The sequence below is a fragment of the Pollicipes pollicipes genome, unplaced genomic scaffold (genome assembly GCF_011947565.3).
Source record: "Pollicipes pollicipes isolate AB1234 unplaced genomic scaffold, Ppol_2.1 Scaffold_4219;HRSCAF=4965_pilon_pilon_pilon, whole genome shotgun sequence".
NCBI classification, from domain to species: domain Eukaryota; kingdom Metazoa; phylum Arthropoda; class Thecostraca; order Pollicipedomorpha; family Pollicipedidae; genus Pollicipes; species Pollicipes pollicipes.
Window position 1 is genome coordinate 22576393 of NW_023596448.1, and position 120736 is coordinate 22697128.

General features: G+C 50.5%; 1 protein-coding gene and 1 long non-coding RNA gene across 2 annotated transcripts; one reads left to right on the forward strand and one right to left on the reverse strand.

The window, feature by feature from the left end:
• Positions 1–2560: 2560 nt before the first annotated feature.
• On the reverse strand, positions 2561–7209 carry LOC119095930 (uncharacterized). The gene is made up of 3 exons (XR_005093953.1): positions 7024–7209; positions 2889–2950; positions 2561–2642 (listed from the first exon to the last, which is right to left on the reverse strand). It is a non-coding gene; the product is annotated as an uncharacterized LOC119095930 (long non-coding RNA).
• An 11812-nt stretch (positions 7210–19021) lies between these two features.
• LOC119095569 (vesicle-trafficking protein SEC22b-B) lies at positions 19022–72822 on the forward strand. Its single transcript, XM_037218419.1, has 5 exons — positions 19022–19412; positions 21070–21179; positions 24059–24219; positions 48869–49015; positions 72013–72822. Exons 1-5 carry the CDS (start codon positions 19338–19340, stop codon positions 72159–72161), a joined length of 642 nt encoding a protein of 213 aa, XP_037074314.1. The 5' UTR covers positions 19022–19337; the 3' UTR covers positions 72162–72822.
• The last annotated feature ends 47914 nt before the right edge of the window (positions 72823–120736 follow it).

Genomic DNA, 120736 nt, shown 5'->3' on the forward strand with positions numbered 1-120736 from the left:
GCGGCACAACAATGAACCCAAGCCTGCCACACAGCTCCACACGTGGCCCGTCTCTACGCTAACCCTCCCGCCTCCTCCACTTACGGCCGACGACGCCTGCGCCGCCGCCTCGTCGGGCGGCGGCACCTCGCGGTTCTCGGGCTCGTCGGCGGCGGGCGCCGCGGCGGCGACCGGCGGCGCTCCGGCCGTGCCCAGCGGGCTGTTGCGCTGCTCGCCCGGCGGCGGCGGCGGCTGCGGCGCGTGCGAGCCGCTGGAGTGGCTCGAGCGCGGCCGGTCGCCGCCGTCATCGGCCGGCGCCGGTGCTGGCGGCGGCGGCTGCGGCGGCGGCGGGCCGGCTGCCGGCGGCTCGGCGTCGCCCTCTCGGCCGCCGGTCGGCGTCATGCGATGGCCGAGCGGCTCGGCGCCGGCCGCGCGCGTGGCGCCTGACTCCCAGCCGAGGCCGGCGGCGTCTGCGGCACGGCAGAGACGGCGCGTCAGGCGCACCGGCGACTGTCGTCCCTTTTATACACTGACAGCGACTGTTAGCTCAAGACGCTGTCGTGGAGGGTACAGATGAAGCCTCGTGAGCTCGACACTGGCGGCAGCGCTGCCGATAATGATTTGGGCTTTAGGTCGCGCAGACTGCCCAGCTCATATGGTGAGTACAGTCGGCGGCGAATGGAGGACACTGTACGTGGCAAAACAACAGCGGAATATGCGATGCTTTGCTGCAACTTACGCTGAGTACAGTCCACGCGCCATGACAACCATGCATCCGCACTGGACACCTTATCGTCCCCGCACGAGGAGAGGGCGCGGGCCGGCGCCACTCACCGTGCACGGGAGATTCGACGGTGCCGTTCATGTGCAGCTGTCCCAGACCTGCCGTGAGAGCCTGCACGGGCGCCTCCTGCCCCTCGTCGCCGCCGCCGAAGAACACGCCGACGGTGCCCGTCTCGTCGTCGGCCATCTCGCCGTCACCCTGCTGGCCCCAGCCCCAGCCGTCGGCCGCGTACGGCTGGCTCGGCTGCGGCCAGCCCCAGTCGCCGCCGTTCTGCTGGCCGTGGCCGGCGAGGCCGTCGCCGGCGGGCGGCGCGCGCTCGGCGCCGCTCACCGCCGCCGCCGGGTACAGCTCTCCGCCGGGCGGCGGGTACGGCTCGGCCGCCGGCGGCCCGCTGCCGTCGCTCGGGTGGCGCGCCGACCCCGGCGGCGTGCCGGCCGGCGGGTACGGACGCCAGCACGGGCCGGCCGCCCGACATCGGGTACAGGTCCGGGTGTCCGCCCGCCGGCGGGTAACCGTCCAGGCTGGGGTGACCGTGACCACCGGACGGGGGATAGCTATCCAAGGCCACGTGCCCGCCGGCGGTTGGGTAGTGGTTACTAACGGGAGGGTAGTGGTCTGGTCCCTGATGACCACTGGAGGGTGGGTAGTGGTCTGCACCCGGCTGGCCACTGGAAGGCGGGTACCTGTCCAAGCCTGGATGGCCCCCAGAAGGCAGAACGGTGTCCGAGCCTGGATGAGCACTCGAAGGTAGGTAATGGCCTTGCGGATACCCACTGGCGGGTGGGTAGTGGTCTGAGCCTGGGTGTCCACCGGAGGGTGGATAGTGCTCTGGGCCTGCATGTCCACTAGACGGTGGAAGATGGTCCACGCTCGCAATACCACCAGCGGGCGGGAAACTATCCACACCCGTATATCCACTGGACGGCGGGTAATGGTCTAACTCCAAACCCCCGCTCGGAGGTGGGAAGCCGCCCGCGCCCGGCTGGCCGCCGGACGGCGGGGCGGGATGTCCGCTGGCCGACGGGTAATACTCGGCGCCGGCCTGCAGCGCCGCGGCCGGCGCCGGAGCGAGGTCGCCCGCGTAAGGCTGCCGCGCGGGCGGCGCCGCCGCGGCCGGGTACATCTGCGGCGGCCGCGCCGGCGGCGGCGCGCCCGAGTACGGCTGGCCCGGCGGCGGCGCGCGCGCCGGCGCCGGTCGGCTGGCGCGCGCCGGGGCGGCCGCCGGCGGCTGGGGCGGCGGCCCGGCGCCCGCCGCGCCCGCTGAGTACTGGTGCGGCGACGTGGGCGCCGCGGCCGCCGGCGACGGCTCCCAGGAGGCGTTCCAGTCCCAGCCGCTCTGGCCCTGCCGACGCCGGCGCAGCCACTATCAGCACCGCCGGCCGCCTCACGTGTGACAGTGCGCATGAGGGGCGCTGGCGGGGCGGAGTGGCGAGGCAATGCCCATACAGTGCAGCAGTTATTAGTTGAATGGCCATTGTATAATTTTATCAACACAACTGCATCTGACCTTTCAAAAACAATTGTAACAAGAGTTGCAATAATGCGCCAACAGAGGTCAAAGCACAGGTCAAAAGCATAGGTCACCTTCCAACAGCCCCCACCGCCATTTATTCGCCGTAAGGCACGCCTTACACAGCCACCGCCCAACCCATTACTGCCCACAGAAATCTACACAACGCATTATCTCTGACATAAATGTCCCAGCACTTTGCTGCGGACAGCTGTGGCAGTTCTGACAGCTCCATAGCAGCCTAAGCCGACGATGGGGGGGGGGGGGGGGAGGGGAGGGTGTTACTCGCCTGGTTCGGCGTCGTCACGCTGTCCGGGGTGAAGACCTTGACGTTTGGGTCGGCTCCACCCCAGCCGGCGGCCTGCTTAGCTGTCGGAGGAAACCCCGCATTAGCACAGCAATTTTCCCTCGGACAGTGGCGCGCGCGTGCTGGAAATTACCTGCGCAACTATGTCACAGTATAGCGCGGAAACACCGCAAACGCAGAATGATCTTTTGTCACTCGTAAAGATGTGTGAATGCATTCTGTTTGTATTTTGTTGTTGTAATTGTTACTTGTTCTCTGACGTAGTCAAAACGCTGATTTTGACTGACTGATCAGTCATGGACACTTACTTTGAGCAGGTTTCCGATTGTGTCCATGGAGTCCCTGGTTCCTATACATGGTGGCGGATCACCTGAAAATGGTCAGATACTATTAAAACCACCTTCCTTAATAACATTCACCTGGGCATTATCTGCATGAACTAGTCCGTGACCAACAACAAACCAGCGCAGCTGAACATCAGACAAAGCAGTCGTAAGCCGCAGGAAATCAACATCATCCTAGCCTATCACAGGTAGCTGCACGGCACGGAGTCGAGTCTCCCTTCTAACAAAGCCGGTTAGGTTTCCACGTTCAGCTCTTCGCGTGCGACTCCATTCGGCCACTAGCATACCAATAACATTATCACGCGGGGATTTGTGTATCTCCTAGTGAAACCGATCCGGCCAATTTGCGTCGAGTCTCGAGCGATGTAGCGCAGACAAGCGCGCGCGTGATTTGAGCCGTCACCGAACCTCTCCACCTAAAGCGCACCTGATAGCCAGGCGCTGCGTGACTCGTCTGGGGTTCTGGCGAGAACCCAAAAATACGAGATGACAACACCGTCCCATGACGAAAACGTTAATGTAAATTCAATTCGGTTACAGGTATGCACTGAATGCGTGGAATTGGAGCAGATTTTACCACATCACACAATCGTCGGTGGGCCATCGCTCAAGAAAATAATCACAGCTTAGACAGATTCCAGCCCATTTAACGGCGAGAAGTGGACGGAGGAAAACGAAAATGGGCGTAGAACCAACCGGGGTTTCCTTTCAGCGAAGATGTGGGCTGTGCGGACAGCCCCGTCACCGGTCAAGACAACAACGCAGTTTAACTGAAAGATGATTTTCCGATCATCTCCCCGCAATCCCGGCCCACATTAGCGGACTGACCGCGAACAGCGGAGCTACGCTGCTGGCCGGCCCGTCGGCCGCCATTCCTCCCACTTTCTGCAGCCAGCGCCCGTCCGTCTTCCGCCGGCGCGCCAGGCGGGCGGTGCTGAACCAGCGTCCGCTCCGCTGCCGCCGCCCACCGCGCCGCCGGGGCCGTCCGACCCGGGCTGCCGGCCACCGGACCGACCCCAGCGACCCCGGCGAGCGGCTGACGCCGGGCTCCGCCGCGGGCGACGCCCGGAGCCGCGGCCGCCTCGCCGGCACCGCCGCCAGATCCGGCCTTTCAGTACCCAATAACTATGTTGGCGCAGTTTCGGAGATGTGTGTGGATCGACCTGCGCGAAGTTGCTTGGCACCGGGAGTTGTGCTGATGTGAGGCGACTGATCTCGGTGTACCAGCAATGTTGCATCACTCGCGACTCTATGAGGCCGCCTCAGGCGCCAGAACTTCAGAACGTCTAGCTGTGTTTGTTCTTTCCTTTCAGCGGTTCAGCCTTAATGTACTCGGTAATGGAGACATCTGATTCTCAGGAAAACTACGGAATCAAAATTGGAACTTCATTTATAGGCAATGAGAACTTAAGGGTGTCGATCTTCAACTTATCTGCCTCGTGCATATCAGTCCGGCTATCCAAGAAAACCGCAACATTTCAAACAGCAGCTGTCCCAGGGGTAACATGAATACAACGCTGAATGTGCATCAGCGAGCAGCAGCCACCATGGGTTCCAGACTCACTGAAGGCAGCCATGTCCACACAAACGAGATAATGTTACACTGGTTGGCACTACACCATACACAAGCCACAAGTATTTCCAGGTACCATCTGGTTATCCCACTATGAATCCTTTCAAGCTCTGGTGGTGGGTCCAGTGTTTATGTGCCTGTTCAATAAACAAGAAACTTGACCCTGAGGCTACCAAAGAGTGTTCATGGGGCAAAGAAATAGGATCAATGTAAATGTTTGAAACATAACATGAGCAAAGAAATGTGTTTCCCCCTGAGGTGACAGATGTTTTGTCAGCAAATTTGTCACCAAGCATTCCAGGTTTAGTTCCTCCTCCCAAGCTACTTTTTTGCAATTCTCAGCTCTTTGGATCTATATAAGCAGAATGCATGCTGAAATGCATTCATCTTCTTTACACTGACCATAACTGAGGTATAATAACTGGGGGTGGGGAGGGGGCGGGTGAGGTCTGATACCACCCAGCTTAGCTCTGGAACCAAACTATAAATTCTGTCAAAAGATTCAGTTAGTGGCATAGATTGCACAACCAGACATATTTACTAAGTACCCAAACCCTCTGAATGTTGCACAACAGAGACCCAAAATGTTTGGAAAAATTGTGATCACTTGCAACTTGAAGCCTGCTAGCCAATTTTGGGGCTCAGTTATCAATTTAGTGATATGATGACAGCTATAGTATTAGTTGACATCATGAGGAGAAATGACCTTTATTAGTTACATCACCCAGTCCCAAGCTAGGGGATGTTTAACTATTCCAAGGATCAAAATGTAGTACTGACAAGTTTGGCAGTTGGATCCTTACTAATGTGTCATGTATCAGCAGCATATTCAATCTGTTTCCTCTGTCATTCATAAAATCAGAGATCAGAAAAATCCTGATTGCTCAGCAACACAATAGTGTACACACAGAAAGTACATCCCAAGTTACTTATATATGGAGAAGCATGACAGCCATATGGACATGCATTCATTTTCTTATAAACATCATTTGACATGACCTGGCTCATAATGACTTAGTCTGGTAACTATATGTGTAATACAATGTACAGAGATCTACAAACCAAACCATCATGCTTGCACAAACACAAGACCCATAAGAAATGCACATTATTACTTTATGAAATATACATGACAACTAATATATAATATACAGACAACTGTCATGGGGAAATCATCACACATCACGCAATATCACAACAGATGGCCCACAAACCTGGTACTTATATTTGTACCTCTGGTATCACTATACCATAAGTTCCCCCAAACCTCTGGGCAAGTAGATATTGCTGTCTTTCATCTCAGTTCAAATTATTGCCCATACCAAAATTATCTAAGTCACTTGCTGCCAGAAAATAACCTTACAGTGTCATGCTGTTACTATATTTCTAGGCTGCTCATCCTTTGTTTTCAATGTCACAAGTGACCCAAATTTCACGAGCCCAGAATTTCTAACACCATGAAGTCACATGGGAATGAAACCTCATGGCAATGACAAAGCAAGGTCAAAACCTGCATGTAACAGAGCTGTGCTGCAATATGGAAATCAAACAGCAAATGCAGTTGGCATGCCCAAAAACCCTGGAAATAACAAGATGTGTCATAACAATAAACATGCGCTGTGACAGATTTGGAACTCCAGCTTCGTAACTTCCATATCAAAGAACTTGTAACTCCTGTTTTTGATCAATGATGATAATTCAAACTGACTTGGTATTACACTTAATACCATAGTAGAAATTTAGAAAATGCATTAACTGGAATGACACCAACTACTGTTTGCAATTCAGGCATGTCCAAAAACTAGCAGGAACATGTCACAGAAGGACGTATGACCTACATGCTTTTGCATAAATATTTCACGAAGATGCATATGTTCTTTTATATCTCCAAATTATCCTTTAATCTTTTGATATTATTTGGCATTAGCTATCAATTTCAGCAAGGATATCCCAACTATGATTCCTGATAACACATTGGAACTAGTCAGCTGCAAACAGATGTTGCTTACAAAGTCTTTTGTATCAAATTCTGAAGTTGAAAAATATTTTACTTTTCCACATCATTTGAGTCCTAAATTGAAAAATGATATGTTTACTTACAAACAACATGCTAGTCTAACTTGGCAGCAATGCAATATACCTGACATGTGTAAAACTGCCATAAAAATAATATAAGCTGACCTACATAGGCTACTTCACACAAAATGTGTCCACCCCAATCAAATGTGTAGTGGCTTATGGACTATGAAAGATGGAGATACATTAAGAGGTTCTTAATAACACTCCAAAATGCAATGAACCCAACTTGATGATTTCATCATGAACCATAACATGGGGAAGTTATTAAACAAGCCCTGTCATTTGAGCACATGACATACATACAGTGCACATCATTGTGCACCATGTAGACAATGCAAAACACCGCAGACAAGTGTTTTGGGATGACACAATCTCAACACTCCTTTACACGAAAGTAACCCAAACAAATGGCACATGTGCACATGTGTTGGAGAATCCTCCACCAACCTCATGGATGCGAACAGCTGAGCTAATTAATATCGGCTTAATCGGCTAAATTCATTGCATCTTCGCCCTCCAACACTACCTAACAAAACTCAAGCCGCATCTACACGTGTAAAGTTAAGTAGTATTTGACTTTCAACCAAACAGGCGGAGGCAGCGCCTATCAATCACTCCTAGCTAACCGAGCAATCGGGCCGCTGTTTGCCGACGAGGCAGTCGTGGCGCACGTAGACGATTGACGAGGCGTACCGTGGACAAAATACTTTGATCCCCGAAAGTATGCACGATCAAGTACAAAGTTTGCGTTTCTGCTGCTGTATGCAATGCGCTTCACTTATGCATAGATCAGGTTGCCTCATTTCACAACGTGCTTCTGTGACCCGAAACGACCAATAATATCGTGTGAAACTGAGAGATGCGAGGTTCGATACTGTGGTGACCACCCTTCCTGCCAGAATGAGAAGCAGAAAACGTCATATGGTCTCAGAAGCCAACAGCCGGAAGTGTAGGCAGAGTTTCGCAATGAGGGGTGTGAGGGAGTAGATCTTTAAAAATTTCCTCGGAGAAAACTGCTAGCGCGCTACAGGAGCGCAAATCTTGTACATCGTTGAAACTGTGCAATGCGTAACATTGCATGGTTTCAACTAATGCATTCTCACGTGTATGCGAGGATGAAGCCTCACAGGATAAGTTGGGGGAGGGGGGAAGGCTGAAAAGTGAAAAATAGTCCAACCCTCCGCAAAATATGCCAATAAACAGGCGTCTCCCCAGATGTGGCCCACTTTCCTCTAAAAGTTAGGGGGACTGGAGCCCAAGTTGGGAGAAGAGGGTGTTGGGGGGGGGGGGGGGGGGCGGAGCCCCAAAATGAATGGGGAAACTACATCCCTGCGTGCGTATTTTGATTTTCAATTAGTGTCATTCAATCGTACATACATAGTGCAGCTAAAGCTTAATAAGAGTGGGACACACGCCCTGATTACTCCACCCACCACACAAGGTGAGGTGAACACGTTGGTCACATGTTCATCTATGTGTGACATGAGATAAGCGAGGTGATAACAGATATGATAGTTATCAAGCGACAATAAGAAGACAACTAAACCTAACCTTTTGAATGCATACAGGTACATTTTCCTGCATCCTGCAGCTAGTTAAACGTCTTTGTGTGCGCTGGTTATCGGGGGCGAGCGCCAGTCCCGATAAAATTGAACTCTACCCCATCAAAGATGGACGCAGTAAGGGCTCGCGTCCGAAGCCAGGTAGCCGACTGCTCACCTTCAGTCACCGTTTCCCGATGCGAGCGCCCCCTCCCCCCCATCCCCCGTCAAAAATTACACCTTCGTTGTGCATTTATTGAGCAGTTTGTTAACTTTGAGACGCATCTGTCCGTGGCGTGAGGCAGGTTATAAACTCTTCAGATTGCAGTGTTGCGGGGCAATGGCGTTGCAGGGCTCGGTTGCAGGGCAATGAATCAAACAGTTTGTGTGCAGGTGCTGTGATGACAGCTCCTGGAAATTGGTCCAGGCTGCAATGAGTCGTTCGCGAAGGAAGTTGGCTTCCCGACAGCGTGCTGCATCACCTCAGTTAAAGCTTTCATTAAACATAGAGCCGGGTTGGCCTTCGGCCTCGCCTCAATAGGCTAAATGTGTTACGCTTCGTGCTGTTGTTTTTGAACCTAAAAGGCCTGGAAACATCTACATGCGTGGATCACAAAACAATGGTCTCTGGGGTCGGATACCGTTCTGGCCAACGTCCGACCCATCGCCGGGACACCAAAGCACCCAGGATCTCCAGCTGTGCACCGAAGCAGGAGGCTATCGAACCAAGGAAGCGTTCGTGTCGAAGAGATAATCCAACCACGCAGGGTCTCATGACACAAGCTGGGAAGCGTTTGTGGCTTAGACGCTGGGAAGCGTTTGTGGCTTAGAAGCTGGGAAGCTTTTGTGGCTTAGAAGCATTAGTCTGACCGATGGGCAGCCGTTGGACGAGATAGGTGATGGGCGGGCAGGAGACATCTCAGCGCTCTTCTCCGAGATGCTTAACCGGCAGCAAATCGTGAACGTTGACGCCCTAATGGGTGCCCACGGGCTGTATTGATAGACGAGACCCTGCAAAGTACACCGAAACGACCAATGAACCCGGAATTGATGCCTGGGCTGTTTCACGAAGCGCGTTGCTGTCTGGTGAGCAAACAGCAGGCTCAGGATCCAATCATCGGATCGGATACAGCATTGCGGGCAATCTGTCTAGAGCTCAGGCTAGTCTTACTCTGGAGCCGATATTTCTGGAAGACCGACGCCGTCGCCGGTCGGCGAGATTCACAAAAAAACAAGCAATATATCTTGAAGACTTTGTCCTCCACGGCAGCTCAGTGTTTTACGGTGCTTGCCTTTCGATCCATCCATCCGTGGCGGAGTGGGACGCAGTCGCTTTAACCGCTCGTGTTCCCCCAGCTTGGAACGAGGCGTGCGAGCGGTGGTAGCAGCCGCCCAAGAGGACAGGTGACATCAAAGGGAGGGACGGACCGTGCCGAGCAATGCAGCGCGTTAAACTTGAAGCACGAAATTCTGCCGCGAATCTGGAATTTTACGATCGGATGGTGAGGTTGAGACTCCTGCAACAACCATTGCATAGCCTGGTTTCTGAACGATCCAATCGAAATGCTTAGATTCAATATATCTAAAAAAATCCTCTAACATATCTGACCGAAGATGCGTAGCTTTGTAACCATTTCTAAACGAGTAAACGAACCTGAAGCCTAGTGGCTACAGATCATATCAGTATATCAATAAGGGTCAAGAGACGAGGGGCAAATAGGGGCTAAGGCTGCTGTAGGTCAAGATGAGGTCACCACGCCGAACAATTTTGTTTGTTTTTTCCTTGATTCACATCACCCATCGGATAGGGCGAAAGGATAAAACGAGCCTGTTTGCGCCCAAATGTGTGCACGTGCATGTTTATTAACAGATAGTGGGAAAACATAATTAAGAATATTATAGTTAAGGTGCATACCGGGGTTTCGAAACGAAATTAGCACACCGACAGACGTTGAAGTCTTCATTTGTTAAAGCATCATGCATAGGACGGTAACACGTAACCGATCTGATTCCCACCAGTTTTTTCGGTATTTGGAGCCTGGCTAGTGGCAAGCTTTGTACCTTTGTGCACATTATGTCAACCATTAAAGAACGTCTTACTCAAAGTGAAGATGATCATCACCATCATGATCTTCACCATTACCAACAGCCATTATAAACATTGTTGATAGTTTAAGCTTCAGCGTTGCGTAGCAACCCCACAACCAAAGCATGTGTCTCAGAAATTATTGACGAACCGACCAAGTCGGTTATCATTGATGTCTAAGACTTTACCCTTACTGTTCAGTCGAAGCCAACCATAGTTCCTAGTTGTATCCATTTCCAGCAGATCGGCCCTCATTGGGCATCATTTTCTGATCCTAATTGAGCTGCCTGCTACTGCTAAAATGCACTGCTGATCTCTGTTCTTCCTCTTTTGAGCTTCGTTCGTACTTGGAGACATTGGCTAGTCCCCCGCACCGGTCCAAACCGAACCACAAAAGGCATTACGGTCAAATCGCACTGTAAAGCCTCACAAATTGGTCTTTGAAAGGACCCTGGCCCACTCGTCCCACCAACAGCCACCTTAAAACGCATGCCTGAGCAATGTGGACGCCGCAACGCCGCAAACGGCCTCTTGAAGCGAACGGACCACGCCCAGTTTCATTCGTCTGCTTACGAACCGCCATTGCGGCCGACGTTCACTAATGGCTCACAATGCACTGGGTGTGCATCACTGTTCCTAAGCACAGTCAACGAATGGTGGGTCTGTGTGGCGCGCGATGGCACGGCTCAATGTCCTGTCGCCACCATGTATGACGTCATCTTCGCCCACTTTGACAGAACAGAACGGCCCGCGCCCAGCTCCATTCGTCTGTTCACACCGCCATTGCGGCCGGCGTTCACAGCGAGCCATCAGCTCCCATCTTCCGCTGGGTGTGCATCACTGTTCCCCAAGCACAGCCAGCGAATGGTGGGTCTGTGTGGCGCGCGATGGCACGGCTCAATGTCTGTCGCCCACCATGCATGACGTCATCTTCGCCACTTTGAATGGGTCTTTACAGATGTGTTATGCAGCTCAGTTTAAACATTGCAGATGACAGTCTCTGTCCGCTAGTCTTTCGCGGCGATGTGACTCTGCTGACAACAAAATCAATTGCTACATCCTCACCTTATCCTATGGCCCGGTATTTCCAAACTGTACCATCTCTGTGGTGACGCTGTTTCATATGCCAAAAGTAGATGTGGTCCTAAGGTCATATGCCATTTCCCATTTCTTCTTGTAATTCATGACAACTATAGAAAACATCTGGTTAAAGCAGCCATGAGTGACCACTTCAAGAAATTTGGGGCAAATAATCAAGAATATGGAACAAAATAAGCCCATTGCGTGCCTTGTGGCATTATAATTTGCCGTATGACAAAACTCGATGATTAAACAGAAAATGGCTAACTCTGGCTACCAATCATGTGTTGCAGCCAGGTAAGGAAGCCAATTACTTGGTCCACAAGAGACTTACTGGCTTCTTCCTGTTCCGCCACAACAAACGTCAGTGCCTTTTGCATGGTCTGCTGGCAGACAGAGTCATCCCACTCACCCCCAAAATAAAATAGGAGGTACCTGACGCTCTTGCTCTGTGCATACATACACATGATTCAGATGTAGGTGAGGTAGGACATAGCCATAGGTGTCCAGGTTCTGTGGAGCCTCGTAGAGCCTCAGAAAGTGAAATAGGGGTTTGGCATGTGCGATTAGTTAATGTCAGGCAGGAGGGAAAAATTCACATAAAACATGAGGAAAAGGAGTGAAAAATCCTCCTCATAGAGTGTTGCTTTGCACCCAAAGTCGGCAATTCTAGGACACTGCCCCTTTTTCATGACGCGAGCCCAAGAACGGCCCTGATGGATGCGGTCATTCACCTGAAACGGACCTATGACGTTAATGATAAATAAATCGATGATTTTTTTCATCAAGATGCAGCCGTGTTGGTGACTTTACCACAGGATCGCACCTGGCAGTTGTCATTTCCAGCCGTTCAGTTTGCGACAATGGTGCCTGCTCTGGTTGAAATGAACCGCATGTCTGGGATCCACTTCACTTACTCATTTTGCTACACCCCGCTTTCTGCGCTGTCCTGTCTCCATCCATCTATCATTGAGCACTTCATCCTGCAAGCTACCATTTACGTCGTTGGTTCCTGAATAATTAGATCTAACCTACTTAAGTTCCACGAGCTGCGAATTCGGCAAAATACAGCGTAACCAACGGCAGTTGAAACGGGGCTCGGCGGAGAAAGCGATGAGGCATATGCTGGAGCGGGACTCCACTCAATTTCTAAGCAAAGACATCGTGTCAAAGTTCTTCCTAATTGCCGAGCACGCGCAGCCTGGGAATTACACTGGTCAAGCCATGCACGGCATGAAGCAGTGTAAGTTAAATGCTGCTTGCTGGTGGGCGCATCCGTTCCTAAAGATAAAACGAAGAACGATACATCGGTAGAGAAAACTTTCATTTCTTTGAGTTCCACGCACTTATCCACTATTAGTTTCCGCATCGGGTAGCACGAAAAAGAAAACCCATAAGGAGTGTATCAAAATACTTCGTGCCAAATTTGTTTGCCAACTGACCGCCACATGAGATTCAGCATGCAAATATAAGTGCCTACCTTGCATTACAGCTGGAGGGAAAAAGTGATCTAGAAACTTGCACCACATTATCCAGCGTTGACTCCTTTAAAACCTAAAGTATTACAGTAATAATTGTTTACACTGAGGTAGCGGCTCAAGGCCAGTTTTGGCGGCGTGCTTAGATTCCCTAAGCTGTCAGTCAGGTATATATGAAATAAGATCACAGCGTCGCCTGATGACACGTAGTTCTGATCTACCAGTTTACGAGTGAAATGTCTTCGAATTAAAACGGTCCGAATTTGAAGAATTGCATGTCTTGCTGCTAAAACTACAAAATTTAGCCAAGGGGTTTTTTAGCAGAGCGAAACCAGGGTCCAATTAAGGATTTTGTGAGTTTGGGGAGGACACTGCTCCAAATTTTTTAATGTAAAAAATGGACTTAAGCGTCTCGCAATCACAGAATTTCCTACAAGGCCTATGCCTAAATGTCTAAAAGCCGGTGCCTAAAACCAACGTATGTCTTCAATTTACTTTTCTTTATGTATTTACCGCACTTTTGTGATTGCCGACGCACATTCATTCGTATATTAATTCATAAATAATCTGGATAGGGGTGGCAGGTGTTCCCGGCGCTCCTCCTATTGAAATTGCGCGCACACTTTTGGTCTGCGTAATTCAACAGCGTCCAGCAGGTAAAGTTCCCAAGAGGGTACACAACAGCAAGCACTCAAGAGAGTTCGGCAGACGAACAGATTCATCGATGTAGCACTCACGTGATGTAGCTATCGCTCGGATGTTGGTCGGCTGTGGCCCACTAGACATGGTGCGTTCCTGGCTCCTGCGCGCTCCATTAGGTGGACACAATTTACGTATTCAAGACTAGACCGAAGTATTCTGGATTTGGAAGTGCTTTCGGGGGAGGGGGAGGGAATGCCGTCAACGGGGGCGGTGCGCTAGTCGCCTTTATGGCTTTCAGGGTTAGTCTGCCGTGATCGAGGTCACAGGATGCTGAATCAGGAATCTGCTTCGATAAAAGACAACATCGGACGAAACAGGCGCATGTGGCGGAAGTGCAGCCAAATTTATGCAGTCGTGTGAGGATGTTATGGGGATGACAAAGTCAGTGATTTGGCTGAGCAGTGGCCATACCAGCAATGCTTACATAGCATTCAATTAAACGTTGGCGCATTACCTGAATTGACGAAGTTGGTGACAGTAACGTGCGCTATGTGAGGCTTACTTTAATCCCTTCCTTTTCTATTGCATACTCCTGACTTAGGACTTTTACCCAAATGTCAGCGAGTGACGCACATAGTTCTCGCATTATGGCCGCGAGTGTAACGGTCCTTACTATGCTTCGTAAAAATACCAATGGGTCCATCAACTGTAGGTCATTTATAGTTGCCCGCAGTCTGCACTGACTACCCGAGTCCATGCCGGGGTAACTGAAGCGCCCCGGGAATGACAATAACGGTGCTGAGTCGTTACCACGAAATGGTGGTGGACAATCAGCCTGCTGAACGCCAGCGCCAGTGCCGGTTCCAGCGGAACGTTGCCGTTGCTGAACCGGTGTCCCCGATCTAGACGAGTGCCGACACGGGTCAGCTGATCGCAGCCTTCAGTCCCGACACAGTCAAGGACGGTCAAAACAGAGGCCAGCGCCGCCGTGGCTCCAGCACATTGTCAGCGAGACAACAGAAAGGATACGGGAGCCAGGGGAAGGGGGAAGGGGGTAGTGTGACAGCTTTCCCTCCCGGCTTAAAAGCTGGGCGACGTCTCCCACCTTGAAGGGCCTGTGGAGCGCCTATTCTGGTATGTCAAAGACGATTCTGAACTGTGAAGGGATTAGGTAAACCCTTACAAGCCCATTCTGAACTATTTAGGATCCAGTCTGACCACAAGAGAGCACTTCTTATCCTGTAGAGAGTCCATTCTGACCTGAAAAATTATTGACTGCGGAGGGCCCATCCCGGCCTGAAGACGCTCATTCTGACCTGTAGACGACGCATTACTGACTGGCGGCCGCATTCTTGCCTGAACAGGACCCATTCCGGCCTTTAGAGGGCCCATTCTCACCTGCAAGGGGCCCCATTATGACGTGCAGAAGACCCGTTATTAGCTGTGATGGATCTTTTATGGTCTGTGGGGGGTCCCCGTTCACATTCAGGCCTGTACATGGCTCATTCTAGCCTGTGGAGGGGCCCAAGCGAGCTCGTAGAGGGCTCATTATTGACTGCAGTTCCCATAATTCTGGCCTGTTGAGGACCCATCCTGGCTTGTAGAGGGCCCATTATAGACTGAGGAGGGCCAATTTTAGGCCGTGGAGGGCTCATTCTGGCTCGCAGAGTGCCAATTCGGACGTGTGGAAGGCCTATTACCGATCGTGGAGGGTACATCCTGGCATGTACAGTCGCCCAATCAGCCGTATAAAGGGCCATTATTGACTGCAGAGTGCACTGTAGAGCGCACTCTGCTGTAGAGTGCACTCTCCTCTTCTGTAGAGGAGATTGCATTCTTTTGTATTCTTCTGTATTCTCTCCTGTAGAGTACATATGTGGCTGCGGGAGGCTCATTCTGGCCAGTAGAGAGCCCATTAGAACCAGTATAGGGCCCATCATTGGCTGCGGATGGCCAGGGGGCCCATTCTGACCCGAATAAGGTCCATTATTGACTGTAGCGTCCATTCTGGCTCAAAGAGGAGACTTTATTGACTGTGGAATACCAATTCTGATCTGTAAACAGCCCATTATTGACTGGAGGACCCATTCCGCCCTGAAGAAAGCTCACCCTGGCCTTTAGAGAACGCATTCTGCTCTGCCCTTTATGACGTGTAGAGGATCCGTTATGAGCTGTAGAGGGTCCATTATTGACTTTGAAGGCCCACTCAGACCTAAACGTGGCCCATTCTGACCTGTAAAGGGGCCCATTTTCCCTGGTGGAGGGCCAATTATTGATTGTAGTTCCCATCATTCTGGCCTGCAGAAAACCCATTCTGCCTTGTAGAAGGGTCACTTCTGCGGAGCGCCAATTTTGGCCTGCAAAGGCCTCATTTTTATGCCTAGCGGGCATTATATCGACCATGGAGTGCCCATGCTGGCCTGCTGGAGAGGGTCTATTTCAGACATGTAAAGAGCCCATTCTGGCATGAGGGCCCATGCTGACCCATTATAAAACGAGGGCCCATTCTGACCTTATTTTATAGTGAGGGTCCATTACTGGCCGTAAAGGGCCCATTCCGGCTTGTATGGAGCCACTTTTTAATCTTTAGCGCCCGTTTTGGCCATTTCGTGTTTGCCCCCCCCCCCTCCCAGCTTGAACAAAGGTTCCGCGCCCATGGACACCAGGCCAGTCTAAAGAAACACCATGTCAGTCTAAACAGTGTCGACGAGGAACGAAAGAGAGACATCCGACCGGGCCGAGAGATGCATTCCAAGTCTCCAGTCTCGCACAGCACTCGTGGCAGGTGAAGGCAGCCGTTGGTGTGACTAGCTCCAAAAGAATCGACCGTCAGCTGGGCGAGGGGCGAGTACCTCGGGGTGGCTGTGGGGTCGTAGCCCGAGACGCACCCTAATACAAACCGGCTCTGACGTGTCGTTCCTTTGTATGATAGAAGGAGGAGGGCTTCGGTCCCACGCATTTTCCCTTCTCCAGGGAAGCGTAGGGAATCGAAGCGATCCCAGCAAAGAGAGCAAATGCCTGGACATGCGCGCAGAGAAAATTTAGAGGTGCGGCCACTGTAAGGATAGCATGGACAGAATAGTAAGCTGATTCGTGGTAATTGCATCTGCTACTTGCCACGGGGGCTTATGGTCGTCATAGTTATGAAGTTTACGTCTGGATGATTTACTGCTCTTTGGCAGGGCCATCCTCGCCATCTCTGGCAGCTTCGGCTGCACTGGCCTGAATTACATATGCGTATAAATTTTAGCGCATTAACCACGATGCTGCACGTAGCTGAGTGTCCATACATGATGCGAACGCCTCCACATGAAATGTCGATATGACATATCGCGAGGTGCAAAATATCAATAATGATCAGAAAAATGCACTTCGGACCTCTCACAAATTTAGAGGGAACAGCACAGCCAACACAGAACAAGTACGCCATACACAGCACACAAGACACTGTACCATATCTGGCGACCACAACACTTTAGAATACGCTTTCCACCGTTTGACACTTTTTTATTATTTTGTATTTTTGTGCAGGATGGGGAGGTGCAAATCACAAGAATTTAAAAACAATCCCTCTGCTCCTTGATTTTTCGTTTCCATGGCGTTGGTCAAAGCAAAAATGCTGGAAATTCGTATTTATTTCCTCGACGCTGATGGCAAAGAGGCACTCAATGGTTTGAGCAGACCACGCACGGTGCGGGCTGGTCGGCCGTGTGATGTCGGCAGGCTTCGTTGCAGCCCAGTGCAGCCGATGGGTGGGCGTCAGGGCATGCGATGTTACGCGGGGCTGAGCACTGGGACGATGCTGCTGGATGAGAAGAAGTCCAGAAAAGTTAGTACCCCGGCGATGGCCTGGCATAGGGGCGACGCACCGTCACGGTGAACGAACGATCCAGACCGCGACATCACTGCAGCTGGAGAGGCTTGAGTCCGTCTTGGGGGGCACAGGTCCCCTCAACAGCTGCTGCCACCATTGTCGATGAGGAACGAAAGAGGGATGTCCACAAGGGCCGGAAGTGGTATCCCAAGTCTTCAGTCTCGCACAGTGTCCGTGGCAGGCAGAGGCAGCCCTTGGTGCAGCTGGATCCCAAAATAATCTACGGTCATCTGGGCGAGGGGCAGGCGCCTCAGGGTGACTGAGGGGCCGTAGCCCGAGACGCGTCCTGATACAGACCGGTTCTGACGTGTGTTTCCTTTGTATGATATGAAGAGGAGGGCTTCGGTCCCACAAGGGACATGAAACCAGTTGAAGAGACACGAAGCAAGTCTAAAGAGACACCAGACCAGTCTGAAGAGACACCAGGCCAGTCTAAGAGACACCAGCCCAGTCTGAAGAGACACAAAGCAAGTCTATAGAGACACTGGGCCAGTTTGAATATCACGGCGGCCTGTGGAATCGCAAAATAATAGTTGGGATTCGAGTTTATTGTGGCCAAATGATCATTCGTTCAGGACTCTTGGGATTGTCGGCATGCCATCTATAAGGCCGGGTAGTTTGAGCACATTTTGGGTCACGCTCCCTCGCTTCCCTGAAGGGAGCGAGAGGCCCTGCGGGATCAAAATTCCAAATACACCTTTGACCGTTTAAGCCACAAAAGCTTTGTGCCATAAACGTCAAACAAGCGGTCTCCCAATGTATCAAAACAGAGCCTCGAGCCTTCAAGTTCAGGAAAAGATCTCCCGAGGCTAAAGTACGGGGCACCAAGCGCCGGTCTCACAAGCGAGATTCCGGGTACGCCTGTGCAGCTACGAGAGCTATCTAAACAAGACACTCCTGCCACTTATGTGTTAAGATAGCACTCGTCTTGTCTTGTCTTGGCGGTCTGACGTCTGTCGCAGTGCTTACACGTACCGACGTAACCACCACTATGGTTGATGGGCTCAGGAACACAATAACTTTTGGTCGGACTGGGTTATTGTGCTTGGGCGATGCCAATTAACACCAACGCAGGCATGAACCTGAGCTCCAACATTCGAGGAGCGATTACGTCCACGTCTGCACCTAGGTGAAGAGGGTGGTATGGTAGATTTGGCAGAGGCCACACTAACTGGCATTGAAATTAGTCTAATTTTAACTGTTTCGATTGAAAGATGCTCGTTCCGTCACGCCAAGTATTCTTAACATTTTCTGCTGCGAGCGGTCTCGCGCATCCTTCTTAATGTGGCAGCAAAGTAGTGGTTATCATCGAGTAGCTATCTTACATAAATTTGCTTACTTAAGTTGGGAATATAGTTGCTGGCACGTAATGCACACAGATTTATCCTCTCATGCAGTTGAGGCGCGATACTCAACTCCACCTGTCATTCGTATTCGTGTAAGAGATGTTTCGGTCAAGAGTAAAGTCCTTCTCTATGCATAGGCTCACAGCAAACTACGTAATAAAAAACTAAACGTTATCAGTATTTCATGCATTTTTGACATCAATTGTGTTGCATTTCTGTGAGTACAATTGTTTTAAAAGGTACTTATTTCCAATACTTTACAGAATTAGCTATATTAATGAATTCATATCTAGCTTTTCAAGTTTGAGCTATTGAACACGTAAGGCCACATCAGCTGGGCTACGTATTTGACAACAAATCTGTTTGACGCATCTAGTACATATATTGCGCATAACTTCTTCAGTGTGTGGAGTTTGTTTGTGCGACTTTAAGCCTTGCCTTAAGCATATGTCTGGCACATGAGATCGGCAGGGGTGGCAGGTGACAAGTTCGCGGAATCACGCCACTCTACGTTTTATCGTGCATGCCCTTGTAGCCCGGCATTCTTAAATTGTCAAAGTGCTAGTAAAAGTCAAGTAGTTCAACCAACTTGATACTCCCACTGACATGCAAAGAGACTTTCAGACATTTTGATCAGGTTGTCATCCTAAATTATTTGATATCAGAGACAGAGTCTTGTTTCTGGAAGGCAGACAGATCAGTACTGCAGAAAATATGGTTTTGATGACCATGATTGCAAGGGTTGCTGATGGTTTACCATTGGCAGCATCAATCCAGGAGGATGAACAGGTAAGAATTTATCCTCTGATGAATTAAGTGTTCATCACACCAGAACTTCATCCTCTAATCAATACTTTCCCCTGTCCATGTTTGTTTTCTTTTGGGTGGAGGGCTGGTTTTGTACCTCATCAATAGCATCATGCCAGGTTTTTGGACATCATCTCTGTGCTCCCTTCACTCTATTCTGCCAAAACCCATCCACTGTCTCAGGACACTATACACATGTGTTTGCTAAACCCCTAGCTTGTGTGCTTGGTCCAGACCAGAAAAAAATTGTGCTGAATGCTCACATTCCTGTCACATGAAAATTGTGTTCAATGTGTGTTTAATTTATGTTCAATATATATTCTGGGAGGTAGGTTGATCAGATCATTTTGCATGCAAAATTTGTGCCTGTTACACAATTTTTTCATAGCTTATTTGTCACTGTAAAGCATCTGTGGTGGAAATGTTTTAATAACTTGAAGATAAGACAATAATGTGTGCTATATGAAGTGAAATATTGGATCAGTCAATATGTAATGTGTTTTGCTTGATGCTATCATATTATGAAATGATGTTTTTCAGGCTTGGCAGAAACTGAATGACACAAATTATGCGTCATTAGGCCTGGCACAGATGCTATGTCATCCTATGCTAAGTGGATCCACCCTTATTCTCAGTTTGTATATTACTTCATTTGAGCAAATATTTGAGAGGAAGTAATGCTGTAGTGCATGCTATTTTGGGATTGGTCAATAGCTACCCAAAGCTCTCATGAGTTTTGAGTGAAAGGAGTTAATTGCTGACTTTATGTAAAGATGAGATTGCAAAATATAATTTATATTTCCCAAGAGACTAATGGATATACAAATCAAATTAGACAGAACCTTCTGGGGGTGCCCGTAGCGTAGTGGTTACACTGTGCATCTGGGAAACGAGAGGTACAGGGTTTGATTCCCCACAGTGCCCGCCCTTCCTGCCAGGGTGAGAGGCAGGTGACGCCACATAGCCTCAGCAGCTGAGTGCGTCATAGAGCCCCAATGACAGACAGACCAACAGACAGAACCTTCTGTATTGATATATTTCTGTAATCAAAGTTTGTACCAAGCAGTGCCTTTTGCATTAGTCCTGGCCCTTACCACCCACTTGCGAAATTCCAGGATGACAACAAAACCTTGTGCTAAGTTTGAATTTGATCCACAAAGTTTGTCAGAGACTCTGTCAAAGTCACAAAGTACCCTCTGACACCACCTAACCTGTAACAGGGCTGCTGAGAGAAATTTGGGATGCATTGTTTTTAATGTGATGCCTTAATGTCTCAGAGGACAGCAGTGGGTACCATTAGCTGAACGAGCACTATTAGCACGGTGGTAAGACTGCACATCTTAAAAAAGCTGTAGCTACAGGATGTGACCCCCAGCAGTACCTGCCATCCCTGACATGGTGAAATGCAGATGATGCCATATGACCTCTCTGGCCTGTATCATCTCTACCAATGCATATATTTGGAGTTTTGTTCATTTGTCAAATTGTGTGCCTGATGATTGAATGCAAAGCTGTGACTCCTCTTGTTTACATAAAAATGCTTGTGGTTCAGAAGTGGGCTTGCATGCCCTGGTGTAGGCCTCTCCCCCTGTTCTGGCACTGGTGTGAGTCAGTAACATCCCCTGATGTCCTGCCTCAGACCGGACGCAACATTCTGGACTACCAGAATCAGGCCAAGATGCTGTTCCGGAAGCTGACACCGCAGAGTCCCACCCGCTGCTCCATAGAGACGGGACCCTACCTGTTCCAGTGAGTACTTAGGCGCTCCACAGAGAAGGACACCTGCTTGTTCAACAGCGCACCCTAAAGCCGAAACCGTCATCGCACACACACACGCCCACACACACGCACACGCGCACGCGCGCACGCGCAAGCGCGCGCGCACGCACACGCGCACGTATACGCACACGCATACGCACACGCACTCGCACACGCACACGCACACGCACACGCACACGCACACGCACACGCACACGCACACGCACACACACATCATGGAAACGGGCGCGTGCTTATAAGAATGAGTGCTCACAGACTCTCTTATTATACTCCGTCCGTCCTTCTCATTGATACTCGGGCGCTGTGCGGTGAAGAAGCGGGTCCCATCCTGTTGCAGCGTGCACCCCGCTTAGTTTCATAAAAACGGTATGGTCGGCTTGCTGCGAGACGGTACGTGCATCATTTACTGCACAAACCGGTAAGATTAAGCGTCCTGGGGTCTCTGTCAGCAGCCATATCTCCGTGCAAATCAATTAAACCAGCCACTCGTATTACCTGCTGCTAATTCCTAATACGGAACCGCGAGGCCATTCCGAAAGATGTCAGTGGTTAATTTTCCCGACGTGAATTTATCCTTAATCAGCCATCTTCGCTTATGCAAACGGCTTTTGGTCGCTGACGCAAACGGCGCAGCCGCCTTGATATATTGGATCATCGGTTACGGCCTCGCCACCTCAGGTTCTGCCGTCTAGACGTATCCGGTAGCGTGACTGATCTGTTCGTTGCGCAGCTTTGAATCCATGAAAAGCGTGACGTCAGTGGGAATGTTATTTTGTTATCTCCTAACAAGGTGTGCTTGCGTTGTTACCGTGAAATTTGCATAATAAGTTGATGTTTGTGGATGAAGTTAATTACTTTCGTGCGACTGTTGTTTCTTTGATAATGAGTCTGGGGAAACCAGAGGTGCGGGGTTGGTTTCCCCACGGTGCTCACCCTTGCTGCCAAGGTGAGATGCAGGCGACGCCATATAGCCTCAGCGGCGGATTGCGTCGTAAAGCTCCGATGACGACGGCTCTTTGGGACCTACACCTACGGAGAGAGGCTCTTTGAGCCCCCCCCCCCTCCCCCATTCCCTCCACCCTGGGATCTCATATTCGACTGTGGAAACGGTGGAATCGATAGATCTGGTCGCAAGCGTATTGACGATGCTAAATTTGCCCATTTCCGGATAAAAACAAACATTTCAGCAAGGGCATCATCGGCTTAAAGTGGGAGGCAAGTTACCGCAAGCCTGAGTGTCATTGAGCTCTTGATAACTCCAAGTGCAAAACACCGGCCTCAGTGCAAGTGACTGGATCATGCCTACTGCCTACGCGTGTACTTACCTGCTGTACACTGGCCCGCATGGTAGCGGTTTTTTAAAAATCGAAACGAAGTCGGTACTGAATATATCATAATTTGAGAAGTATCGAAGTGAGCCGCGTGTCAATGTGGTTTTAGCGATAAAACGTTATGGACGTTATCCAGGATGTCCGTTTTGTGTTCTTTCATGTTACGTAGATACAGTTTGAACATCATGGTAACGTTTGCATTTTACTCTGATCATCACTTTAACTCATCGTAGTGCAACATAAAGACTCACCGTGATGTAATACGCCATTAACTTTGCATCGATGTTTGCATCAGGTAAGTACAAGATAACAATTTCTAGAAAATGGCCCTCCGAAATCCCAGTGAGACATGCCGTTAGTAAAATAAGGCTCTTTGTGTTTAAGGATATGCTTAAAAGGACAAGCAGGAAAAGTCTTCATGTTTCATAACCCGGTCTCAAACGATTCGGAAGCTACAGCAAAAAAATAATAATAATAATAACGAGGGCGCTTTCCGCCCCACGCAAAAATACGTGCAGTCATCTCCACGGCTGCGGCCTTTGCGTGCAGTGCTCCACTTTGGTGTTTGTCTTTCAGAGCAGTAAATACAGAGGCGAGCTCTTCATCACCTGTGTTTCGTTCTGCGCTGAATTGTCACCAGCCGTGTTGCTGCGATCGGCCGCAGTATGTCACGCCCGGGTCAACGTTTTGTCAGCTCCATTCCTCAGCTGAACGATAGCAGGCTTGCGAAACTAACCGACGGCGGCTACTGTGTCTCATGTTGCCGTCTTACGCGTCTGCGCCATATTGCACTTGTGCATTGTGGATGCGCGCATGCGTGCACTGTTGGTGCACCGCGCAGTCGCCTATTGTCATGCGCCTATGGGGGGCTCGCAACGGCCGCTATCTGAGAGCTATGTGATGGAGCGCTGTATGGGAAGTGCAGTGCACTTGGCGATGAGTTGGCTGCGAAGTGCGGCCCTGCTGCAGCTGATCGACTTTTGAGAACAAAGGAACATCTGCGGCGACTGTGTGGCTAGTTTGTGAATGGATGTCTGTTCCATTTACCCGAGTGACGTTTGAGAGCCCTGTGCTGACGGTTGAGAACCTTGTGCTGACGTTGGGGAACCCTGTGCTGACGTTTGAGAATCTTGTGCTGACGTTTGGGAACCCTGTGTTGACCTATGAAAACGTTTTGCTGACGTTTGAGAACCCTGCACTGACGTTTGAGAACCGTGCGCTGACGTTTGAGAGCCTTCAAATTTGTGACAGGTGTGCCTTTGAGTGCTCCTACCGTAAACTAGTGACATCATTGAGGTTTGAGACCCGCAGACAGGTCAGCGGTGGGTGCGCTGCTGAGGCGCGGACTTGTGCCCGGTACTAGACGGCTTGTGAGAATCTAAAACCTCCAGCCGACCGGTCGACATTTGAGAGCCCTGACCCTTCTCTGCCCTCGTTACCGACCGACGGCTGAGAACGGCGGACCCTCCGCCTCGGCATGCTGTCGGCCGCTTGAGAACCGTGTCGTCTCCGCCTCAGTTACCTGATCGACGGCGCTGTCTGCTACCTGACGCTCTGCAGCCGGGACTACTCCAAGCGGCTGGCGTTCTCATACCTGGAGAACATCGCGCAGGAGTTCCAGGCCCAGTACAGCCGCCAAGTGCACACCGTCTCCCGGCCCTACAGCTTCATTGAGTTCGGTGAGTGCTGCCAGACAAGGCGGCAGGCTCGAATCCCGACGCCGGCAGGTTTTTCGGTCCGGGTCCAGTGGTGTGAACGACTAGGGAGGTGTGGAGCGGACGCGGGAACGGCGCATTTGTGTTGTGTGAAGATAGATTGCTTGTCGATAGACGAATTTCGACGAGGTGTGGTATTCAGGACCACCCTCAGATGGCTAATGAGGAGTGAGTGAGAGGTGTTCATAAAGCCTCAGGGACCAGGGGGCACTCACAGAACTCATTTAGCCGAGCCGGAGTGACCACTGAGTGTGCACGCTGCGCAGCCCCAAGACACTTGCCAGTACTGACATTCGACGCGATTGCAGCGTCACCAATGCAAATGTGCGAGGCTGATAAAAAGGCAGCCGTTCCCGATATCATAACTGATATCATATATCATAACTGAGAACACAAAAAGTGAAGACTGAAGGGCATTGCTAATTTGTAACTGTCTCGAGTCATCAAGGTTTTTGGCGACGTGCGCGTTTCGACGCTGACGTGTATTGCCCCCTTTGGCATCAATTTATCTCCTCGGACGGCAGTTTGCGGCGGCCGCGATCCTATGCGCTCCAAAGTGGCAGCGCACGCACTTCGGCGCCGACACGTATTACCATTTTCACATCATTTCACCTCCTCTGGGGCAGCGGTTTGCGGTGACCCAGATTCCGCGCGCGGCGAAGTGGCTGTCGTCTCGGCTCAAGCCGACCCATCATGTCCGGGCCGGCGGGCGTGTTGAACCGTAGCCCGACCTCGCTCCGCTCCCTGGCCACGTCCGAGAGTCCATCAGCGCCGCCGGCCGTCGGCCGCCGACAGGTGGCGCCACCGCAGCGTCTGGCGGCGGCCGGGCGGAACGCGCCATTGATGGGACGGAACGGCCCCGCCGGCGGCCGCGCCAGAGGCGGCTGCGGAGTCCGATGTCGGATGTCCGAAGTCGGATGTCCGGAGGCGTGTCCGAAGTCGGATGTCCGGAGGCGTGCCCGAAGTCGGATGTCCGGAGCGATGCTCACCGTCGGATGCCTTCTGTCAGATGTCCGGATGGTGGTGCTCTGCGTGGAGCCCGGCCGGCCGCGGATGGTCCGCGGGCGGACGGTGCGGAGACGGACACTGCACTTGCAGTCGACCTCACGTTGGATGCCGTCGCCGTAGACTCGGCCATTGACGGCCCGCCCTCGTGGCGTGAGTCGAACGCAGCCAATCAGCGGCACGCACAGGGTCGAAAGCCACGGCACGTGCACGCACGGCCAATCAGACTATTGTGGCGTCCCAGCGCCCGATTTTCTGAACGATCGGCGGCGCGGTTTTGCGTGATCGCCGCCGGCCCGTGACGCCCGCCGATCCCATCAGCTGCATCCGCCGGTAAGGTGTACGGCGCTGCAGGCAGGGCGAACGATCAGCCCGGAGACACGGCCGGTGTTGAGGCATCACGGGTCGGGTCCGGCAGCAGACAACAACAGCTGCTGTTGCAACAACTGCTGTCGTGATTCGAGGCTTGCGGTATGTGGCGGCGATGTCGGTGTGGGTTTGGAGCGCGGGGTGGATGCGGGTCACGCCGGGTCACGCCGGGTCACGGCCTTGTCCGGCTCAACGCTGCGGCCGCCTCCAGCTGGCGGCAGGTGTTCTCGATCGTGCTTTCATCTGGCCACAGCCGCGGCGACGACCGAGGCTCTCCGGAAAACCCGGCGGACACGATGAACAGCCGTGGCCTGCGTCATTTTCCGTGGAACGTGCCGGTGCTGGCCAACAGAGGTGTGATTGAGTCCCGGCCTACGATCTGGGATGTGGCCTGGAGTTAAATGGAACGCATTCGGCCCTGTTGCGATTATCGTCTGACCCGGGGGCGGCGTCTCAAGCAAGCCGTTCCACGACAGCAACACTTAAGCCCGGCTGGCGGATAGATAGATCGGTATATATGCATGTATGGGACAGTCCGTAATAGGGCTTTCGGATTTCAGATTGGAGGACGACTGTTGCGAGCGAACTAGAACAGGGCATGCCCACAGATGGCGACGTACTCAAACTTGACACCTGGCGCATGCACGACAGTCGGGCATGCAAAAGCTGCGAAAGGCGCTGTTTGACAGCAGTGGAAGTGAGGAAGGCCGCGCTGCGGCGGGCAAGGTTTGCGAACGGCAGCACGCCTCATGAGTGGGGCGGCATCACTGAGTCTGCGCGGTGGTTCAGGAGGTCAGAGTGAACTACGGAGCATCCTTAGCAGCTGGAAGAGCGTACGGCAAATGATGACACGAGGCTGATGCGGCCTGACGCGTTCGGGCAGGCGTTGGATGCGCCGATGTCTCGGCCGCGCCGTCCTCCCCCACCCAGCGTAGCGTGTTGAACGCACGCCACGGACGCACCGCGATGCCCTCAACCCTGGCACCTGTCCTACGGCCCCTGGCCATTACATTCTTCACCGCCAGCGCGAAGCCGGACAGGTATGCATCGCCTCCTGTCCGCGCCGTGCCGTGCTAGCCCACGGCCCGCGCGCCCGACCGACGTGCGACGGTTTGCAGCCTCCGGCGGCACTTTGCGGCGCCTTGTCCAGCCGGCCACTGAATGGATGCGGCTTTTCAGCGGGCTGAGTGGTTCTGGGGATCGGGCTTGACAGAACCGCCTCAGCCACGCGAATAACTGCCGTAACCGGCGTGGAGAGCGGTTCGTTGCCAGACCCTGAAGTTCAGCGCGGGCGTTCCTGGACGTACTCTGGACAGATACTCGCCGATGTGTGACAAAGGAGCGCTGCCTGTCGAGCGGCCGGCCGCTCGGCCGGAGTTCCAAGCTGCGTGTGGTTCGGAGAGCCTGAGGGAGTGGCCAATCACCGCCGCCGGGCGAGCGGTTCGCGCGGCCGCAGCCGACAGCGCCACGCTCCGTCTCCGGCAGCCGAGGGCGGCCGCTGTGTACGCAGGCGGAATCTGCGCCTGTCAGCGCGTGTTTGTCTGTGTGTCGGCCGGTCGGGTTGTTTGCCGGCGGCCGTCCGTGAGCAGGTGGGCCACCGGCCGGCCGCCGCCGGGCTCGGCCGGGGCGGCACGCAATCCCGCCGCGTCAGCGCCCGCGCAGCCGTTGCTCTGTGCTCGGGCCGCCGCGCCGGCAACAGGGCAGGCCCTGGTCATTGTTCGATTCGATTTGACTGGCCGCACCCCTCGAGCCGAGTGGGGCTGGATTTGGCCGCCTGCTTATCATCTGTGTACTGGGGCCGGCTTTGCCTTCTTGATGAAAACATCATGTCGGTGACCGTTGGCAAAATGGCCGGAGCAGCGAGCACGCTCCGCAGCACCAACACCGTCGGTGAACATCGTAATTGAAACGACTGCGGTCTGAGTGTGGGCAGTCCGCGCATAGGCAGATTTCTTCTGCACATGTTCTAGCCATCACATGCAATGCAGTATTTCGATGTTGTGTCCATTCATGCGCGTGTGAATAACGGCGATTAAGGTCAGAGTTGATGGATGGTTTGGCTTTGTTGCTCTATTTTAACTCTGCATCGGCGCAATACTCGCAAATGCTTTCACGTGAAGAACCGTAGCTTCAATCCCAGAAATGTGGTAAAATCTGAAATAACTTCAAGGTAGTGCGCTTGGTAGTGCTGTGAAACAGGTCAAAGTCATCACGTTGGTCGACCCTAATGCTTGACGTTTAATTCGCCACCCCGCGCCGACAGGAGTAGTGACGAGTCTAGCGTAATCACTTCATGCGACACTCAAAAGCCGCTCCTTTAGAATTGAAGTTGTAAAATACATACTATCCACCCGATTTTGCATGGCCTAAAACCGTATATTTACTGGTCAAGCCAAATAAATGCATGATGTATATATATATATATATATATATATATATATATATATATATATATATATGTGTGTGTGTGTATATATACACACATTTTTATATGGCTCCGGAGTACACGTCTGTGCGGTATGTCGTGCTCGATTTGACCTCCGTTGTCTGTAAATTATCGTTTGTCGCCTACGACCCGCCGATCTGCAGCGCACGCGGCCAGCGGGGGTGGCTGAACGGGACCAGGCCCGCCCCTGCTCCTGGAGAGAGCGCTCAGGGACCCAAGGAGCGGCGCCGTGGCGGTGCTGGTGGCCAGAGGCGGTCGCGACAAAACGGCTGCCGTTGGCGATAACGCGGCTGTCACGTGACGCGCTGGTCCCCGGCGAGTTGTGCCAGCATAGCTGGCGCGGAGACCAGTCCCCGCGACAGAGCCCCCGCACATGCCGTATCTGCGCGGACGCTGCCGAGAGAGCCGAAACTTGAGACGCTGATACTGCGCGCATTATTCCTGAGGAGGGAACTCGGCACATTGGCTCTCGTGGCGGCCCCGTTACACCCTGAAGTTGGAGGCTGATGGCCGCTGATACGGCGGTGTGAGAAGGGCACGCCACCTGCCCCCCCCCCCTCCCACTCCCACTGACGTCATGGCAGTGCCGCACCGCCGACTGCTGACGCTCAGCACCGCTATCAGGTGGCGTTTGATTTGCCAGACAGCCCCATTCTGACGGCTCCTTTGTTGGTACCCCCGGCGCAAAATACCGCCACGGAAAGAATGGTCCGCAATTGGTTCCTGCTCGAAAGGCCCGTCCAGAAACGATGCAATGCTTTGTGTGGGAACAGGCGTGGGGCGGCAGGCAATGGGGAATGCGGTTCAGGCGCCTCCAGACCCAGCCGCGACTCCCATGAGACCCCGCGGCGCGATGCTTGACTCTGACACATCGGCCAGACAGCGACTATCGCTTTGCGCCATGAATATTCCGTAGGGCGGCGGGCGCCATCGCCGCAACTCGAATGTTCATGAGAATTAAGCGCCATCTCCTGAATAAAGGGCGACAACGGCTCTTCCGAAGGCAGGTGGGCGGATAGAGGTCGCAAGTGCCGCGGTTGGTGGGACATTTAGCTGGGAATGGGGAGGTGCGAGCGCGAGCCGCGCACTTTGTGTAAATATCCCGGTAGGCCGTCGGCCATCGCGGTGCCGAGCGCGGAATAGTGCGGCGATGTGGCGATGTGAGCGGCAGTTGTCGGTCGTGTCGAACACTCATCCCACAAGGACGGATTCTGTTGCAGATCGGGTGTGGGCCGTCAGTTTGTTCCATCGAAGTTCGATAGTGGGGTTATGTACGAAAACGCTATGTGGCTTTGGACAATGTCATGCATTTCATTAGTCCCGGTTTGGTGCTTAACACGCGCCCGGGTGGCCGGCTGGATACCCTTCGCTCGGTTGGGTGGGTCAATCTGACCCCCCCCCCCCTGAGATCTCGGGAACTAAGAAAGCTAGAGACACCAAATGTACAGGGTGTGTTGACCTGTACGTGAACTCACTTAGGTCAAAGTTTCAGCTTCCTAGATCATGACCTTCAGGTAAACAATGTCAAACAAGGTAAAATTCAAGGTTGGTCTCCATTGTGTCCCCAGAACCTAGATAACCGTTTCTAAGCAAGAGGTCACATGCCCATTTAAGGTCAGTGGCATTGTTTGACCTTTTGAAGGTTACGGTGACCAAAATCGTACAAGATTGCTCTGAGTTCCGCATTTGAATAAGCGACAAAGATTACGCTAGGCAGTATGTTCCTAAAAAAACAAAACATTTACTAGGGTCATTTCAGGCCAATGACCTATTCTGACATCTGAGAAGTCCATGGAAGATGTATAATGCAGTTCCCGCTATTAATAAACTCTCACACACACACACACACACACACACACACACACACACACACACACGCACGCACGCACGCACGCACGCACGCACGCACGCACGCACGCACGCACGCACGCACGCACGCACGCACGCACGCACGCACGCACGCACGCACGCACGCACGCACGCACAATATCACAGTCTCAGTCTCAGTCTCAGTCTCAGTGCCTCTTCTCCGATCCTCTCCCTCTCTCAGCTTGTCGGCTCGTGCCGAATGACCACTAGCTGGGCCGGTCTTGCCTGGTCCAGCGGTCGATACCACGGCAGCGCTCAGCTCTGCAGTCAACAGTCCGTCGTGACGACGCGGCTATTGCCCGTTACCAACAAACTTTGTGAGCCTCACCAGTTAGACGAGCCGACTGAAAGTTCGGTTTTTGTGTTGTTTTTTTCCATCTGAGGAGCAGCGAGGCAATGTGCCGTATCGCCGCTGATTTTGCTGGGTATGACCGGCATCCACTGTTACCTTAGCCGCCTGAGGAAAATTGTCACCTTAATCACTTCCAGGTAGCTTATGCGGTGACCGACTGCTGCTGCTCTATAACACGGATCTGCCATCTCACCAAATTGCATTTTATTGACATCGCTTCCCGCAGCGATGCTCTGAATGCTCGGCGTTTTGATGAGGGGAGCCTGTGGATGCTGGTCACGAGCAGTTTGCGAGGATGCCGATGGTGGCGCTGCCGTCGAGCTGGGGCGCCGTAATGCGTCACGTTCAGTTTGTATGGCAGTTGGACACGTTGAGCAGAATGAGAATGTGGGGAGCCGCGGGTCAGTACGTTCAGTTGGCGTTTGCTGGCAGACGAGGGAGACATCAACAACGGTGTGCAATGCAAATGAATTGCTTATTATGGCCTGTTGCGCCGAAATTGGTCAACGGCCTTGTTCTGTATTCTGTTGTATGCATTGTGCTTAATACGTACCATCCATGCGGATGTGGTTATTATGGTCATTCGCTAGACGTATACACTGGGATGATTCACATGGGAAAGAAGTAAAAGCGATGCATAAAAACTCATAAAGCACGACAGCGTTATGCGCAGCCCATTCATGAGTGAGAGTGGTTCTTTGAAGAGAGGAACTTGCAGTGTTCTCTACTAAACAATGTTAGACATACTGACTAAAACTTTGGTGACCCGAGCAACATTTTTAGGCTTAGGACCACGCTGTGTACTGAGCAGTTTTTAGCAGTTTTTAGCACTTTAAAGAAACTGCCTTTGACCAGTTGATCTTGTTCCTTGACTTGAGGTCACATGTCGACCCTTGTATTTTGTTCACTTTGAGGTTATATCTCCAAAGGTGCTCTGTATGGTGGTTTCTTGTGTGAGTTAAAAACGATTGGTCTTACCAATTTACACATCCATAGATCCTGCCTCACACTAAGTGGATACACCGCTGCCTGGTTTGTGACTGATATTCTGATATCGTCCTAAAAATTTGGTGGTTGGTGGAACACGTTGTGGAGGATGACACACACACACACACACACATATATATATATATATATATATATATATATATATATGTGTGTGTGTCATGCGGTATATATATATATATATATATATATATATATACCGGCTCGTTGCCTTTGAAAGTTAGTGGCAACAATGTAGATTGTAAGCATTATGTACAGTTTTGATACTGACTAGATGGTCGCCTGAGTTAAGACCAATCGAGCTAGTTTTGCTTCTTTCAGTCACATATGCAACCACACCCTCACTCAAAGTATTTATGCCCGTCTTTTAAACCGGATTTTTGACAACCATTGGAAATGTACCTGATTTGTCGCCTATTTCGAAATGGTTGACCTCGCTTTGACCTGACCCAGCCCACTTACTTGACCCAGCCCACTTACTTGTCACGGTAGACCTGGTTCAAACAGTTATGCGCTATTTAATTATGCATGGCAAAGTAGACGGAATTTTATCACTTTGGCTTACTTCACTCCAGAGTTATTTGGGAAACCCGCTGGGGAGGAGGAGGGTTAAATTGACACACCAGAACTTTGAGAGTGCTTGGTTAAGTTTGTGCGCTGCATCAAAGGCATCATGCGTTTTTATAAGTCCAAGCAAGTGCCACAAACAGGCAGATCAGAGAAGCACAAGTCCAACGTTAGCAGGGTTTTTGTTGAAAGTGACTACATCCGCACGCTGTAACGGCTCAAAACGCGCTGATGCAACTGCGGCAATCCTGACAATCCTGGCAAGTGCGACAATCCTGACAATCCTGGCAAGTGCGACAGTCCTGACGTGCTGCACAATCCGCTGGAACTCTGCCCGCCAACGCGTATCTTGGAGATGCCAACACAAATAGCTCAGTTATGGGTCTGAATTGTAATTCAGTCGTTTAACTGTTGCATTATGAAGATATACTGTCACAACGTAAGACTGTTGGATGCGCAGAATACGTAAGTTTCCCTTAAATGGACGTTGAGTTCAACCGGTGGGTGCTATGGTATTTGAAACTGTGCTCATTTTGCAGCTGTCGTATTCGCCGGAAGCATCCGGTACTCCTGTAAACTTTAAACAGTGCATTCGTAGCTCCAGCAAACAGACCGCTGCACATGTGATATGACTGACATTGTGTCAAAATACGTAACAGAGATGTTTGGGGGCAAGTCGGAAAATTTCACCGATCTTCTTCGAACCGTTTCGCAAAAACTAGCGGAAAACCCGAGTGAGGCCTTTTGTCGGTCTCAGGGGACACTGGCTGCGCTCAAAAGGCGTTTCTGTCGTTAAGGCCTAGATTGACCCTGTCGTTCTCCGTTCGTTGTAAAACATCTGGCGGAGATTCTGGTCGGGTGGTGCTGTGGGAACTCTGGAGAAGGCAGACCGGGTGGTGCTGTGGACACTCTGGAGAAGGCAGACCGGGTGGTGCTGTGGATACTCTGGAGAAGGCAGACCGGTTGGTGCTGTAGATACTCTGGAGAAGGCAGAGGCTCCGGCCGCGGAACAGGCCGGGAATGTCGGAGCTCTCAAGTATATCACGCGAACTGGGCACGCAATCAGAATTATGTGCGTCGGAGATCATCTGCGCGGCAAAATTAAATATGTTTTTAACTAAAAGTGTTTTTGTGTGGTGACGTTCCCTTACCCCGTCAAACAGTGACGAGCGGCGAAATCACAAATCTGTCACGTCGGTTGGCAATATTTTGTTGACAGCTGAGGGATGGATTCTGAGAGAAGGTGTCGTTGAAGGAGGGACAGGCAGGCGAGGATGCCGCGGCACTCACGAAACCGCGAATTTTGTCCTCAAACTTGCTACGGCAACTTGTTATGTAAACAGTATCCCAGAGAAGAAAAGAGAGCCTCCATCCAAGCCGTGAGCGCTCGTGGGCGCGCTTTGATTTCACAGCCAATACCTGAGTGCCGCCTGCGTACTGCACTACGGTTGCGTTAGCGGCGGAGAGGATCTAGTCGTTCGCATCAGGCGGCAGAGAGCACGCCCGAGGGGAAATCCGTGGAAGCTTCTTGGAAAAGGCACAAATCCGGCGGGAAGTTTTACGAATCCCATCGAAGTAAGTGAAACGTATCCTCTGAGTATGAATACGCAAAAAGTTTTGGAACCAAGATATACCCTCATTGAGAATGGGTGCCTGTCTTGTACATCAACGTAGCGGACGGCATCGAAACATTTGCTTAAATCAACCACGTTCCCCAATATCAAAATCCCATAGTCTGCCTCCAATGCCGTATGTGATGCCGTTAGAATTCCTTTAATCCCAAGCCACCCCCGTGGAATTCTGTGGACGAAATCATCCGTGTCAGGGTGAAGCAGGAAGGTTGCCAGAGGACAGGAAATAGTAGTTCTGGTGTTAGACAACCCGCTCTACTACAGCTGTGTCTCATGTGTGGTATTCTCCCATTTGTATGGGTTTAGCGATGACCGGTTGCATCAATCAGAAAGATAAGATAATTGTCGTATTGTGAACAGTTTAGTTCACGGATGTAATATGAATGGCGGCGAAAAGTAGGGAGCATGGCCGCGTGTAGTGGTGAGGCGAAGTTGACCGGGTTAGTCGAATCGTGAGACCGGAAGCTCGTGTTTGCGTTTTTGCCTTCTTTCTGGTGTTCCGCACCGCCGAAAACTACCAGCTTTCACTTGCGATCAATCATGAGATAGTTCGTTGGAGCAGGCAAGGGGCGGCTAGGTGATGCAAGTGTTGCTGTGTGTGTTCCGTAAGGTGGCGTGCGTCGTGAAGAAGTCAGCATCCGGCGTCTGCCCGCTTCAGCAACGATATCAGTGTTTGCGTGGTGTGGAAGACTGTTGTCGAGTGCATATTACTATGGACAGTAGGTGACACAAAGGTATTTGGATCGGAGCCGGGAAGCCGTCTTCTTCATGCTTCATGTCATGCGCATGTCCTCGCAAAATTAATGTCATGTACCAGGATCCAGCCGGTTGTTGGCCTGTAGGGAAACTGCGCTGAGCGATCCGTGCTGTCCTTTTCACCCGTCACTTCCATACAGTTGCTGTGCATTACTGCACCAGTTCTAGCCCAATTCAGCCGCGTACGCAGCGCGCAGCCAGCGAGTGTGCATAATTGAACCGCATCAGTCGCTGGCCGGACTCGTCGGTCGGGGCGCGGCTAATGGGTCCGCGTGGCAGCTACTGACGGACTGCTCGAGGCCGGCCGCCGGGCGCCGCCCTCGGCCCGCTCGCCGTCACCGGACGGGCGACAGCGGCGTCCGGCCGGCGGCCGACGGCCGGCGCCGGCGCTCCCGTGTGGGCGCCAATCACCGTGCTCTATCATCGGCGACAATGCCTAGCCGCGTGGCACGGCTGATGCCGTCGATGTGGAGGCGCCGTAGTCGGTCGTCGGCGCGCGCGGCGTCGGTCTCGACGGAATGGCGTCAGCAGACCCGCAGGGCGACACCAGAGGTGTGTTGTTATTCGTTGCGAGGCGTCGTTGTGGGACTACACGCATGCCAGCGAGAGACTGCGCTAGGACAACGTCGTCCGTGCGTGTGGCTGGCGCGGGCTGCCAGCGGTACCAGCAGCCCCTTACATGGGATGAAGCGTGTAGTCATCGGAGCCCCTCCCCCCCCCCCTCCCCACCAGAAGTTGATTACTTATGCCAAAGCAGGTATCAACCCTCTGTTGTACATAATGTCTGACTTCGACCTTAATGACCGTGGCAGCAGACGTGCCTGGACCCCACTGGATCCTTCGAAACAAAAACTGTAAAAATGTACCTATCTCGGAAGGGTGCCTCCCCAAAGACAATTCCAGAGGTGTTCTAGGACTCTAGAAGGCTGCTTGACTAAGTTTGTAAGTGAATCACGGATCTGTTAGGGTCATTTTACAACATTTGAAAATGGATACCGCATCCCTAAAAGATTCAGGATCTAGGACTCACAAGCGATCCAGGAATCCGTCTCCCACGTCTGTGCGCACAAAGGGATAATAAGGATGGTGTATGACCTCGAACGATCTTTTGTATAATGCTGGGCTTCTACGTCATTTTGGGCATTCCAGTCCGGTACCAAATCAGGCGGCACTGTGGCACTTCAGGGAGCTTGTCAGCCACTGCCTCTCCATTTAACGCAGATTCTCTTTGGTTTTAATTCAATTTTATTTAGTTAATTAAGGCATAAGCACATTTTGCTCTTATTTCGTGCTGCCTTTGGTCCACTTTTCTCTGGGCCCTCTACAGCTGTTTTGCATTTTTGCCCAGGCTGAGAGCAAGCAGCACAAGAGAGCCTGCATTGCAAGACCTCGCCAGCTGCCCCGATTTCCTAGTTTGCATACTGGCTTCAAAGATGGCGCTGGCCGACGGCAGCGAGTATTTACAGCATTTGCCGTCCGCAGCATCTACAGCATTTCCCGAAAGCTTTGCTGTAAAGATTTGTGAATGTCAGGCAATCTTCAATTCGAATACCTTGTTCCAAATCATTCCATGCCTTACTTAATCCCAAATCGTAGAAGACTGTCGCCATGGCACAATTGTCGCACCTAAAAGGTTGCGTGTGATCCGATCCGGGCAAAGACCACCATTTACGCAACTCGAAACGTAACATCCAGCTCTTATTCACATGACATATATTACCTCAGCCTCTTGATGACCTGCTGCGGAATGCTATGCGCTGTCTTGGCACACAAGCGACATCACCGTGCACTCCGACGGATAGGCGGACAGTCGGCATCACCGTGCACCCTGACTGCACATGATCCATAGTCCACTCTATGGCGTGTATCAGGCTGGGTGCTGCGAACAATGCAACGAGGCATGAACGATCACTTGACAATTAATGCGTTGTTGAGGCGACTATGCGTTAAAGGGAATGTTCCACCTCGGAAGATGTTGAAGCAAGCATCAGTTATGATGAAACAAGCTTACCTTGTCCTGTTGGTATACTTTTTAAGTGGAAGACTGCTCTAGAGAGCACAGTCTTTGTACTAAATGTGCTCCTCAATGCGTCAATGTTTGATTACGTCATCGTGCCTCGCACAACATTGATTGCGAGACAATTTGCGACGGTTATGTCTGGAAATCGCGCTCACGAACGCCAGATATGAACGCTTCGACCATTATATTTTTCTTGGCTTTGATCGCCGCGTGGCTTATGGAATGGCAGGATTTGAATGACGTTATTATGACGTCATGAATGCCAGGTTGGCTTTGATGGTGGATGAATGGATGACGCTGTTGGAATAGAGCTACATCACGTTCATGGATGGATGGTGCAGATAAAAGTTGATGCGTCAAAGTTGACGTAATTAAAATACTACAATCGCAAAATGTCAAAATAACAGTAATCTCTTAAGTCACAATAGAGTATGGTTCGTGGTAATGTTCGTCAGTGCCAGCAACGAGCTTCTGTTTGACATAGGAAGCGGCGGATACATAAACCGTTAAAGCTCATTTGTCATTGAGCTACTCACTGTACTTTTGAAGTGGCGTCGCTCCTGTGATAATCGATAGCAAACTAAAACGCCGTCCAGCCAGGTGCTCTGAGAGTTGGCTGTTGCCCGAATCGGACCAAATGGGCTCGCTGCGATTTAGTGTGCGGCTGTTCAGTCGTTTTTGCAAATAGAGACTCGAGCAGAAAGCCATTTTTATGAAAAGGAACGCAAAATAAACTAGAACTGGCCGATTGAAATCATTGAGCCGCGGCTGAATGCAGCTTGATTCCTGCAGCTCACATAACATACGAAAGCTCATAAAACCATGTGGGTCACAGATTTTTAGATGGCGAAGTTCACCAGTTATTTTCTTCTTGATGTGCCACGGTTTTCGACTCAGTTGAAGGCTCGATCGGCTTCATTCGACTGGCACTAAGGAGTATAATTATACTTGTCATTAAAGCTTAAAGAATATAATGGCATTGAGAGAAAATGAATGTAGCACAGGCAGGCAGCCCGCTGTCATCGCCAGTTGGTATGACTGTTGCCACACTTGTTCTCCACCCATTCTTACTGGTTCCCTGACTGACTGACTGTAACTGGCCCAGACTCACCATACACCTCTCTCAAACTCATACTCATTCATACTCTCACCACCAAATGCGAAGTTAGGCGTGATAACTTAGCGCAATTTTCGCCAGCCACACATTTCTTATAATTATCACGACACGAAGCTCGTTCGCTCCAGTCGCATTTTGCCTGAAGGGATGATGTAATGACAAGTCATTCTCCGTTTATGAGCAAGGACGCTTAGGGCAAAAGCAGACGTCATACGCAATAAGCTGGATCACAAATAACATTTGTAGGCCAGTGCAACAAGCATACCACAGTAGACCAATGACAGCATAAAAAGGAACGCACGCATTGATTTCCAGCATTTTATGTCTTCCTCACCAGGCAAAGACCTCGGCACCGCAATAAAGGGACGCGCACCGCAAGTTGTTTCGCGGCATGTGGTATTTGATCAACATCGATACGACAATACAACTCATAAACCTGCATGTGTGAACGAGGGCTCGGTGTTTCATCAGGGAATTGGGACATTTGCTTCACAGACATGAACGGAGCCCAGCGGCCTGGCGATGTCTTCCTAAATGCACGGTGGTATTGACCATTTCCGGATGTTCTAAAACCTTTAGCAGCTGGGTCATTGCATATGAACGGCTTCTGAATTTTTGGCAATGCTATACCTTCTTGCATTGGAAATGTTAATTTTGATTCGGATCCCGCCGATTTGAATTCCTTTGAACACTGTTTTGATTGATCCAAAATAAAATTATGAAAGTGTCGTGCCAATTTCCCTGACTCAACATCGAGAATCTTGAAATCTGTGGAAGCCGTATGGGAACTCACAGTGCCCGCGCAAATGAAACCACTCCTCAGTTCTGCGAAACATACTGTGTGCAAAATACTGCCCGTTAAAATTTGCAACAAACTGTTGCCATGTCCCATTGTTTGCGTACTTAACACGGCGGTGTCGTGTCGGTTGACCACGGGGGCGTTGCAAGAGGTCGCGGTGCATGCTACCCTTTGGTCGGCGTTGCTGGCAGTGTCGGTTCGGTGGCGCTCAGTTTATGTGTTGTAAGCTGGTTTCTCACGGAGGGCAGGATGGCTTGTAACCCGACGGTTTTCGCCAATCGCTTATCGTTTGGTGGTCATCGCCTGCCAGGATGTGCTTTTTAGGGCATGCGGCGACTGTTCATCTGTAGAGGTTTCAGGACGAACCCTGAATGATTAAGCGCGCTGGTTTCTCACGTGCAGACCTGGGCTGTATTGATTCCAACGGTCACGGCACAGGGTCCCATTAGGTAAATGATTACGTCTAGTTTGGTTAGGTGATTGTCACGGCCGGGTGACGCAAGGCTTTCAGGGTCGTCAGATGCTTTGTTTTAGCGGAGCTTTTTTTAGCTTTGGCCCTTTGTGGCGTTTGTAGCTTTGATTTTGGACCCTGCTGGGAAGCAGTTAACCCCAGCATGCAACACCGGACGGCTGCCCGCCCAGCTGAGCTGCCCGCTCAGCTGAGCTGCCCGCTCGGCTCAGGTGCCCGCTCGGCTCAGGTGCCCGCTCGGCCCAACTGCCCGCTCGGTTCAGCTGCCCGCTCGGTTCAGCTGCCCGCTCGGCTCAGCTGCGCGCTCGACTCAGCAGACTGGACTTCAATGGATCTCTCTCTTAAAGGCGTCATAGCTGCTGACGGAAAATAACGCTTTTTAAACGCCACCACTCTCCCAATGGCCATAATAACAATAAGCAACCCGTTAGTAAATACCGAATGTAACATGCCTCAGGGACGTTGGTAACAACCTATTTTACTGAGCATGCTACTCATTCAGGAAATTTAGGATGAAACTGCTCGGTTGTGACAGTCAGGGCCCTCGAAAAATGAGTTGGCGGAAATATTTTAAGAATTGCTTAGCAGGGAGATGAGACACAGTATTCTAGGCCGCGTTACACGTAATCTATTTCAGATTCTAAGCGACGGTACTTTTATTATTTTCCTGGTTGCTTTCTGTATGACCGAATGAAGGCGTTCGCTCGATCAGACATCTAGCTAGGCTACGTTGGACAGCGGCCAGGCAGCGAAGCCAACGTCGGCTTTGAGGTTCTTCCATTACACCGACCCGTCCATTGTTTGCACAGCCCAGTGCATTTCACTGCAATCGTACGTCTTCAGTACTCCGACAAGCCAGAGCCGTGTGATTATGCAACGACCCGCGGCGGCCCCTGCCGCTGTCGCGGGTCGGCTGTTGACGCTGCGGTCCATATTGCCTTGGAGCGTCGGACTTATTGCCGCGGTCGCGAATGACGGCGCCATTTCAAACAAACAACGGATCACCCGCGCGCAGCGCCGCGCGTCAGAACAGGAGAATTTACGCGTTTAACCCCGCAGTACGCGTTGTCTGGCGCGCAGAGCCGCAGCGTCGATCCGTCGGCAGGCGGCCAATCGCATTCGCTGAACGAGCACCACGTGACGGACGTCAGCTGACCTGACGTTGGTATTGCGGAAATGAGGGGATAGCCAGCGAGAGGCGCTTAAGAGAGAACGTAAAACAGAGCTGACGTGGGAGCCAGAAAGGTTTCATTTACATGGACATTCCAATATTGCTGATGCGGCTTGGGTGGTTCTTGATGTGCTGGACGGCAGCTCTTTTCAGCTGAAGTTAATCTCTGTATGACAGTTGGATGGCTATTCAGCTGTTGAGGCAGGTTGCTGGGCTGGACGCAAAATGACCTTGGCGGTCGACACACCCGAAACCTCACTCATCATCGAGGCACCATTATAAAGAATAAGAGACACGCGTCGCACACCCCGATATAGGCCCGAGAGTCAACCTCGGCTCGATATCACTCGGCCCTCATGTGATACGAGCGGCGCCGTCTGAACGGGAGGCTGAAGCGTCGACGGAGGCGACAGTTGGCAGTTGTAACGGCGCCGCGGGCGGGCGGGCCGCTTCGAAGCGACGGCCAGCCCTCGTGGGGACGGGGCGGGGTGGGGAAGCGCTTGCGACGAAAGCGTCCGGAGAGCGCTCCGCCGGGAGGCGGTGGCCGCCGTCGAGCAGTCAGCTCCCGGCCACCGGCGCACGAATAGCGGCGCTGCCACGCGATGCCCGTCACCTCATCCATTATGGAGGCGGGCAGGGCCAGCGGCCGGAGCCGTCCGCTCACGTGGTGGCCGCCGCCCCCCGGAGGCCCGCGGCCGGCGCTGTGCCGGCGGCGGTGTCCGCAGTGCGCGCCCGCGCGCCGCTCACGCCACCCTGTCTCACGACACCGGTCTGTGGGGTCGCTGGCCTACGAGCCACCGCTCTTTAGTAAGAGCTTGGGTAAAGTGCCCCCCCGCCTCCGTCTCACGCAGCGCATAGCTGGTTGCTTTAGCAACCAAATGGCGGCACCAAAGGCAGCGTAATAAGTACGAAAGCTGTCCCCAGGGATGGGTCGTACGATTGTGCGTCTTCTGAAGATGGGTTTTCTGGAGTTTGTCAGGATAATACTCTCGCTGAGCCCGTGACACGGAGCGCACGTCTCTCGAGCGTCGATCCCTTGGGTTTGGTCCTTCGCAGGGGGCTCGCTGACAGGTCCTTTCGGCCGACAACCAGGTGTGTTGCAGGATTGGAGGACTTCCATTCCGCTGGGGGGGGGGGGGGGGGACAGACAGGAGGTCACCACTCACGATTGTGTCCGCGGGAATGGGGTGAATACCGGCAACCATGCGAACAGCCGACGTTCCCATTGTCCCGAAGCTTACCGGCCCGAACAAACCATACCGTACGGCACCGCACCGTGCGGAAATCCACTCCATAACCCGAGTGAGACACCAATTGCCTGTCGTCTACAGCTGTCGTCTTAATTTGTCACATATATGAGACGTCGGTGATGAATGGTGGCACGCCCGGTGTCCGTATTCGTAATAATGAGAGTCATGCGTGGTATGACGGCCTGCGCCGTGCACAAAGGGGGTGTAGGTTGACGCAAGATCGAAAGTATGACCGATCTGATGCCGGCACCACCCAGGAACATTGCAAATTGTCGTGTTCCGGGTACAGTTGTAACATTGGTTCGGGACAGCCTCCAGAAATGTGTGTTGGTGTGGGGAGAGGGTGCTTTAGAGAGTTGGAATGCTTCAGTGCCCACCATTAAGTTGCTGATTAAAAAACTGCAACCCTCTAGGTATGCTTAAGATTGCCGATTAGCTGGCTGGTTTCATTCACCCGGCCCTGCGCGTCGCCGAGAAAACCGCGCTCAACATTTGTCTTCCAAAGCTGAGAACAATACGGCCGTTGGCCAGCGTGGCGGAACGATTCCCCGGCAGCAGCATCCACTGCCTGCCGCATCTGTCTGTTGCGACGAATGTCCGAAATTGGGGCACGCATGCTCATCACACCTTTGGAGTCAGGGATGCACTGATAAATTTGCAATGAAGGGGAGACACTCGGAAGCTCACTGAAAACCTCTGTCTTATTTTAGCGCCCCGTGGGCGCGCGAAATTGCTTGCATGAGAAAAAAAAAACATGACATCCTATGGGTTTGCCGAGTTTTGTCTGTCTACCTCCCATTTGTCACTGTCAACATATTCTCACGCACATCCTAATACTGGATGGGAGGGAACGGGGGTGGGACACTTGCTCCTGGGGGAGCAACGTGCGTATGCCCCTGAATCAGACCACTACTTGAAGGGAGCTGATGTGGTCAGTGGAGCAACGAATGCGACAAAGGAGAGTGCCAGATAAAAGCTCTCCCTAACAAGCAGTGGACAATCTCCCCCCCCCCTCCCCCTCCAGAGATTGGGGCGCGAATAGTAGTCCAGTCACTACCACTAGCTACCACTACCACTAGCCCTTGCCGATCCCCGCATTTGGGTACTGTTGGTTGCGGCGGCGAGATGCTGCGGTGGTCCTCCCGCCCTCAAGTCACCTTCGCCGCCACCACAGTCCTCCGGGTCGCCCGGAGGAGCCGTCTGCCCCGAACGGCTTCATTTGACGGCGCCGCGCTGGATTTGTGGCCGGGCCGTCAGCGAATTCAGCGGTTCGTGTCCCGACCGCCCCCGGGGATTCAGGAGGAGGTCGTCGCGGCCGACGTAATAGAATCTCGCCGAGACGGACGGCGACGGCTCATGATTCACGGTCGGCTGCAGGCCGCGGTCTCGAATGACAAGCAGGCGGTGGTGTGGCCATGCCCAGTCGGGCGCCGTCGCCCGTTTGGCCCGCTGATGGGGCGCGCCTGGAATGCCAACTGCCCGCCCGGCGGCCCGACACCGAGCTCGCCGAAGCTTCCGGCGCCCGGTGGCCGGTAGGTGGCGCGGCGAGCGTCGGCCACGGTGAGGATGGTGGGAGGCCTGACTTGATGCGCGCGCGTGCCGTGCTGTGCGTGCAGTGGCGACGGGTTCAGAGTATTTTATTAGAAGTGATAACGTGATCAGATGTCGAATGTTCTAAGGTCAAATTGAAGACTTCGAACGCGGTTAATCGAAAATAAACTTATCGACGTGGTATATTTCGACTATTACGGCGGGAGGCGATCTCATGGCGAAACGCCGAGAGACGGATGGCGATGGGATAAAAAGTACAACATAATTTATTGAGTGAGAAATGCGAAATGATAATGGCAAGGTATTGACAGGGTCAAAGGCCAAAATTGCAGTACAATGCCTGGTGGCAAATGAAGGTCAAAGGTCAAATGCAAAATGACTGGATCGCAAAATGTCGGCGGAGATCAAGACCAACTTGGAAATAGTGAAGGAAAAAGAATGTCGTTAGCCCAGATATCGACAGGGATGAAGATTGACGCATAACTGATCGAATGACAAAATGTCAGGAGATATTGTGTGACAGCCAGACGTGATACCAGCAGCTCGCGGGCAGCGAACGGGGTTCGCTCCCTTGAGCAGGTCGCGCAGGTGAAGTACACGCTGATCCGTCGTCTCCTGCCGGATGTATGTGATCCGACGGTGCGCCCTGGTCGATCCTGATCCCACCGTCGGGACCTGCTGAATGTGATCCGACTGCCCGCTGTGGCGATGCTGGTCCCACCACCAGGGCTGATTGAACCCGATCTGACCCGGGCGCGATCGCGTGGATGAAGTTAATGCTGTTGATTACATACGCCAGCATGGGTGATGTTGATACGATTGATTGCATTACCGGGGTAAAAAGACGGTGTATGGACGGAACAGTCTGGTGGCGTCACCCCGATTTAAGATACAGACTGCATGCAACTCATGGGCATCCCAGACCGAACATGCACATCATCATAATTTATATGCGACTATCATTTACGACTTTTCGGGTGAAAGACAGACTTTCCATCAACTTCTCAACCGATCGACGCAGTCTGGAACTGACAACCACGGCTGATGAGGCGTGAAGTGGTGTCTGGCCAGTTTCAAGGTACTCGTTGAGTCTCCTGCCCGAACCGTCAGCTACCGAGCTGTCCAAAACTATGCGTAGCTTGTCGCCGTGATGTGTGCGTTTTTGTGGTAGCGAAAGCACGGCATGTTTTTTATTGTGTTCTCGACGTGCTCAGTGACCCGGGGCAGAGGACCAGAAATGTTAGATATGTTAATACACTGGGATTAATAACTGTCGTGATGATGATGATATGCTGGAGTTCTAGGGCGCATCGAGGACCAATGGTCTGGCGGCGCCCATAATTAATTACCGTCGAAATGCCTACTGGCTGCAGGTGGGTCGGGTCGCCAAAATTTTCGTTGCATTCACACAAAAATCGAGGGCTCAGCTTCCAGTGGTAATTTCGCGTGATTTCGCGAGAAGAAAACCATTTCTTTGAAGTGCCGACGAGAAGTGCTGTCCGATGTGTAACTACGCATAAGGAAAGTCGCACTTCCTCACATCCCCAAATGAATGCAATAATATCGCCTCACGAAATTGAGTTCACGTTCATCCTGGATGGCGGCAGAGCATTTCTAACACTCTCGTTTAATCATTCTAATTGCGGCCGCCGTGGCTGGTCGTGAATTTCCGATGCGCAGTCCAAAGCGCACGGCCGGATCACTCCGGATAAGGTCGGCGGCGGACAGCCGTCAGGCTGCGGTGGGGCGGCGCGGTAGGGGAGGGGGGGCGCCGCTCCGGGCGGCTGACCCAGCTGACCCGGCGCACGGCGGGCCTCTGCCGTGTCGTGGGGTGCGGGAGGGGGGGGGGGGGCGCCGCTCCGGGCGGCTGGCCCAGCTGACCCGGCGCACGGCGGGCCTCTGCCGTGTCGTCGGGTGCGGGAGGGGAAGGGGCGTCACTTCGAGCAGCAGACCCAGCTATCGGCGCTGACCCAACGCACTTCGGACCTCTACCGTGTGGTGGGGTGCGGAAGGGGAGGGGGGGGGCGCTGTTCTCGGCGGCTGACCCAGCTGCCGGCGCTGACCCAGCGCACGGTGGGCCTCTGCCGTGTCGTGGGGGGGGGGGGGGTAAGGCGCCGGTCCAGGTCGCCGACCCGGCGCATGGCGGACCTCTGCCGTGTCGCGGGCGCGCACTTCGAACAGATATGATCTCTTGCAGCTGGACACGACGCCGGCAGGGGGCGCGGAGGACGCGGCACATGTGAGGACCTCTGACGTCACTCGTAACTCAGAGCCAATACGCTTTCTTCATGACCGCGCAATGTGCATTGAGGTGACGTCCGTTGTACCGCGATGACTTGGGAACAAAAGGAGCATTTCATAGTGCCTGAAACCACCCAGGCCCATCGATTTTGGAGCTCCTTTGTTTGCGATGCTGCCAAAAGAGACAAGCAATGCCTGCCGGGCGCACGTCCAATGGCTTCGCATGACACTTCCTGTTGCCGTCACGGCATCGTGGTGCGCTTCACTTTATCATCAAATTGGCCGTGCTGGTGGCATCCAGCAACCTCACTTACCGTTCGTTACGCTGGTGCGTCACGTAAGCAAGCCGCCACTGCTCTGCCCTGCCAGACTTTGCCAGGGCTCGCCGCTGGCTGATTCTGATCTGCGACGATCTAGGCTTCAGTGCGCGCATCGAGTACTTCGCGATATTCGTTTCCTGGACCATCAAATCGGTCTTTGTACTGTGCTGTGCATCCGCTTTATCGCCAGTCAGACAGTATTGATCGTGGCTTCCACTTCAGCGCAACACGGACGCCGAGCGTTCGTCGCCGCTCTCCCACCGCTGCCGACTGTGTCGGCGAAGGCGCCCCCTCCTGAGTGTTCACTGTCCCTCATCAGACAACCTTTGCCCCCGAGAGCGTCCCCCTGTGCCTCATCTGACGGTCTCTGCCCTCGCGAGCGTCCCCCTGTCCTTTATTTGACGGCCTCTGCTCTGTCCCTCATCAGGCGACCGCTCCCCTCCCGAGCGTCCCCCGTCCCTCACCAGACGAGCGCTGTCCGCATCTGACGGCCGCTGCCCTCCTGAGTGTCCCCCTGTCCCTCATCAGACGGTCACTGCCCCCAAGCGGTGCCCATCACAGGTGGGCGACGGCGGCTGCGGCTCGCTGTGACGCCCCGCTGTGGACGGCGCCCAGCCGGGCCCTGATACCCGGGCAACTCTGATGGATGCGCCCAATTTCATGCACGGACCTGAGATTGGCTCTCTAGGCGGAAATTTGCTGCGGTCAGAAAGACGAGCAAGACCTGGCCGGGCCGCGCTCTTTGAACTGCTACCAGGCATCAGCCGGTCTGATCGACTGCATAGGCCTGTGGGCGCGGGCGCGGCGTGATCACAGCGCGCTCGTAAAGACGGAACGAAGCCAGACAGCCACCGGCAGCTTCCTGGCGCAGTGCAGCAGCTTGCAGGCTGTTCGAACTGCCAGGTCGTGAGTTGGAAGCTTCCTGGTGCGTTACAGCAGCTTGCAGGCTGCTAGAACCGCTAGGTCGTGAGTTGAAAACTTCCTGGTGCGTTACAGCAGCTTGCAGGCTGCTGGAACCGCTAGGTCGTGAGTTGAAAGCTTCCTGGTGCGTTACAGCAGCTTGCAGGCTGCTAGAACCGCTAGGTCGTGAGTTGAAAGCTTTCTGGTGCGTTACAGCAGCTTGCAGACTGCTGGAACCGCTAGGTCGTGAGTTGGAAAATTCCCGGCGCGCTGGTTGCAAGCTAGTAGAACCGCTGGGTGGTGCGTTGAGACGGAGTGTCGCACTGGTGCTCCGGATGAGACTTGATGACGGTGACGGGGCAGGTGGACGACTTGCTGACCATTCTGGCTGTTGGTGTCGTCAGCCTCCTTCAGTGTGGGAGGCTCAACGTCATCAACATTCCTTACATTCCTTAGGCGTGTTTTGGTCCCGAAGTCCTGATGTCGATCTTCGCTGCCAATTTTGGTTGAGTGACACCTGCGCCGTCGGGGCCCCAAACTGCGTGTGCGTGATCTAAAAGACTCATGTCTGCGAGTGAATGTTCGTGCCTCGCGTGAAGTCGACCAGCGGCTCGTCTTCACGTCTGCATAGAGCTTGATTCATTACGCCGCGATAACACGGCCAGTGAGCACCTTTGGCGACGGTGGCTTCAAAAACAGGCCCGCTGATCGGGCTTCGATTCGTGTCGAAGTTCTCTTCACATAACTGGGGCTCAAACATGCATGCGACGGCATTCCCAAGCCTGAGAGTGGACTGTTGTGTTCGCGTGACATGCCATCAGGCTGAAAGGCAGGAACGCATATTAAGTTCCCCCAGAGGGCAAAAGTTCCAACATTTGTGTAAACTTGGGGCAGATGAGTCGTCCGGTCTGGCATATCGAGCGGTGCGAACCTGCGTAGAGACATCGCAAACACAGAGGAAACGTTCAAGTTATAATTGGATGCATCTTGCATATTTTCTTCGCGGTGCTCGTGGGCGTTAATTAGCGTTGTTGCTAGTGCTGTGTAGTGAAAGGCGGGGACGTCGCCCATGGTCCATTGCCAATGCCGGATATGCTGGACTAAACCGGCGTGTTTGAACTTGCCGACATGTGGACAGCAGACCCCGCGCTTAAAACGCTGAGCCACGACGTTTTTGTGCAGATCATTGATCTCCCTCGATACGATATCAATTAACCACAATGACGATGTCCATCCGCCAGGGTCAGTCTGTTGTGTGGCGGTCATCTGGTAACGATGATGATGATGATCATCATCATGTGTGGCGAGCGCTCGTGAGGGATAACACGGGGATCGGCGGACTGGCATTCAGTGGACCGGGCACGGCTGCGCGATGGGCCACATGCACCAATGGCACGTGCGCTGTCTTTTGTTTCGCTAGTCGAGCATGTTGCCAAGCGCGGTAACTATTGCTCCGGCGGTACACTCGGACCCAGACGGCCCCTTTTTGAGGACATGTCGTGAGCCTTTTAATTGGATGGATTCCTAGGATCAGGGCGCACGCTAAGCAGTGTTTGTCGCGTGTGCTTGAGTTCATTAGCGACGTCACATGTCGCGCGGCCGTCATGCGTGCACACATGCTTGTTGACACCGTTCCAAGCTGCGTAATGTGCTTGCGATGGAGCTATGCCACCCGACGAGGCGCGCTACAGCGAACACACACGGCAGCACCGGTCGGCCGCGACACCGCCGCCATGTGCCGCTACTCGCCTGCGCGTGAATGGCGCCAGTGGCGGGACAGGTGGACGCTTGAGTGGCTCCCTATGTGGCACGTTCGAGCTGTTGCCCCCGGGGCTGAGAAGATGGCCCAAGAGCCAAGTGTCTTCGTTTGCGCCAGGGTGCCTGTTTTTTTCGGGTGGTACATTCGTCCACGCCGAACGCTAAAAGCCACTTAAAGAGAGTCTCGCCCGAGGGGCACGTTTGGAAAACACACTCTTGTTAAACCTCAGGACTGGTTACGGCTAGTGATAGCACTGGGAAGTGCCACTGAAACATCGTCAGCACGTGATACGGATATCAGTTTTAGTTATTTTGAGTCAAAATTACGCTGTCAACGCGTTGTAAAAGCACTGCGCTTTTCCTATGCAGTCTCGACCGCCGGCGTCATGACAACTACCCGGCGCACTCTTGCTGGTGCGAATGAAGAGACGTTTGTGATTGGCCCAGCGGGCAAAGACCTGTTATCGTGAAGCACACTGGTTGAAGTTTGTACCAGTGCGTCACATGGATCATGTGACACTCCCATTCCCAAAGCCAAAGTGCGCCTCCAGAAGAGCCACTGTGGTAAACGCCGCAGAGGAAACATCAAAGCCATAGTATAACGCGTTGAATATGCAGGATGAAAGCTTCGTGTTCGCGTATGTTTTTGTCTGAACAAAATGTACTGAGCTTTCGTGGCATTTAGTACGCAAACATGTTGACACATAAGTGTGTTGCAAGCATCACAGAACAAACGCGCCGAAAGCAGCAAGGCAAATGAAAGGTATTACTTCCGTAGCGGTGGGCAGTATGCCAAAAGAATTTATCCCGCAGGCTCAGCTACCCCACCTCAAAATCCTGAGGTATTCAGAATTATCTCGAGAAAACTGGTAGTACTGATCAAATCGTGGTATTACTGATCAAAATGCGTGAGATGCCCGAGCCTGGCCATATGTGAAAAGCACAAAAACGTGGGATACTGCCTCGAACTGCGGCGTTTGACGTCACCGTGACCCGGGCGCGGCCTCTGCTCGGCAGACACGTACATCCAGAAGACGAAGAAGACGTTCATGGACAGCCGAGCGCGGCGGAACCTCAACAACATCCACGGCGAGCTCAACGACGTGCAGCGCATCATGATGGAGAACATTGACGACGTGCTGCAGCGGGGCGCCGCCCTCTCCGGTCAGTGGCAGCCCGTCCTCGAGGCAGTAGCAGCCCACCCTCTCCGGTCAGTGGCAGCCCGTCCTCTCCGGTTAGTGGCAGCCCGTCCTCGAGGCAGTAGCAGCCCACCCCCTCCGGTCAGTGGCAGCCCGTCCTCTCCGGTTAGTGGCAGCCCGTCCTCGAGGCAGTAGCAGCCCACCCTCTCCGGTCAGTGGCAGCCCGCCCTCTCCGGTTAGTGGCAGCCCGTCCTCGAGGCAGTAGCAGCCCACCCCCTCCGGTCAGTGGCAGCCCGTCCTCGAGGCAGTAGCAGCCCACCCCCTCCGGTCAGTGGCAGCCCGTCCTCTCGAGGCAGTAGCAGCCCACCCTCTCCGGTCAGTGGCAGCCCACCCCCTCCGGTCAGTGGCAGCCCGTCCTCGAGGCAGTAGCAGCCCGTCCTCTCCGGTCAGTGGCAGCCCGTCCTCTCGAGGCAGTAGCAGCCCACCCCCTCCGGTCAGTGGCAGCCCGTCCTCTCCGGTCAGTGGCAGCCCGTCCTCTCCGGTCAGTGGCAGCCCGTCCTCGAGGCAGTAGCAGCCCACCCCCTCCGGTCAGTGGCAGCCCGTCCTCTCCGGTCAGTGGCAGCCCGTCCTCTCGAGGCAGTAGCAGCCCGTCCTCTCCGGTCAGTGGCAGCCCGTCCTCGAGGCAGTAGCAGCCCACCCTCTCCGGTCAGTGGCAGCCCGTCCTCGAGGCAGTAGCAGCCCGCCCTCTCCGGTCAGTGGCAGCCCGTCCTCGAGGCAGTAGCAGCCCACCCTCTCCGGTCAGTGGCAGCCCGTCCTCTCCGGTCAGTGGCAGCCCGTCCTCTCGAGGCAGTAGCAGCCCACCCCCTCCGGTCAGTGGCAGCCCGTCCTCTCCGGTCAGTGGCAGCCCGTCCTCGAGGCAGTAGCAGCCCACCCTCTCCGGTCAGTGGCAGCCCGTCCTCTCCGGTCAGTGGCAGCCCGTCCTCTCCGGTCAGTGGCAGCCCGTCCTCTCCGGTCAGTGGCAGCCCGTCCTCTCGAGGCAGTAGCAGCCCACCCTCTCCGGTCAGTGGCAGCCCGTCCTCTCCGGTCAGTGGCAGCCCGTCCTCTCCGGTCAGTGGCAGCCCGTCCTCTCCGGTCAGTGGCAGCCCGTCCTCGAGGCAGTAGCAGCCCGTCCTCTCCGGTCAGTGGCAGCCCGTCCTCTCCGGTCAGTGGCAGCCCGTCCTCTCGAGGCAGCAGCAGCACAGCTTATCCGGTCTGTGTTAATCCGTCCTCTCCGGTCAGTGGCAACCCGTCCTCTTTTGTCGGTAGCAGCCTGCCTTCTCTGGTCTGTAGCAATTCACCCTCTCCCGGCAGTAGCAGCCCGTCCTCTCGAGGCAGTAGCAGCCCGTCCTCCCCGGTCAGTAGCAGCCCGTCCTCTCGAGGCAGTAGCAGGCCGTCCTCTCCAGTCTGTAGCAGCCTACCCTCTCCAAGCAGTAGCAACCTACCCTGTCCGGTCAGTAGCAACCCACTCTCTCCAGGCAGTAGGAGCCCACTCTCTCCAGGCAGTAGCAACTCACTCTCTCCAGGCAGGAGCAACCCACTCTCTAAATGCAGTAGGAGCCCGCTCTCTCCAGGCAGAAGGAGCCCACTCTCTCCAGACAGTAGCAACCCACTCTCTCCAGGCAGTAGCAACCCACTCTCTCCAGACAGTAGCAACCCACTCTCTCCAGGCAGTAGCAACCCACTCTCTCCAGGCAGTAGCAACCCACTCTCTCCGGTCTTTAGCAACCCACATTTTCCGGCCAATAGCAACTCACTCTTCCCGGTCAGTAGCAGCCCATCCCCCGATCAATAACGGCCCGCCCAGCTGTGTACCAGACTCATTGGGTGTCCCTACGTGTCATGATTACTCTAATAGACGTGCCCACTCACCTGTCCGCCGTTAAGTTCTCTAACACGCATTCTCGCTCGCTAACTCGGTCTTGTGCGATGTGCGATACATTTTTGGCACACCAAGGTCAATACAATAAATCTGCATCATACCAAGAGACATTGGTCAAGCTTATCAATGAAAGGCTGCATGCATTACAAGAACAGTTGATATTAAAGATTATATTTGTGGGCATCACTTTGCCATGAGCTTGTGGTCAGAGTGGATCGCAGTCACAATAACTGTCCCGACATATCCTCTTTTCTCATAATGTATTCTATTGATTTGGTAATCTCGTTGTTTAGCCAGGTTTTTTGTTTTGTTTTATGATCATCCCTGCTTTAAAGATCACGTATTTTCAGTGCATGCTTGCAGTTGTAAAATATTGAGAGCTTTATGTCTGACTTGCCTATAATCGTCTCTGGTCCATTACATGCCGCTGCATCCGTCCACGTCCCTCTGGCTTCGTCGTGTTCCCTCTTCCTGTCCCTGCCCTTGCGCATGTCCGTGCCCGTGCCTCTGTCCCTCTCCCCTTCCGTGTCCCTGTCCCTGCCCCTGCCCCTGTCCGTGCCCTTTGCTGACCCTATCCCTTTCCATGTTCCTGCCTTCGGCTCAGTTGCTGCGTGTTTCCCCCATCATGCACGTTTCCTTAACCATGTTTCCTCATTTTGTCTCTTGGTGTTCATGTGTTTCGTTGCTACGGATTGCGCAATCTCATCACGCTGTAGCTGGACCGGCCGTCAGACCTGTCCTTGTCTCGCCAGTCCCGACGCCGCGGAAAAGGCGGACCTTCTGCACAGTCACCGGCGTGGCTGGCGGTCTCATGCCCCTCTGGCATTGACCGCCACTCACGGCCGGCAAATTGCATGCATGTCTATGGAGGCACTCACCCCGAGGGCGTGTCACGACAATGGGAAGAGCCGCTTCGCCGCACGGTCTGCCGTCTGCCTGCTGACAATGAAGTCCATCAATTACCGGGACCTGTACCACTTCCCTCCGCTCTGTCACTTGGCCGGCGCTCCGGCCAATCAACGCGATGCCGTGGGCGGGGCTTGACCTCCAGTGTCAAGCCAGAGGCCTTTTGTGGGGCTCGCAACACCTTTTACGGAGAGTGCCGTACATTCACGGCGGTTGTCCGGGTCAGTTCGATCGGAGCTGTAGCCCGAGCGCGTCTCACGCGAGCTGTGATAAGATTGTGAGACTGAACGGCCATACCCGACCGCCACGGGCTTTAAGAGCTAGAGCTAAGAAGCTTGAGCGAAGAGCTGAGAGTAATTTGCGTAGGAACTGTTTGTCTTGGCGTGTTTGTTCTGGAACGCTGCAGCGTGGTGAGGGGCCACTTCCTCGTTTGATTAGCACACGCTCGTGTGGGATTGGGGCTAGCTGAAACTCCGAAGGTTTTTACAGAATAATTTCCGAGGGCTTATAACCGACACATTTCCCGACCATTTTGACAACGGGAATGCAATAGAAGTACTTTGGATATTGCATGTTTTAATGCATGCTAAGTCTAGGTCCAAATCTGCCAAGCGTCCAAAATCACATTTGGCTTTGAAATGCCTGCCGTAAATATCGATGGAAAAAGATAACTAGTTTGGAATTCCTGCGCGCAGACCAATGCCACGCGTTGTTGCATCGTGTTAAGTGTAGACATTGGAGGACAAATTCATTTTTATACCATTATGATTAGGGAAATTAAATTTTGAAACGGAGTGGTGTTGACAGCAACACGCAACAAACACATTTTCCTTTGGGAATGTGGGCGAATTTATGTGAAAAAAGCATTAGAAGGTGTAATCTCTGTTCAGTTCTGAGGAAAATTTGCGCGATGCTAACTTAGCGACTCATCGTGCATGCTGACTCGATGCTTTGAAAACAGCAAGTGAAAAGTGCCTTTTTGAAATCACCGGGGATGAATGATAAGACAAGACGATTAAACTTTATTGCTGTGTCACTCAGTATCGCAGCCACAAATGCCATCCTGTCAGCTTTAAGTGTGTTCAATACGCATAACGTTAAAAACACGGACGTTGATGTTTAAACAACCAGCCACACATTGTTCTTCATCTTAGAAAATAACAAAAACATTGAAGCGTACCCGCATCGCTTCATGGTTGGGTCCCCAAGTCCTTCTCAATATCACGGCCATCGCCAGGCTCAAGGCTGACCAGTTTTCAAGCCTTATTATGTGTAAACTCCTGCGTGATCGCTAGGTAGCAATTCACATCCGCCTGCCAAACTGATGAAGAGATGTATTTAAATGTGATGACGAGAAACACTGCCGTAACCTTTCAAAGGCGACCAGTATCCTTCGCGTAGTTTTTTTTTTATTTCGTTGTGTGACGGTAACACTTCTATCACCTTGCCTGTCCCGCGCCGTGGACAGCGTCTCGCTGGTAATTGCGGACGGTGAAGGGCAAGGACGGCGGGGTAGGAGTGGTGCACCCCACTGTGACAGGAGTGCCGAAAGCCAATTTGCAGCCTGCTCTCATGGTGAGCGACGCATGATAGAAATATTTCGGTCCCGACAAGTTGCGTTGAAGGCGAGATGGGTGAACATCCAATGTTAATTACTGTAGGTGGGGACTGAGTGAGGAAAAACGTAAGGGGGAAGAACTTGTTTGAGTAATGACATAATCAGCAGGCAGCGTATTCATCGCTTAGCAATTCCTTAGCGGGTGGCCGTTATGGGCGGTGATCTCCGGCCACCTTCCAAAATGATGAAGAAACTGTTGCACTGTATTGGCTCTTACAGTGCATCAGCCGTGTATGGCTATCGATGGCGGGACACTGCAGGCTAAGCTGCGCATCCCTTGAGTGGATGGCCTTGATCGTCTTCTACCCCCGTTGTGTTCCACAGCACTGTGTATTACGTTTCAAAATTGAGCGTGAAGCAGCGAGACGGAACGGTGCATCCATTGGACTTTTACGTGTGCCGGCCATCCACGCGTCGCACTGGTGTGATTTCGCATCCCGCGGCGGCACGCAGAAGCATTCGGCGACGCTCATTCTCAACTCAGCCGGCGCATCGAACACGCGTCCGCCGACCAATAACGGCGAGGCGGCGCGTCCGCGGCACATTCCGGGCGCCTGGGGAGAGCCGCCGGCGACGGGCCCGCGGGATGCCCCGGGACGGCGGCCGCGGGCTGCGGTGTGGGCGAGGCGCGCTTCCCGCCGCGGGGGTGGCCTCTCGCCTCCGCGGACGTCCGGTCAGGCCTGGGCACCGGCACGGCCCGCGAGCTTAACGCCAGCTGAGACCCGCCACAGCGCTGTGATGTGGTTTGCGGTGGGTTTTGTGCTGGGAAGGCACGCTGACGAGAGGCAGCAGCGGTTTGCTCTTAGTGACGTCAGGTGGGTGGGAACGCTGTTGTTGTATCCGTAAGTTAACTGTGGTAGTTAGTTGAGCTATGTGGACAGACCGTCCGTGTAGCCGCCGTGTGTCGTCGCTGGCCGCGTTTTAATTGGGCCGTGACCTAGGGTGTGTCGGTCCCGGTATCTAGTCACGAGCCAGAGCGGACCGCTGAGCAGCGCGAGGTGTTGAATGTGTCGCACGATGTTACTACAAAACAATCCCCGTCAGTGAGTGGAGGCTTCCCGCTCGGAAGTCATCACCAGTCTTCGTAGCTGGTATCGTATTGCCCTTATTATTTGACGTCTTGGAAACCGCTAAGCCGTCTCCGTCGTGAAGAATTCCGAAAATTGGTGACCAACAACGTGCAGAACATGCGTGGAACGCTTTCTGCCTTTGGTAAACGTGCCCAGTCGAACACCCCTTGAGTTTAGTAAATAATTGTGTTAATATCATATACATGCATGCATATGTATATACGTCGATGTGCATATATGTGTATGCATATGTATATTCATATATGTGCATACACACATGTATACACACACACACGCACACACACACACATATATATATATATATATATATATATATATATATATATACATATGGTCATGAAATGTACAGTTGTTACACACATATCACACCTTTTATTTTTTGTAAACATAATTGTTTGTGTTTCCTCCTAAAGTCCTATGTACCTGCTGGCGAGGGCGAAAGATCGTTAAGCCATCTAGTCTGATAGCATGTAGCCACGACATTCAGCAGATTGGCGAGGGGTGTGACCGAATGTGGTTGTCCGGGCAGTGGGGCGCCGCTGTCCATTAACATAATGGGGCCGCCCGGGCGTAGGTGCGCCCTTCGCCCGTCGGCTCATGGCCGGTCATGTATCGAGACAAACGGACGTAGGAGTAGCCGTTATCCGCGAGACAGGATGGCTGAAAGCAAGCTATGATGGCGTAGGCACTGATGCGGCGTTGGCCAGATTGGAGCATGGCTTTGATGGAGCGGTGCCGGGCCCGCAGTCGAATCAGCCACCCAGAACGGATTATGTGCATGCCATGAGTAAGGAAGGACCGCCGGAAAGCACGACGTAACATTGTCACCGGGTGCCGCACGGACTGGTCACTAGGTCAGGTCACGCTAGGTCACCTCGGCCCCTCGCTAGGTCGCCCACCAGCTGACTGCTGGCGGGTGACCTAGCGAGAGGTCGATCCGCTTGACGTGCCGCACGCGTCCACCTTCGCTGGTGAGGTTTGGCCAGCGGCGCTCCATATTTCCGTGGCGGGGAGAAATGCGCCGCTTTTCTCGCCTGCGCGTCATCAATTGTCACGTCAAGGCGCGCATTCAGCTGGCGAACAAAACCGGGCTCGGTCGTCATTGGCATTCAGCGGCGGCGGATGGGTAAGGCGCGGAACGGGTCGATGGCGTCCGAAGGCGGCCGCGCGGAGACGGCCCCGCGTCGGACCGTGGACGTGCCGCCCGCACCGAGATCGGCCCGCTCGGCAGGCGCCGTGACGGTCGGGGGGGGGGGGGGGGGACGTGGGTTTGGAGAGAGGCGTGGAGGTCGAGCACCGTGACTCCTTCGATAGTAGATTTGTAATGTGCCAGATTGAGGACTAGATTGGGTGAGAAGTAACCCAGGATATGTCTGGTCGGCACCCGGGTCTTTTCAGATCGGGCAATCGGAGATTGCTTTGGTGTGTTAAAAATGTAACCAGACTTTGCCTGCTTAAAGGAAGTGTTCCACATTTACATAGGGTTTTGAACTGAAAAAGCCATCTTAAAGACCTTTTGGTGCCGCCCACAATCCTGCCCCTTTAAAGACCTAAGCCCCTCTAGTATCTGAGCCACACGTCCGCGAAAATGGAGAAAGAGGTATATTGGGGAGAGTATTTCAAAGTCACCATGACGCCCATGACGTCATAATAACGTCATTCAAGTGCTGCCACTCCATGAACCTTGCGGCGATCAAGGCCAACACAAATGTAATTGTCGAGGCGATGTAATCAAACCATGATCCATTGAAGAGCACGTTTACCAAACAGAGAATTGTACTGTCTGTAACAGTCCTTTCCAATTAAAAGGATACCAATGGTTATAAGTGGGCTTGTTTCATCGTAGCAGATGCTTGCTTCATTATCTTCAGTTGTGAAACATTCCCTTTAATATTTAAAATAGTGCCAACAGGTGCTGCGTCTTTGTGTGTAAGACCAGAAATCTCAGTATCCATCTCAGTGCCCGCGTTGTACGTTTCAGACTAGGAAAACAGAGGATTATCATTTTTCAACGTGATCTCGAATCATTGACGCACCACACGTCTGCGCTGGCCTTATACCGTGTTGAGAGAGCGCATGTCATATTATGCGAATATGACGGACCGTCATCTCACTGGACGCTCGAAAGCAAAGCCTGTGTATAAGTGGTGATGAGCCATTCTTTAGCGTAATGGTCTATCCGCTGTGGAGTTGCACACTAATGAATTAGGAATATAGTACTACAATTGGTAACGCGCCGGACTTCGGATCGCAGGCCCTTGGCTTGAAACACGCTGACCGCAAGCATTTGTCGACCTTGTTTCGAAATTGGATTAAGTTGCTATCACGTCAATAGCCTAGATTACCGGTGTTAAACCACAGTCTAACTTCAGTTCAAAACTCCTTAAAATCGGGTAAACTCGCTGCTGGCGATCAGCTCCTGTCATTGACGCAAATCACGTCACCGCGTACTCAACGTCATCCGTTTTCGCGAAGGGCGAACAGTCACTGTAGCATCACTTTAACTTATGCTAAATGCTAGATATTTGGCTGATTTTGGATATTGAAATACGTTTTGAAATTGTCCATTTAATGCACTGCTCAGTGATGTACACAAATCCCACGTAAAAGGTATTTCCACTAATGCCACATTTTTGTTAAGCTCTTAGCTGAAGTTCCTTTCATGATAAACGAGGAAAACGCATTTGATGGAAATGCATTTGCATTTAATCTTCTGAATCTTATGAATTTGCCAGCTCATGCCATTTAAAACCGTCGGGCACTTCACGGTCCTTGCAGAATCAAGGTCCTTTGAAAACATTTGAGTGCCGTCAGCAGCTGATATGTGGATAAACAGCCGCTGAGAGTCGGCTCTTGACAAGGCGCTACGCAGCCGTATTTACTGTAAGCGCTCCCACTTCTAAAGTGTGTGGGGCAGTCGAGCACGGAATGATTTAGTTTGCATATTTTGCCTCACTGCGCAACGTTGGAAACATTTTAGTAGGCCAGCCGGCGTTGCTGGGCTCGCATCTCCCAGAGAGCTGTTGTCCGCGGATAGTTCAAATTGAATTTGTGATACCGCTTCTCTGCAGTCTTTTTTATTCAGAATGCATGGCGTGAACCCACAATCGGCTGACAAAAGATGTTATTTAATGACTCTTTTCGTAAAGAGCACCGCGATGCCATAGAGCTGCAAACTTGAAACCCTTCACGCAGACGGCTACGAACGCTCAACACCTACAGCATGCGATGGTTTCATTGCATCGCGTTTGCCATTTCAAACAGTTCTTGTTTTCAATTTGCCTATTATGGTATAGGTGGGAAACTCATTTGACCCGGACCGTGCTAACAGACAGCCTCAGACGGCCACTGGTGTATTTGGTTATTATTGATGTTATTATTGATGTTATTTCTGATGTACTGATGTCCTTGGAAAATCCAAATCTTTTGAAAACATTATAAAACGTCGTAAGCAGTCGATTTGAATAACAACCTATAAATGATACGGTATTTTAGCCGTATCCACAGTAGAATAATCAGAATGGAGATATAAATGGATTGCCACTTCGCCTGCACACCTTTGTCGAAACAAATGTCGGTGTTTCACTGATGCTCGTTTCGATAAAGGCATGTAGACGAAAAATGAATTCATCTATCACTCCATTGTCCTGGTCATTATACAAGGGATGAGGCTATTGGTACTGTCTTATCTATGTACATAGTGTCCCTCGCAAATGCACTAACAACTTACGCAATGGATAGCAACCTCTCCAGACGGGGCTTTTTACTTGCTCTTGACGTGCTTTGCACTGTTCTTGACATAGGTTTGGCTTGTTCTAGAATGTGTTCCGCATTCCCACTGAAATTACAGAAGCGTGCTTATCGTGTTTCGACGCGCAGCGTTCCTGGCCAGCTGACCTTCAGGTGCCCTAGTCCGTAACCTATACGACATGGTCAAACATGGGTTTCTGTGTAAACCACCGTCCAGGATCTTCCCTAAATCAGAACATGTCAAGAAAACCCTAAATGTGATGACCGAGAAATGGCTCAAGTGTTTGTCGTCATCCGTAGTTCCTGTGTTACACCAAATCGTGCAACGTAAATATGTTACAAAACGTGAACCGATATAGAATAGCGGCTTTCGAGTTGATAGAAGATGCCTTGGTGTTAGCAAGAAATGTCTAGGGCCCTGGTTTTTCGGCATTATAAATTGAGAATTATTATGCTGATAATTGCCCACCTTTATTATACCGGGTAGCACTGGTTTGATGATGGTATGGAATAAGCATTGATTATATTGGTAAAGCTAATTTTTCATAAAAGTTATCAATGCTTGCTTGATAGCACCATTTAACGGGTGCCTTCCGACATATTAAGGCTGAATATTGCCAGCATAAGAACCGCTCTTAATGCAGCAAACGTCCTCTCGGGAAAGCCATGCCTTTCTTAAGGTCCGTGGTTAATTCCCGTATTAGCAAGCACAGCGATTTTTATTGGCCCTGAGAACGATAATTAGTTACTAGCAAGCAATGGTAATGTTATATTGGTCTTTTCAAGTGCGCATCGTGCTTAAACAGATATTTCCTCTCCATCTGTATGTTGACAAATATCCTGGTAAAGCACGCTCCGGCCGCTCTCGTCCCGCCTTCCCTGAACTAGTCACGCCCGCCGCCAAATGTTCCAAATACGCACTTCGCACGATTACGCACTTCGCACTCGATTACGCACTTCAGACGAGTCGCCAGGTGGCGCGACAGAAGTGCAAGCCTTGACTTACGGAGCTGTCAGCGTCTGGAGTTGCTGGGATAAACGGCATGCCTGTCGCCTTCTCCAGCCTCACTGCCAAGCTGCCTTTGTGTTTTATGGATACAATCAACGGATTTCTTCGCAGTTGGGTTCAAACAAACTTCTCGATATTGGCGCCATTTGGCGGGAAAGTCCAGTCTCTGCGTAGCCTGCAGAGGCGGTGTCAGGGTGTTGAAAAGATGAAATAATAATAAAATAAGGCTTGGTAAACTCATTTATTGCTCCGTCATATGTTCTGTAGCTTGAGAAGTGTTACAGCCGCGATTATGTGGTTGTGAACGGCATTGGAGAGCAATTGTTGGCTTCTTTTTCTTAAAAAATATTCGCCTCCAAAATGGAGAAATTTGAAACGTATTTCTGTTCAACAACGACTGAATTGTAGTTATTGATTCCGTATGTCGTTAATCCAGATGTGCTAATCAGTCACGTCATGTCAACATACCGCAACCGTGTTGTATGAATATGAAATCGAGTAACATCTCTATACACATATGTTTTTCACTAGCGTAGAGTGAGACGGGGTGAGTGAAACGGAGGCCGTCGCCAGTGTTATTGACTTTACTCCACCCATCACAGTGGCATGACGCAATTGCAGTGTATTTGAGTATCCCAACTGAACATCAGACATTCTGCGTGACGAAAAATACCGCATGGCGCCGCGAATCCGGATGCGTTAAATATGAAAACAAGCCGCTTCTTGCCATTTTTTCACGCTCCATTAAAACGAATTGCAGCTGCGCAGTTTGTCAGCCCTCTGCATGAAAGACGGTCATGGCAAATCACATAATTTCACTGGTATCCCCGCGCTGCCGACAAACCAAGGACGACAAGCGTTTTGGCTGGATTCCTTTGGCACATATATCAGATTAGCATGCAGTTAATGCCGAGAACTGCGGACCGAGCGTGAGCAGAAAGCGGCTGAATCAGGTCTGGTTGTTCGCCGAGCGAGCGGTGCCCCAAAGGGCGTTTCTGAAGCCGCAGAAGGACGGCACCTGACAGTGCTCTCCGCTTTGGTTTAGTTGTTAATGCATGTACAGTGCTGTTGTTATTGCGTGCACAGTCCATGCTATCCGACCAAATCATGCCGGGTCATGTTAGGTCACTGAGCAGTGACATCCGCGGGCTATGAGTCGCGTTTGAGGTCTTGACACCGAACCAAGCAATAACACCGGTGCTACGCGACTGGCGCACGTGGGCCGGGCGACGTTGTTTGCGGCCGGTTTGACCTCCCGGGTCATGCTACCCCCGCGGTATCAGCAGGACCCCCGTCACCTCGGCGTGTAGACTCGCCAAGAGCCCTGCGATGGGCGGATGTACCTTTTTTACGTGTGGCGCGGTGTGCATACAGTGCACTTTTACAGCAGGTATTTGCCGTAACCCGGGGGTTGCGTGGTACGGTGGAGCGGTCTTCCGCCGCTGCCCCAGCGGTGGAAAACGATGACTGCCTGGGGGAAGCGGTCCGGGACCGTAGCTCATCCGACGCCGACATTTTCGGATGCTTTCGTTTAAGCGTTCCGAAAGACTGGATGCCCTAAAGGTCGTCTCACACATGACCCGTGGAGGAAAGCGAAAGGCACTGCTGATGGTAGATTCCGCTGCTTACATCTCTTTCCGTGGCACCGAAAAATTCACGAAGTAAAATTTTGTTCATTCTGGCATCGAGTGTATCGTTGGCGGAAGCGATGCAGCTCTCACATGACTAAACATACGGCCATAGTAATATACTGTGGCCATGATTGCAGCATTCAAATAAGCTCACATGGATCATTGTGTCATGCTTTTTGCGCACAGCCTACACCCGGGTATGGCGGTCCCTAATCTGGCGTCAGGTGAGATTTGTGCTGACCTGGCGTTGAACGCCACTGGCTGACCGGCCCTAAAGGCCGCTGGCTTCGTGCGCTCGATTGCCCCAGGCGTTTCCTGCTGCCGCGACACGTGATATGGACGACGTCCGTGCTACGGAAGAACGGCTCCATGCCGCGTCAGCGCCGCTGCAGCGACACGCTCGTGCTATCGGAAGCCTCGGACACGCGACTGGGTCCACGGCACGTGGACCCAGTCGCGCCTTCTTTATTGTGTCGCGAGCTCGTTCCGCAGCGCTAAACCCGGGCTACGCGATCGCTGGGGCGGGCCGTACACTTGCAAAACCCGGCGACACGCGGCCGCTAAACCTGGGCCACCGGGGGACAGGGCGGAGCGCCGGGGCGCTCCACCTGACCAGCCGCTGCTTTCGGCGGCGCGCCGCGCTCGGACGTCCATGACGTCAGCAGCTGGTACTGATGACGTCACCCTCGGGGCAGCGCTACGGGCAAATCCGCTCCCAGCTATTGGAAAGGTTGCCGGGGCGCGGATTATGTAGATTTGGCACGGGAGTTGCCTCTGGCAGCTTGATTAATTTCACCGGTTGGAACAAAATCCCGATCGCCGTGTCAGCCGGCGTTGTTTTCGTGCCGTGTTTTCGCTCCGAATACCGCTCGCTGGAAACTGCAAGGAAGTGTGTTTGACTTTTGAATGTTGTTCACTCGCGGGGAATTGTTTTTCGCTTGCTGTGTACTTGCGTGGCGAGTTGCCCGTCCTTCGGGGCATGACCTGTTAAAATGGCAGGGCTATCCGGAATGCAGGCTATTGATTGACTAAACTCCTTGTGCCACCACTGCTGGTGTTTACGGGCGGAGCAGGGGCTGAAGGCCTTTGAGACCCAGATTGGCGTGTCTGACACGCTGTATGCCATGAGAGAAGACAGTTGTGATTTGTGGTAGTTACTTATGAGTGCTGCTGAAAGCGTGCTTAAAACTGAAGCCTCCGTAGTCAGTGGTGGTCGTCCAAGGTCGTCACGGGTTTTATTTCCGTGCTTTAGCTGGTGTTTTTCGGGGCTACTGCCCCGTCGTTGCACCGTCCCTATCGTCTCCTCATTGAGTTACGTGGCGCGGTGAAGCATGTGTCTCAGGCAGAGAATATAGAGAATATAATCGGGGATATTTCGACCAGATAGTCGGCGTACAACCTGAGTTACGCTGGCGGCTGTCGGCCTGTGCCCCTCTCACCAGCCGCCGATGCAGCGACGCCGTGTCGACGAGGGTCATTAGCCGTGCCGTTGAGTCGCGGCGCCCGCCTCTCGAGGCATGGGCGTTTCGGCCCGGCGCCAAACGGACTGGAAGCGCCGATACATGCCGCCGGCGGCCGAGAGGCGGCGCCGGGCGGGCGCGAGATACGAGAGGCTTGCCGCCGTGCGAGGCGGGACTTTACCCGGCCAGCCGAGCGTGGCGGAGCGGCCTCGGCGAATAACGGCGTCCGATTAGGATGGACGGAAGTCGAGGAGCCCGTCGTCGAGGCATCGGGCTGGAGTGGAGGGCCGTTGCCAGGCCCAATTAGAGCGGTCGAGTTCCACGGAAGATGCTTGTGAGAGCAGAGGCGCCGTCGCGAATTTTGAGCGTGGGGAGGGGGACAGTTTTTCCAGGGGACCTCCAGGACAAATGGATCCTTCTTACTACGTCTTCTCAGCAGTGTTACAGTGAAGAGGGGGTGGAGGAGGGGGGGGGGGGGGGGGGTAGGGCATGTGTCCCGTGTGGGTTTTATTATTGTTATTATATATATATATATATATATATATATATATATATATACATGTGAATTAATTTCTTGTAAAAGGAAATCTGATCTGGACCCTGTGATCACCAGCACAGGATATTTTCGATTCAACAAAGGGCCTTTATCCAAAAACAGGACCGCCAGTTCCATTCATGGGCCATCTTATACATAAACGAGCCCCTATTAAACATAGCTGGGTCCGTCCGATTCACTAAAGGGGATTCCGAAACCAGCAAAGAATCGCATTTTTCCCAATCAGGGCGTCCTGATACGCAGCAATGGCTTTCGGACGCTTGGGGGACCTCCTGGTCTAGAACAGGGACCTACTATTATTTAGACGGTGCCTTGTTATCCAAAACAGGGTGCTTCTAGCCAGTAACAGGGCCTTCCGGGCGAGAAAAGGGGCTTCCTTAATACAAAATATGGCCTACTGATCCATAAAACGGGCCTCTTTATGCATAGTTGAGGACCTTTTATCTGAATTTTATAGGATATGTATAGCAAGAAAAACCTAAGTTCGGGTAAAAGGGGCCTCTCAAGATTATGAGAGAGCGAAGACATATTCTTGCCCCCCCCCCCCCCCGCCCCGCTCTGCTGCGCCGCTCCAGTGGAGTAGCACTGGGCCGGGATGTGGGAGTCGCCATTGCGGGAGGGAATGTCCTGTCCGGTTTTCCATCGTCCCACGCGATTCGCAGCCCAGATCGAGTGCATATTTGCTTGCCAGCACTTCTGTGCGTGGGATTGGCGAGCTATCTGTATACAGCCGACAACAGATATCGCACTGGTCATAGATAACGACGGCTGCTTGTAGGCGTTTCCTCCAGGAATATGTGGGCCGGGGAAAGAGCGGCGAAAATAACATAAGGTCACCTTTCGTTTCTAATTCTCTACTCTACTCGCGCAGTCTAGCTGTGTGGTACTGTGTAATACCACGCACACGAGCTTATCCAAAAGACATATCCAGCTTTTGGTAAATCTATATGACACACAGCACTCACTCACTCATCAGTTTTCGTCAGGTAAGCATAGCGGATATAGGTGCTGTATTTTTATTCAGTTCGATACGAATGTTGCCTTGGACGAGATTTGAGTAATCCTGCGCGCAGCTTTTTTTTCTTGGCCGGACGCTAGGTCTTGCTATCCGTATACGAGCCTCCAGTGAGAATTCTGTCCAACCAAGTGACATGTGAATCTCCCTATCAGTTGTCGCATCACAAAGAAAGCATACAGCACTTCCTACTCGTCAGCGTCCGGTGCGGCCACTGAGACAACTTTCTGTGCAGCTGGTAGTAGTACCACTCTGGTAGCTGGTAGTGCTACTCACTAATATTTTAATAAGTTTCGAATTAAATTTGCTTTTCACCGGCGTGGAAGGGAGCTCACGCACGCGCCAAACGAAACATTGCTAAAATCGCCGGGGAACCTGCGGCACCCTGGACTCGCACCGGCGTTCAGCAAGGATTTGGGGTGAATCTTTGTGTCACGCGCGGACGTACACGGACAACACCCGAGATAGACCGGCGTCATTACGGAAACATGAGAGGCATTTCAATTTCTCATCGCTAATAATCTGAACCACAGCAGCTAATTTGCGGAATAAGTCGGAAAAGCACGATTGTGTACAATTTTGAGAGATGGTTCGGCCTCCTTAATCCCACAATAGTGGCTCCGGAGTATTTCCGTCACGTGGCTTCGCTCTGGGTGTGCAGTGACTGTCATCATTCGCGTTGGACCGACAGCACCATGCTTAACCATGCTTAATGCGGAAAACAAATTCGGACACCTCGTCGCATAATCTTAAAACGCAACAACACCAGGCTAAGAACACAAATGAGATCTACATAAATTCAAGCGTCTTCACGCCATAGAGATATGCTCCCAAAGCGACGGGTGATCCCCGCAGAAATACCGGGAGTGCGAACACACTGGCACGTGCAAACACACGCACGGTTACATTTTGTGAAATATTACGTAAATCAAGTATCCCTCATGTAACTACTCGTGCGAACACAGACATCTTGCAATCTAAGGAAGGAGAATAATGGTGGTGTGGTTCCATGTGGGGCTCCCGGGTTTGAATCCCGGTTGTGTCATGACCTTTGGGTCCCAATATGGCCAACGCGGTCACTGTCGCTCTATGAAAGGGACGTGACGGCGTGCGTCGCGTAACATTAAAGATGAAGTTAGCCTGGTAGTTCGAATTAGGGGCATAGTTCCGCGAAATAAATGGAGGGCAAAACAAATAATTACAAAACCTTATACCCAAGGCCGTCAAAAATGGCCTATCCACGGAATTGACATACTCTTAAAAGAGGCTCCTGGCCCACCGCAACGGAATGGTAAATTACACTCCTTGCTCGGAGGATCTTGCGGAGGGCTAAAAAATATCACTGCATTGTTCAACATATGCAGAGAATCTTGATGGGTCGTATGGTGCATGCGCAGTATATATGTGTTAATGCGCAAAGCCGTTCTTTTTCTCAGTAAAAACTCACTCTCCGCACACTGTAGCGTGGTGGTGACGTTAGAGTAGTTGGCGCTCGTGCTGGTCAATACATTGACGCAGGGCTGCACAGTATGGCTTTCTCGATGCTGCAATGTGTTCCATGTTTACGATCCTTCTCAGTGAGATCGCAGGGGAGTCACTTCTCATGAGGGGATTATTCTACTGGTGATGTACGGCCTTTTGGGAAGCTGTGAGGTTATTGGTAAGCATTTGTCTGAACGGCGTGGAAAATACAGTCGCAGACCTGTATTTCCCCATGGAGCTTCATAAGAATGCCCATGGCCGTCAGAGATGATCTTAAAAATGCAGTCTATTGCAGCATAATGTGCTGAATAGCCAAGGTTTACGATGGACGTTGGTGAAAAAGGTAGGGCTCTCCGAGAAATACACTTCACGATCTTTTCGGGTTTTAAAATTTTAAAGCACCGAAACAGTGGAAGTTAGGGATTGTGTTTATGCGTCGCACTTGTTTTTCCCTTATCAAATTTTCGAAGCGTGACAGGGCATGTTAAATTTTCCCAATCTATGACAAGCTTCTCAGTAATGCACATCAAACAGTATACAGGAGGTACTGACGACATGAGTTTTTAGGCTGCTGGTCGCTCCTGTCCGTCATTTCATCAACCATAACACGACGGGTAGTGTCTAGCTGTTGGCATCCCCTAAGTATTGAGACACCTATATTCAGATCAGTAAGCAATACGAGTTGCTGAGAATCCCCGCCGGTGTACCACTGGCGTTTTTTGTGATTAAGGCCGCATCCAGAGTTCAGTATGCCCGCGTAGTATCCAGTATTCAGTATGTCCATCTGTATGTAGCGCGTAGACACTTGGTCGAAGCCAGCTGTAGGCTGTGAACTCCAGCGATCGATGATAACTGTTCATACTGGGCACTTCTGCCGAAATCGAAAGGTGTGGTCTTCAGGTTAAGTAGTAACTTTCTTTGGAAGGAATGGACTATTCGTAAAAAGAGTCGTGGATTTAGCCAGTGTTAATGACTCCCCCAACTGGTCTTGCAAAACTACACTCTCGTTCTGAGCATATGTCCGAAGCGCCTTACCTCCGCCGCAGGAGAGCTGTACGTTTTTCAGAAGCATTGCAATTCGAACGATGGGGCGATATCACTCTAACCTCGGTGGTGACTGCTTACCAAGTCTTGAGCGAAACAGTTGTCAGCGCTCTGTCACTGGCTTCGAGCGGCGGTACCCTGTCTCGTCCTGGTCAACCACTGTGTGCAGTTGTCGGTTAGATGTGTGTGCTCGTTATAGCAACTCCGATACTTGATTCATACTTCCGCCTTAATAAGGCAGCGTCACGAACATGATGGCACCGTGATGTGACGTTCATCGTGATGTAATGGATATAACGCTGTCCAGGAGATATCAAACTAATAACGACCCGAGCCTGATATGAGGTGGCCTCATAGCTTCGAATATTAACACGTCCAGGGCTTCATCCAAATAATTAGCGTCTGGCGGCCAGAGCTGGTATTAGATGGTCTCGGATATGGACACGGCCAGGTCGTCATCCCAGCCGTCGGTTCCAGCTTATGAAGTTTGGCGCTCCCGGTGACCTTGGGAGCCGGTTAAGTGAGCTTCCTGTTATCTCCCATGTTCGGTTTGAGACTGCTGCCCGCAGCGTCTCAGCTAGTGTCGCGCACACTGGTGCCGTCGCGTTAGCGCGCGCCGCTGACACCGCGCAGCGCACAGCGCGGAGGCCCGGCGCCGAGCGAACGGACGCTAGGATCGGACCGGGGCTTGCTTACGCCGCTGGATGACCAGAGGGGTTTAGTTCTGCAAGGAGCTGTAGTGAGGTGTAATTGTGCTAAGAACCCGACGTGAATTCTCTCCTTCCACTTGTAGTGCGGCCCAATTGCGTCACACTGCACTCGGACAGGGTCGACGATAGGCTAACTGGGCCTCGCGGCGCCGAGACTTTCGTAGCGGACTGGAGCGGGTACACTGGCAGCGGCCGACCCTGTCCGACAGTGGCTGACTGTTCACCTGACGTGTCCGTGTTCGGACGTGCGCTTGGGAATTCGGTTGGGCACGGCGCGGGGGCATCTCAGTCACGCGAGAGCGCCACGCCGGCTGCGCCACCGCCGCCACGGACGCCGCTGCCGGATGGGGCGGTGCCGGTGGCGCGTCGACCGAGGAGCGCCGCCGCCCGGATATCGCGCTGCCGGCCTGCCATCGATGGGGGGGGGGGGGGGGGAGGGCGCCGCCGCTGGATCTGACAGTGTCCGGGGCTGTCCCCGCCGGCTCCGGCGGCGTTGAGCGTAGCCTTGCGGCTCGGCCATTCAGCCTTGTGCTCATGCGGTGTCAGGAGCCTGTGATTGGAGTAAGTTGGTTTCCTTTCATGCGGTTGGTAGAATGACTGCTGTGTACAGAGTATGATGTTCCAATGGTCGGTGAATGCGACCAGGGGGGCCTAACGAGCAAAAACTGTAAACGTGATGAGCCCGTAATGCAGAGACGAGAAGAGATGGTCGGTGAAGACCATACATGAATGTCGGCTTTATCTGGTCGTTAGATTGGCACGGTTAGGATGGGTCAGTGGTTTGATGGCAGAGCGGGCAGGTCCTGTGGCAGCACCGACCCGACTTAGTGGTGTCAGTTTAGATTCGGTTCACCCGTACCCACGGAACCTGGAGATGGGCGAGCATAGAGATTCGTCTTCAGCAATCTTCATCAATCTTTTCTTCTCTTCTCGGTTCCAAGGTGAATGTCAGTCACGTTTTTAGGGCTAACGCCTCACAAGAATTGTCCAGCTCAAGGGCGTAGTTCATATTCAGATGGAAGGGCTCCAGCTGACCCCCCCCCCCCCCCCCCCCTTCTCCCCGCACTCACCAACTTTGTCCGGATTCCCCCGGCCCAACCATCAAAAGGGAAGTGGGCTAAGTCCGTTGAAAAGTAAGACTGCGTGAAAATGGAAGCAGCACACTCCTCGTCAGCTGACTCGGCGTCTCCCAGCTGATTTTGCAAGACCACGCCGCTGGTTCCATGCCTGTTGTCCACCATCAGGCACAGTTAACAGTACATGGGCGTTTGCTAGTGCGGCACGCCCAGCGCTGTGCTGCCTTCAGCCACTGCAGTCACCGCAGTCTGACGTGATGCGTGCTGTTCTGCCGAGACGCTTGTGCCGGGTGGGCGGCTGCAGCTGCGGCGGTCGAGGCGGCCGCCGGTCCACCTGCCAGAGCTGCCGGTCCACCGGCGGCGCTGTGCGTCAGCGGTCCGGACGCAGCCGCCGGTCCGGCTGGTCCGTCCGTCTCGCGCTCATCGACGCTGAGGTGCCGCGGCCCGTCACTGACCATCCCCCGGGGCCGATAGCGAGGCCTGCGCCGGCGCCGCTGCAGGCGCTCCTCGCGCCGCCGTGCGGCCGTCGTTAATCGTGCGTGCTCGCCATAGCTTAGATGAATGAAGCCAATCAGCAATGACTGCGGCGAAGCACTGATATCGTGGTGGTCGTCGCCAAATTACCATATGGAGCGCCAAACGCGCTGCTTGCGGCTGGAAGTCATGCGTAGCAAATGCGTCGCTCTTGTCATATGCGTTTGCCATGATCATAATTGCGTGCTTGGAATTGTTCAGGGGGAAGCTGGTAATTTGTTTATTATGTGTTTTGCCGGCACGTTTCGGCACTTTCCCGATTTTCCCATCTCGTTATAAAGCCGTTCCTGCCACACCGCTCTGGCAGTTTGTCTCTCAATGTGGCATTCGTGGACAAACCTGTGTTCCCAAATGGGCCATGGCCCTCCAGGTGTGATTCGGGTGACCCGGGGGGGGGGGGGGGGCATGTAATTAGAATGAGCAATTATTTTCACTCTCCGCATTTTCAAGATTCCTTGTTCGTCATGGACACAAAGCTAGCGTACTGTATGGTTTTAAGCTCACCTCAGCGAGTCACAAAACCTAAATGCAGAAGAATCGTGATTTGAATGTTCCAGCCAAGTGCAGCAATGGGTCTTGGGCTATATCGTCCAGACTTTTAGCGTCCCTTTGAGGCCTGGACCATCAGAGCTGGTTCAGTGTTTGGCGGGGTCTCAGAGATCGAGTTGGCATCTCCGCGTGAATTTCAACCACAATGTACCCCGCATGGAAATGAAGCTTATAACTATTGCATGCCAGCTTCCTACTCATTAATATCATCAAGAGCGGCTCCGGCTCAAGACGTCGGCTCCTGCCAAATGTTGAAAAGGTGACTTGTGGTGCCAGACTGGTGGTTTATATTGCATGAAAACGCGGCTTTCACTGGAACCGGTTGCACGGTCGAAACGCGAAAAACGACATAACCGTGCTCGGAGCCAATGAAATCCCCGTACATTGCTGTGTGTCATCGGCGCAGGGTGCACACAGTGTTCGACTCCGGAGTCAGGGTCGACCCGGGGACGCGTGTTCGTGATCGCATCGCGCCGATCGTTGAGGCCCTGGGTGGCGCGGTACACGTGACGTTGTCGCGCGCCGTGGCAACGTCGGTGTGTTCAGGGCGCTGAAATATCCGCGTGCTCCTGCGGCAATCCGCTCGCTGTCCACCACAGCTGCGTCGCACGTCACAGCACAGCTGCGTCACACGTCACAGCACAGCTGCGCCGCACGTCACAGCACAGCTGCGTCGCACGTCATAGCACAGCTGCGTCACACGTCACAGCACAGCTGCGCCACACGTCACAGCACAGCTTCGTCGCACGTCACAGCACAGCTGCGTCGCGCGTCATAGCACAGCTGCGTCACACGTCACAGCACAGCTGCGTTGCACGTCACAGCACAGCTGCGTCGCACGTCACAGTACAGCTGCGTCGCGCGTCATAGCACAGCTGCGTCACACGTTACAGCACAGATGCGTCGCACGTCATAGCACAGCTGCGTTACACGTCACAGCACAGCTGCGTCACACGTCACAGCACAGCTGCGTCGCACGTCACAGCACAGCTGCGTCGCGCGTCATAGCACAGCTGTGTGACACGTCACAGCACAGCTGCGTCGCACGTCACAGCACAGCTGTGTGACACGTCACGGCACAGCCGCGTCGCACGTCACAGCACAGCTGCGTCGCACGTCACAGCACAGCTGTGTGACATGTATCACCACTGGGGCGACGTTGGGAGGCATGCTGGAGTCACCAGCGTTTCGTCTGTCACTGTCGCGTCGTGCGCTCTGCTTCCGCGCTACATTGTCCAGGAACCGCCTGCCGCCGTCACAAGCTCTCGGACACTGGGCGAATTCGTGAGCAAAGTTGATCGTGTTGACTTATACTACACCGTACGCCGCGTTTTTTCCCGGGACTATTTTTGTTTCTTGTCTCGTCAGTGTTTGGATTTTCGTATGGTGTTCATGTTCACAGTATTCGTTCGTCAGTATTCGTGTGATGTAATTTACTTGCGTACTGTGGTAGGATTGACATCAAATGCTAAGACACTAGCTGGAGCGTTTCCTGATTACACCGACGTGACTTGACTTCATTAGCCTTCACATTTCTAACAAGGTCATGGCAGAACAAAAGCGGAATTACTGTGCTTTCGCTCTTTGTATTCTGCTTTATTTTACACAAGTTCGCTGCTGCTGTGACCATGTAACTTCATTTGAGAACGATTTGTGCTTCACTCCTGGCCCTTTGAATGGCAGAGGCAACGGATTGCGAGTACCCCAAATATCACGACGATCGGCCATATGGTTCCCCGTCTGTAGTAAAATATTATTGATCCAAAGCGGCCCCCATACCCGTAGCGCTAGGTTTGGAAAAACAGCGAGCAACAAGAAAAAACGCTGCGACCGTGCGGCATTATGACTTGTTCGCGTGATGGTCAGTTGTATTAATGATGGAACAGTGTGGTGCTTTTTATGTCACGCTGATTGAGTAAGGACGAGAGGCCTGATATACGAATACAACGTGCGTATCGTTATCGGCTATGCACATCCTGAACTGATTTTAGTCGTGGTCGCCTTTCCCCTGCAGCCGTTCCACAGGCGCCGGAGGCGGTAAACACTCCCTATTGCGTCCCTAGTTAAGCATTGACACGCACGAGCGGGTACGGCGACATAAGCTCGTCGAAACTGTGGCGAGCGGGGCGGCCAAGGTGGACGCTTTTGACTGTCCCACTAAGATGCTCGCAAATAGGGCTCGCGGGGCCCGCGGCCTTCCTCGTCATCACGTAGCCGTCTCATCACGCGAGGTTCCTGTGGTACCTTGCGCAGGAATAAATCAAATGAGTTGCGGCACACCCTGCCCGGAAATGACGAATCGACAGCGGCGTTACCACGAATAACAAAAGGCGCAGTTCAGCCAGGTCGTAATCACGCAGATGAGGGGTTATTGTCTCTGGATTGCACCCGATGCGCGGCAGCAAACGAGAAGTTGCCCGGTCTGTCCAATAGCTGGCCACGCCGGCGGTTGATTGACGTAACTTCACAAGACAAAAGAACGCCGATGGTATTTTAACCCGCGGTTGGTTTGCGCCTGTTGGCCGGTCCTCTCCGAGGCCAAAGCTACTACTAACCGACATGTGGCTTGAGTGAAACTGCACCCGCTTTTGCATCGGATGAGCACCGTTTGGTGCCGAAGGGACCCGGTCCGTCGACTCTCCGGGACCTGACGCGCCTCTCCGTCTGTTGCAGATCTAGACAACAAGGCGAGCGGTCTCTCCATCATGTCGCAGAAGTACCGCAAGGACGCGCGCAGCCTCAACATGCGCAGTCTGTACGCCAAGATGGCGGCCGGCGGCGTGTGCGTGTTCGTCTTCTTCCTCTACTTCTGGGTGCTGTAGGGGGCGGTGTCGGGGCGGGCGTGGCCGGCGCCTCAGCTTCCCTGTTCGGCGCCGGCCACTCTATTCCAGTGGGAGCAGCGACAGCTCAGCGGTGGTTGGCCTTTGACGCTCCGGTGACGCGGCAACGGCTGGGTGGCGTCAACTGACGCGACTCAGGCCGGACCACGTCGGCTGACGTGGTCAGGCTGGATGGCGTCAGGTGATGCAGCTCCGGCCGGACTACGTCGGCTGACGTGGTCTGGCTGGATGACGTTAGCTGATGCGACTCCGGCCGGATGACGTCAGCTGACGCGACTCCGGCTGGATGACGTCAGCTGACGTGACTCCGGCCGGATGAGGTCGGCTGACGCGGCTCCGGCGCCGCCGGTGCTCGCGCGCCGCCGCTCTCCCAGGGGTGAAGACGCCGGTGTCTGGCGTGACGCGGCGCTTGTGATAGTGAGCCGCCCCACCGTCAGGAGTGGGCCGCAGAGGGGGGCTGCTCTGGTATTCAGAGCGTGCACGGCGCTTGTAATAACGCTGGCGAATGCACCCTCTTGAGATGGACGATGTGAGAGTCGGTTGTTTATTGGGCGGCGGGCGTGTCATGGCGGATGTTGCTTCCCGTTCACTGAGTTTTATCGCAGGCAGGTACGTTGAAATATATATTTAAGGAAAAGAGCCACCGCGGCGATTCCTTTGTTCTTGCCCGATGGCGACGTGTGGGCAATGCCACACGCATTCAGGCTGACCTCCGGGGTCGAGCGACAAGCGGAAATGAGTGTGTTTCCGGGACACGCGTGGATAGTTTTGGAGCGTGCCGAGGTGCGTGAATTATGCAGCACGATTCCAAGTAAAGCCGGACACCGTACGGGTGCAATATATGCAACGGGAAACGAAGTGCTCGTTGCCAAGTTCACGTAAAATGGGCCACTGGCAGATCGAAGAAGTCAACGGACACGTTATGCCACCCGTGTGCCAAATGGTATGATAAGGATCGCAGACGAGACTCATGCCCCCAAAATCCATATTGTGCGGCTAGCGTCAGTACAGCGATAGGATTCGCGCGGGCATTTGGGCGTTAGCCTTCAGTTACGACCTGAATGCTCGTAAACGACCCCTTTCAGACGCTGTGATTGGAGAACCCGGCGCCATCGTGAGAGACTCGTCTCTGGTCAATGCGTTGTCCCGTCTGACTCTAACGAGCTGCTTTTATGAGCCAAACTCACTGCTAATTGGCTGGAGTCCATCGGTTCAGCCGAACACTTCACGTATGCACGAGCTTCAAGGTGTTCGTCACAATATCACCAGGGAGCCACTCCATCGCTGCTTATCTGCCGGGGGATCCCGCCCCGCGTCGCCAGAATGACAGCCGGAGGACGTGCCGCGATGGGACAGAATGGCCCTTCAGCCCTTGTCCGGAAACGGCAATATGCCTCTAGCGCTCTATTCAAGGGGCCCTTTGCCCGGAAGAAAATGAGGCGTCTCATTATTTTTGAATAAAGTGGATCGAAATGAGTTTAAAAAACGAACAAGACGATGCCTCGTTTGCCTGAGGACGTTCATTCTTTTTTTCAGAATGGATTTGTGAAACGAATATCACCAAAAGGTTTGAACATGCGCACCCGCAACCTCGAGAGTAAGGACAGGGATGGTCTTAGTTGTAGCTTCCGTAATACCGAGCGACTGCAAGTGACACCAGACGGTCGGCGCTATGTTAATCTGTCTTGGACAGATGAACAGTCAGCAACACTAAAAATAGAAATTCTACCCTTACTCTTCCGGTTCCACCACCAGATTCTAACAACACTTCTCGGTCCTGTGAGAGCCAATCCGTTCCTATCATAAGTCTAAAGATCGCACAGGTGAAACATGCGTCTAGACTGCTTTCTAAATGTAAGATGTGATGCTCTGAAGCTTTCAAAGGTGATTGCTCCAGAGGCGTCATCATTTTCGCCCACTCGTTGGACACGGCTTGAGGTTCGGTGTTGATCCGACGCTGCGCAGACTACGGAGACTGCAACGCCTGACAGAGGTTTTTCTGCTAAGATTTGCGAGTGTGCGTGTTCAAAACTACTTTTTATCACTATGTATTTTGTTAAACTACATGGTTTGTATCACTACGCATCACTACCAAAAAGTCGAGGAACTTAAAGGTATTTCTAAACGTGACCAAACGGGGTTTGGTGACATTTCATGTCCCACACCCGAAGTAATTGCGCACGCGCTCGGGTGGGGGTCAAATTGACCCCCCTAAAGGTTTTTCCAGAATAATTTCCGAACGGCACGGCGTAGTCGTGCCAAATTTTGCCTAGCTGTAGACAATTGAATAGCGGATCGTTTGACATCAAAATTTAGATGTACCTTGTAAGGCCGCTGACCTAATGGCAGGTCAAAGTCAGGCCATGGTTTCAGCGAAGACAATTTCTAAGGAAGCGTCCAATCGGATACAATAACGGAGTGTTTGACGAGGCCATACATCTCTAAGATGCTTCCTTAGGCGCCAAAAATGTTGAATAAGCAAATTACGTTGACCAAAGGTCGGGTGTAAAGGTCAGACCAAGATCAAAACCAACCTGATTTACTTCTCTTGGGCTCGCTGTATGGGATAGTTTGTGGCGCTCATTTAGAATTTATTGATTGCAGGAATCGCATTATTCATCTTTCATTGACTTCTTAGAGGTCAGGAAAGGTAATTGACCTAGGAGGACCCGGGTCGACATTTCGTTTTTTGAACATACTGCCTAGCGTTATCTTTGTCGCTTATTCAAATGCAAAACTCAGACCAGTCTTGTATGATTTTGATCACCATGACCTTCAAAAGGTCAAACAAGGTCACTGACCTAAAATAGGCTTGTGACCTTTTGCTTAGAACCGGTTGCCTACGTTCTGGGGGCACTTAGAGACCAACCTATAATTTGACCTTGTTTGACCTTATTCGACCTGAAGGTCATGGCCCAGGAAGCTCAAACTTTGACCGAAGTGAGTTTACGTAAAGGTCATGACACTCTATAAATTTGGTACCTCTAGCTTTCTTAGTACCCGAGATCTCAGAGGGGATCAAACTGACCCCCACCTGAGCGAAAGGTATTTAGCCGGCCACCCGCGCGCGTGTTAAACAATTAGTTAACAAGTACTTACGGTGAAAATCGGTACGCCTTATAATCGAGATCAGCTTTCCCCCACAATTACACTAGAGATGTTGAATGGATTCCAAATTTTTGGAGTTACAAAAGATTTCACATGCACAATTAGGAAATTGAAAGGACAGATGCAAATCTTTGGGAATTTGTTGGACGGCCGATATCGCTCTGGCGTGTCGCAAATTGGCATGCACCTCAACTTATTTAACACGCGCTCGGTTGGCCAGCTAGACACCTTTCGCTCGGGTGAGGGGTCAATTTGACCCCCTGAGATATCGGGAACTAAGAAAGCTAGAGATACCAAATTTGCAGGGTGTCTTGACCTGTACATGAACTCACTTAGATCAAGATTAGAGCTTCTTAGGTCATTACCTTAAGGTCAAATAAGGTCAAACAAGGTCAAATTATAGATTGGTCACTTAAGTGCCTCCAAAGCCTAGGAAGCTGTTTCTAAGCAAAAGATCAAAAGCCCATTTGAGGTCAGTGACCTTGTTTGACCTTTTTAAGTTCATGGTGACCAACATCATACAAGACAGCTCTGAGTTTTGCATTTGAAGAAGCGACAAAGATTACGCTAGGCAGTATGTTCATAAAACAAATTGTCGACCCGGGTCATCTTAGGTCAATGACCTTTTCTGACCTCTAAGAAGTCAATGGAAGATGTATAATACGATTCCTGCTATCAATAAATTCAAAATGAGCACCACAAACTATTCCATACAGTAAGCCCTAGAGTAATAAATCAGGTTGGTTATGACCTTGGTCTGACCTTCATACCTGACCTTAAGTCAACGTAATTTGTTCATTCAGTAGTTGTAATGTCTTTCGTCAAATACTCCGTAATTGTATCCGATTGGACGATTCCCTAGCAATTGCCTTCGCTGAAACCATGGCCTGATTTTGACGTCATAGGTCAGCGACCTGACCAGGTACATCTAAATTTTTTACGCCAACCAATCCACCATTCAATTATCTACAGCCATGCAAAACTTGGCGCTGCTACGCCGCGCCGTTCGGAAACCATTCTGGAAAAAGCCTTCGGGGGGAGGTCAATTTGAGCCCCCAACCAAGCGCGTGTTAATGCTGCTCGTTTTTTAAAAAAAATAATTTGCTTCTGGAACATAAACAAGTTGTTGAAAGAGCACACTCGAAAATAGTACTTTTGAAAACATGAAATAGAAAACCTGTACAGTTAAGGGCATTGCTGGAACGGACATCAATGTTAATATATTTAGGAGAATGTGACACTAATAACTCCCGAGATACGACTCGTTATCACTCGACATCCGAATAAGCTGTCCTTGTCGAGCCTATGGATGGTCAAGCTTAGCCGACATCGATGTGATTGGTGAATAGGCGATATTTTCAGGAAAGTTTGTGTTACACCTTATTTGTACACGATCATCTTGTTTTCTTCTCATTCGACTGAAATGAGGGTATTCAGCGACGCGAGTAGTGACTGGAGTTAAGGGTTGTGGATAGAAGTTCCTTGATTTTTATCGGAAATTTTTGGGCCACCTTGAGCTTATGTACAGTTCTGGACGGACGAAAATCTTTCCTTGGACTCTGGATTAGACTTTGGATTACAAATTCCAGGAACCGGCACCTCTGAATTGGACGGAACCCACGTTCAGCACGACACCGACTATGAGACCACGTCGTTTAGTAACGTTTCATCTATGGGCAAAAAGTGCGCGACTGCCACATGCCAGAGCAAGGACAGGTCTGTTGCCGCACGCAAATGCGGTGGGTTATCGGTGAAGCGGCCGTGGCTGCGGTACACGGCAGGCGCACTCTCACCGGCCAATGGCGCATCGGAGACGGCGACAAAGTACAGGTGAACGGACCGGTGCTTCCAGCCAACAGCCGCGGTCCCCGGCGATCATCGGTACTTTTACCCAACAGCCGTCTCCGGTGATCGCCGGTGCTTCTCGCTAACAGTCGCGGCCTCCGGCGATCATCGGTGCTTCTTGCAAACAGCCGAGGCCCCCGGCGATCACCGGTGCCTCTAGCCAACAGTCGTGGCCTTCGGTGATCACCGGTGCTTCCAGCCAACAGTCGCGGTATCCGGCGATGACCGGTGCCTCTAGCCAACAGTCGTGGCCTCCGGTGATCACCGGTGCTTCCAGCCAACAGTCGCGGCATCCGGCGATCCTGTGCCCGGCTTTCCACGCTGCACCGCAGCGGCGGCCGGACATACCAAGCATCCCACCGTATGTTCCGCCGCGCCTCTTCCGACGACCGGCGCGCGCTTGTTTGGGGAACCTATGCCGCGTCATAGCACCCCTCTTACACTAAACCCGGCTGGCAGATGTGCGTGGCGCCTTCGATTCGGCGCACCAGGGAGCGTACGCATGACCTGCCCCTCGATGGCGACGAAAGTGATGCTTGACCCGAGCCAGCACCACGCGATAGTGCCAGCAGCACGACGGGTGCGGCCGGCCGCGTTCGATTGCGCCCGGAGTGATCGCCACCTCGTTTAGCACTTGGGGGCTCCGTCCCAGCAATATCCAGCTCGGGACAGGAAGCGGCGGCAACTGCCCGACTGACGAATGAGTTGCTCCACCGGGCATTCACCTGCTCACTCCCCCGTGGCAGTTGGCTTGATCCGCCTTTGTCCGAAGGGCAAATGTACAGGCGTGTTTCTTAAACAAGTTCCTTGCATCTATCCTCAAGTTCATGAATTGTCACGGGGAAACTATGCGAGGGCAAACAGAACCATGACTTTATGAATCGATAAAGCGGAGTTTGTGCGTGATAACCGAATGTGCTGCCATGCATGGTCTGACAACGAGTGAAAGTAGTCCCCTATAGTGTGAAGCAGTCTTGTCCAGTGCGTATTTATGTGTTTGGCTGGTGGACTGAATAACTCGATAACGCGCCAGGTATCAAAAGTTATCTTAACAAAAAGTAACCCCGAACATACATTGGACTACTAACACTAGGGTGACTAAGACCACGAAAAGTGGATGTGCGGCTCGGCTCTCTTGCCCCTGTTGCTACGGCTATGGGGACTACCGACAAGTTTGTGTGGCCCTTAGACCACTGCGGGTACACTAGAAGGATACTGAAGCTCTCCGCTCTTATTTTGTTGCAGCTCCTTTGGGATTCACAAACTCACTGGACAGTTTCGGACTGCCCAGCCAGTTGACTGATCTCAGCTTGGTTGACTTGTTATGCCGCGCCTTAATCTTAGGAAACGGTGGACTCGAGGTAACAGATGGGTTTCGGTCCAAAAATGTGGAGCATCCAAGTGACAGATAGCGTCAAATGGGCCATCACTGATAAGGCATGTTCCGTCATCCTGATACAGTAAAATGGCTGGCATCCTGATACAGTAAAAACCAAACAAGTCTCCAGACGCGAATGTGCTGCCCTTACCTGTTCCAAGATTTAAAGGAAGCGAATTTTTAGGCCATCTTTTCCGGTTGCCAAAACTATCGATGCATAACGCGCATGGAGACATTTTAAACTCAGACGTGCAAAATGGAAAGGACTTAGCAGCCTCCATGGCGTAAGAGCTCTGGTTCACGCTTATTGGTTGTGATGCTGCCCCGGGGGTCATGGTCGGCTTTAAAAGACATGCCAGTTTAAGAATAACTATTTTATCCTATCTGGATGCGAGCGAGCGTCTTGCCTGCTGTTTCCAGAATTGTCGCGTAGCGAAGTGAAATACTTTCGTTAAAATAGCAGTGGAACGAGTGAGGAGGCGGCATTGACAGTGTAAATGATGAACAAAGTGAGAGCGATAAACCGAGTTTGTAGCATGCATAGGGTTGACATGAGAGAAATGACATGCCCTTCAAAAGATCGGCTTGAAAAGGAGTGGCATGCTTCAACTTGTGGAACACCTCACTTTGGACGCCTTGTTTTCTTGTTTCGTTTTAATTTGTTGGTACTGGCTTTGAGTCTGGGGTGTAGCAAACACAAGAACGCTTGTGGCAGAGGTGCCTCGCTTCGGAACCGCATGAACACGACGCCGTGTCCTAATTTGGGCGCAGCGCTGCTCACTCATGCTGTCACGCCTCCTCTCGTCTCACCGGTGAGCATACAGGTGCCTGGAAGGTGCCAACGTAGGCCGTGTCAGGGCGGGGCCTAAAGAAATCGCCCAAGACAATTTCAAGGCATTCATTTAGAGCTCAGAAGACACAGGTCGTAGTATGAAACATCGAGGTTATGAAAACCGCATTCATAGTGGCGGGTTTAATTTAATGATCTTTCCAGGATAAAGAAAGGGGGCAATGGGGCAGATTAATATTACTTATCCAGAAACAGCAAGCACAATGTGCAAGCATATTACCGCGTAAAAAAGTATGTATTTGCAGGTGAACTGCACAATGTTCCTAACAGGAGCGCTTCACAGATTAGATCAGTCCGCGGGGTGGATTGGACCGCGTAGAAAACGTGGGAATCACACGGATTAGGATTGGATTGAATCTCACAATTTTCCGGGCCATACAGCTTGAACGGATTGAAAACCAAATAAATTATAAAAAAGGTTGCTGGACTACCACTTCCACCGCGAATCTCCTATCATACAGCTTTAGTCATTAAAGCACATTTACTTCAGTCATTGGGAAATTGTGATACATCCTAAATTGTTCATGCTAGCATGTCACTGACTGCAATATACAGAAAACTGTAGCTACGTATGATGACAGCGGCTTATTAGGTGGTTATGACGTCATCACCTACCATTCATACATGTGGTAGTGTATTACCATGACTTACTGCTATCAACTTGACAAGAACAAAACGTGGAAGTATCACGCACGGCCACTCCATTAGCAATCTGATCAATCACAGCTAGGTAGCGCTATATTACTCACATTCTTCATAAACATCACTTATTATTGCAAAGAAGTAGGTTACGGAGCTCAGCACTTGCTCCAGTATTTTATTTTGTGGTGCCCTTTAATCAATGCAAGTGGACCCTGCTTAATATTACGAGATCAAAGCCGAAATCGAAAGCCTTTTGACAGCCGTTGGGTTATTTTAATCGGGTGCGTACTGCGAAAGACATGATAACAAATCGCAACATAAGTGGGCTATCCCGGCTGTCTCCACCTTGGAACTGGAGACAACTCGGGCGTGCCAACAACATGAAGTCCGAATTTCATGTTGTTGGTTTACAGATCGGGCTAATGGGCGGTGGGTCATCGGTTCCCTGGCGGCGATGGCCATATCATGCTATTGTTAGGAGAGGTGCTCAGAGTTAAGCGTTCCGTGTATGCGCCAATTCACTCATCACATTATGTACTGCTTAATTTCCATAATCAAAAATAAACATGAAATCAAATCAAATCAACATGCGATTGCCAAAGTCCTTCATGAATATACAAGCCAGATTGAAGAGCAGGCAGGCAAAAGACAGATAAGCTGCTGTCGCATTTTCTTAATGTGTCCCACCCACATCGTTATAAATAGTGTTCTGATACTGTCTCTTCGACCATGTGCCTCATCAAGACGCATATTAAATTGGGAATACATACGTGGAGCACAGCCTAACCAGGCGCTTTGTCTTAAAACACACCAACCCCGTTAGATCTGAGGGCACGATCCGTTCCTCGTCGCTTGTTTTGTTCTACCCTTCACGAATGATCCCTGAATGGTGGAAAGACTATCTCTATATAATGACGGGCGGTTAATATTGCCCACGCCTTCAATATTTCCAAAAACATATATTATGAACTTTTGGTCTTACAGCGCTACCGATCAGCGGTGTTCCGTCAGTTTGAAAGAGGTCAGAAATGGGCAGGGGTGCAGCCATTCTTGGTGCTGGGAGAAGAGGAGGAGATTTAGCACAGCCTTGACAAAGTTTCCGGTGCCGCTGAAAGATCCTCAGTACCCCTTTTCCCCATCCCTCAAAACAAGAACAATAGGACCACTGCATTGGCCCATTTGATTTCGTAGTTGCACAAACACAATGCAGAGGCCACAGAGAGATGTATTTTGCATTTTCCATCTTTGCATTTTACAGTTGTATGGAAGCATTTTTTATATTGACGTCAATAAACTGATGGGGCCAAGCGTTAAATAACTGCATATAATAAACCGTCGGTGCCATTTAATTTCCAACCGTTCAGTGCACTCTTTCCAAGCCGATGGCACTCAAGGGCTTCACAGGGATTTCTTCGGTGTTTTACATAGATATTGAGGACCCCGCGTATAGAACGTAGATTGCAGATCAAAATGGGGTCAAGATTCCCATCGGTATGGCCAAACGATGTTCTTCTGGAGGAGTTAATTCTTTTGCCAGAATGGAGGGGTAAAAGACAGCTGTTTTGAATATGAGTGCTCGCAAGAAGCAAAAGCCCCATGTCTGGCGTTGTAGTCTCCTCAGGCCGCATAGCGTCGGCCCAGCGGTTAACACTAGGCAGCGGCGAACTGACCGATGAAAATGATCACGTATCTGACAAAAAATGCCTTCAAATTCTTTATTCATCAATAGATACATTAAGAAGGAAGTCCGGGTCGTGTTTTTCACCCGTGTGATTTTCAGTGTTAATGGGAAATAACTAAATTAATGGGTATAAACCGCCGTCAAATATAAGGATATTAAGTGGCGGCATCTGTGTTTGTGACACGCTGTGGATGACTGTCAAACTGTAAAAAAGTGTTACCCAAAAACTAGCCGATTACTGATTCTGCGGATTCTTATTAACATATTTCTGCTAGGCCGGACTGGACCGGACCGGAGTCAGAAATTTGAAAAAGCTGGAATAGCAGGTGGATTGGATTCTGGAGTGCCGGGTCAGATAAGACGGGATTTTAACAACTAAATCCTGGAGCTCCTTACCTCTGGCACTATCAAAGTGTATGGATAAGAAGGGTTCATTTTGAAATATGTCACCTGACCCGGACATGCTAGCAATTTTCTAAAAGGCTACGCCATTTATTTTACCTTTTCAAAGACCCCTTCACCTAGTTCACCTGAACAAAACCTGTTGGTCCATTCAAACATCAAATTTTGCATGACAACATTGAAATGTCTCATCCGCTAAGTTCTGTATTTTTTTAGTTTGGCCCCGTTCAAGTACCTGCGCTGATTCAAAAAGGTAACAATATTCAGCAGACGGAGGTAGCAATGGTAGTTGCATTATCGTAGCTGCTGACATTGTTGGTATGGTTCTGCTTGGCGGCACATGATTGCAAAATATCGGCATCATTCAGTGGTATCAGTTTTGATTGGTGCGTTGGTGACTGTGTTGTTGCCTGGTAACAGCAATTCATTGAAAAACGCAAATATAAAAACAATGCAGATTTGCGATGTCGACTGCGCTAGCAACGAAAACGTGGAAGGCGTACTTGAAGCGGGAGCGGTGTCCGCATTCGTTCTTTAATAATTATTGCTCCTTGACATAAAACGCCAAAGCACATGTGCACGGCGCTATGCGGCACCTATACTGTACTTCAAGCCTTCCCGCGCCTGGACGGCATCTCAAAAACCGTGTTCAGAGTCGGCGTCGTAACCAGTCTTTTGACAAATATTGCATTTTTAACATGCCACAGTGCGATACTTCCAGTGATTCCAGTATTTCCAACAGCTGCTGGACCGAGGCCTCCAATCTGTGCGAGTACGTGGAGTCTGTCGACTCCCTAGGGCGCGCTAGAACAGCCGCGCTACCGCCAACACATGGCCGTCCGAACATGGTCCAGAGGGTGGCATCCGGCTCGGCGGCTGACCTTTGGGGCGCGCTCTAACCGGCGCGCCAGCGAACTTAACGGAACCATAAGACGAGCTTCCGACGCTGGGCTCTGGATGAAATGAGCTCGGTCGCAGTCGGGCCGCACGGTGATCTTGAGGCGGTAAAGTGATTAGGACATCAGGTTTAGACCACACCGGGGCTATGTTCGGAGTGAACCGGATCCCTGACAAACTGCCACGGATGTGGCTGAGCCGGGAGCAACCGCCTACACGTCCGCCACGAGTTGCCACATTGGTAAGTATGGACCTCAGATCGTGAACCGCTGTAAAGGTCAGTTACAGTCAGGCCCAAGATGTTGCTCCCACCAGCCGGTGCGACGTCGTGCACGTCACTTACCGCCGGCTTTGAGTGCGTGTAGTACGGTTGAGTACACAGGTCCACAGTGTCCATGCCGAGTGCATGCAGAAAGAAACGGGTTCGCTGCGAAGGTTCCCTTTCTTTTCTTTGGCAGCGTCGCTGTCAGCTGTGGGTCTAAAGCTACCGAGGTGGCTGCCGGACGATATGGATAATGGTCGATTAACGTGATGAAGACCACGACTCATTTCAGGAAACTTGAATTGAACGATCACACTAGTACTTTTCCAACTCCAGCAACTTTGAAGTGCTGCAGGCGACCAGACGTCCTGAGAAGTCCACGAAGAGCTGCAGGCATCGGCCGGCGTCTCCCAGATAAGAGAGCGGCGTCACTGGTCAGCGGCATCGGGCTTGCGGCCAGGGCCGCCCGGAGACGCACGAAACCGCGCTGGTTTTGGAGTAGCTGGTAGCTCCACAATACCAGCGCGGCTCAGTCCGGGGGCAAACATTCAAGGGCATCCAAACACCGGTTTGATGCCAGACTTGGCCGCTTCGTTTTGACATCTGGAGAAAATTTAAAGATTGGTAAGGACTTGTTGGCATCGCCGATTTTTCAGGAGCATGTATGACAGGAAAAAAGGAGTTAAAAATAGTCGTACAGTAGTGTACTTGTTTTATGCTCTATTTGTTGCAGCTTGTATTCTTTGGTTAAGCTGTTAAGCAAAATTTTGAAAATTAAACAGAATTTCATTTATAGATTGAGTGTTGTTGGCCTTATGTATGTATTCGAGAGAGCCAGCTGTGTGGATGAGTTCACCTGAAGGGTGGGAGGGCTAAGTTAAAATTTGGAAAATCATCCGCAGTTTGAGGGGTTCGAGCCTCCAACTGAATAAGATCATACACCCGCTGGGAACGCTAAGCTGTTTTGATGTCAACCGAGGCAGATGCTAATGAAGCTCTAAGGTAGAGTTTGTCGCCGCGTGTTGGGATAGCCAATTTAACTAACCAGACCAGTTCTAATGTATCCGCAGCTCCATTATGTAGCTTCCTGGAGATATAGCTAATTGCCGAATGCAATCACCTTTTCTTCCCTAGCACCGCGACTGAAGTCTACCGGAGGCCTTTGCGTAGGCCGCGCCGCACTACCCGGAAGCACTCCGGCACAACCTATGCAGCCGGCCGGCCGGCCTCCGGCCAGCCGACAAGCTATCGCCGCAGCTCAGCATAACCGTCATAGACTTTCACTGATTGATCCCTGACGAATTGATCAAAACACATTCAGCCAATTACAGGGGTAGCTGAAATTGAAAATCGGTTACAGCCATTCAAAACGAGCTAGTTATCGCCGAGCATTAAGCTCGACTGCAGCACTTCCGCCCGAGTGCCAGCAGATGGCGCGGCTGCTGTCCGCCGTTCTTTGGTCCGCACTAACCCAGTCGGGGTGAGGGATAGCGGTGCTAAAGGCCACGCTGCCCGGTGCGTGACACACTACGGGGTACGACTCGCGCGCGCTGTCCGTAATTCCGGCTGGGGCGTGACGGATGAGTGTGCAGCAGCGGCAGGCAAGAGCCCAAACGGCTGGCGGCACTGCTGAACGAGTGCTTCCCGTTGGTCGAGGACATCCTGCTTTGGGCTCAGCAAGGATAAAGGGCCCGTCGTGTTGTTGCGTCTGCGAAAGACGATGTCTGGTGTGACTAAGTCGGTATATTTAAAGCACATTTCCCTCGTATTAATGGGAGCGAACACGATTGCCATCCGAACAGCCACGAAGCATTTCATAAGCACCTCTCTGACTTTTTTACTGCTCCATTTGTCCTCATTGTAAAAGCATGGCTTGTATATTTCCCTGCACTCGGACTATCCCTGCTCTTCTGTTGCCAAATGAAGAAGAATGTCTTTAAAACTGTCGATTTGTGCGGCGTTCTCGGCCGCAATGGTAGTTCCGTCTCGGCCAACAATAGGTCTCAACCGGACAGCGAGGGCCGAAATCTATCATCACGAGGCTTACCTCCCATCGGCGTCATCGGCGTCTTTGAACTACGTTAGCGATTCCTCGCCTCATGGCGGGTAGCGATTACTAGATGCGTGCGTAAAGACTATGGATGTAATTTAAGGCGTAGTATCACAGTTATTGGGAGAACGAGCAGCTAAAAAATGGTAAAACTTATCCCCAGAATACGCCAGCGGACACGACAGTCCACTCATTTTTTCCACTTTCTTTTCAACTGGTGGGGTGAGACCGGTGCAATAGGGGGGGGGGGGGGGGGGGAGGAGACTGGATCCTCCCACAACTGAAAAGGAAACGTCCCCCTGGGTGTACCGCTAGTCTGTTTTTGCAATGACATCCATTCCTCGCCAGTTCACGAGCTTTGATCGTCGAAGGAAATATGCAGTGCATGAAAATGTACCGTTTGGAAGGGAGACAAAATATTTTGTAGGCTTATATCAAGCGAGGAAATATTGAAATATTGCTTACCAATATGAATGCTTGTTCTATCACGTTTTCTCCCACACTGAACATAATTTCTGCAACACCATTCACAACGTGCACTTGCCCACACTTTCTTACAGGTTGGGAAAGGGGCCATACTATAACCTGCCCAACATGTTAATAAAACCGTCAAAGTAATTATCGCATACATAATTATGAATCGTATCATAAATAATAATTAAAATAATTATCAAAATAATTGCCAAAACATGTGTGACGATACATGTGAAAACTATGTGCAAGAATGGTCTTATGGCGTCAGGTTTATAATCTTCCAGATTTTGACCTGTTCCTTTCTTACTAAGCAGCTTTTGACGCCATGAATATCGACGAATCCACACACACACACACCCTAGACACGCTGATACAGGCTTGTGTTAGCTGTCACGCGGCGCCCAGCAGCTGTCGTCTGTGTGTTCCGACAGGTTGGCTGCATTACCTGCCCCTCCCCCCCCCCCCCCGATGCACCCACCCGTGGCTTGGTAGGTTCGAGTCGCTTCCGTGCTCGTTTTTGCCCCTGGGTTGTTTGACTCAAGGCCGGTGGCAGAGGCCGCGTTAAAGATCAGGTGATGGAAGGAAACTGGGCAGGCAGTATCGAGGGTTGCGACGAGGGTTGCGACATGTTCAGCCTTCGCCGCAAAATTACACTTTTGACCCAGAATTTCACGATCGTAAGATAGGGTTATGACCCATGCAACAATCTCTGCTTAGCGTGGGCACAGGTCCCAGGAATCTATCCGATAAACAACTCGGAGAACGGACGGTTTTTCTAGGTTAGCCGTTGACCTCATCTTTATGGTTTTTGCCGACTGTCTGTGTCATGCGTATCGAAGCTGATGGTATATCAGTGGCGTAGGCAGGCATAAACACGGACGAAATCAGCCAGAGTGGTTTGGGCGAATGGATTGATGTAAAGCTTTACGGATATGCAAACGATAAGACAGTAGTAATAGCCTAGTTATACATGCGTTGATATTTCGGCAAGACGACTTTATCGGAACGAATAGCAGAAGTGAATTCAAAATTGCCTGCAGGTGATCGTACTTGATTCTTTTTAAACAGCCAGCCCCAATTTTTACAGGATACCAACATTCAGGGGATCAAACGAGGTACAACTGCCTTGCCAGCCATTACTACGATACAGTGTGTATTTAACTAGGAATTAAAATACTCGAAAATATGTGTTAATAATTATCTTATTATGTTGTAATTCTTAGTTCAAAGTGCACTGTGCCGTAGAAATGGCTGGGAAATGCTCCTGGTTTAATCCCCTGAATGTTGGTAACCTGCAGAAATTGTGACTTGTTGTTTAAAAAAAAAACTCTGAAAAACAAGTTATGATCATCAGCAGGCAATTTCTAATTCACTTCTGGTTTTCGTTTCGAAAGAGGCATGTTGCCGAAACATCAACGTATGTATATCTCCTGTCTACTGTTTTTTTCTCCGAGGAATAAGGCTATTTCTACTATCTTATCCCTGTGCGTAATGTGCCTCGCAAATGCACTTAACAACCAGTTACGCAAACGACCTTGCTATGACGATCTGACCATAATTTGAACATTTTAATCAATCTTAAATGCAAGATGCAACAGGGGAAGGGCCAGGCAGCAAAAGAAACAGACATAATGCAAGCATTGCTCTCCTGCAACTGAATGAGGCACGCTGTGACGAAATGCCTCGGAAGGGAACCTTGAGCGGCGGCCAAATCGAGTCCCTGACTCGGCATTCCCACATCTGTCACTGGCTAAAACTGCCGATTGACGTCACCTAGCAATTTGCACGGGCTTATCGCAAATTTATGATAGGTGAAACCCATTACAGCACTATAAGGCATGACTTGATAAATAGCGTTTCTGAAATAGTTTTTGGTGTGGCTGGATGAATGGGTCATCCCGAGTCTCACCCAAAGGTAATGGATCACAAAGGGTGACAGGGACAACGGCGCTGTTTATTGTCACAGGACAGCAATCTTTTGTTTGCCTGTTCAGTTGACATTCTTTAGACGTTACTACAACGCTCAACACACCGCGCTACCGCGCGCTACTGAACGCCACTGGGCTCTACCGATCCTTTCTGAGCTCCACCGAACTCTACCGTGCTCTACTGAACCCTACTGATCTCAGTAGGGTCTGATGTCTCGGGCGGCTCGGACTGGATTGCTGGCTGTCGTCATGATGTGCAATGTAAGCATGCAGTTCGTCCATACATGTAACCCATTCTAATAGCTCAGGTGGATAGACAGTTTTTTTAAATATGATAAAGTCACCTGGGGAAGCCCGGCGATGGACTTTGAAAGGATGAAAGACCTTGTGAGGAAGCTATTCAGAGTAAAACTGCTTCACTGCGAGAGGGGATAAAACAGTTACAGTCTAGAAGAAGAAAGCTTTGGAACACTGCGACTGGGATTGATAGAGAAATCGATGATATGAAACAGCATAAAAGAAAGACATCACTTATCCTCGGGTGCTCCTCACTTGTCCTACGGAGGCAGAGAGAAATAATACCTGCGTAGATCAGACGAAAAAGTAAAGAAGAAACTTAACATGGAAATAAGGGCGGCACCCCAGCGTGCTATAAGCTAAGAACAAAACGAGTCATTGTGAAATCGCAGGACCTTTCGGGGAGGGACGCAGTCTGTCATGCCAAATTCGAACAGAGTGGCGGGCGGCCTGAGAAGAACCTCAGCCCTTGACAATCTCACTGAAAAATGAGCCAAGATGATTAGACTGGCTGATGACGTGGTTGAGTTATGTTCTATGAAGCCTGGTTTTGCAGTGCCTGGAACTAAAAGATGTGGCTTTTATTTGTTGGAGGGTTCTTTTCTGAATTGATGCTGTTATTGAGCATTTCAGGGACTATTTCGTGCTCTTTTCTATTTGATTAGTTGCGATGCATCTAGTTCGTGCGATCTAGCAAATTTGAAAACCCGATCCGTCCCTGACCATGTTTAGGTCGAAGTCTCTGATCGGTCCGATCCGGCCCAGGGATTGATCCCCAATCCATGAAGTGCTCTAATACTTAACTAAATTTAGTCTGCACTTCTTAGAGTTGACTTAGCACCAATTTCTCTGCAAATCAAACATTCAAGCCGCTTTCCAACCTATTCTCTGCCTGGCAGAGACAGGCAGGCTTTTACAGGTAGAGAATATGCCGGAAAACGACCGTCGGATCATCATGCAAATCTGTCACACCCAAGAAGAAGATCATTATGTAGGCCATTTGAATACGTGTCACAATTTTGTGCGCCTCAAAACCCGCTCTATGATGAGTAAAAAAGACGGCAATCTACCATTTCCTACCAACATAAAAGTGATGTGGCGTGTTCTTCTCATGGTTCACTAACCCCTTAAATGATATATGCATTCAGTAATTAAAACCCATTCTTTCAAAACAGGAAATATTGATAATACAGTACTGTTAGCTTTAATCCCCGTATGATAGCCAGCATAAAGGAGAGATCGATGCATCGATATTTCGGCTATACGCTTTTTTTAACGAAGATCAGTAGTTACTGATACTGATATTGGATATGGGCCTTTGGGGATGTAGGCTCACCATTGATATTCGTTTTGATAAATACATGCAGTCGAAACATCAATGCATCTATCTTTCCTTTCTCCTGGTTATTCTACGAGGAGTAAGGCAACAGGTACTGTCTCATCTGTATGCATAATGTTCATTGCAAATGCACTAGGAACTTACCTAAATCAAAACAGAAAATGTGAAACTGGAAGTGGATCATAATAAGCTTAAGCCCCCTCACTTCAGACGCCTAAGTTGATTACTGCACAAGTTGTTTGTGTTGAATCGAAGGTAAGCAAACAAACGTATGATTTCATTTAATTGGAAGTTAAACTATTTTGGGCACCAACATGAATAAAACGCATTTTATGAATTACTTAGAACAGTGCCTAATTTGGATACAAGTCGTTAGCAAAGTCATATGCATCTTTTGTCACCCTTTCATCCCTAGAGGGATTCGGAAAAGCTAAGCTTCTCTGGTGCTTCTTGATAACGTTTTCTTTAACGACTTAACTAGGATTATAATAATAACGCCACCGTCGATGATATTGCCGATCACTTCCCAATAGCTCTTTCCTGCAAGTCCTATTTTATTAAACGCAATATCCGCAGCCAAGAGCATAATATCAGCTGCTTTAATTCCCACAATTTGGGTAAATATGAGACTATCCAAGTGAAACGCTGGGGGAAATGGAATTGGGAGCTGATGCTGAACCGATGTTGTCTTGCATGCTGGATGGTAAATAGGGCGGCCATCAGTAACTTTTTACATTATAAAAGGCCCATTAGAAAAACCTGTCGCTAAAAACCATGGATTTCCCCCGGTATACCCCACTCTATAAATGCTATAAGATGTCTCTTTGTTGAGTATCTGTAGCATCCCTCTAACCAGGGATGAAAAGGTGCATTTTCTATCGCCGACGAAATTTGAAGGCGCCCGAATTGTCGCCTGGAGCCGAACCTGTCGGAAAGTGCTGCGATATAGCTTTAAGTGCCACCCCAATACAAAAAACTTCAATGCAATGCGGTATAACCATCAAGTGTTTTCGTTTCGAGAGATCACTTGCACTTAGGTATCATTTGCTGGTCATCAAACACTGAACGATAGTAGAGACTTAACTGGCGAAAACATCCAATAGAGGCATACTTTACATGACCATTATAAGTTTCCTACTTGGTTGGGTGGTTTGTGCCTCCTGACCAGGGTCGTAGCTTCCTTTTGCTGTATCATTTCTATGAATCATTTTTCACTAATTATAAATTTCAAGGGCTCGACCCCCCAAGGAGCAATTCTGAGGAACGACATCGCTGCTCCCAACTATGGAAAGGGCGTCAAATCTGGGGAAAACTGTTTAAAATGCATTTTGAAGGCGGGCTCAGGCATTTCTCTTCCTGCACACACTCCCCCTCCCTCACCCCTGCGTATTTTGCAAAAGTGCATCTCTGCAGCCCCACATTTCATAATGGCATGACTCTACAAGCACATGAAAACATTGGCACTTTTAGTTTTGTGACGTCATAGGAAAATCAACTGGAAGAGTTGGCGACCTTCACTATCTACGCAGGATCATTACCGGCGCAGAACCCGCCCTTTCTAACATGATCAATTAATTAGTGCAAACCCATGCAATATTGGTATAAATAGATGCTAACGACATTTTTCGAACACTGCCAATGCCTTTTCTAGCGCTGCATGCAATATGACGACAACTTAAGCGTTTCATCCCACGCCCGTCCACCGTTCAGAACGCCCAGTCTACGGCGCGACGGCAGCGTGAGAGACCCACACCAGCGATGCTCAGCATCTCGCCTCAAAGCCGCTGTTCCTCTCAGCAGCAGAAAGCCCCGGATAAATCCTCGGCATGTGTCGCTCCAACGTCCTCCGTTGACCTCTGAAGCTACAGTTCACGCATCCGCAAACAACAAGCCTCCTAGATGGCCGGGGCTTACTAAGGACGCCCTCAATGGCAGATCCTTAGAAAAGCTGCACAGCGCCTTAAAAAGGTTGACGATTGGCTATGCTTTTTCAACCAGTAAGGTTGTCATGACACGAACACAACCAACAGCGGTCCACGCCAGCCACGATTCTTAGGACTAGGAATATGCCTAGTCATTTGGTTTTTATACTGTTAGGTATGTGAAGTGAGCTTTGGCTGAAAATCCTGTGAAAAGTGCTGATCTGATGGGCGTTGGAAAAACATTGCGTCACCTCTGATCTGTGACGTCATCACTGAAAATGTGAAGTTTGAATTATTTTTCTGTCCTCTGCTAAAAGCTATCCTGATTAAAGCCACTATGTTTGGCAACATCTTGTGACTTAATTAGCTCATACAACAAAACATAAGAATTTCGACATGTTCTCTATATAAGCTCGCGCTGCGAGCGTAGCGTGCACTGCATGCGCCGGTTGAAAGCTTTAATATGTCCCTAGAACAACTTACGTTTCAACATTTCATGGCAACTTGAATGAACTTTTGATCGATTGTACCATCTCACTCGTCCTGGTGATGGTACAAAAGGTGTCCAAACATTGAAATATATGTATATATATATATATATATATATATATATATATATAGAGAGAGAGAGAGAGAGAGAGAGAGAGGAGAGAGAGAGAGAGAGAGAGAGAGAGAGAGAGACTTGTATATATATATATATATATATATATATATATATATATATATGTATATATATATACAAATATATATATATATACACAAATATATATATATATATATATATGTATGTACAAATATATATATATATATATATATATATATATATATATATATGTGTGTATATATATATATATATATATATATATATATATATATGTATATATATATATATATATATATATATATATATATATATATATATATATGCATATATGACTGAATTTTTTAAATGACTGATGAAATGGTCGGCTTCATAGATGCAGACGACTCAGCGAGTTCAGTAAAAAACTGAAGACCTTATCAATTGAAAGCAACTATCAACGAAGTCATGCCCAGAATATCTATATAGTTCCAGTCAAATGATCTCTCTTCAAAGATGTCGAAAACATTAAAACAGCCTTGCGTTACTCCCGACACACACATGTTGAGGTAAAAAATGAAGATATGATTGAGGGAAAAGGAACTCAAATAATCAGCGGATGTACTCACAAAAGGTATGAAATTTTCTTGCCATGTCAAACCATAGCGTTGATTATAAACCGTAACATGGGTGTAATTTGTAGCGGTAGACGACAATAGATCCCATGCATGGTCTATTGCTCTACAACTCCGAGGGCTTACCCTATCTTGGACCAGATCAGGACCCTGGTTGCCCAAAAACTATGAAGTGCATTAACCAGACGTAGTATTGTAGCATTCCGCTTAAGCGTTTCTTGGCGTTAGAGGCCTGTCAGCCGTCATACTTGACACTGACTACGTTGATTTCTCTTTCACTTTTAAGTTGCATTTGTGTACGTCATTTTTCCCCGGCATTAACCTCGGAAATACTAGCTCGTATGTGATCCTCTGCCTTGTATGTTTAATGCCTCTTTTATTTCCTACCGGGGAGCACCGCAGAAGTGCATTCTCTTGTCCTAGATGAGGGCTGATGTACGGCTCTGTGCGTCGCGGTGGACAGGGGCGGGCACCCGGGGTCACCCGTCTATGGTTGACGGGTAGAAAACCTGCCTTAGTGCATGCCCATATACAAATGTGGAAACGGAGTCACTTTTACATTCGATGTCAAATTTTGGCTCGAGCATGAATCTGTGGTGGAGCTTTTTACGACTACCAAGCTCGTTTCTTCCATGGCGTAGCGTTTTACCGCCAGAGGTGAAATACAGGCTCCAACCTGCGTCTCTTGAAATTTATGTCACACCGATGGTTGTAAAGTTCAAATGGCAATTGGGGCACCGAAGTGGGCTAAAACGACGTCTGGGCACTGGCGAGATTTTCAGAGTCTCTTGTGACAGGGGAAGAGTTCGCGGAGGGCGATGTCGCACGGCGGTGATTTGAGATAGATTGGGTTGCCATGGCGACATCAGGGGAAATGGCCAGGAGTTGGCCCGGCCAGCTCGTTGCGTCCAAAGTGGCCGCGAGGCCGGCTAGCCATCAGCAAACCTTCCCAGCTGGCACTGGCCCACGCAGGCAGTTATCAAGCATTGCTGGATGTTATTATCTTGAGTTGCGTATCTTGCGTTGACTCTTTTATTGGGCAAGACAAGCGATCTGAAGTCGACTGAAGGGTATTTCATGTGCAATGCTCACCTGACTGAATTCTTAGTCTACCCATAGTGTGTAAGAACCTTGATAAACGGGCAGAAATGTTCGCGTTGTAGACGGATTTTCCATGCTACTTATGTTAATCAATTGAATATGATGCGTTTATTTGCATTATCAACGTTGTCCATACCCTTTAGAAGATCTGATCCCAATTCCGTCTCATTTAAAATCCCTTCATGACACAATTCGAGACAAAACCAATGCGTAACAGCTTCTCCTGGCACATGAAAAGACAACTGTAATGATCTGTCGCTGGTGTCCTCCAAAGTCAGCAGCCGCAGGCCCTTCTTAGTCACACAGCCATGCGTACGGCTGTGTGACTAAGCACTGAGCACATGCCTCCAATACCTTACAAGCAACTGTGGCATAGCCATGCATGCACTCAGAGGCTCTGCTGCGTGGTAAAAATAGAAGAATTAAGACTTTCAAGAGCTTCCATGCAACGCTCACCGATGTAGTGTTAAGTTCTGGAAAATTGTCGAAAGTTGTGGCTGGAAAGGGGCAGGGGGATTTACGCTTGTCTGCCTAAAGCTGAGTCCCATGCACATGTGCAAAATGCACATAATATATCACAACATTGCAACAATTGCACAATATTATATGTGATATGCACATAGCATGCGTACACATAACATGAACAGCAAGCGTCACAATTAAGGCAATCATGTCGCACAGGATGCGCATATAACATAACATAGGTATGCCTTGGGACATACCTACGTGAGATGGTCCTCATTTGACAACAAATGTGATGAAAAATTCACTTGTCACCGCAGCATTGGTACGATCTTCAGTACAAAAAATTGCACAATTTAGTATATATACTCCTCAATACGCCATCGTCTGATTAGGTCGTGGAACGTTTCTATAATGTGAGTCGCCGGCCGACTAGTCGTGCTAGAATTGCCACTTAAGCGGACGGGCTAACTCACTTGTGGTACTTCTACGCGCAGTAAGGTGGCATTGGTAGCCTATGCGTGTATACTTATGTTTCGAGCGGTACGTGCAGGCGTTTTTGCCCTTTGTGGTGGTATCCTTTTTTGCGCGATTTTATATTTTTGCTTGCATATGCATCCTCGTTAGTAAGGGTGTTATTTTAAATTATCAAACTTCAAGCCTCACGTCAGTCATAACCAGAAGGACTGCCCACATGCCTGCCTTGGGAATTACAAAACCCTGTTCGTGATCGAGATTTGGATTTACCGCCGTCAGCTGTATGAAAGCCAGCTGTTGTCCGTTGATGCGGTGATTTGTGCCCACGTACTCCTGACACGAACAAGCGAATGCTCGCATTTTTTACCTTGGAGACAGCATGGCCAATGACGAGGAGGAATTAAATTGCCAGCTCTATGACGTCACACATCTCTAAGTGCCTTTAACATGAGCAGACATTCACGGCATCCTCGCTCAGTAACGATACTATTTTAAGTGACGAAAAGCTTATAACTGTGAATTGCAGGGAATGCTCTTGAAGTGGCTATCTCAGTTCAAAGTCCCATACAAAAGTAGAACAGTTTCCTTAAGGTAAACACCACCATGCTAGAGGCTTTCTGCCGCATCCCACGAAGTGTGACGAGTTGACTCGCATGATGAGGACGAACCTGAATCCTGCACCCAGACCTGGCACTGAGCATCGTGCTATAGTTGCAGTCTATCAAACAATGGTTTTAGGGACCGCGCCATAATCTGGTAGTCTGTTGAAGACAAGCTTCTGAGCACGTTTGTCTTTCGAAGCGTTCCACTGGCAGCATCTCACACTTCAGTCCACTGGCATTCCAAACGCGTCTTACCCGGGCAGGCTCCTTCATCTTTTCTGCATCACCGCTGCGACGGTCCCTCCAACAAAAGGCCGTGGCGTCGGAGGTCGCAGAGAGCTGGGTGACACGGGCCAGCAGCGGAACGGGAGCGGTGACGGCTCCAGCGGCTGCCGGATCCTCGAGCTCGTGCGCCCACGCCGAGTTAGTCAGCTACTGAGTTTTAAGGGCGCGTCAAGTGCATTGGTTATTTGCATCGCCCGCTGCCAGGCCGACTGCCAGTGCTCGTCAGAGGTACGAACTCGCGACCTTTCTCAGCTGGTGCCAGCCGCAGCCGGTGGTGACCTCCAGTCAGTGCGGCCGTGATTCTCAGAGTGCATCTGGGGGAATCTGTGTGCTTAAGTTCCGGCTGACAGACGGCTCGCAAGCATCTTCAAAGAAATGGATCCGGAGCTGGGAATTCAGGGTCGTAACTCGAAGCTCATTTTGAGACCTGCAGGTTTCCGTCTGTTGGTGACTGTCTCGCGCGACAGTCATCGCTGCAGGGAGTAGTTTCGCCAAGTAAGCTGTCAGGCCTCGGTGAGCTGAGCCTACAGACAAAACAAACAGAAACGGGTTTCCTCCCGAAGTTCACCTACTTTCCTCGAAAGGTCGGGTCCTCACCTAGAGACCTGCCATAACGTGTGGATACTCTCAATTTACATACAACATTTGCTTTCAAAGGGTAGGTCTCGGAGGTGAGGGGGAGGGGGGGGGGGCTAGGGCGGGCCCCACCCCCAACTGAGCAAGAAACTACATCCCTACCTCACTACAGTATCCAGCGTCTGCCCTGACTCACCAGCTTGTGCTGTCAGGCGCCCGTATCGTGCGGGCACCGGCTGCGCTGCAAAAAGGCCCCCGCGCGTGGTGCATATTGACTGGATGCTACTGTGCAACAGTTACGACATTCAGCAACGATGTGGAGCGTCTGTCACAATCTTTACGTAAACACATTTCCTCGACATCTCCCCATTCAACGGTTTGGTCGGAAGCCCAAAACATCTTGTGTGATTTACGACAGCAGCAAAATCATCCCACCCAAACAAGCATGCAGCATTATGACAATGGCATTGCCTGCTGCATCTGAAAGGCAGGACAAGGCAAACTGTGCCTCTGTTTACGACATCAATCTCCACCAAAAAGAATCCCCCAACCATAAAACGTGAAAGATCGATTGCGGACGAGATGGATCAGATTTGTATCGGAATGGACTGCCGACAGACGATGAAATGGCGTAATTTGGGCTAACAGCTTCCCGGCTTACCGCTCTTCCTGCCTCTACTGTGATAGCTGCCCGGTGTACCAATCTTCTCGCCTCTACTGGGACAGCTGCTCGGCTTATCACTCTTCCCGCCTCGACTGGAACAGCTGCCCGGCTTACCGCTCTTCCTGTCTCTACTGTGACAGCTGCCCGGCTTTCCGCACTGTCTGCCTCTACTGGGACAGCTGCCAGGCTTACCGCTCTGCTTGTCTCTACTGGGACAGCTGCCCGGCTTTTCGTTCTTCAGGCCTCTTCTCAGACAGCTGTCCGGCTTACCGCTCTTCCTGTCTCTACTGTGACAACTGCCCGGCTTTCCGCACTGTCTGCCTCTACTGGGACAGCTGCTCGGTTTATCGCTCTTCCCGCCTGTACTGGGACAACAGCCTGGTTTACCGCTCTGCCCGCCTCTACTGTGTTCGCTGCACGTGCTTAGGCTCGCACCTGCAGGGTGAGAGCTACATGAACGTGCGCATTTTTGGCATGCCGACTTAACATTTTGAGCCACTGGCCGTGAACTATGGAATTATGAATTGTGCATTATAAGCTAAACAAAGGGTACCGCATTTTACACGTTACATTAGCTGTAAGTTGACACAAAAACGCCATTTTCTCGGAAATGTTGCGCATCCAACCGACCTCATGTTTTTAAATCTTCAAAGGAATTCTTAAACAAAATGTCGCATTTATTTAGCACTTTTCTACAATTGGAATGCAAATTCGTCAAGGAATAGAGACTATCACAGCTGGTCCATTCTACACTGGACGAAAGTCTCCCCATCTCACATCGCATTACACACCAAGGTGGCATGTAAATGGTCATCATTCCACAGAGTACTATGGCTGAGAAATGTGTTAAATTACCTCACCATTTGCCGGGAATCAACAGTCATAAACACAGATGGACAGAGAGCGTGCCTGCGTGTGAACATCGAGTAAGAAATTTCAGTAAACCACGCGTGATTGATATGATTCCAAATGCTCTAGGGCAAAGCAGGAGGGCGTGAACCTCATGCGAATAGCCCATCCAGATTCACGTTGGTTTCTGTTTCGTTTTTTCTTTTTTTAAACCCAGTTCTAGATAATTACAAATGGAGCCTAAAATTCATCGTCCAAATTTTAAAGTGTTCATTCGCTGTTGAGGCATTTCCCCAGTCATAGATTCACAGAGTGGAATGCTGCACATCATTACGGATAGGATTCCCTTTCTGTGCCAATTTCAAATGTTATAACACGATCAATATTGCGCTCTTGACATGGTCATCCATTCTGTGCGCTTGTGTCCTTGTGCTATTGACATAATGCAGGTGACGTTTACTTTCCTCCACGTGCAGACGTTTTGTTATGTAATTTTAATCGTTATTTAGTGGCGAGAACAATTTATGCAAACCACTTAATCCTAATAAATGACGCTAACTTTCTCGTTCGCCAATTAGCTTTCTCACTAACTTTGAAAACCGTTGCGGACATATTAGCCTCTGCTAAATTTAGCTCTGTTAATTATTTGATTACCAAAAACTTGCGTGAGCCCCAACAACAAACTCGTGTTTGCCTGTGTCTTGTTAGCGTGTCTGCAACAGTCAGTTTATGGCACACTGTTGGCTGACTGCATGTAAAAACAAGACGTCCTTTGTGGCCGGTGTCGTAGCGGCCATGCGCCAGTGCGTAGTTCTGCATTTTAGGACAGTGTTAAAGCATACAGTGGGTGTACCAGTTAGGGATGCAGGTAGGGTCCTTGGAACACCTAATGCCACAGGGCACCAGGCCCCGAGTCAGTAGGGAAGTGCGAACAAATCAGTCGTTTTCGTCGCTCACAATGGCTATTTTCAGATGCACAAGAACAGACACCACCAAAAAGCCTGTTGCAAGCATTTTCTACACATGAAGTCTTCATCAGATCGAAAGTAGAGTTCTCCAGGAAACTCGAGTTCGTTTGAGCAAAAAAGCTTTGCCAAAAAGTTTTCAGTTCGCCGGCCCTGGGCGGCGCAGACCACCGGACGTCCTCCTGGGGGGGGGGGGGGGGGGGGAGAAGGGGGAAGTGAACGAACATGATGCATGAGATCAGGACGTCTCCCGTCACCGCCAGCTTCGAGGGCACCGTTGCTCTGATGTAATCGTCAGTCCCAAGGTGATATGATCATTATGTGCAGCCGAACTACAGCCAACTACAAAAGGTCCTGCGGGATGCACGCCATCGTCTTATCGTTTATGCACTGGGCGTTTATTTTTTGCATAACTGATGAGCAGTAGCTTGCATGAATTTAACATTAGGATTGTTCTGGATCTTGTAATTTCAAAGCAAAGTTTCACTACTAAGCTTGTGAGAGACTATTTTGGAACAGTAGGAATCATTCAAATGTAAATTTTAGACTGTCGCGGTTGAGTATTGGTGTTTTTGGGCGCGGCCACTGCAGCGGTCATTTGGCGCCCCGCAAATTTTGCGCTGAAAGAATTTCATCTATGGAAGCTGTAGGGCTGCCGTTATTGAAGCTAACTTTTGAGTTGGGCAAGGGCATTATTCAAGCTAACTTTTTGGTTAGCCAAGTAGCGTTTAGAGCACCCAGCTTTTCTGTTCTCTGCGTGCACCACAGATGCCATATGGCTAAGTACAGTGCACAAATGAAGCGACGGGCTCTCCGAGAATTTATCAGGTTGAAAAGCCCCATGGACGAATTCCTCTCTTGTATACTGGGCTTGTAACACTCTAAACTTGAGAGCCTAAAAGTGACCCAAGGTTCTCAACCCGACCTCTGCGCACATATTCCGGCCATATTGCTCGAAACTCTGCCAGCCTCATAGAAATGAAATATGCTTTTCGGTGAGGGCTGCACCACTGACGGCAAGCCAAGGAAGTGGGGGCATTTGTTGCTGAGAAATTAGCACCATGAAATTACACTTTGTTGCATAGGGTAATGTTCCAGGGTCCTCTCAGGACTTAAACCCGCATAATGTTTTTTTCTGTTTAGTGAGCATTAGCAAAAATGGGCGAAGTGCTTGACTGATTGTGGTTCGAGCCAAAGCCTTTGAAATGCCTGGCTTAATACATTTGACAGTGATGTCAACATGAGTGGCATAAGTGCTCACTCCTTAGCTGAAAAGCGCTGAAGACTGCACGTGCCACACAGTCATGAACCACTAACCTGTTGTTGCGTTCCGCTGCCTCATAGAGCCACGGGAACATAGAGCGAGAACAGTGGGGACAAGACCCCCCCCCCCCCCCCTGGTGATTGTTTCCTACTCAGTGTGTCTGCTATTTACTGTGAAAGGTGCTAACAACGCCATGTCACTTGGCACCATGGCGTGATAACTGAATACGAAAACATGCCCTTACATATACCAGAGGTGATGCTATTTCCAAGCATTCTGATGACATTATTACATATCCACGGTGCAGGCAGTCAGTCTGCTCGCACCTCCGCCAAACAAACAAACCCATGAAAGGAGAATATTTTAGACCAATTCTTCCGGTTTCCTGGCGATGAAGGGCTACTCTTGCGTATGGGTTGATATTCTCTACATGGTGATGAGAATCCCGTCTGTAAGGACATCGCACGTCCCCTACGGACAAAGCCTTACTGGTTTTGGTATTCGCGCTAGACTTCCAGTTCCTAATCTCTACACATATTTCACTTTGTTCTACATCCAGCGTCCACATTTGAAACTAAATGTTAACCCTACGAGTGCTCGCTTACGCAAACATTAAAACGCATGAAGCGATTGTTTGTTTTGTTTCATATCTCAAAGCGTGTGTTAGTTAGGGTGGAAATTTATAAGAAAAACAGATGGATCACGTCTACCAGACGGGATTCACGACACGTTTGCGGCCAAGCTGTAATCGGAGAGCTTACAAACAGAGTCGTTGATTCCCAGTGGGACCGTGACGCCACCTTTTTGGCCGCGCCGTTCATAATGCATTCAACATGCTCAGCAACGTTTCAGCAGGGAAGCAGCGGTGTAATGCTGCAGCATAAGGGATCATTAAAGTCAGCGAGGCAGCGACTTTGCCGATATCCAACGTCCTGTGCCATTGCAATCTCAAGATCCCAGCGCCGATGCACCCCACCAAGCTTCAAGCTGTCCACCCCACTCCACTCCACTCCAAGTCCACTCAACAGTCCACTCCACAGTTCACTCCCACAGTCCACTCCACAGTCTACTCCCATCTTGAAACGCGATGAAAAACTGTTTACGGCCGCATAAGTCCGACGCGACATAAAGCTCATCTGAATGCGTGGGTCGATTGGCAACAAAGACTCATTTTGAAACGCGATCAAGCACTGTTTATGGCTACTTAAGTACGGCGCAAAGTAAAGCTTGCTTAAAGCCTGTCGTCGATTGACAATAAAACCCCGGCTTGCCGAAGCGTAATGCGCCTGATGGAAGGATGATACCTGGCCCTCCCCGGATATCTGCACTCGACGGCGGACACGCCATTCAGCGCGCTTCAGGGCAGTTTTTGCCGGGAGGGTGGAGCTACACGCCGCATTATCGCCGGAAGGGGGGGGGGGGATCTGAAGCAGGGTGAGGAATGATCAAAAGTGGACATCTTCGTCAGGACCCCGAACCTCTATATGTCTGTTTGTTTCCAGGGCGGTAGCTGGTTACACAACTATGCCCATGGACGCGGAAGCGGGGGAAAGGAGGGGGGGAGGGGGCGTTTGTAACCTCAAATGCTGAACTGAGGGAGGAAGTGGGTGTGCCTGCCATCCTTGACAGACTTATCTTGTGGTTTCATGAACGAAATGAAGCTGTTTTCTGACAGAATGTCTTGGAAGAATGAGAGTTGGGATTACTTTTTACACTATTATTGCTTCTATATGCGGCAAAGCTGCAAAGAAAAAAGTCCTTTTCGTGACTACTGCAAACTCCTGTATCTATAACCTTTAGCCAGGCTCGGCCCCAACGAACGCAGGGTATTTCAGTGTCCTTCTTGCTCTTAAGTTCCGAAAGTGTAAGATATCACACTGAAATGTGACACTGTGCGTGGCACTGTTCGTTCGCAGTGATTCACCGTTTTTCATAACGCGGATTTATAGTGGGGGTCAATGCAACCCCTCGGGTGTTTCCAAACCAATGAAGATAGAGCTTAGCGAATAGCACCAGCGGATTGGTCGTAATAAAATCTCGCCATTGGCGCTAGTATTTATGTTGTTTGGCCAATAGATGACGCAGTTATGGCAAGTCAAAAGTAAAATTGCCCGGAAAATGTCTACTTTTCAGCTTTACAATATCTACTTACCCACCTTACCGTTACCTAGGAGACCACGCCTCTTGGGGACACAAAACTTGAACATGCGTGTTTCTTATCTAATTTTGAGTACAATGATGCTGTTGGGAGCCGGCAGGTGTCCGCCATCCGCTTTAAGCTGAATTGTGGCTACTTCCCCCAATTGGGAGATTTTTTGAGCGCATGTGTCTACACGTGACAAAAGCTTTGTTTCTATCGTTTCGTCTGTTGTTTTTTTTTTTTTTTGCTTTTTTTTGGTTGGTTTGGCCTGGGCGGCCACACAGCAAAGTGACGATTACTTTGCCAATGCAAGCCATAAAAGATTATTAAGTTTTTCATCGCTCTGTGGCTTTGTTGCCTCAAATGCCTTAAAGTTGATAAACAAACGTTACGACCCATTTCTTTCCGTCCCAACACAAACGTTCCAGGTGTATGTTTTTGCTTAATTTGAGCACATATTCATGAAATATGGTTCTGCTAATGGAACAATGCCGGCCCGCCGCACGCCCCTTCTGCGGCGCCATCGGGTTCCGCCCGCAACCCACGCCGGCCGTAGATCACCCTGCAGTGTTACTCAAAAACCGCCCATGCCACGACAGCAGAAAAGCTAGGAGCATGCATTTGTGTCGCGCCCAACATGTGTCTCACAGACTACTGGATTTCACAAAATGCCGGGGAAGTATTCATGAAAACACCTATGGCAGGGTTGCATCACCCCCTACCAAGGCGAGGGTTAACACTGGAAACGCCTTGAAGACAAGCAGGCCATATTTCACGTTTTTTGCACGTGCCAGTGCTTATTTTTTTCCAGGACGTCTGTTATTGCCAGAGTCATAGTTTAATCCAGGTGGGGTAACAGCTGAAATGCAACAGCTATTTATTGAAAAGTACGCGATGGCCCAATCGCTCCATCAGACTCGTCAGCAGCTTGCACGCCGTTTCGTTCTGCAAGGAGGCAATATCTCCAACGGACAATCAATTTGCCGTTAGACGCACTAATTCGGAGTTGATAAAATGCCTCATTACATTAACGATTCAGCTCCGGACAAGGCTCCTCCGTCGGGAACACCAAAGTCTCAAAAAGAACCCCATGAAAATCGCTGCCGTTGTGCGGTTATTTGCACCATGCCCGCCAAAACTCACTCACCGTCGCTGCCGAGAGCTCGGGCAGTCCAGAACCGGTTCGTCTAACGTTCTGAAAAGGGCCAATAGCAGAAACACCTGCGCCTCATAGATGTATCTGGCTAAACTTTAAACTCCAACACATGGGGGACCGGGTAACGCAGTGACAAGCTTAGACAGTACGCAAGCCTTCCTGCCGATCGTCAGCATTGTGGCTTCATGACGCTTACGTCGCCGAGGCTGTCAGGCGTTTCCTGTCTCTCACCCTGACTGGAAGTGTGGGCACCGCGCGAAATCGAATTTTGCACTCCTGGTTTCGCAGACGAGCAGCTCATCCACAACGGTATCTGCACCGTTTTCTGACGATGTCTGGTTCGCCGAGAGAACCCCATCACTCAGCGCGGGGCTTCTTAAAACAATGTTGTCAAGCGCATCCAGATGCGTTTGAGCCGTCGGGACCAACATTTCGAACATGTGGTAAAAGCCCTAGAATCAACATAGGATGTACTGTGATGGCTATGAAATTTCTTGGGCTTAAAGTGAAGAGTGTTTCAGAAGCAGTGTGAATATTTTATTTTAACTCAATAGACAAAGTGGTTGATGCCAAAATTAAATTTGACTTCGGTGAGAAGCGCAAGTGAAACTACGGCACTTGTGCAAAAGTTATGTTTGGGGCATTTGGGATTCATCATACACAATGCTTCATGCATCCAGAAAAGGTGGTCTGAATGACCTGTTACCAACCAAGGCTGTGTCAGGCCCAAATTATTTTTTATCGCCCTAACGACTAAATGAACCGGCTTATTTGTACGGTGTTTTGTCACTAAACCTGGTTAGCTACCCGTAGCCGAAAACAGCTTGATTCTTTGTTATTGTTTCGATAAGTTATATATTGACCTGCTACTCTTGTGATAAAAATTAGATTAAAAAAATTAATTAAGAAACACTTTTTGATTCCTGAACGGCGCGGTGAAGCTTGCATAACTGTAGACAATGAAATAGCAGATCGTTTCGTATCACATATTTATATGTACTTTGTAAAGTCGCAGACTTACGGCAGATTAAAGTCAGGCCATTGATTCAGCAAAGACAATTTCAAGGGAATCGTTCAGTCTGATGCAAACAACGGAGTGTTAGACGAAGCCAGACATCTCTGAGATATTTTTTCAGGCAACACAAAAATTGAATGAGCAAACGGCATTGACTTACGGCCTGGTATGAAGGTCAGAATAAAGTCAAAACCAACGTTTTTTCTTACCCCAGAGCTTGCTGTATGATATAGCTTCTTGTGCTCATAGTTCAGGGAGAAGAAAACTCCGAACGAGCGGGCTTACAAGTCGCGTCTCGTTTCCCATCTTTGAATCTGCTGGTTTGCTGCATATAGACACAACTGTATGCAAAAAAGCAGCCAGAAACCACTGAGAAAAAAGTGCTTAAACTGCACCGAAAGCAATGCCTTCACGCTCTCCATTTGGGTCTGACAGTGAAGCAGAGGTGTGGCAGTCTTTTTATCGCTTTTAACCTTAACGCGTGTCGCTGGGATCTCTTATTTGACCAGCCGGTTAGTCAGGAAACAACTGGTGAAGGTGTCATGGTGCTTTATCGTTACGGCACTCTGATCCACGGCATCAAAACATTTTAATATATACACCTATGCAAATATACCAGTTCCTTAATTTCCCGTGGGAAAAGGAATAATGGATCAAAAAGCATCGCGCGAGCATTCTCGGCAGGACTATGTTGTCATCAGTTATGCTAATTATTGGCAAACAATCGGTGTATTCCTGTAGACGATAGCTCGGCCGATTGAGTCGTAACATCAACTTATCGCAAAGTTGGTAGCTTCAGCAACCCGCCCAGCCTTTGGGAAATTGTGCTGTGATTTTGTAAGCACTGAAATGAAAACTCCTTGAACGGGCGGCGTGTTTCTGCAACGTTGCAGTATCAGCACGTCTTCGCTCCTTATTAGATCAGCGTGGAAGATGTGAGATTTTCAAACTGCGAAAAGGCTGGTCAACACTGATTGCCAACAGATCTAGACCTCGACGACTGTGCGTCGCCGTCTAATGAATAATGAAAAACGGACAAGCATGCTGACAAAAGTGTGTCTCAATGTGCGCATTTTCTCACCCACAGTCGTGCATAAACCAAAAGTTTACCCGTTTCAGAACGTTCAAAGGATGGATATTTGCAAACAGGGACAGAAAGAGGCGTAAACTAGCTGCAAGTTATAGGCAAACGTGCCATCTATAAATCATTTAGCAATCTCAATACTGCAAAACCGGTATGTACGCCAGCAAAAGACCCGGACGCCTTCAACGAAGCCTGAAGTCAGCTCCAAATGGAAAGCACTGCGGGTTAAACCGAGGCAGGTCAAACCATCAATGTGACATAGATGGATACACACATAGTACATAAGCCCAGCTTGCTGCGGCCGATAACCACCCAGCCTATAACCGTATTTCAATCCTCCGTCGCATCCACTGTAAACGTAATCGGGCGAACAGGCGTTACCAGTCGGAAAGCCCGCGGTTATCCAATATTCCAGCGATGGATGTCTAGGGCGCGAACGTGAAGCATCAGTGCACTTCCACCTGCCAGAATCGTGTAGCGGGATATTCCAAGGCGTCGTCAGCCTTTGTCCATGTTGTATCATGGGTGCCATCATGATTGGGTTCCCATAGATGACTGACTTCATTCGTTTACGTTAACACACGCCAGGAAGGCCGGCTGAATACGCTTCGCTCGGGTGGGGGTGAGGATCATCTTGACCGCTGAGATCTCAAAAATCAAGATAGCGGTTAGATTGACCCGTGTGTAAGCTCACCTGTGTCAATATTTGATTATCTGTGGTGATGATGTTTGGGTCAAATAAGGACAAACAAGGTCAAATCCAGGTAGGTCTCTCAAGTGCCCCAGACCTTTCCATGTAACTGCTACGAAGCTAGGTATCCGTTCTAAGCAGCAGGCCAATGAGGTTAGGGGCCTTTTTTAAACATTATAAGGTCAAGGTCACCAAATACTTACGAGATTGCTCCTAGCTTGCTCATCCCTTCGAATGAGCGTCAGGGATTATGGTAGGTGATGTGTTCATAAAAACGAAATGTTGACCTGGATCATTTTAGGTAGTAACCTACTGTGACCTTTGAAAAAAATTATAAAACATGAATATTGCAGTCGCTGTCATTCATAAATGTGAAATGGGCACCAGAAACTACCCTATAAGACGAAGCTCGCGAGTAAAAAGACAAGGTAGTTTTGACCTCGTTCTGCCCTTGGTACCTGACCCTAGGTCAATGGAATTGGTTGTATTTCTAAATTCATTTGGTTTGTTGCCTACAAAACTATCTCATTTATGCACTGCTTCGTCTAACACTCCGCTGTTGTATCACATTGAACGGTTCCCTATAAATGCCCTTCGCTAACAGCCATTGCCTGCCTTTGATCCGCTATAAGTCAGCGACCTTACAAAGTACATATAATTTTTGTACATCAAAAGGTCCACCATCCAATTCTATTGCTATTTCAATTTTATTGCCATTTTCTACAGCTGTGTCAGGTTTGGCGCGGCTACACCATGCCGTTTAGGAATCATTCTGGAAAAACCTTCGGAGGGTCGATTTGACCGCCGCCCGCCCGAGCGCCCGTTAAGATGTCGCGTGTGTCATATTAACAGTCATGTTGTAAACGGTGTCAAAAAGGCGTAAAAGGCAAAGTGTGAGCTATGGTGGTGATGGACACCCCCGCTGTTATTGTTTTCCGATTACTACAGGACTTTGGCAGCATTTTAAGCAGTCATTAGGTCGTCATACTGCGACAGTCACAATCAGTCAGTCATCAGTCATCAGTCATCAGTCAGGTAGTCATAAGTTGTCATACTGCGGCTGTCCGCTTTTAACCACGTTTCTGTCATGAGGCTGACGCTGGTTCGTCACTAAACTAATGTCTGAAACACATATATACACATCCAATAATCTCCTGTCAATCGCAATGAATTTGTAGATTACACTGCATTCCACAGATGTTGAATTGTTGCAGAAGACGCAGGGAAGGCGCCGCCGCCATCGCACGGCTGGCTGACTGGTAAGCCTCAGAAGGCCGGTGACGCCTTCGCCGCGGCAGCCTCGCTGACCCGGAAGAAATGGCGGCTTAACGCGCGGTAAGCGCATTGACGGCTGCGTTTGTTGATTTCTTCCCCGTGGTCCGTCGCACGTCATGGGGGGATGCGGCTAACGTTGCACCAGCCAAAGTCGCACCGCGCTTAGCAGGAGAGCTAGGTTCAGCATTGCGTCAACAGGCCTGTCTCTGCTGCCACGTCTGACCTGAGCTGACCTGGTCTGGTCAGTCTGACCCAGCCCCGGTCCGATGGCAGAGCACAGCGACCGCGCCTGTTCGGCGATTTGCCGGCCGCGGCTCGCTCGGCCGCCATCGACCAGGCCTCACGGTGGCGGGCATCTGACTGCGAGCCATCCCTGCCAGGCAGGCAAGGCTTTCAGACACTGTCCAGATGGATCCACACTGTCGGTGCCTTGGCGCTCAGGTTGGCGCTGCGTGAGCACGGAGGCAGCTGTTGCTCGGGCTTGTACGCTAACGGAACGCAGGAGCTCGGTTTGAAGTGAGCAGTGACTGGTTAAAATCATAGTTGCTATCTCTCAAGACGCCAAAGCTGGGCCGTTCGAGATTTCTGTCCAGTCCTATGACTTTGCAAGGCTCTGACGACGGGGCAAAGCTAGTGATGAGCATTGCCCCTAAAGCGAAGAACCCAATTCGGCGGGAACCTGGGGGCTAGAAGCAGGAGACTGAGCCCTCCACAACATTCTGATAATTTAACATTGGCTAATAGTCGCTGGCGGCAATGGAAGGGCAAGTTACTCCTGCTAGAGTCGCACCACGCGTAGCAGAAGAGCTAGGTTCAGCATTGCGTGAACTGGAAAGTGACTAACGGCCCTCCAACTTGCGAGACCTTCCATTGTGAATGTTCCACCTCCTCCGATCTGACAGATGCGTTCTGCCGCGATCAACCTCCCATGCAGATAAGGCTACTTTACGGTCAGGGTGTACCTGTCACACGGATCTGCCTCCTATCCACCATCTTCGACCGTGAAACCTTCATATGAGGGTGGACCACAAGCTCTACCTCTCCTAGCTGGGGACCTCCAGCCAACACACCCTCCCCTCCCGAAACAGAGCCACGACCCCTGTCACCAGTCACTATAGGGTTCACGACCTCTGTCACTGGCCCTTATAAGGAAGGGTCCCCCTATCCTGTCCTAACTTAACCGTAAACTTACTATCTTTTATAATATATAGCTACCCATTAAAATATACTATATTTAGCTATTAAATAGGAGGGGGTCCCCCTGCCCTAACTTAACTGCCCCCCCCCCTCCCCCTCCCCTTCCCCCCAAACCTTCCGTCTCCTATGGCCTCTAACAGAATCACCTTGAACGAGAGATGCAGCTTATCAACCCGCCAACCCGCCACACCTGACCCGGTGTAAACCCGCAGGCTTGAGATGGAATTGGGGTCCAGACTTTCCGTGCTTTGACGGAATAAAATCTTAAAGACAAAACAATGGATCGTTTTCTAGTGCGTTATTTCCAAAGCGCACACAAATTTGAAACGCGCCGTCACGCACAACATAATCATGAAAAATGCATATTTCGATTTTCTAAACAACCATGCACAGTGCGGGCATAGAAAATACATGCTTTGATTTTTTCTAGCAAGAGCTCCTAACGACAAAACAACCTCGGCATATAAACACACCTGAAAAACAGTTTACAAAAAAATGAACAATTTTATGTAAAAATACCTCATCAAAAAGGAAAAGAATAACTACGCAGATGATCAAAGCGTTGCCTGCTTTCATTAAGTTGTAGTCCGCAGGGTCCTTAATGTAAATACAGCGTCATACTGGGCTTGGCCGTTATTATGAGGCCGAGGTACACGTACCTTCCTGCTCCTGCCTTGCACATAAACCACACCGCGGAATCAAGGTGGATGATCAATACAATGGCTGGAATATTTTGCTGCATTCATTGCGCTAGCCTCGCTCTCTGACCGACACATTCCGTGGTTATTCATGCATTACATGCGCAGCAATTGCAAAAATCGCAATAGCGGGAATGCAGAGATTACCTTTTATTGTGCCTGAATTTTTCATGCATGCAAGCGCATACGACTTACGACTGCGATAGTGTTTTTGTGCATGACACTTTTAACCTTATTGTGATAACCATTAATCGTCAATGTACATGTCACATAAATATGTTTATTCTGTTTACTTTTCCCATCTCTTCTCATGTAACCAGGTTTCTCCCATCTCTGTATATAACCAGGTTTGTGTCAAACAATTCCGGTTTAACGGACGGCAATCGATCATTCGATGCAGGCTCGAAAGTTGCGTTCAGCAGGCAACCTGAACAGATATATTAGACGTTTCCCGCTGAGTATTTCTTCCCGTCAAAATATTGTTTCAATATGTAACAGTATCATATGGTATTTGTGACATCGCTGTATGTGAATGGTGCAACTTGAGTGAATTTGACACCCTTCTTGGACAACAAAAAAGCTACTGCTGTCCTTGTACGCAATGTTACACAAACGGCACGGTAACGCTCGTTTTGTAACGGAATATGGCCAGCGCTATTAGGGAATGGTGAGTCAATTTAAACCTATCGTGCGGTATTTGTTGTGTGCTGTCGCATGATTCATCCACTCCAGGACGGCAATTCCCGCATGAGTGCATGCAATTATTTTATGGATGCGGGTGACGACGTTGCGACCGTTGTGAAGTATTCACCGTCTGTGAGGTGGACAGACTGAAAATGTTCCATTCTGGTAGCCGTGTCATGTCAAAACTGCCTCCACTTTCCTGCAGTTGCATGGGACTTGAGGCTTGTCCTCGCGTACAGCGTATTGAACTGATGACGCTTCCCATGATGTGGAATAACCGGCAGTTTATGAATCGCTAGTTGACGCAGCCAAGTTTAGAAGACCTAATCTACAGTTTTCTGAGAAGAGGGACAGAAGTGAAATTTTGGTGCATTTTTTGACGAGGATTCCAACTTATATTTCACCTCCGTCCATCTAATTTGTAGTTGTAAACTGGCAACCCAGTGTTCAGGTTGTACGTTAGCACTATACAAATTCCACAGTGCATATTACAGGAATCTTATTGCTGCTACTGCTATCTCAGCCCCACCACTGCATTAAGCCAACAAGGTTGTGCAGTAGGTGACTGAATATTTTATGCGAATTTCATGTGCAGAATATTTACGTGTTGATGCCGCTTCAGCATGTTAGCACAGCGGGCCCTCGTGGGCTAGATCCCTACTTGGCCTCAGTGGGGGGGGGGGGGGGAGTGTGGGGGGGGGGAGAGTGGGGGGAGTGGGGGGGGGGGGCTGCGTGCTGGCATCTTAGAAAAAGTTGTCTCGACCCTGAACATATGCATATGATTCAGGCTTCAAGATAACGTTAGAAGCTTGACGGGAAGATGAAAATATGATCCTTTAACGTCACCCACTTCGTGGAGGAAAATTTAAAACATGGATGCGTAAGTCGGACCTAACCACTAGCATTGAAAAAGAGGCTTGTTGCGCTGCGTGAAAATTAGCGAATTTAGATACTTGCTATCCGAAGCTAAGGAGTGCCCGATGGCTCACTCACTGATGTCTCGAAGTGATCTTCAGTCATATAGCAGCATGGTATGCTATGGCCATTTCATCATGTGCAGCAATTAAACGTCCACGCCGCGACGATGCATGTAGTCTATCAACAAAAAAAAAAAAATATCCCACTAGCATTTAGACAAGTCCTTGTGTTTTTCCTAATTCATTCCCGTTTTAAGTTTTGAACACCAGCAGCTTTCGTGCTTATGCCTCCCTGGAGGGTATATCCGCGTGTCTGGGCTTGCTCACCAGGGAAGTGTAAACAACACTTTGTGTGATAGCTCGCTGAATCCCGCAAGCTATCAGGAACGCCTGCCAAGTTGCGGATTCCCTGCTGTCTGTCTGTGAGCGCGAAAGTGGCCACCTAGCACCCGGCGCACGTGTGGCTCGCGCTCGTCGATGAGCCATGGGACCCGCCGCTGGGATATCCAGCTTAGCTCGCCGCCGATTGGCTGCCGCGGCGGTGACGCCATCACGGGAGCTGTACGCGGGGCGCCGCCGGCGGTGCCAGTGTCGAGGCCGGCGGTGAGTGCGGTGGTCCACGTGCGGAGCCGGCGGGTGTCGGCTCGAGCCGAGCTCTCGTCGTCGGACAGGTACGCTTCCCGCGGCCTCGAGCTCGGGCCGCTCGTCGCGTGGCGGAGAGGCAGCGCTGACCACTCCGAAGCTTGGCTTAACCCGCACGCGCTGGCGGAAATGCACGGAGCCGCATTACCCGCTGCAGTCTACAGATGATGATTTGGTAGCTGACCTTTATGAACGCTGCCGTATGTAGTCCGGTTTTTCATTCGGCTAATCATTCGGTCGTTTTTGCAACATATTTCAAACCGGGTTCAGTGTGGTACATTTGTAGCCCTCAATCGGCGCATCGGTACATTTTATATCGGTCGCTGCATCGGTACATTGCAGGCCTTGGTCGGTGCATTGGTACAGTGTAGGCTATGTTCGCTACATCGGTGAATTGCAGGCGTTGATCGGTGCATCAGTACTCGCACTATGCGAGTGTGCTCTCGAGCCCCGATATGGCCGTTTCACCGACTCCCCACGGGATCCATGGGTCTTGGGCACACCAGAGGATCTCTGGTGTGGCGACAAGTGCCTTCTCCAGGCCATCATAAGCGGTGGGACCGGTGTACCACCGGTGGGTCCGGTGGTACCGGAGCGGTGGGGTACTGCACGGCCCCTGAGTCGCCGCTGGGACGGATGCTTGGGATCTTCCCGCCCGCCCTCCCGGCTGTCTCTGCTTTTATCTCGGATTTTCCCGCACCCGACCAGTCAGCTTTGAACTCCCCGCTGCTGCCATACCTTCCCGCTGATCTGTGCCGGCCCAAGTCCGCTGCAGTTTTATTTGGCCTGTCCTTTGGCTTGTCCTTGTCATGCCCCTTGGATGTGCCCTGACTTAGCCAATTGGCTTTGCCCCGATCGAACCGCCGCGCCTTGGATTTGCCCTTGCCACGTTCGCGACCGCGTCTGTGTCCGACCCAATGGCTTTTTGTGCAACTAGACATATATTTCCCGGCACACAGGAAAGCTTTGTAGTAAATTCAAGTGCAACATAATGCAAAGGCCCGAAACATGTTATAGCACCCAAAACACCGCGTAAAAGACACTACAAACATATTTCGTAGCAGCTTGGCAAAAAACAAAAACACAAGCAGCGCATACATATCCTAGATGAATGCCTGTCTGTCATGACTGCGTGAAATTCGTCCCACCCCGTCAGCAAGGGGAGAGGGATTGCTGCCAGCCCCGGGACTCTGTGCTCACACGACAGTGAAGAAAAATTATGGACAAGCGTTGATGCAGGCATAGCACATTTGAAGAAGAAGAAATTTGATTCACAGCAGCCGGCAGCTCAAATTTGATTGAACACGTACCGTACAGTTTCATTCCTTTCATGTCATTATTTTAGATTGCGACAATGACCAAATTTTCTCCCAAAAAGTTGCTATACGATAATTTAAACGTGCATCACTAACTGCTTTGTTCTTTTATCTGCATCATCACGATGACAAATAGGTCTTTAAATCCTCGAGTTTGCACTGGCTTGCCAAACAATATGCTGGTAGGAAAGCAATTTGAAGGCCCGCTGACGCCAACACGTCGAGAAAATGCCCGCTAGAAAGCAATTTGAGAAAAAAAACGGAATGCAATTTGTGAGGTACTTGGTTCCACTGCCCGCACGTGTCAAAAACTTGTAATTTTTCATAAGGTGAGAGGAGATTCATCGCAAGAGGCGTTACGGGAAGGTAGGGGGGGGGGGGGAGGGGGCGTGCCGTTGTCTGACCACTGTTACAGTGAAGGTATGAAGGTATTACAGTGAAGGTTACAGTATGAAGGTTGTGACAGCCATTAATCAGTCTCATATAATAATGTTTAGGCAAGGATGTCCTTAATCACCAAATCTGAATCGCATCAGAAACAGAAAAAGGACAAACGAAATCAACCGTTTGTCGTCAGGCCCGCAAAAGACCCGGTGAACTTTACTGCTGAAACGATTTTGGTTCGTTACCATGTGCCAATACGTCATTTTACGTTTGTGGATTTGGCTCCGTAGGATCAGGTCGTTAAGTGCCGTGAACAAGAAGTGACGACTTGGTTGATGATAGAGATACAAAAACACCGCTGGAGGAAACATTGCCGGCGACTTTGACAGCCTTGACAAAAATCTACAAGATGTGTTCTCTGATACGTTCTGCGTGTTTCTTCATCCGTGCCTTTCTGATTTGGTACCGAGTTAGGCTCTGTCTCACAACGCCAGCTTGAAAAGGCTGATGCATCTGGGATAAATGATGGAATCAGCGAGCCGCTTCATAAATGCGAGTCTGTTTAATCAACTGTCTGCTGTGAGCTGTGCTCATACCAACCCTTTCATTAGTTTTGGTTCGACGTTTGTTATGCAGTGCCCGGTTACAGCTTTAGTAATTCTGCTGGGTTATTTTCAGCGGTGGTCGGTCAGAAATCATAATGAGTCCTTGATAAATGATCACTCAGGCAGGGCTGTTTTAGTTGTTGAAATAGTAGTCTTAGACAAATGGCAGTAGCTAGCTTTATATTCAAGGGATCAAACAGCGTCTGATTTGGCCGCATCCTACAAACCAGCGTCCTCTCACGCCAGGTCAGCGGGCGCTCTCGCCGAATGGAAGGCGTTTTTGTCCTCGGTGGTCTAGAGATGAGATGCCGGACCCGCGGTCTGGTAGCACTGGGCTGGAGTCCCGTGAGGGGCCGCTGTTTTGTCGCACGGACATGGAAAGGTCAGCTGGCAACTGGCCAAAGTTGTCGATCCCACCCGGGGCAGTCAATTCAAACGTCGGGCCGGCGGCGAAACACTCCGCCCACCTGCAAAAAGGCCTTCCACATCATTTGTGGCCTCCATCGTTTTCGCCAAGGCTGCAAACAACCGGAAAAAAATTATCCAGTGAGGTGGAACGACACAGCTTACGTAGTAGGTTCGACACACGTGCAGCAAGTTAGGTTTGACAAGTGCGTTGATCTCATCCCAATCAATATAGCCAATTCCTCAGTTGCTTTTAGATCACTGGCAGCGTTGGCGATGTGAACAATCATCTTCGCCATTTGCTTCCAAATTCAGCTAAATGCAAGAAAGGAACGACAGGTATTTTGATGTCCGGCGAATTCAACGATGTTCTGTCTAGATCATTTATGTCGCTTCAGGGACCCTCCAGATTAGGTCAACCTTGTGGAACGGCATGTCTACATGTCGTATGAATGCAACATCATGTTTACTATCAAATTACGTGCGATGATGGTCTAAACCCGATCTCGGGGCAAAAGATGCCGTCCTAGGTCACTTACTGCGTTTTAACCTGGAAGTTCATTTATTTGCCGATCGTAAATGGTTGGTTGGTTGGTTGCATTACGAAATTTTGTGCCAGTGTGGTACAATTAGATACTATGTGTGCCAGTAAGCAAAACAGCCAGTGAACCAAAACTTGGAATTTGTCGCAAAGATAGGCCAACAGCTTCCTGAAATCGCATGATTGCTCGGTGGCTCGATCAGTCTAATGATTATGTTTTTTTAAAGAAATATGCGCGATCGTTATATCATTAGCTACGAAACCAACGAGACAAAGCGAAAATCCCTTAAGATATTTGAGTGCGTGGGACGTGCATGATACGAAGCCGACAGGAGGACCGTTGGACAGGAGGACCGTCGCACTTTTGCACTGTCGCCACGTCCGTCCAAACCTGACAGCGTCTGTTTTATCAGCGATGGCGCATCAGACCCATCAAACGTACACCGAACACAGCTCGCCAAGCCGCACTCCGCGTCGCTACAGGGGCTGAATGGTGATCAGTACTAAATCCTGTGCCCGCGTCACGTGCACAGCCTGTTGCAGCTCGCGAATCATCCGACCTGCTCAGCGATGTTTTCACATGGGACAAAGAGCTGCTCCTTCAGCACTGACGCTGGCGGCAAAATTCTGCTTTTTACGCGCGAATGCTAGAGCTTTTTAACGGGAGAGTCTTAAGCTTACGTTGTGTAATCAGGCCTGGGCTCAACCAGACCCCGCGTTAGGAATGCATGCCGCTGAAAGTTGATGTTGACATGCATGCGATAGGGGAATGTACAAGCGATTGAATTGAAAGCAAGGCCTAATAGCACGTAGCATCCTTTCACAGATCATGGCGTCCACACAAAAAGCTCCAAATCGGGTTCAAGTGTTGTTCGCACTTTTGTGTGGGACACCGTGGCAGGGTCACGCGCGCTACTTGCTCCACATCCGTGTGCACATCCGAGGTGCTTGTGTGCTTGAGAACTATCATTCTGGTCGGACGAGTGCCAAATCACCGTTCGTTACCAATGCACTGAACAAAATTCAACGCTTGCTTGAATCTTCCAGCAAAACAGCAAAGATGACTCCGGTCTCAGCGATCTAACTTGAATCATTTTTGTCGATGGGCATGCGCGAGACAAATGTTGACATGTACGCTATATTTTGCCTCACTTTCCGCCGATATTTTTCAGTGTTTTCATCAACTCTGCGTGAGTCATGCCGTTCACTCTTTGCTCACAAGAGCTCATTCTGAGCATGACCTTATATTCGCGTTTGCAAACTGAAGATGTGTGTGTAAAGTTGTCGGTTTCATTAACGCAGTGTTTGTCCTGATATGCTGATAGTGCTATGTACAGTTGTGAGTCGATGTACATGATTATTTACATGACAAACATAACGTAGTTTGACCCCCAATAGATACAACGAAAATAGGAAAATTAATGAGACCAAGAGAGTTGCAACTGGACCAAGAGAATTGCAAATGGTGCTGTAGTCGTTCGAGTCGGGCGAGGTGGCAAACGGCAGCACCGCTCCACATAACGCCACCGTATTCCATCAATGATCTCACATGAACGTTGGAGTTACACAGAAAAGCCTTGTAATTGAACAGCGCCTGACGAGGACACGACGGCATTCGCACGCTTCGCATGAGAAGGCCCAGCATCATGTTTACTTTTGAGACAGTGGAATCTATGTGATTGGCAAATGTGAGTTTGATGTCCTGGAGGACGTCAAGATCGCAAAGCTGTTATCAGCTTTCAAAGCGGTGATCGTCTAGTGTACATGAGAAGTGAACAGGTGACGTGCGGGGTGAGTAAGATGACACTGCACTTAATTGGGTTCAATTTCAGTCCCCAGTTTTGGACCTGGCACAGAGGATATCCAAACCCGCCTGAAGTGTTAGACAGTCCACTACGTTGTTGGTTCGGTGATTAATTTACACATTATCGGCGTATATAAGGCACTCACTCTCACTTTGATCAAGAACATCAGTCAGAAAGCACGCAAACAGCAACAGTCCCAGGATGCTGCCCTCCGGGACACCAGATTGCACTGGAATCCAGTCAGACTGCTTGCCGTTCAGCGCCACGCGTTGTGAACGATCGCTCAAGTACGACTCCAGCCATCTGTACACACGGCCAGTGATGCAAAAAATGGTAAAGCTTGTGTAGCAAAAGGTGGCTGCCGCTGGTGGACGCGGAATGCTATGTTTGCATTTTGCGATAGATGTCCAGCAGTGTTCAAGAAAGTGTGGAAGGTACATGATACAGGAACGCTTTAGAAGGAAACCGTGCTAGAATGGAGGTACGGCGGGCAGACAAAGCCGTAAAAAGCTTTCACTCACGATTTACCCCAACACTTACGTGCAGATAGGAAGCAAAGACATAGGTATGTAACTTTCAGGAAGCTTTTGAATCCTTTTTGTACACCGGTATTACATTCGTTTGCTTCTAAATGCCAGGGAAGTTGCCAGAGTTTAGAGAATGATGACATATTATTTTTTATAGAACAGCTAGTTATATTCTGAGTGTGCAAGCAAAGTTGACAATTAGTTATATTGGACACTTGTTGCAAATTACCAAAAAAAAACGGGCGAAGTTGTCACAAATCGAGGACGAGGACATTTGACAAAGGGAAGAAGGGACAAATACGTCAGAAACAAACATGCCGAATTATAACGGAATGTAAAAATTCCTGTTCCCATCAAACTTGTGTCAATATGGCAAAGATATTACTTGGGGCCAAGTAATCCATATGTGACACCAAGTGGGAAATAATTTTGTTCGGATGACTTACTGCTTTCAGCTTTGCACATATGCGTAATGCATATCAAAATTCAGCATGAACGTGCATTGACAGGTTTGATGATGTTATAAGCCAGATGGAGTCGCCTTTCATTTACGAACTTTGCGGATACACCGTTCTTGGATCAATGCTTTATTTTGCTCTTAACTTCACCCTGTAACCTTGTAACCTTGTTACCTTGTTTACCGAGATTCGTCTGGTGCTGGTAGTTTCTTTGTGGAATATATTTGTAGTCAGGCCTCTCCAGATGGCTACAGTTACATACCAAGCAGTCAGTATGTGCTGCGTTATCTAAGGATTTTGTAAAGGTATATGTGCCGTAAAATATATCCCGGCTGCTCCTTGGCTGGTGAAGTAACATGTCGAGAAAAGCTTGCTGGCAATGCTATCAATGTTCTCAAGACAAATGGGGGCCAACGGAGGGTCGTGTACATGCCAAGGAAGAGCCACTGGATACCATGGAGAACCTTAGCATGTGGAGGTACTCCGCCCATTGTAGCAATTTTTGGCATTCTAACATAGTCCCCCGTTTTCTCAGGGCACGATGCTAAGCCATGGAAAACTTTCAGCTTTTCGTCATGGCATTGACCATTAGAAAATCCCACCAATAAATTTTACCTTGAAGGGTTTTCAAAATATCCGAACAAAGCCTTGCAATGTACAGTTCCGTATCAGGTGTTAGATGCCGTTCATGATAAGTCAGCTTCTTTCAATTTATCTCTACACGCGCGTAGTGAGCTACGTGAGAGCTCTGACCACTGCCCCTGGATTCCAGAGAAATATTTCTACCCTAAATAAAAACGGGTGAGAAGATAATTATGACTGATATAAGGGCTTTCCACGACAATTCAACCATATGACAACACGCATCCCCTTCAAATTTAACGAGGACATGTCTTTGAGGATACTTACACGATAAAAACAACGAACGGATGTTTGTCGCATAGTCGCTTGAGAATCTTCTCAATGGCAGGCCCTCGAGTGTCTTTTGCATAATTCTGCGTATCAGCATCCCAGAGTACATTATTAGCCGGGAGCAATTCACGTCTAGCTAGTCAAGTCAGCTGCATGCTTGTGAAACTTGACCCACTTGCTTGTCCCACGCATCAGCAAGATGTCAAGAAATCTACAAACCGACAGAGTGGACAGATTGCTATCACACATCAGCGAAATATCAGCGGCAAGAAACGTGAGAGGTCCAAACGCGTATGTTCGCATTTACTTCAGATAATTCCAAGAACGAAAGCAAATCGGAGCAAGGCTGCTTCGTTAGAGCCATTGTATCCCGACAAAGATTCTGCTGCCTTCTGCGCAGAACCTTTCAAGAGCCGAAAAGAATTGCGACTTCTTCGGCTGAACACGAACGATTGCTCAACAGGTCAGTTGAACGCCATCATATCGTGCAAGCATCAATAATCTGAAAAAATTATTCTCATGTCCTCACATAAATGGCATGCACGTACAGCAGTGCGTCCTTGCTAGAATGTTTAATATATGCGCTGTGAGCTTTTCCACACTAAGCACATGACAGCCTTTAAAGTGCCACGGCTTTTCCAGAGCGCGACGATTGCCTCCTGACGCCAGCCTTATAATTCGTCCTGCCGAAGCTGATGAAGCTGGTAGAGCTGTGCGTGACACCGCTCTGCCCCATCTTGAAGACAAATGTCCTCGGCCGCGCCATCAGTAACCCCCGCCACATCATTGCATTCATGAGTTCCGTGTTCCCCGACTTAGATGTGAGCACAGTCAGCCCAGCAGGGAGAACTAGGTATAATAACTGGCACGGAAACCAAGAAGGATGAGGGAAAGGGCTCAGCCAAACCTTGCGTGAATGTTCAGCATCCTAAGCCGCATGCGGTTTCTGTTGGTTGTGACCTGCTCATTTTTACTGCAACGCGGCATGAGGAACTGTCATGTTTCCTTTTTCAGGTTTTACCGGGTTCTTAAAAATTCAAATTGATACACAGTCGGTCATGCAAAATCGTCAGAAAAAGGAAGTGTACAACAGTTCCTTACACTTAAGAATGACGTGTAATGTATAACTTAAGTCATATAACTTAAGTCTTTTTTGTGCTCACTTGAGCTAAGTGAGCACTATTTGAGAGTGCTAAGTAAGCACAAAAGGTTTTTACGTTGCACGCAGTTCATTCCTACAAGGTACACACGATACCAGCTTGGAATGCAGCAATATGCAGTCTAAATTCTAACTTAGTCGACAATCATTACAATGTTTGTAAGTGATGTCATACCGAGTGGAGCAAACTTCGTCTATCGAAAACTAATGTTAGCCGACTTCGTTGTAGGTGGGTTTTGGGACAGACAATTATTTAACACATTTCACCAGTTTTAACGTGCCACACATCGTTAAGAACGTTTAGAAGAAGACTCGGCACATTTTTTTGCTCTGCTGCCCTAACTGCACAGCTCTGTCAGCTGGCGACCTAACGGTCTTAATGTTCTTCCGTCTGTTTAACTCTTATTCAATCCTTACGTTAACTTTTTCTGGTTCGCGCGAATGCTTTGCCTTTTGCGCTTTAACAGTTTTTTTTCTGCGCTTTTGTATGGCATAACCTCCTCAAAGAACTGTGCTCGCGCGTATGGGCGCGAGCTAAAGGAAGACGCACACGCAGTGGTGTACATTATGGGCAGAAGCCAGCTCCAGAACGGAGTTGTAATCGTGACAATTATGTCCCCTATTCTGCCACTACGGATCGCGACTGCCAGCCTTCATTTGCCTTTCACAGTGTTTGTATGGGCACTTAGTGGTCTCATTAGGCGTCATTTGGAGTTCAGACTGGCGAGGCTTTCCCGGTATAATTCCACGGCGCATATCGGAGTATGACTGGGTCCTTTCGTCAAGTAGCGCTGGTACGAAGGACGTCTGAGACGACACACGCGAGCTGAATGTACAGGGGTTTATTGCGCCAACTTTGCGCGGTTCGCATAGCGGCCGAAATTTTGAGTCATTTGTTATATTCTGGTAATGTTGCGTAGAAGACGCTACTTCTGTAGGGCTAGACTGCGCACAGTAGCACGGTGAAAGCACTTCAAGGGCACCCTTAGCGATGATAACGAAACTGCTGCAGGAGAAGCGGACGAGTAGCTTTGTCAGATATGTTCGTACATTGCCAATGGTATCCCGAAATGTTCAAGTAAAGTTGGTGAAATGCAGCGATGTTTTAAAGACGTGATTCGTTTAGTAATGTTGATATCCTAATGCTTACATATTGCTAGGAACTGACACCAGCACAGCAATCATGTACATAGTCTACCAATCATCTGCGGTCGTTTCCCGTCCTTTTTTCCTTTTCACCTTGAAATACAGTGATTTACTAGCAATGCAGACCGTCTCACGTCAACACGCGAGTGACATCCGGCATGTGATGGAGTCACGCTGCCGCCCGGATGTCGCTCACATCTTTGCCTTTCTCCCGACACCTTGTTTCGCTCACTCGCCAACGTTTAGCCGGCAATGCGATCATGCA

Excerpts from the sequence above, each read along its gene's own strand:
- LOC119095569 (XM_037218419.1), top strand. The coding sequence starts at position 19,338 with ATGGTTTTGATGACCATGATTGCAAGGGTTGCTGATGGTTTACCATTG. Across the intron at positions 21,180-24,058 it reads ACGGGACCCTACCTGTTCCA|TTACCTGATCGACGGCGCTG; the intron begins GTGAGTACTTAG and ends TCTCCGCCTCAG. Across the intron at positions 49,016-72,012 it reads GCGGGGCGCCGCCCTCTCCG|ATCTAGACAACAAGGCGAGC; the intron begins GTCAGTGGCAGC and ends CGTCTGTTGCAG.